The 104,304-nt window shown below is 39.3% G+C and overlaps 4 protein-coding genes across 9 annotated transcripts in view; 1 reads left to right on the top strand and 3 right to left on the bottom strand.

Annotated features, from left to right (window-relative positions):
• CRLS1 (cardiolipin synthase 1) overlaps positions 1-748 on the bottom strand; it is a 24,527-nt gene extending 23,779 nt beyond the window's left edge. For both annotated transcript variants that reach the window (XR_008529154.1, XM_054574024.1), the window contains exon 1: positions 268-748. Coding sequence is in view for 1 of the 2 variants with exons in the window: in XM_054574024.1 (XP_054429999.1) it covers positions 268-573 (306 nt within the window). In the remaining variant the exon portion in view is untranslated. The remainder of the gene's footprint in view (positions 1-267) is intronic.
• An 11,258-nt stretch (positions 749-12,006) lies between these two features.
• MCM8 (minichromosome maintenance 8 homologous recombination repair factor) lies at positions 12,007-51,521 on the bottom strand. Of its 3 annotated transcripts, XM_054574022.1 has the most exons (19): positions 51,515-51,521; positions 49,078-49,230; positions 48,714-48,797; positions 46,385-46,467; positions 45,830-45,979; positions 43,682-43,785; positions 42,682-42,880; positions 38,551-38,636; positions 36,504-36,655; positions 36,071-36,266; positions 33,437-33,467; positions 32,758-32,898; positions 29,824-29,965; positions 23,345-23,540; positions 21,018-21,237; positions 20,502-20,711; positions 19,344-19,420; positions 13,254-13,443; positions 12,007-12,150 (listed from the first exon to the last, which is right to left on the bottom strand). In XM_054574022.1, exons 2-19 carry the CDS (start codon positions 49,223-49,225, stop codon positions 12,058-12,060), a joined length of 2,502 nt encoding a protein of 833 aa, XP_054429997.1. In that variant the 5' UTR covers positions 49,226-49,230; positions 51,515-51,521; the 3' UTR covers positions 12,007-12,057. The 3 variants fall into 3 exon arrangements, with proteins under 3 accessions (XP_054429997.1, XP_054429995.1, XP_054429998.1); XM_054574020.1 differs by lacking the exon at positions 51,515-51,521 and having other exon boundaries at positions 49,078-49,274; XM_054574023.1 differs by lacking the exons at positions 32,758-32,898; positions 51,515-51,521 and having other exon boundaries at positions 49,078-49,274.
• A 454-nt stretch (positions 51,522-51,975) lies between these two features.
• TRMT6 (tRNA methyltransferase 6 non-catalytic subunit) lies at positions 51,976-64,640 on the top strand. Of its 2 annotated transcripts, XM_054574018.1 has the most exons (11): positions 51,976-52,226; positions 55,881-56,008; positions 57,735-57,844; positions 58,380-58,471; positions 58,595-58,678; positions 58,937-59,061; positions 59,812-60,170; positions 60,559-60,644; positions 61,331-61,433; positions 61,536-61,622; positions 62,958-64,640. In XM_054574018.1, the coding sequence occupies exons 1-11, from the start codon at positions 52,099-52,101 to the stop codon at positions 63,147-63,149; spliced, it is 1,494 nt and encodes a 497-aa protein (XP_054429993.1). In that variant the 5' UTR covers positions 51,976-52,098; the 3' UTR covers positions 63,150-64,640. The 2 variants fall into 2 exon arrangements, with proteins under 2 accessions (XP_054429993.1, XP_054429994.1); XM_054574019.1 differs by lacking the exon at positions 57,735-57,844 and having other exon boundaries at positions 52,216-52,226.
• Positions 64,641-71,711: 7,071 nt separating this feature from the next.
• Positions 71,712-84,628, bottom strand: CHGB (chromogranin B). Of its 2 annotated transcripts, XM_054573502.1 has the most exons (6): positions 84,425-84,628; positions 79,542-79,588; positions 78,944-79,037; positions 73,469-74,656; positions 72,894-73,150; positions 71,712-72,091 (listed from the first exon to the last, which is right to left on the bottom strand). In XM_054573502.1, exons 1-6 carry the CDS (start codon positions 84,471-84,473, stop codon positions 72,017-72,019), a joined length of 1,710 nt encoding a protein of 569 aa, XP_054429477.1. In that variant the 5' UTR covers positions 84,474-84,628; the 3' UTR covers positions 71,712-72,016. The 2 variants fall into 2 exon arrangements, with proteins under 2 accessions (XP_054429477.1, XP_054429476.1); XM_054573501.1 differs by having other exon boundaries at positions 72,894-74,656.
• Between the last annotated feature and the right edge of the window lie 19,676 nt (positions 84,629-104,304).

Genomic DNA, 104,304 nt, shown 5'->3' with positions numbered 1-104,304 from the left:
ACCAAAGCTGGTCCAGCGACCAAAGCGGATAGAAGCGGGGGGAGAGGATTCTAACTTGACTACTGAGACTGAAAGTGGACACGGTTAGTACCGCTTGAATTCACCCCACTCGGATAACCTGCCCGTAACTTCTCAGAAAACGGTTTCAAACTTCTGAAACTGAAGCACCGGACCAGGATCAATCAAAGCACGTTATCAGCGTCCAGGACTGACTCTCCACAGGGCCCGCCACCCAACCCAGGGTTGCCCCTTCTCTTCGGTACGTACCAGGCTAGCGGCGCTCCCTGGTCCCCACTGGCCGCCCCGGGCCTCCGCGGCGGCACCCTCTCGGGTCGCGGGCCCGGGGGCCGCCTTCCCCGAGCCTGAGCAGTGGCCCCGCGGAACTGCCCCGGGCAGCCACTGGCTGAGCGCGGCCGGACGCAGCCACCAGCGTTCCGCCAGGCAGCCCAGGCAAATAGGTGCGGGCGGCAGCAGGGCCCCCAGGGCGCGACCCTTGCCCGGCCGCAACCCCGGAGCCCAAGCGGCTCTGCGCAGGGCACCCCACGAGCCACGCGCCACGCGCGAAGCCAGCATGGCCCTGCGGCCGTGCTGCGGCAATGAAGGCAGCAAGAGCTTAGCAGCCTGGGGCACCGACGAGCCACTTCTCTGTCGACTGCCCAAAACGTCCGAGAACCACGAACACTTCCATAATTGTTTTCAAACCCCAGAACGCTGTCCTTATACAGGGGGCCTGTAGCCGCCAAGGGCGGGCGGTCGACTTCGCGACGCTTTTGCGACACAGTCGCTGCTGGGCTTCCCAGCGCCCCCGGCGGCAGCGGGAGGCGCGTGCCGTTAAGCCCCTTGGCCTTTCGGGTAGTACGTAGTGTGTGTTGCCTGCGCCTCTGCTCCCGGCCGCGATGGAGTCCGTGGGGAGGGGAATAGAGAGAGGATCGAGCAGGGAGGGGTGAGTGACCGCGTGGTGGACTTGGCCGCGAAAGGGCAGGAGCCTTTTCGCGTCTGAGCCTGAAGTTCTCCCAAACTCGCGGCCTGCAGAACGGCCCTCTTCCGAGGTGTGCGTGGTGGCCTCGGGGCTCTCGTAGGAGGTTTAAATATTGGTGAAGTGGTCCAGAAGTGATCATTGCCAACTCCCAGCTCTCTTTACTCTTTTGAGTGTTGCACATGTCAAAAATATCAGATTTTACAAAATGTCAGTAACTACTAATTGTTTGCCTGAAAAGGATGTTCGCTGTAGCCAAGCAAGCTCGCGCTGTCCTCCCTCCCCCCACCTCCTCGCGTTGTGTGTGTGTGATGCTTAGCCCATTTAATCCTTCCAACAGCTCTAAGATAGGGTCCTTTGTTACATTTACACTTTTACAGATAAGAAAACCTAGGCTTGGAGAGCTTAAGAAGCTTACTGGCTCTGGCTGGGTAGCTCAGTTGGTTAGAACAATGTCCCCAATACACAGTCCTGGTCAGGGCACATACTGATATAAGAATCAACCAATGAATGCATAAATAAGTGGAACAACAAAAACCGATATTTCTCTATCCTTTCCTCTCTCTCTAAAATCAATAAAGAAACTTAGTAAACAGGTATCCAAAATAATAATTGTTAATTAACTGGTCAATATTACACATTAATTATTAACATAGTATATATAGTATACATTATACTTATTGATATATTACTGATATTTATTAACATTGCAATATTGCAGAACTGTTTTCTTATCAGTTCTGTGTCAAATTGAAATTGAATGTGTCTTACTGATGAAGGGGAGTTTAGTTTGCCAACCCCAAATATGCCTCTTTGGTCTATTATTTTAGGATGGATCATTGTAAGAAAAGGTAGATATTGGGAGAAATTCTGAAGGCCAAGTAGAAGTTACTTGTCCTGAAAAGACATTGACCTTTATAAGGGAAATCCCCATTTGTAAGTATTTCACACAGTGTACCAAGGCTGTCTTCACTATCAATGGGGAAGGCATGGACTTAAATGTACGTAACAATCTTACCCTTGTTTACAGTGCTTTTCCTGGTAACCTCTTGTAACTAACTCTCCACCTCCAACATCTTTTCTGTTGAGCAGAAGTGGTACTTAAGGTGATGGTTTCTGCCATTTTGGCAAGTTACTCAGTGTTCTTGGGTTTGTCCCTGGTACACATGAGGTAAACATGTTATAAAATTTAAATTTACTTTTCTCCATGCCAGTGTAAGAAATGCCTAAACCTGCAGAGAACTTTTATGAGTTTATTTGAGACAAACTGACAATAATTGCTGGGACGTAAAATCTCAATGGATTGAGAAAAAGTAACTGCACATATACTCCACTTCTTTAGCAGGACCCTTTCTCCTTTCTGTCCATCCACTCCCGTCCTCAATCATCAAGCCCTTAGGACATCAGATTCTGGTCAGCATCAAACTCCCTGTAAGAACAAGGCTCAGGTCTATTGACCACAGAAACAGTTTTGGTCAAACTAAAGGTAACATTACCTCAGTTTTATTACCACACCTGCATGAAATTAGAGTGACACCATGGTTAACATCAGGACCTGATGCAATGATTAACTACTCCCTACCCTGGCCCCAACCAATCAGTAAAGGCAAAAAAATTTTTCCTTTGTATAATCTCTCCCTTGTGGGCATTGGGGAGCTAGGTTTTAGTGTTTGCTTACCTGTGACTCTAGTATTGGTACCTTTTCCTTAAAATAAACTTTTACTTCCTTTGCTACAAACTCCTGTTTGCATCTTACTGGTCTTTGATGCACACAGGCAAATGGACTCCTTCAGTATAGTAATAAAAATGTTCTGGAGAATGGCAGTTTTGTAGCTTATTTTATACATTAGTGTGAAAGGAGATGTAAGGAGGGCTACATGAAATCAGTGGTAGATTAAGTGGCTGGGAAAAAGCAAAGCAGGGACATCTCCGTGATTGGATAAAAAGCAACATGGAGAAACATAAACTTTTACATTGGTTGGTACAGGTTAGTTACCATTTATAGCACATAGAGATGATCTTTAGGAAACAAGATAAAAATGAAGGGTTCTGTGGTTTCATTCTTTGATGCTGGTGGTTGTGCCTTGAGGGGTCTGAAAAAGAAAATTACCCTGACATTTCAAAGTAATATTAGATGCAAAAAGAAAATAGGCTCACTTAAGGTAAAGATTGACCTTTGTCAAGGAAGATACAGACTTAGGACATGACTACCAGCCATGACCAGCTTTTAGTTAGGAATTTTTTTATTCAGACCATTGTATGTGGTTACTTTTGGTCTCTGAGTTTGTAGGGCCCACCATGCAGTCCTTCCTTCCCCGAGTCTACCAGATTTAGTATGTGGCCCCCTTTGGTCCACATTCTGCTAATCTGTCTCATGTCAATTTGATTATTAGACTAACTAGAAGAACCTCGAAGGGTGGAATAAAAATTATTTTCCCTCCCCCACAGTTTCAGAGAGCCAGCCAGAAGAACTCCGCCAGCTCCCAGGACTGCTGCAGCTGAGAGATTGGTGACAAAAAGTCAGCAAGAGTCCCCAGTTAGGGAGTTCAATTGGTTAGAGTGTTGTCCTGATACACACAGGTTGCGGGTTTGATCCCCAGTCAGGGCATATGCAAGAATTAACCACTGAATGCATAAAAGTGGAACAACAAATTGAATGTCTCTGTCTATCTCTCTCATCAATAAATAAAGATTTTTTTAAAAAAAGATCAAGATAAGGATTATGGGACTGAATGAACTGATGAAAATGATTATAGTTTTTTTGCCTTTTTGAAAATAGTGCCAATTTTTTTCATTCTTGTTTTCCAGATATTTGCAACTTTGTTTCTCTTAAATGACCTATGACTCATAGCAATTTCCTAAGTTATACCTTTGTAAGCAGAATTGAAACATTTATCCTTTTCTCTCTACCAGATCCCTCCAGAATTCAAAAGATTTCAGTGAGTCAGTGAATAGTCTTATTTTTGTGGCCATATTGTTCTTTGCCTAAGTTCAATAAGAATCTATATTCCTTGTTAACAGAACACTATTGGAAACTGGTTAAATTACAAAGACTTTGTCTAGAATGTCACATTTGAGTAAGACATGCATAGGCTCAGATATGACCAGACAGCTCTAAGGAACTGAGACTGACTTTGGGAGCCATTAAAACTCTTAGAAAAATTGGCCTGGTATCAAAATGCTTGGCAACCTTATCAAGTGAATAAGAAAGGTCACTTCCTGGGAGGTGCAGGAACCTCAGGATAATTCAGAGACCCCAAGAAGCAAGGAATTAACCCAAACTAAAGGTTCTACAGGCAAAATCTGATGTTAAGTCCTTGGCTTGGCTTTCCTGGCCTCAGGGGACCTTTCTCCTTCCTCCTCACTTCTGCCCCTCGAGGGACATTTTAAAGTTCATTCTGAAGATTCCTTATGAAAAATTCCAGCAAAGCAGCTTTAAAAGAGCCTATATTGGGGAAAAATATAATAAAAACATTTTTTTAAAAAGAGCCTATATGATTAATTGCTATCCTTATTGTATTTATAGAAATAATCAGGCCAAGTTTATTGAAATAACGTATTTTGCAAATCTACTAGTCTTAATTTGACTATCTTTGGTAAAAATGAGGGTGATTTTGGAGAGAACCTATAATACACACAGATATTAAATTATAGTATGTGGGAGAACCTCTGAAAACCAAGAAGTTACTTTTAGTAAAAGGATGTTTACATGGGAAGATGTCACTAAGAAAGTGACATTTGAGGGGATGAGCCATGTGGCTATCTGGTGGAAGGGCATCTCAGATAAAACAACATGTGCAAAAGCTCTCAGGTAGGAATGTGCCTGACATGTTCCAATCCTAGAGGTCTGTGTCATCAGTGTCCTATCAGGATCTTCTGGACCAGGCACCATACAACAATTTGACCCAGACTTGTAGAGCCACAGTGTCACAAAGATGTTTGTACTGCAGCCTTGACCAGCCTTCTCTTGTTCTGAGTTCCCCTCAAAATTAGAAGTATTATGGGTTACATAATAAATGGGTCAGAGTAGCATATCTACTCTGTTGTATTTTGCTTCCAAAATCCAAAGAAGCAGGCCAAGTATTGAGTCTCAGAGTGGAAGGGGGTACCAATGTTCAGCAACATGACTTTTACTTCTCAGGGTATGTTCTGATATGCTCTAGACCATTGGACCCCAGGAGCTTCACTGAAGAGATAGGCCCCTGAATTTTTGTGGGGTTATCTCAAGTGGATGGTATGGATGACTTGCTAAGGCATCTAAGATATCCTAGGTCTGCTCACCTTTTTCCTATTAGCAAGACGTCACCAACGGATAGACCAGAATGGCATCTATAGGATGATGAGATGGTCCAAGACTTTGTACTCTAAACTGTAACAGTGAATTGGGGTTGTCATAGATCAAAGATAAGGCATTGAAGGAATACTGTTTTCCTTGGTGGGGAAAAGTAAAGTGATTTCAGTGTTCTTTCATTATTGTGATAGAGAAAATAACATTGCCAGATTTATAGCTGCATACTAAGTTCTAGGCTCTACGTTGATTTGCTTTAGTAAAAAGACTACATTTGGGATGGCAGGTGTAATCAGAGGACTTTAATATTCCACTGCTATTTTTCTAAGACATATCTTCTGTAATAGAGTTAAATAGTGCACTCCTTTACCTTCCAGAAGAATTGGCGGTAGTAATCCCTGTGATTCCTCCAGGAATGCAGCATTGCCCTTGGTTACTGCTTTGGCCCTCCCATCATAATATTTGGTCTTCCTACCATAATAGCCCTGATCCATGAATGAGGGAGCAAAGGAAATACAAGTTGATAAGTATGTTTATTCCAACTATGCATTCAGGAACTCAAGATAACTATAGGGTAGGGTCAGGGACCCATTGGGTCATTGATGGACTTAGGCCCAAACTCCATTTATTACCTGATCATCATAGCTCCATCCAATTTAGATCTATAGCGATACTCTTGAGTTTCCCAGGATTAGTGTGAGCTCATAGGCAAGATATGAAATTTTTGGTTTTATTTATAGGCTCAATCTATTTACATACGAATTTTAAGTTTCTAATTGGTGATGAGAGAATATTGTCTAATATTTTTACTTTTTGGAATTTTTTAAGGTTTATTTTATGGTTAACATTTGCGACTTCCACAGGTATTTGAAAACAAGGTGCGTTCTGTTTTCAGGGTGCAGACTTTGGTATTTATCAATTGATCTACCTCATTAATTATATTATTCACATCTTCTATAGCCTTAATTTTGTCCACTTGACTACTGTGAACTGAGAGAAGTGAACCAGTCTTCAAAGAATCAATGTGTTTCTGCTTCCTAGTATCTCCTGTAGTTCCTGCTTCCTAGTACTATCTTGTTCACAGCCATAATTATTATATAATTATTACTAACTTCTTCACCTAGCATTATAAATATCCTTTTTTGTTGAATGGGCTTTGTCCTGATATCCCTCTCTTTTTATATTAAGATCACACCCCTTTTTTCTTTTAAACCCCATTAGTTAGTAGATTTAATGGGAATAATCCAAAATGAAATTAAAAGGTGTAATATAGAATGGCTGAGGTTTGTATTGCCCCTGCCACTTTTAGAAAACAAATGAGAGTTTTATTTTCATTGAAGACAGTAAATCACAAACTGCAATCTAATGTTGGATGCAAGAACGGTGTTGCTTTGTCTTCTGATACTTTAGGAAACATGTGAATTAAAACTTTAGAAGGCCTATTCCTCCCTGAAGGTGTTTTATTGCTTATCCAATGCAGAGTGTTGTGCTTCAGCCTTAATAATATAACACTTGAGCAAACATGCGGCCTAGTAGGCACTCACTGGATGCCAAATTAAGGAAGATTTCCATGGCCATTATGACCTTGTCCTTGGTATTGTACCAGGGAGTAGGTGTCCCAGGCAATGCAGAACCCTAACATGCTGAAGATCAAGAAATTGGCCCCACTGAAAGTGCCAGACTAGTTCTGAGTCAGGAAGTTCATGAAGGTCCCCAGGGCCAAGGAGCCAAGATATTCTTGGACACAGCAGAAGGCAGTGACTGAGTCCTTGTTATACATGATGATGATGTGGCCCATGTACAGAGTATGCATCTACATGAATGAAGAGAAGGGAGGTTCCCAGCCAGGATCCACAGTCAGTTGGGTAAGAGAGCAAACAAGAGTGATGGAGTTAGGTGTCCCTGACAGCAGCTACCGCCTCATCTTTTTCTCTGGTGCATTGACCTTGAAAGCCAGGACCACAGTTTAACAGTTTTGGCCAAAACCGTGGTTAACAGCTGTAGTAAAAACAACTCCAAATGTTACTTGTTGAAGAATTCAGGTGGCTGTTGGGACAGCTGATGAAGAGTAAGGAGCAGAGGGAACAGAAGGTGGGGGCGATAAGCAGGACCCAGCTGAGGGTTCAATAATCAGTCCTGACGATTGGAGTGTCTCAGTGCTTCACAAAGAACCCAAGGACCACTTCTGTGACGACAGAGAAGCAAACAGCTGTGCAAGGCAGTTATCCCTAAGGAACATCACAACTTTTGGCAGGCAGTGATTTCTCTCATTGTTCAGAAACTGCCTTCCTGGACGCTCTATCCCATTGATCTATATCCTGGGCTCCGGCTTGGGCTGCGTGGTGGCACCAGAGACATACAGGGATAAACTGAGTTGTGTGGCTTCAGGGCGAGGGCTGGAGAGACAGCTGCAGGTGCTATCTCACCCTTTTTATTTGCATCTTTCTGGTACACCTTTGTCCTTACTTTTAGCTTTCTAACTCACTTTGTTTTAGGTGTATCTTGTGTATAGGAGTTTGTGGTCCCATCTGCCAGTCTTTTCATTTCAATAGGTGATTTTAACCCATTTGCATATATTATTTGGATTAAGTTTACTTCTTTCATGAATATGTTAGGCTCTTATTTTAAACTTTCATGATGTAATGTTTTCTTGATTTTTTTTTTTTTTGGTATATTTCTGTTCTAAAATTTGTACTTGGGATTTGTTTTATTCAGGTATAAGTTGGCAAAAGCAGAAAGACAACTAACTGCCTTCGAAAGAATTCACTGGTTACATTTCCCAGGGGAAGGGGCACACCAGCCACAAAGGGCCAGCCGCACGGGCGAGCAGCAAGGTCCATCAGGAGGCAGGATGGAAGGGGAAGCCTAGGCCTTATTGGTCTAGTGGTGGGAAGTTGTTAGGTGGGACATCACCATATTTGGCAAAGAAATGAAACATACATGTTGGGATTTGTGGTTGCAGGGTTTGTATCAACAAAGCTAGATCACAGAGCAGACATAAAAAAAAGTTTGGTCATTAGTTTGGCCTGTGATTAAATGGAGCCAAATAGATAAAACAGAATCATAGAGAGCACAGAAGAGTTTCTTCTGATAACTTAGGTTTATATCTTTTCCAAAACTTTATAATAGCCTTAACCTACAACCTTATAAACAATTTATTTTGTCCTTTGAACGATGATAAATTAGTCTTTCCTTTTTTCTCTCATGTCTGTTACTTCATTTTTATTGATATTTGTGTTGACTTGTGAAATCCACTGATTCCATTAATAGATTTTTATCAGTTTTAAATACCTTTTAAATCTCCATCCCAGCCTTTAAAGACAAAGATATCTCTATATTTACGCTATTATATACCTTCTCCCCTTCTTTAAAAATAAGGATTTAACATTTACATTTCGTTCTATGGAAATAATCCCCACATTTGTTTAGGTTTTGATCTTAGAGTTAAACATTCAACTATTCTCCAAGAATGGTTAACATTTTCTGAGTTCTTGTATGTTAGGAAGTGTTGGTTGGTTTTTTTCAGCACCGGTACCATTTGAACTCTCCTAACATATGGGAAAGTCTGGCTTATTGGCCCTGCCTCCCTAAAGCAGAAACTGAAAAATTCCTGAGCATTCTGTGAAAGTAGCCTTCTTCAGTCAGGTGTCTTTGGATGAGATTCTGAGTTCAGAAACTTAAGGAGGCCCCATGAAGAATCCCTTGTTGTTCTTTTAGTGTGAGTAGGAGCACTCTTCCACCTTTATACAGGTTGTTTTCTCAGTGTTTCTGGCACACAAGTGGCATCAGTCAGCATAGAGGCAGCAGCACTTTCTTCTAGCAGGGAGGCCTGACCTGGAGTCTCTGGGCCACACTGGAAGAAGAGTTGTCTTGGGCCACACATTAAATACATTGCAACACCTATCAAAAAAAAATAAATAAAATCTCATAATGTTTTAAGTAAATTTACGATTTTGTGTTGGGCCTCATTCATAGCCATCCTGAGCCACATACGGCCCATGGGCCACAGGTTGGACACCCCTGCTTGTGCCGTGTGCTGGTAAGGCGGTAGTGGCTCTTCTTCAGACCTGTTCTAAAGCATGGTTATGGCAATGCTCCTCAAAGCCTATCCTTTTGGTTCACCAGCTTTCCAACAGTTGTGAGCTAACCAAAATTAAGAAAACTCCTTTTCTGGCTTCATCAAGTCAGTTTCTATTGTTTGCAACTGAGAGTCTGTAAACTACAGCTCATGGGCCAAATCTGACTCATTATTAAGTGATTTTTAAAAACTAAGACTATTTAGTATTTCTGATATGGGAAAATTTTATAAAATTCAAAATTCAGTGCCCATAAACCAAGTTTAATTGGAACACAGCCATGTTCATTCGTTTATGTATTACATGTGGCTACTTCAGTGCTACAATGCTGGAGCTGAGTATATGTGACAGAGTCCAAATGGCCCAGAAAGCCTATCTGGCCCTTTACAGAAAGTTTGTAGACTCCTTGTTAACAACTAAGAATCTGAGTGAAACATCTGGGTATGAAATTCTTCCTTAAAACATTTTGTAGGCATTTCTCCTTGTTTTAGTAAAGAATATTGGAGAAATGTCAGGACAGATATTTTTCTTCTTCAAAGTTGCTTATCTATGTGACTTCTCATTTAACACCTCTTTTATTTCTTGTGCTCCAGAAAGGTCCAGAGAAGCTTCCACTGCCAACCTATATGCCATATTCACACTATTGAAAACGTGAGATTTTACTTTGGGCTTCAAAAGGTGTGCAAAATATACCCTCAGAAATACTGTTGGTTCCTTCTAAAATCTTCAGCCACACGCATTAACTCTGCTTCCTCCTTGTGCAAAGCTGCCTGGTTCATCATCATTGCTTTTGGCAGCTCGTCCTAGTGTGTTGGGGCTTGGGTTTTGTTTCCTAGTTCACAGAAGTTGACTATATGTTTTTGTTCCTGAGTTTCCTTATTGCTTTTGAACTTCACAGGAGAGAAGGGGGAGAATACCTCCATATTGTTACTACAAACTCTGTAATGTTCTTATTCCATTTCTCTATTCTTAAATCAATTTACTTAACCATTTCAGTTAGGCTCTATACTGCTGTGTCCTTATTTGTAAGTGGTATAGTCACCCATTTTACATGTATCTACCTCATAGGGGTATGTGATCAAAACCTCTGCCACCTGCTACGCAAGAGCAGTAAATAAAGTCTTCGTTTTTACAAAGCTGGACAAGAGATGGTGGGTTGGGTCAGAATAGTGGAAATAGAAACAATAATAAGAGATCAGATTTCAGATAGTTTGAAGAATAGTGCTCAAAAGATTTGTTTTGATGGATATGGGGTAAGAGAAAGAAGACATAAAGATAGCCCCAAAATTTTTGGCATGAGAAACCAGCATGATAGTTACTAAACACTAAAATTTCAGAACACCATGGGCAAAAGGGAGACGCAAATGGAGAGGGAGGGGGAGTCATGTACCAAGAATAAACATGAGACTGGCTTTGGAATTCTAGACAGCCACACAGAAAACTAAAAAGTAATAGAGCAACATCTAAAATTCTGAGTGAAAATGATTTCCAAACTAAAACTCTTATGCCCAAACTATCAATCCAATGTTGAGGGTAGAATATGCCTTATGAACTCTTTCTCAGGAAGCTACTTAGAAGATGGGTTCCACCAGAAGAAGGGAGTAAAACAGGAAAGGAAGCGACAGACAGGAACCAGGAAATGGGAGAAAAGGAGAAGTCTCAAGATGACAGCTGCATAGTTCTGACTGGAAAAAGTCAAAGAACTCCAGGAGAGAGATTTCCAAGAAGTTAAAATAGACTACTTCGTTTGTTTGTATGTTCTGAGAAGAGACTTAATGCTTGTGGGGCCTTGGGGTCAAATTAGTGGTAGGTACATATAAAATTAAGTAGTTAAAAAACAAATTTTTAATTCCAGAGACAACAAAAAATACAAGAAAGGAAATGAATAATTCAAGTCATAATAATGTAAAGGCTAATTACAGATTTAACTAAAAATTGTGATATATTACTAAATTGGAAAGAAATGGGCAAGTGTGAATATATGTATGTAAAAGAGTTTAAGAGAACATTCTGACTCTATATAGTAAGAAGTTAATTTTTAAAACCGAAACTTAATTGGCAATACTGACATATACTTTAGAAAAATGGAGGTAAATAGGAATGTAGTTGAAACTGAGCAGAAAATTAGGGAATGTGGAAGTGAAGTACAGGTTTTAATATAAGCCACGCACAGCTATTTATATAAGTACATGTTTAGTAATAAAAAACCATCTTAAAAATGTTTCAGTAAGTAAGATGTTAAGCTAAATAAATAGAAAGTTAGTTTCAATTTATTTCTGAAAGATACAGATTCATTTTGTGTGTCAGAACTATTTAAACATTAAAAAGTGATTGTGTGGCGCATGCTCCCCCAGGCCGGAGGCTCAGGCACACGGGCTGCACTGTGGCGGGAGGCAGCAGTGGGGGGGTAAAAGGGTGACTTTGTGAATGCTTCCCCAAATGGACATTTGGTATGTGAAACTATGAAATATAAGAATAAAAAATCAAAAACAAAACTGTAAGTGATTTATAATATATATATTTTAACTTATTTTTAAACTATAAGAAGTAATAAAAATTAACAAATGAGTATCACTTTTTAAATTAGTTCACGCCTTTCCTATTATTACTTTTGGAATGTCATTTTTCAGAACAGCGTTTTTTTTCTGCATATTCTTCATTCTTGAGATGGCTTTAAATTGCTCATAAACCCAGGAGGTCCTAGTTTGGTAGTCCTTTTACACAGTTTGAAGCTGGTAAACCTTGGGGCCTTTTTTCAAGAGGTAACCTTGCTCATTTAGTGATCCAATAAAATTTTCAAAATCAGCAACCTGGAAGAAAACATAAAAAGAGTTAGCCCAAACTAACGAATTTTTAAAAAGAGCCAACTAAGTAATGTGCAAAAATACGGTTTTTAAAATTCCTCTGTCAAAACATAATATACAATTGTCAAGTTTCTTGGGCAAATAAAATTATATTTAACAGAGAAAACTGCCTATATATGAACTTTGGTTTCCATAATGCAAAGCTAATAAAAAATTAATACTCCAGTATGCAGATAATTTTATATATATATATCAGACAGACAGATTTGTTTGTTGTTCTACTTATTAATGCATTCATTTTGTTGACTGGTTTTTGTATGTGCCCTGACCAGGGATTAAAGCCACAACCTTGACATGCCGGGTTATCCTGTAACCAACTGAGCAATCCAACCAGTGCTGCAGAGAATCTTTTATATTTATTTTAGCTAAGAGTCTAAACAAAAATTAGACTAGCTTTTGAAATTAAGTGGGCAATTTTCCATTTCAACTGTCTTACATGGCAGCAAAGGGGAAGGATATTAAGAAGTACAAACTTCCAGTTATAAAGTAAGTCATGGGGATGTAATGTACATAGGGAATAGAGCCAATAATATAACTATGCAGGGTGACAGATGGTTACTAGGCTTATTGTGGTATGTAAATGTTGAATGAATATTGTATACCTGAAACTAATATAGTATGCAAATAATTAAAAATAAATTTAAAAATAAGTTAAAAAAATACAAACGTCCTATTACATCATTTCACTGAAACTTTTCAGTCGGTAGAGCAAGTGGAACCATGTCCATTTAACAAAGGAAGAAACTGTGGTTCAAAGACTTGCCCACAAGGGATTACCCACATGGAAACTGAGTTTTACTACAGTGCTTCCTCATGACTATCAAGATATGGAAAAGCCTTTTGAAAAGAGGTAGGTAAAGGTAAAAAAAATTTTAAAACTCTACACAGCTAATTTCATAGCTTAAATAAAGAAAACAAGCTTGTTTTTGTTTCACAAAATGCCTATTCCATTCTTTTACTCCAAATCTTTTGCTATTTAAAAATTTTATTATACACTAATAAACACCTGACATTATTGTAAGAAAAGATGTATTAAGTATTTATCATACCTGAATGTTTAGCTCTTTGGCAATCTGCCGAAGTTGATGAAATTGGAATAAGTTATTGTAAGTTCTTTCAGCAATGTTGTTGAGAGCAGAAATAAATCTTTTTGCTGCTGACCTGTTGCTCATTCCAGAACCGTGCTGGGATCGCTCAAAATCTAGGTTCCCAAATTCATCAGAGTAAGTCCCCAGCATGCTTAATGGGAGAAGAATAAAAACAGTTACGCAAGGTGGTGTGGCTGTAGAAATTTTTATCCCAGGCCTCCAGATTATAAGAAAAATGTGGAAGTAGCCATAAGGCCTCATGTAGCAGAGATTTAAACATGTAATATTTATTGAGTGTCCACTATGAAATTTACTATAGAATGGACTGGGGATAAAAATATTTTGGACAGTTAACACTTTTAAGAAACTTCTTAATTTGAAAAAAGGAATGCCTAAAAATATAAAGTTGAAAGACTGTAACAAATACCTGGGACATTTTTTTGATTCATGAAAAAAAATTTTAAACATACAAAATTTAGACTTCACTGGGTAAAGATGTGTTCCAGCTCCCTGTGCAGCATCTGGCAAATAAAAGGTGTTTAAAAGTACTCTAGGAATGAATTAGAAGGGTTCTGATGACTTGTAGTAAGGAACAGATACTAAAGAATATACCTATTACCTCCCGTTCTCTGCTGCTCCCTCATTTTCACAGCATCATCAAGGGAAGAAAATCGCACTTGACAATAAATTTTAACCAGAAGTCTGAAAACACCAGTTTGATATAATTAGCCATCCTCTCTAGTACAGCCCTATTGCCAATTCCTTCCCTGAATTCTGTGTCTGTATAGTGGGGCAGATATAATCTCACAGTCAAGCTCATAGGCAAAGATGGTATTTAATCAGGAATTAAATACAAACTGGTCACCCACTAAGCAGTGGGTTTAGAGTAGATGAACAAAACAGGTACAATCCATGTTTTTTTGTTGTTTTTTTTTTTACAATTTTATTTATTTTCTGAGAGGAAAAGGGATGGAGAAAGAGAGAGAGAAACACGATTGGTTGTCTCTTTTAAACACCCCAACCAGGGACCAAACTCACATGTGCCCTGACCAGAAATCAATCTGGTGACCTTTCGCTTTGCGGAACAATACTGAAACAACTAAGCCACACTGGCCAGGGCCAATCCCTGTTCTTAAAGAGCTCAAAGAAATGAGTTTAAAGGGTTACTAAAAACAGAGCTTCATCTGGTTTTCTAAAATAGGTAAGAGCCTACATGAAAGGGGATGAACTGCACACAAAGAGGAATATGTGTCATTCCAGTAAGACTGTATGTAATAAGTGGTAACAATAAGATAGATGAGTATATGTTTCCCCCTGCAATATAGTATCTTATTTAAGGCTTTTAAAAATAAATTTATTTTTAGAGAGGGAGGAAAAGAGGGAGAAAGAGGGAGAGAAACATCGATAGGCTGCCTAGCACTCATCCCCAACTGGGGACCTGGCCTGCAACCCAGCATGTTCCCTGACTAGGAATTGAACAGGCGACCTTTTGGTCTGCAGGCCAGTGCTCAATCCACTGAGCCACACCAGCCAGGGCAAGGCTTTAAAGATTAATTACTCTACCATATAATTTACCATATGCTTATTTCTCAGATAGTTGTCAAAAATGCTTTGGACTACATTAATTGTTAATATTTTCCTTAACTATATTTAGCATATGCTATCTCATTAAATTCTCCCAGCAATCCTATGACTTAGGGTCTATTCTTAGTCCCATTTTACAGGTGAAGAAACAAAGTCTAGAAAGGTTAACTGACTTGCCAAAAGTTACATAGCTATTGAATGGCACATCTGGGATCTGAATCTGAGCTACATGCTTCAGATATGAAGAAAGCTATGTAAAATATTTGAGCTACTAAAACAGAAAAAATTCAGTGATCTCTCATATTTAAAGGGTAGCTCTGAAAAAAAAAAAGTGGCTCTTCTCTTCTGTGTCCTAATATATTTCAATTTTAAGAGAAAGGTATGTGAACTGTTACCAAAAAAAATTGCATTTTTATAGCAATGTGTTCTGACAACTATGATGAACTGGATCACAGTTCAGATTTTTCTTATTTAGGATTATGTTTCCCAGTTAAAATGTAGTTTAACAGGTTCAAAATCACACTGAGGGCAAACATTCAAAAACTGAAGAGATGGGAACTCTGAAATGAAAGGGTTAACGAATGAAAGATGATTACGAAAGTCAACTTTACCATCAATGAAATGCATTAAATGAGGGCCTGCTGTGCACTAGGCATGACTCTGGGCCCTGGGAATACAGTGGTAAATGTGACACATAAGTTCCCTGCTTTCATAGAGTATAGACTAAGGACAGAAAACATTAACTATAAGAAAACAGATTATTCACAATCTAGTCTCAATGTGTTTAACTGGGTCTTAATCTCTAGCATGGAAATTGTGTCAGGTAATTCCAATCATTTAGGAATCAAATGATTTTCTTTTATCTGAAAATTTTTATAAAAGCTAATAAAAATTCTATTTAGGGAAACCAACTATCTCAAGACAAGTCAGGGAAACTGGTAATCTCATGTAGGTACTGTTTACACTTAATGACACCTCTTTTTGGGAGTCCAGAAGGAAACTGACAGCCTAAAACTAATTCAGATTTGCCAGCAAGACTACTTTGAGAAACAGTAGAAACAAATTCAACAAGGAAATGCCCAAAAGTTCCTCTTGATGAAAGAGTACATGCAAACAGTGTATGAACATGATTATTGAGACATGCAGAACTAATCATATGTAAGCAAAACAGTATTTTTCTTGAAAATTAAAGCATAATTTATCTTGCTAAAGTCTAAGCTCAGGTATAAGAACTAATTGGTGGTGTCCAGTGGATTTATTGTGGAGAAACACCAGATAGCTGCTTGAGGCAAAATCTGGGGCTGAGGCCTAGGGAAACTGAGGAAGGGTAAAGCCTCAAAAAGAGAATGTTAAGAGAGAGGGTGATCAGGGTAGTATGACCCTTGATTTGCTTGATAGCCCACATTCTATGAAGTGGAAATACCTGACATTTTCAGTAGAACCAGGCACCACAAGACCCAAAGGGCGAGAGATCGTTAAGAGGAAACCAGAAGTGGCAATCGTAGCCTAACACCAAAAGTGGGAAGGTTAAAGCACAAGATGCAGAAATAGAGATACACATTCTAGATTGTAAGTAAAGAGGCAACTTCTTGTCATTAAATAAGTCACGGTTGGTCCTTGTTTTAATTAAGAAGGTAGAATCCGTATTTTCTGGAATTTTGGTTAGGTTCAGTACTTACTTTTCTAATGAAAAAAAAAGGATCACTGTTAGGGTAATTTCAGGTTTCTTGCTGGTCTGGTCTCCTATCAGAAGTCAGGAAGGTGACTCGTATTTGTGGCCATTTCTTTATTTCATATGTGAGCCGCTGGCAGCATGTTTTATGAGAAAGGCTAGTAATTCCTTTACTATCTGGTTGCTTATAAATGGCAACCAGAGGGTCCTCAATACAATCAAGTCCACTGGAGAGGGAAGAAAGCCAGCTTGATAAAGTTTTCACCTGAAAGAGCCCTCAAACCCTAGTACTGAATCACATAAAAGAGAAAATTGATGGTTCAATACTGTATGATGCTAAACCAACAGGATATTTAGTCAGAGAAGATACTATGTTAGGAATTGTTTGAAAGGGATGTTTTTAGTGATTTTACTCATTGTGAGTCAGTTCTCTGTCACCAGGGATCATTAAGAGCTGTCAGTTCTCGAGTCTTTAGAGTTTTCAAAGACTTCAAGTTGTAACCTCACTGCTGCTAACAAATTCTGACACAATTAAAGACAAAGGTCCTCTTTGTCCATAGGCTCCCTATAGGGCAAGAAACAAATGGCAGGTTAAGGCCTAGACCTTCAAGGTGCCCTTCTACCCACACAGCATGCTTTTAAAGGCAGCATGAGGGAACAGAGTTGCCTCCAAGGACAGGCCAGTTTCAGCTGGGGAATGAAGAGACAACCAGGTAAGGTTTTTTTTCTCTATGAGGAAAGGAAGAAAAGGATCTGCAACTTAGAGCTACTGGAAAATTTAGATGTAAAGCATAAAAGACTAGACCCAAGAAATCCTTTGAAAAGGGTGATAATTTTGGAAGCTTCTGATCTGTGAAGTGAGATCTGCCAGTTTTTTAAGCCTTCAGGGTGTGACATGGGTCAGAGAAAGGGAGATCTGCTTAGTATCGTGTTAGTATCATCAAAGCTAGAGCTACTGGCCACAAATACAGCATTAGTTACCAAGTGTCCACTAATGTGCCAGAACCATACTTGTCACTTTATACAGCCTCGTTGCATGATGCCTCAGCACCATCCTTTGGTGTGTTCTACACAGAAGACTGAGAAGCAGAATCTAACTAGTTGTGAAAGCTCCAGGTCAGATTCTAAGGCCTGTGCTCTTCAGCTATGCTGTACCACTTTTACCCAGACCCAAAGGGGAATAACTAGGCAAAGTGACCTGGTTCTGACTCTAAGCAAGTCCCAGAATAGGGGCTCTTAGGGAGAAAACAAAAACACAACAGCACATTTACTTTTGAATTGCTTAACAAAATAATTTCATCCTTAAATAAATACGTATTTTGGCCTTGGAAAAGTAGATACCTAAAAAGAGCTAATTTCTAAATTATGATACATTCATACAATGGAATACCATGCAGTTGTAAAAAAAAAAAAATAGAAGGAAGCACTTTAGGTACTGATATGGAATGATCTCCAAAATGCATTGTAAATAAAAAACAATGCATGTGCTATGCTACCATTTCTCCATAAAAAGAAAAAAGAATACAAAGATACAGAGTTCTGATAGATATTTTGTATCTAAAAGTCACAGCACAAAAGATTTGTTGCTGCCACTAGGCCAAGAGAAGGAAAAACTAGGTAGCTAGTAAATAGGGTAGGAGGAAACTTTTTCCACTGTATACTTTTTGAACTTTGAAATTTTGAAGTTTATGAATGTGTGAGCCTATTACAAATTTTGAACTGAATGAAAAACCTACCTAAAATAATCAACTTTTACCTTTACTGATTAAAAAAAATCTGTATCTAAGGTAGACATATATGATCAGTTGAAATACCAATTTTTTTTCTTTTTTACCTTCTAAGAATCATGATCTACCAAATGATAAAATGCAAAGAATATAATTTAACACTATCTGTTAAAATTATAAAATACTTATTTATCCTTGGACCCAGAGATATCATTTCTGAGAATTTCTCATACAGGTATACACTTACCCACATATGTATTATCTTACAGAGATTACGCATTGTAACATTGTAAGAGGAAAAGAATGGAAAATATGTGTCTAGCAATGGGAGACTAGTTAAACTATGGCATACCTAAATAATAGAATACTATTTAGCTGTAAAAAAGAAGTTTCTGTGTCCTAAGAGGGGAAGATCTCTAGATATAATGTAAAATTTTTTTAAAAGGTACAAAATAGTGTAAGATATGCTATTTACAAACAAGAAATGGGTGTATTTTGGAGAGGAAGGGTGGATGGTAAACAAGATGGAAGGTGACCTTCCAAAATAAGTATTTTTGAAATGATTTTAGAACTGTGTGAATGTATTGCCTATTCAAAAAAAGGTTTTTTTGATATAGATTATTTACCCAGAGATATTTTATTTTTTTATCCTCACCAGAGGACATTTTTTTCCTTGTTTTTTTTTTTTTTCCCCCTTTTTTTAAGAGAGAAAGGGAGGGAAACATTGATGCAAGAGAGAAGGATTGGCTGGTTGCCTCCTGTACACCCTTAGACTGGGGATCACAAGCACCTGCACCTGGACCAGCTGAATCTGCAACCTAGGTATGTGCCCTGGCTGGGAATCGAACCTGTAACCTTCTGGTTAAGGGAGGACACTCCAACCATCTGAACCACCCTGGCCAGAGCTATCCAGAGATATTTTAAACCAAGAAAATACAGTTTGTTCAGAGTCAAATGTGATCCAATGGGCTAAGTTAAAAACAATTTTGCTTGACCTAATTAAAATCTATACTTGAGACGGAAAGATGACTGACATTTCATTTAAAATATTAAAAACTTTAATCTCACCTATATTTCATAATTTCAACTATATCCTCGGCATCTTCTTTGGTTGCTTGCTCTCTCAATTCCAATCTTGCTCGTGCCTTTGAAAGAAAACCACCATTTTCAGATATTATAGGTACATTTAACATTGTTTGAGGAGGTACAGTTATGTCTAAGCTTTCATTTATTCATTTGACACAAAAACTGGCTTTTAGAGAAGGGAGCTATCATACGAAAGTCAAAATTTTAGTGATTCAGAACAAAGTGATTTGAAAACTTGAGTATGAAAATAATCATTTAAAATATGGATTAGTACTTAAGCAGGACATATGCTAAAATATGGATTACAGCCCACTTTTATCTACTAACATTCTGAGGGTTCATTTCAGAAGATTTGATTATGAAATATACTTGGTTTTTTCTTGCCTTTTACTTTCCGGAGGTCATAACTAACCAATCAGTTAAAACAACAAAGAGTAGTTAACCAGATTTTAGAAGCAAAAAGCCCAGATTCCAGCCCAGCTAACTTTAACTGCCAGTGTTCTCTTAGCATGCAATACATAGCTGTGAATAGATATTATTGCTGCTAGAAAAAGGGGAAGTATCCTTATGGATCTGTCATCTATCAAAGCAGGTACTCAAGGTATTTGACACACTCCATGTTCTTTAAATACTCAACTTTAAATCCTAACATCCATGGTTAACCTAACCACTCTTCACACTACAAGAGTTTCCTAAGTATCATTTAAAAAACAACAAAAAACAGTTGCATGGTAAGCAACTGGTTCTATGCCTAGAAAGAAGTGGCTCTTCTTTGACTGGTATGTTAAAGATATGACCAAACCTTAAAAAAAAGAAAATCAATTTCTAATGTCTCCCGATAAAAAGAAAAACCAAATCAGTCATGCCGAGGATTGAGAGAAATCGTAGTATACTCCTCTGTCCCCATCATTATTTTATTGATTGATTTGAGAGAGAGAGAGAGAGAGAGAGAGAGAGAGAGAGAGAGACATCAACTTATTGTTCTACTCATTTATGCATTCATTGGTGGATTCTTGTATGTGCGCTAACTGGGGACTGAACCAGCAACCTTGGCGTACGGGGATGACACTCCACCAACTGAGCTACCTGGCCAGGGCCTATGTAGCCTTTCTTAAGCTAAGAAAACATAAACAAACAAACCTCTGTTAATCGAATCAAAGATTCCAGCTGCCTAGTAGTGATTGGTGAGCTATTTAACCGCTGGCTCTGTTTCCGGAGCACAAGGTAAAAGTCTTGAAGAATTTGAGCAGCTTCCACGGATAACCTTGGATAGACATACTGTCGAGCATAACCAATGTACTTTCTCAATAGCTGGTGGGGAATTGGATCTATTGTTTCTCCAGGAACCACCTGACGCGTGATAAAAAGGCCCAAGATTATAAGGATAAGTAACAACTAAAATCTTTCAGCTAAAATAACTTGTGTAGATAAATATAAAATTCAAAAAGACTCTCAAGCCAAACACACTGTTGTTCTAGTTCTTCATCTAATTAATGTAGATTATTTCAAACAAAGTTTATATAAATCCTAGTATTGTATTACAATGTAAAAGGTCTGGTATGAAAGTTTATATGCTACTGCTCTACAATATGCAACACACTGAGCTCTAACATTGAAACAGACGTGAACTGAATGATTAAGAAGAAACATTTGTACCTTTAGTCTTTCTGATAATGGTTTATCAGAAACCACTTCAAGTACAGAAGTATTTGAATCTTGACTATTCAGACGAGCTACAGTGGCGCTGCTAACAGTTCTCTGCTTTCCAGCTCTTATTGCAATTACATGTTCGGAGAGTAAGTGATCATGATCCTCATTTGGGGTGTCTAACAGGATAAAGACCAAATCAAATCTGGATAGCAGGGCACTCCCCATTCTAAAGAGGCATGAAAGAAAAAAGAAGCAATGATTGACATAAAAACAAACCAAAAACCTAGAAAACTTGTTTATTACTCAAGTTACACGTATAACTTAAAAAAGTTTCAGACTATAGAAACAATAGTTTTTGTATAATACACCCACCAACTCCGGAGACATAAGGCCATAGTACCCTTCAACATGTGCACAGCCTTTTATATGAGGGAGGACCCCCAAAAATGGAATTATATTTTGGAGGGCAGGCCCCCTGTACTACAGACTTCCCCCACTACATGAGTTTTCTAAGAACGCATCTGTATCAGGACACCAGCTGGCATTGTTGTGAGAGACTGTTCAGCTTCAGTGAATTTAGAGTCTCTTTCAATGGGTTTGCCCATTTCATGATGGATGATTTACAAGTGCACCTGCCCACACCATGCTGAGTGCTGAGCAGCTTTTGACCAAAAATGGCATGAACCCCGTGCCCCACCCTCCCTATTCACCCAGTCTTGTCCCAAGTGACTTTTTCCCCCCATGGATGAAAAAAGTCCTTAAAGGGGAACATTTTGCTCATGTGGAAGAGGTGAAACAAAAAACGGCAGAGCATTAAAAGGCATCAAAATCAACGAGTTCAAAAACTTTTCAGCGGTTGAAAAAAACGTCGTGATAGGTGTACTGAATCAAATGGAAAGTATTCTGAAGGTGACTGAAGCTTAAACATGTAAGACTAAATACATATTTTTTTATAAATGAATTCTGGGTGTTTTTTGGGGGGTACGGGGGGTAGTCTGCCTCATACATTCCTTCCTTTGGTAGGTTGAGGACATGGCCATTTCTGACCAGCCAAACCACTGAATTCTTTTCTATTTCAATTTTTATGCTAGAATGCTACATGACACATCAGAGGTATCTTGTTGAGTTCTTAATCTTTTATATCTGTTACCTCACTAACATATGGAGTCTCTCAAAGCATCTATGCCCATTTAGAAGCAAAAAGCCCATTTTTTTTCCTTAAAGAAGCATCTAATTAATCACTGTAATAAAAATGCGGTATTCTACTTAATCACCTCTGAACCCAGTGATCAGATAGCTCCTCTATCTGAGACAAGAAAACTGGAATCTAGAGTGATTAACAAATTTGACCAACATCCCAAAGCAAGTCTGTGGTACCACTAAAATGCAGAATTTTTGTCCCCTGGATCCTTGTTAAATAGGATCCTTCTGATCTTTCCAATATAGCCCTTTGTCATTTTAATAAACTGACTTCTTTGGTGGTGGTGTTGATACAAAAATACCCAGAATCTCAAAGTTCAATTATTTATCATGTAACGTTTCTATATGAGAGATGACATTAATAAACATTAGAAAATTAGCTTTATTTTCCCAAAAGAATTTAAGTTTCTAGTTTTTAATCCGAGGTATTCTTTTGTCTTTTTCTCCCTTTGCATCACTTACGTCTTATTTCCCCTCCCCATACATTTTGTGCAACCTATATAGAACAAATTAGAAGAGGAAGCATATACACATACAGATATAAACATTGTTTTTGGGAAAAAGTGAGATCATACCACATATATGAAGTATATCATGTCCTCTTTTCACTTAACAGTAAAGCAGAGATGTGTTCTATCAGTACTTACAAAGTTCCTTTCCTTCTCATAAGACACTGTACAATCTTATTATATAGTTTAACCAGTTCCCTATAAATGAGCATTGTAAGTTATTTTCAGTCTTTGGCAGTGATAAACAATGCTATAACACTCACCCTGTAAATATATCTTTGTGCACTTGTGTGACTTTTTTTTTTTTTGGGTGCAATTCCTAAAATAATTGGCAGGAACAAAAATGTGTACATTTATAATAGTGATAAACATGTCAAGTTGTCCTTCAAAATGCTAAATTCCCCATCTCTTTGCCAATAATGATTATTAATATTTAAAATGTTTGCCTATGGATGATATCAATAGTACTTCATTGTTTTAATTTGTAGTACTGAAACACATTTTTGTACATTTACTGGAAACTTGTAATGTCTATGAACTATCCATTATATCCTTGATTATCTTTTTTGTATTGATTTATAGGGATTCAATATATTAAAGGTATAAATATTTGAAGAGACTTACTTTAAATTTTCAGAAACTGTTTTGGCTTTATTGTAATGTCCTCCAACTGGATTTGCAGCAGCAATAATGGAAGTTCTTGCAGGGAGGCTACAAACCATGCCAGCCTTGGCAAGACTGATACTTTGCTGTTCCATGGCTTCTAGCAAAGCTTGATGTTGACTTCCCATCTTGTCAAATTCATCTATTCCACAAATACCTATAATCACAGTAAAATGATACAGAAAAAATTGTCCTTCAAAATCTTACAGAATGGAAATTATTCCAAAATGAGAGATATCCCCATTGTTTTCAGCAGTTAAAATTATAAAATGTCATACAACAGAGAACTTCTGATTATTTTACAGCAAATAAAACATTTAACTTTTTAAAAGTAAATTTTATTTTATTTTTTATTTTAGAGAGAAGTAAAGGGAGGGAGAGAAACATCGATGTGAATGAGAAACATCAACTGGTTGCTTTCTGTGCACACCCTGACTGGGGATGGAACCTGGAACCCAGACATGCACCCTGACCAGGAATCAAACAGGAGACCTTTCAGTCTGTGGAACAATGCCCAACCAACTAAGCCACACCGGCCAGGGCTTATTTAACTAACTTTTATGTAATATTTACTCATTCAGTATTTTCCACAGGGAAAGTACTATGCTGTGAGGGCTACAAAAATGAAAAACATATGAAAGCAACTCTTAAAAAAACTTAAAGGCTTAAATACAAACAGGGGAGATAAGATGCCATATTTTGCAGTGTGTAGTGTATACTTTTTTGCCCAAATTTTTGAGGGAAAAATAAGCATGCGCATTATATGTGGGTAGTACTAATTCCGTATCTATATAAATGTTTTTAATTCTTTTATTTATGCTTATATGTTAAAAGTGTAACTCTAGAAAGCAGTAACAATCTTTGTATACAAAAATAATACCCTGGAATACAATAATCAGTTTTGTTGAATTTACAACAAACTTGCAAGGAAAGCAGTTTTAGCCAATGATTCAAAAGAATGAAAGGAAGAGCAAGTGCTGTTATCCAGAGATGCCGACTGTTATCCACTTGATGAGATAGGTGACAACTTTTTTACCATTGGGTGAACAGCGTGACATTTCTTTTTGTACACTTCAGTGGGAGAAATTACTGGAAAATCCCTTGAAAATGTCAAAACGGTTTTCGTACACTGCAAGTTTTAAGCTAAAAGTTATTAAATATGCTAAAAAGCATGGCAACAGAGCTGCTGAGAGACACTTTGGGCCTCCTCCCACAGAGAGTGTCATCCGATTGTGGAGGCAACAGGAAGCAAAGCTTCTTCAGATGCCACGGCAGAAGAAGGCAATGCGAGGGAAGCCTCCAAAGTGGCCAGAGGTAGAGCAGGAGGTGAAGACCTGGATTCTGCAGCAGCATCAAACTGGGATCTCTGTTTCAACCAAGATGATACAAGAAGAAGGTAAAAGGATTGCACGAGAAAAAAACATTGATGATTTCTCGGGCACACCTAAATGGTGCTTTAACTTTATGAAAAGAGAAGGTTTGAGTATGAGGACACGAACAAAACTTGCCCAAAAACTTCCAGCAGTCTATGAAAATCAATTCTTGGAATTTCATTCTTATGTTATCAATCTTCGAAAGACTTACAACTTTGAGCTGTCCCAAATCGCCAATATGGATGAGGTCCCACTCACGTTTGATGTGCCATCCAACAGAACTGTGGACGTCAAAGGAGCAAAGACCATGGCTATTAAAACTAGTGGTCATGGGAAAACACATTTCACTGTTGTTCTAGCCTGTTGTGCAGATGGGACAAAGCTCCCACCTATGATCATCTTTAAAAGAAAAACGTTTCCAAAAGAAAAGATTCCAAGTGGGGTTATTGTCCATGTGCATGAAAAAGGATGGATGAATGAACAAGGCATGAAAATCTGGTTTAATAAAGTGTGGTCACAAAGGCCTGGAGGATTACTTAAAAAACCAGCTTTGCTTGTTTTTGATCACTTTAAAGCCCATATTACACAAAGCGCAAAAGCAATCGCAGCGGACTTGAAAACCCAACTTGCTGTGATACCTTGTGGGCTAACGAGCCAACTGCAACCTCTTCATGTGTCAGTAAATAAGCCCTTTAAGGCCCTGATAAAGAAAGAATGGACATCCTGGATGCAGTCAGCTGGTAATGACTTCACTCCTACAGGCAGGATCAAGGAGGCATCCATTGCCCAGGTTTGTGATTGGATCCTAAGAGCATGGAACAGTGTCAAGAAGGAAGTGGTTGTGAAATCGTTTAAAAAATGTGGCATCAGCAACGCTATGGATGGAACTGAGGACAATGAAATTTACTGGGATGAGGAAAGTAACTCTTCAGAAAACACTGGTAATGTAGAAATTGAAGATGACGATATTTCTGATATTGACAGCGACGAAGAGTTCTTAGCTTTCTATGATGCGTAAATATCGTAAATTTGTTATCAGTTCATAAAATTTCTTGTACCTTTTATCTGTTCTTGTATTTTGTAATTATTTGTTACATAAAATTTCTTGTACCATAATATGTTCAGAAATAAATGCTAAAATTCCTTTTTAATACAAAACAAGCATCTAAATATATGTAAATAATTGAATTAAAAAATTAAAACAAAAGATTTCTTTCCTGAAAGTTTGGGACAAAAAACGTGGGTGCTCATTATATACAGGAACACATTATACACAGCAAAATACAGTGTATACATATTTTTACAACTATAAAACATACGCATAATTATATAAAAAGAGTATTCTGGGGATGGTAGGAAGTTAAAAGAGGAAGGGAAATCTGGAAAGGTTTTAAGAAAAAGATGATTTTTAAGCTGGGTTTTTTGGGAAGCTTAATTTGGGTTTCTTAGGGCAGCAAAATTTGGAAAGAAAATCATGGGCTCTAAAGTCAAAAGATTAGAATGCAGTTCTCAGCAATACCAGGTCACTACCTGGTACAAGGTCAATACCAGTGACTGTACAATTGTAGGGATTCACTTAACCTCTTTAAACACAATGTGAAGACCTACCTCTGACTGAAGGCATTTTATGTGCTGGGTATATTATATCTAATCCACGTGTTACTGGGGACCCTCAAACATTATTACCTTATAATATTTTTTCTCCCTTTTTTCTATATATGAGAAACCTGTTAGGTGGTGCTATGGTTAAACTCCTCTTACCTACTCTATGAACAAGCAAGCATGCCAGCTCAGAGGTCAGTCCATGACTCTCTAAAACTGATGGTATTACTGGATATTCTCAAAATTACGAGTACAGTTCCTTAGGAGTGGGGACAGTGTAGAAACAAAGTCAGGTTGCTACCCTGATTGCCACTTTTCAAAGTTTTAAAGCAGGAGTGGGTAAACTTTTTCTCTACAGGGGCAGGTGTAAATACTTCACATTTTGCAAGCCTGTCACATATTCTTGGGTTTTTGGTTGTTCTTTACAACCCTTTAAAAATATAAAAACAATTTTTAGCTTATGGACTATACTAAAACAGGCTGAAGGCTGAATTGACCTGTGGACTAAAGTCGATGATCCTGGTTTTAAAGCACTGAATTTAAACTTCGAAAATTTTAAGCCTCTTTTCTTTGGTTACAATTGATTAATCTTGTTGTTTTAAAAAAAAACAAACTATATTACTGAAGAAGGGAAATATTATAAAACAGCCCTATTTCTCCTTTTTTCTCCTGTAAGTGTTCAGTAAAGCTGATAGCAGGATTCTGTATTCGTTTTTAGGATCTGAGCTCTGCTAACATTCCTTTGTATTTTAACTGTGCGACTTTTACCAACATAGTGTTTGGCCTAGCTATTTATATCTGGAAGAAAACACAGTAGTAGGCTGTTACCATTCCACATCTTAAATCCCATTGGCTATCTGTATAGTTAAATCCCACATCACGTACAACTTCTAATTAATGGAAAGTTTGATAGTTTTACAATGAGCATCCTCTTATTATTTTCTTCACCTGGTAACTTAGTGAAAATACTGTCACTTCTAATGAACAAATATTTATCAAATACCTTCTATATATCTGTACTATGTTCTACGTATGTGGGATATGGCACTAAAAACACAAAATTCTCTGCCCTTGTGAGGCTTACATTCTATTTGGTGTAGACAGGCAGACTATTAAAAAGTAAACCATATAGTATATTAGAAGGTAATAAGTGCTATAGAAAGAAAAGGGAGAGTTAGGGTAAGGAGAAAAAGATCTGCTGTTGGGAGTGGGGGTTATAATTTAAAATGTGGTATAAAAGTAAGGCCTTGTTGAGGTGGGAACATTTGAGCAAAAATTTGAGAGGGAAGGGAAAAGCCTTGCAGATATATCTGGTGTAAGAACATTCCATGCAAAGAGGAGCAAAACCAAAGGCCCTGATGCATAACTGTGATGTGCTTGGCATGCTGACGGTCATCAGGACAGCAAGGAGGCCGTTGTTGCTGGAGAAGGGGAAATAAGAGGAAAGTAGAAGGTAATGAGGCAGAAGAGGTGATGAAAGGCTAGAATATGAATGGTCCTGGGCCACTATCAATACTTGGGCTTTCACTGAGACAGGGGACCACTGCATGGTTTTGAACAGAAGAATAAAGTGATTTAAGCTTTAATGGGATCGCTCTGCCTTGTTAAGAATAGGAAGCGCAGGGGTAGTCACAGGCACACCAAGAGGAGATCATAGTAATAATCTATATCGGAGATGATGGTGTCTTGGATCAGGGCAGCAGCAGTGGAGAAGAGGCTGGATATTGGATAGTTGACCCTTGAACACAGGGATAAGGGTGCTGGACCCCCATGTCAGTCGGAAACCCACATAAAACTTTTAACTCCCCCAAAATTTAAATGCTAATAGCCTACTGTTCACCAGAAGCCTAACCAATAACATAAATAGTTGACTAACATCTTCTGTTATATACTGTAGTCTTACAGTGAAGTTAGATAAAAAATGTTACTCTTACAATAAAGTAAAGAGGGAAAACAGTACACTCCTGTAGGTATTTAGTGAAAAAATCTACATGTGGCTGCATAGAGGGGGCAAAGAAGGAAAATTGGGACAACTATAATATTAAACAATAAAATATTAAAAGAAATGAAAAAAATCCACATATAAATGGACTCATGCAGTTCATGTTTTTCAAGGGTCAACTGAATTTGGAAGGTAGAGCCAACAAGATTTGTTGACAGATTGGATGTGGGGTATGAGAAAAAGTCAAGGATGACTACCTTTTATGCTTTGAGCAAATGGAAGAATGGAATTGTCATTTACTGAATTTGGAAAGACTGTAAAAAAAAAAATCTGAAGGGAAAGATCAGGATTTTGGTTTTGGACATGTTAAGATTGAGAGAGTTGTAGAGATACTGCGTAGGCAATAAGAAATAAGTGCCTGGAGTTCAGGGGAGAAGAAATACTAATTTGGAAATTTTTCAGCACATATGTAAGTAAAACTATGAGAGTAGAGTAAGATCATCATGAAGGTAAACACAGACCAAGAAGAAAAGCAGAACAAAAATTAAGCACTCTGAGGTGCTAACCAGTTAAAGAGGTTGGAGAGATGAAGAACAAGTAAAGACTGAGAAAGAAAGGTGAAAAAAGAAGAAAACTAGAAAAGCGTAGTGTCCTGGAAACAAAGTTATGGAGAGGGCGGTGATCAGCTGTGTCAAACATGGCTCATGGGTACTGGGCTTAGAAACGAGGAGGTCACTGGCAAAATGCAAAGGGACGGATGACTTTCTGGAATCTGGGCACAGCCTGACAAATGCATAGGAACATGTTTTCCCAACAGGGTTAACACATCACAAAAATTTAGGTAACAAAGCTCTAGTGAAGATTTGTTCATGCTGAGCCCTCTAACTGGATTTCTTATAAATTATCAGTCAAATCCTGAAAAAAAAAAAAAAAAACACCATCCTAAAACCCTAATGAGATGGGTTAAAATACAGCAAAACTTCTAATTCTAAGGCAACTGGCTCTAAACTCTTATTCCAAGTCCTCTGAGAGCAAAAAATAACATTCACCTTCTTTTTAGTTCCAAGGCATCTAGAACTACTCTAAGTAATAGTAATGCATTCAACAAATATTTACTGTGCACCTATGCACTAGGCAATAGGAATGTGGTAGTCAATAAGATGCCCAATCCCGCCCCACCCTATAAAGCTTTAAAACAAATCATAAATGTGAAGAGTGGTATCAAATGGGAAGTGTTGGGGGCTATACCTCTTTAACATGATTTTTAATTTTTACATATAATTGTATCTGCTCCAAGATTCTGAATATGAATGACATTAAGTACCAGTTCCAATTCTGCAGTATTAATATAAATAAAAATGACAGTACTTTATTTCTAGTTAATTTTACTGGCACTCATTCTCAACTCACTGGTTGGGACAGTGCTGTCCAAATGCCTCTTGAACAGAATATAACAAAATTGACTGAAAAGGAAAAGACATTTTTTAAAAAGCCCAGAATTATTATCATCTTTGGTCTCTTACCTTGATCACCAAGTACCAGGGCACCAGCTTCCAAAGCAAAATCTCCTGAGGAACTATCTTTTGAGAGAGTTACAGTCAAACCCGAAGTGGTTGTGGTATTACCACAAACATATACACCGCGTGGAGCGACACTGCATACTGCCTGAGGAAACAAAAAATTTAAGAGAATCACCCAAAGGGAAATAATAGCTAAGAGTAATTGCTCGCAAATATTAGCTATATGCCAGGGAGTCTAAGAGCTTTCCCATACAATTTTCGCCATCCAGGTGGTAGGAAGGTACTACCACATCCCCATGCACTGATCAGGAACCATGCCTGCAGAGAGGGAGTAGCTCATACAGCTATGAAGGTGGGAAGTCAGGGTTCAATCACATCAAGGCAACCTGACTCTGATGTCTGTGGTCCTGTGAACACTACACAATTCCATTTTATTCTTCATTTTCAAGTTCAAACAGCAAAAATGTGAGCACCAGTTTTAATTTCAAGGGCTCTAATGTTTCTTTAAACATCAAGTAATAAAATGGTTCAATAATGCTTGCCTTCTGAGCAAATAATCTATGGCAGATCAAAAGAGTAGTCAGATAGCACAACAGTTAAAAGCATGGAACTCTCGTCAGGCAGGCCTGTTTCAATCCTGGCTCTACCAAGTCCTGGCTATGTGGCTCTCAGACCTCTCTGAGCTTCAGTTTCCTTGTGTTTTATCACATAATGTTCTGATGAATAAATGAGATTATGTATGTAAGGCACTTAACCTGGTATCTGGCACACAGTAAGGGTCCGATGCAAGGCCGCTATATATGGTTATGTACTGCTCAACTTCAGGAGACGGTGTTCACACTGTTATCCATGTCAGTGTGATCTGGACTTGTGGCGTGAACAACCCAAGGGACCCTACGGTGCCTAACTTATCAACAATAGCTATAATTATTTTTGTTACTTGTAATTCCTTATTTGTTATTCTTAAGAGTACAGCGGTTTACTAAGTGGTCAGAGGAAAAGAAGACTGAAAATACACAGTAACTGACTCATAACTGTTAGTGCTATCCTAATTTTTAAAAACCGTGGCTCAGTGGGACTAACAGACTTATATGCATTACCCTCCATTATTTACAACAGTTAATTTCCACTAATGTCACAACTTCTATTTTTAAACTGAGCTAGGGTTCTGTTTTGTTTTTCGGGTTTTTTGGTTTTTTTTTAACTCTTATCCAAGGACACTTTTTTCATTGCTTTCAGAGAGAGAGGAAAGGAGAAAGAGAGAGAAACATCAATGCAAGAGAGAAGCATTGATTGGCTGCCTCCCTTACACACCTGGACTGGACATCACACGTGCCAGGACCAGGGATCAAACCTGCAACTTAGGTATGTTCCCTGACCAGGAATCAAACCCATAACCTTTCAGTTACAAGACAACACTCCAACCAACTGAGCCACACAGGCCAGGGTGAGTCAGGGGTTTTAAAAGCATTACTCCCAGGTCTAAAAACACGAAAAACTGCCAGCATCATTTCTTGGTATTAAAACATTTTCAGTGCCATTTAATGTATTTTGGAACCATTATCTGCCAAAAACATAGTTTGTAAATTAAAAAGAGAGAAAAATGATACTTTATATACTGTAAACAAAATGTAGAAATTAAATGATTTATAGAGATGATCAGACACTGTGAGGGTTAAGTTAGGCTTCCATATATAATATGCTAATTCAAAATTCACACACATTCAATGCTACAAAGACAGAAAAGAAAGCTGTAACAACTTAGATGTGCCATGTGTTCCTTTTGTATTGATGTTCTGGCTAGGTACTCTGTGCCGGGCTGGTAGCAAGGGCTAAGTACAGAATTTTTTTTTTTTTTAATTTAGGCCCAGTTAGTCAAAAGTAACAAAATATGGCAACATGGATAAAATGTCAGATTAAAAATGAGAATGACTGGTTTAACACTTAACCATAAGAAATAAAGAATCATCTGATGTGAAGGACAGTGGGTTTACAGTGCAACAACCAGATCAAAGCCGTTCTCAATCCTCGCTGCACATCAGAATAATTTGTGGAGAGTTGTTCACATACAGATAATAGAACCCTAACCGAGAGACTCTTAATTCAGTCGGCCTGGGGCAGACCACAGTATTTTCAAAGAGCTACAAAGGTGATTCTAATATGTAGCTAGGGCTCCTAATCCCTGGACAAAGATTCAGTAGTCATAGGATTACAATTTACTAAAGTGCCAGGGAGCTCCTGGCCTAGTCACATTTTCCCACACAAGAGCACAGAGTGAGTATGAATAGAGGACATGGACATTCTTAAAGGATGTTATGGCTGGCTTACCAGGTGTCACTCCAAGAAAACCATAAGCGTTCTACCAAGCAATACCTTCCAGGGCCATGATAAGCCCCTGAAGAGAGGACTGCTAAACTCTGACAAAAAATTTCTTGGGGACCAACAACAGACTGGTCACAGAAGCTGCCTTGCTTTGGATTCAGAAGCAGTTGAAATGTATTCCAACAAAGCTCTTATCCTTTATCTGATTACTCTTAAAGCCCAGTATGCTATTTATGTAGCTGTGTGAAGAGAGAGTGGGTGACTCCACTTTACTTTCTTAAGCTATTCTGTCCATAGGTGAGGTCACAAAAAAAGACTAGCAAAGCAATGTTGGATACAAACAAAGGGGGTTAAGGAAATGGCTTATGTTTCACAATAGCTGGCGTCTCAACAGACCAGCATACCTATGCAACCTGTGCGACAGAAGACTGGCTCAATTTGAAAAGATGGTCAGATACAAGTTATATATTACTCACACAAAATCCAAGTCATTTATACCACCAGACAAGCTATATCCTCTGGAACACAAATACTACATCCTTTGAGCAAATTCATTTGTAAATTATTCCTGTGTTTGATAAGCAAAAGGTCAAATACTAAGTGATTATTTTCTACCTGTAGCATCTGACTCTTTCCCAAGCCTGGATCTCCAACAACAAGGACATGTGGGTCTCCCCGAATTGGAATTCTGTTTTTGTCATCTGCATATTTCTGGCTTCCTCCAAACAGTGCTAAAGCCAAACCTGCTTTCACAAGCTAAAGTGTGAAAAAAGGAAAAGTGAGAAAAACATAAAGATGACTAGCAAGTGAGGTGCTACTCTTTTATGTTTTACAACATTTGTTTGGGGGTTTTCTTGTAAAACATGATTGAACTATTTTCCTAAGAAAAGCAAGTCTAATCATATAAACTACTACAATGTAAAGGATTAAAAAGCAAAAACTAGAAAGCACATAAAATCAGAGCAATATCTTATAACTTGCTAAGTGAAGAAGACCTTGCAAGGCATTAATCCATTCTACACAAAACTAAGAAATATTTGTTAGTTTCTGCTTTAATGTTTAGTGTCCAGAATCAGTTTAAAAGCCCTTTCCTATTAACTCTAACTGGTAAGCAGCTTTCTCCTACAAGGGGCAGTAGTTTGCCTGTCATATCATTCATTTATGGAGAATAATGACTCGTATTAAAATATGAACAACTAAGTGGCCAACAGAAAATAGCTATTTTTTATAAAGTCTTTATATTTTATTTTTGTGAACTTTATATATTTTGAGCAAAGATGAAGAGAATACTTACTTCATGGCCAAAAATGACAGGGCAAAGCGAGCTGAAAAATAGAATTCAACTTATAAATTCTAACTTCCACTTCATTGACCTAGTAGAAGATCTACTTAAAAGTTTGCTTAACTTGATTTACATTGCATCCAAAAGAGACAAAAATACATAATTTACACCCGTGAAACAACTCAATAAATGTTATTCTACTACTCAATAAAGTTCTCAAAAATTCTTGGTTAATCTATAAAAGAGTGCTTAAAAATTGTGCCAGAGTAAGGGAGACAGGATACTTGTAAAGTATTTTAAAGTAACCAAATACACTATTGATCATTTAATGTTACTAGCCTTAAAAATGCACCATAATCATATCTCCCACTTTAGGATATGAATTATTTTGTATTTTATGTGAATAGACATCTTTAGACTTGTGTAGCCAAGTCACTGAAAGGAGACAAAAGGGTGAACTGTGAACTGCCTATATATATTTTAAGATAGGATAAATTTTTTTTCAGTTCAAGTCAAAGGATCAGAATAAGAGCATATATGAATATAAAGAAGTATATTTACATTTATCTATTGTGTAAAAAGGAACAAAAAAAATGGGGTAGAAGAGATACACTCAAAAGTAAACAAACTGTGACTCATTATCCCTTTTAATGTATGTAAACACGGATATTGGTGTCTTGCCATGTTCCCTTGGCACTCACTGTTCAGCATGATCCTGCATAACTGCTGGGTGGGGCTTCCTACCTCACACCTGCACCTGTCGAAGGGCTTTCTATGGCCTATGGCCGGCAGACACGCTGGGTGGGCTAGAAGCGCTGGGTTATCTAACATACCCAGGAGGAACCCCGAACCCAGGTCCTTGGTTGGAAAAACAATGAGTTCTACACAGTCTAGTGTCCCAGAGGCCTCAGAAGGATTAAGCCCTGGATGCTAGTAGTAGCCTGTTCATTAAGGCACCACACACTGACTGCCATCCTTTCTCACTTCCCCATCCCCCTACCAGTATATGCAGGGATCAAGTCCCAAATAAACTACATTTCTCAAATCATATCATTGCTTCTAAAGGAACTTAAACTAAAACATGACCGTCCAGTCTTTTCCATACTCTTTTCATGGTCTTCCAATTGTTCATCTGCCAAAGGTCAACAAACTTTTTTTAAAGGCCCAGAAAGTAAATATTTTCAATTCTACTATCTTGGTCAGAACTACTTAACTCGTTTGAAAGCAACTATCAACAAATATGGAAATGAATGGGTGAGGCTATGTTCTAATAACATTCTGTAGACAAAAACAAACACTCTGCATAGTTTGCCAACCCCTGCAAGATTAACAAAAGCATCTAGTTTTGATGTTGAAATCACAAACTTAGAACTAAAAGGCAAAAGCAAATTGTGGGAAGAATACCCTAGTTTTTCATTCTAACTCATCTTCTGTAAGTACTGTGTAAGGACCACTATATATGTGCATTTTTATTTATAACTGATGAGAGAAACCAAAGGGGTGACCCTCAGCCAGGCAGCTCCTCAGATCCTGCTGGAGACCACTCACCACACCATCACTTCCCACCCTCACCCTGGCTCAGCATTCTCTTCTCCCAGGGCGGCTGCAATGGCTGTCTATTCAGACAGGGTCTCTGAGAATTTAAGAACAAAGAACCCCTGAGGAACTCCATACATTTTTTAGTGAATTACTGTATTAATGGCAGAAAGAAAAAGTGTCAAATTCTCCTGGAGCCCAAAGCCTCATCAACTCTCTAATACACTGCATTTCAAACCTCAGTTCTTTCTCTCTCTTAGATTAATGGATTCTTCAGTCTCATTTTCCTCTATTTCTTCAAAATCATCCAAAAAATTGTCCAATAAGTATCAAAATAACAGCACTGTTAATTATGTTAAGTAACAAAATCTCATTTACTCTTCAGAACCTTCTGATACAAGTATTATTACTTCCATTTTAAGATAAAAATGAAGGAGGAATTAGGCAAAATGCTCCTGATCACACTGGAAATAAGTGGCTGAAGCAGGGTTCTGATTTAGGTTTATCTCCAAAAAAGAGCTCTTAACTACTAAAGTAAAAAATGCCTCTATTTCGCTTCTTCTCTACTTCATGACAATAAGAAGGAAATAAAAGATACCTAATATAAGTAATTTCTTTATGAATCTCTTAGTTTTTAAAAGTTAAAAAAAAAAAAGTACATACAACTAACTGAAATAACTCCAGAATTCACTGTCCCATCAGAATAAATAAGAAACTTGTGAGTACATTTTCCTTAGTGCTTAAACTGGAGAGCAGCAAACTCTTCTGTAGAAGACCAGACATTTATGAGCCATTTGTTCTCTGTCTCAACTCTGAACTCTTTTGAAAGAGTATGGCTGTGTCCCAATAAAAGTTTTGTTTATGGGCAGCAAAATCTGAATTTCATATAACTTTACATGTCATGACATACCCTCCTTTTGATTCTTTTTCAGCCATTAAAAAATGTAAAAATCATTCTTAGCTCATGCGTCAAACAAAAATGGGTGGTTAACTTGATTCAGCCCATGAACGTTAGTTTGCCAACAATTTTGACTAGTTTTGTGTTTCTTGTACCCAAGAATACCCCAACAAGCAAATACCTAATAAAATTTCAGAAAACATCATACATACTTGACAATGAGTTTAAACAGGTTTTCTTCAGCTTGAATCTCTTGGATAGCATAAAGTTCTTTAAGTGAGAACTCTAACAACGTTCCGTGCTTACACTCATCCTCAGAAGCCTTTGATTTCTGTCCTTTGCTGTTGCTAACAGAATTTGCTTCAATGTACAAAAGGAACATACATTTGTCATTCTTATTTCGAGAACCTGTAAATTTCAAAGTATGAAATGTAATACTTAGTATTTTCACTTTCCCTACAAATATTCAAGTAGAATGTACAAGAAGTGCACAAGGTTTTATTCATTTTACAAATAAAACCTTATTGCAGAAGGAAAGTTTCACCTATGTAAGAAACAAGGAACTCCTTAAATTAACAGAGATTCAGAAGTAGATTTAAAAAAGACAGATGCTGACAAATTACTGAGAAAAGAATTACACTGCACCTTCTTCAGCATTTGAGACTTTGACCACTCCAGTAACAGTCACCGTGTCTCCCGGAACACAGCTATCCACAAGATCATGAACAAGCTCACATTCTATTGTTCGTGGAATTCGACCTGCTTCTCGTTGATCATCAGACATCAACTCTTGGATTCTAAAAAAAGGTAAGCAATTTTCAGTGAGTACACACATTGACTCTGGGTTATTTCTTTTACATATTAACTATTTACATATTACATATCAGGGTCCATACAGTGCTAAGCTAGATAAAGGGCCAATGAGTTTTTTAAAAAGTTAGTTTAAAAAGTTCAGTGGTGTATCTAAAATTATTTCAGCAGTCTGCAGTTAAGGATGGGATGGCAGGATGAGCATGTACATTTGTCACCCTTCCTCCAAAATGTACACCAAAATTACAGTCACTAAAAGAGTAAAGAGAAGTTTTAGGGCATTGCAGAGGAGTCATCAACAAACAAGATACTGAAATCTTAGAAAACAGCACACTGGAAAGTATTGATGGACAAAACAAAATGATGTCCAGAATACACACAGGAAAAAGAAACAGTAAAGTGGGAGCCAATGTTTTATATCCTTAGGTGTGATTTCCTAGTATCAGAAGATCTCTGTTCAAATCCAATGAAAATATTGGTGTCAGATGACTACCAGACTTATTGGAGTGAGCACTTCGTAAAGTATATAGTGTCTAATCACTATGTTGTGCACCTGAAACAAATATAATATTGTATGCCAAATACAGTATTATAATACAATTACATTCTATGTAATTGACAAAGAAATTTTTTTAAAAAGTGGGAAAAATCCTCCCTGACTGGTGCGGCTCAGTGGATTGAGCACAAGACTGCGAATCAAAGGGTCACCAGTTCGATTCCCAGTCAGAGCACATGCCTGGGTTCTGGGTCAGGTCCTCAGTAGGGGCTTCTTGAGAGGCAACCACACATTGATGTTTCTCTCCCTCGCTTTCTCCCTCCCTTCCCCTCTCAAAATATAAAATAAATAAAATCTTAAAAAAATAAAAATTATAAAAAAGTGGGGAAAATCCAATTAAAATATTTAAGGCCATTTTCTTTCTGTTGTTTTTACCTGAAAACAAAGAGACTTTGTTCAAATAATTAAATTACCCTGAATCTTCTATGCATATATCGTTCTGTGGCCCTTTAAGCACCTCTGAAGCCCTCATTACACTCTTCAGTGGTCAAAGCCCTACAGACATGGGCTGGAAAGCAGGCTTCTCCACTCACCAGGGAAACGATCATGCTCAGGAGTCTTAAACATTTCCTCTTTTATAAAATGCAGTGTTTGTAAATATCTCAGCATCGTGAACAATTATTACATTTGTTGGTCTTGGTTTTTACAGGGCAGAGGGGTAAAGCTAGGACAGGGCCTGGTAGCAATCCACAATTTACTGCACTTTCCCCTAGATTTTAGTTTTGTAAGACCATCACCTCCTGTTTCAGCCAGGTTTCCTGGAGAGCGTTCTAACTTCAAACGACCCATTATTTTATATTTAGGATGAAGTTATGAAACTATAATCAGAAAAATGGAATAAATTTTTGGATTAAACACTCTACCAAAATCTGACTTGTGGAAAAAAGCTTTTTCCCCCCAAATCCATAGTAAAATGCCTCATGGATAGTGAGAACATGAAATGAAACATGCCCATTTCTAAGACATTATTTTAAACTTTCAAATAAATATTATTTTGATCATAACTCATTATGGAATAAATTATACAGCTTTGATTATGGTCTACATCCATCCAATTCAATGAGTCAGATAAAAGAGAAATAAAATGAACTATTTCTCAATAGCAAAAGGACATACTTACACATCAGATCCTTTCTGTAATCTGATAGAGAACAAATTTTGAATAAAGATGGTTATTTCAACACATTAACTCCTAATCAAACTGTTTATTAGACACTTTATCACTGTATACAAGTTAAGAATCACAGTATAATTTGGAAAATTATAGACTTTGTTGAAAGTATGAGATATCTAAAATCTGCTTTTTAGAAAAGTGTGATTGCTTACTTAATTGACTGCCAGTCCATCGTCACTGTGAGAGGAGAGCTAGGGAGAGCTGTAAATGACTTCCCTCGACATGTAGGCTCAGGGCACTGCAACAAGATTTATTTACATTCAGATTTTTGATAAAGTACAATCACATCTCAAGTTAAAATATTTTATTTAGTATTGCTTTAAAAATGTTCCTCAGAATGTAAAATGCAGTAAGAGCTGCAATGATTTTCTATTTCCTTCTGCATTGATTCTGTATCACAAACTTTTGAGGTGCTTTTTCAGCTGGTCCCTCTTGACCACTGCTCTTATTCTTCTGCTGTGGGTGTGCAAGGCTCCTCACTTGCCTCTCACCCTAAACTTTATTCCTTCTTTGTACTCATGCAGTCTCCTGACCCCCGAGTGCCCCTTGCATACAGTCCCACATACTCAGCATCAATCTTCCCCTTTTGAAAGCCTTTCCTGGGTCGTCTTTAATCACCAGCTCTCCCATGTAGCCTCCTTTTGTACTTTTTGTATACCGTAATATTTATCATAACACACAGGCAGTCCTCAACATATGAGTAAGCTGTGTTTAAGCTTTCATAGGTCACTTGTTTGCTGATTGGGCTTTGAGGTACATTTATAAATTCAGAGATTCTGGCAGACTATATTTTGAAACATACTTGCAATAATAACTCCCCATGAGCCTTTCTACAACCTTGTCACTCCCCCATCAACAAATGGAGTCTAATTTCCCCTTCTTGGAATCTGGACAGGCTTGTGATTCACTCTGTAACCAGCAAAGTATGGTGGAAGTTAGGTCACCTGATTTCAGAGGCTAGCTCAAAAGGCAAAGCTGTTTCTGCCTGTCATTTGGAGTTCTGTCTCCTAAAGCAGTCAGCAGTAGTGTGAGCAGACTGTGTGTCCTGAGCTGTTGTACTATGTATGAGAAGTCAAAATCAGCCCACAGATGGAAAACTGCAGGGAGGAGAGATGGCTGGCCAGCCCCTAGCCACTCCATCATCCTTTGCTGTTCCAGCTCCAGCCACCATTTAACTTCAACAATTTGAGAAATCTAGAGCCAGAACTACCCAGCCAAGCAGTTCTTCCAAACTCCTGACCACAGAAACCATGAAAAATAATAAAATGATTGTTGTTATTGTGAGCCACTAAGTTTTAGGGCGATCTGTTTTGCAGCAATAGAGACTGGAACAGAGATCACCTGGAACAACCGTCTTTCTGGTCCTCTCAGTTCACTCAAGTTCAGACACACAGAGGACCTCTTCACACTATCAACTTTTCTTATGAATCAGCGTTACTACTCTCTATATTAAAGAGCACAGAAATATCCTGATCAAACACAGTTTACAGAAAATACCTGATTTATATGAGGATTTAATTTCTGGCTTCTGAGCTAAAGGCACTGCCTGAACCTTAAGTCCAAACAAATAGTAGATGACAACAGCTTATTAACACCACTGATTATTCAGAACCAATAGCTGAATCTAACATACCTTGTTCTTCCTGTAAGAGGAAGAAGCCTTAGGAATTTCAATTTGAGTAAAAGTATAATAAATGCTAAATTTATTAAAATCCAAGGATAGTAAAGGCATCTCTGGAAAAGAAGAATAGGTATGGCAAATCTAACTATTTCATCAAAAGTTTTAACAAGATTAATATAAATAAGATCATATGGAGTTGACACAGGACCAGTGAAATAAAACAGAATCACATGTCTACAAGAGCACAGTGTACTACAGAAGAAGCATTATCCATCAGTAGGAATGAACAGAGGGCTTAATTAATAACTGGTGACAACTAACTTTTTATCTAAAAGAATAAAATTAGATCCTTAGCATTTTGCCAGTGGTAAAATTAATTTCCAGATGTGTGAGAGATCTAAATATAAAAAACAAGGCTTAAAAGTATCTGGAGAAGCCCTAACTGCTGTGGCACAGTTGGTTGGACATCATCCTGCAAAACAAAAGGTTGCCAGTTCAATTCCTGGTCAGGGCACATGCCAAGGTTGCAGGTTCGATCCCCAGACAGGGCATGTACGAGAGGAAACTGATTGATGTTTCTCTCTCCCTTTTTCCTTCCCTTCCTCTCTCTAAAAATAAATAAAATATATTTTTAAAAAGTATTTGGAGAAAATGTAAGGAATATGTTTACAATGCTTGTGTGAGGAAGGCCTTCTTAAGCAGGGCATAAAATATAAAAGTTATAAAGAAAACCAGTGATCAATTTGATCATGTCAAAATGTAAAACTATACAACAAAAAATATACCACAAAGTTAAAAACAAACTAAAGACTGTATAAAAAATACCTGTAATATATATAACATTACATATTACAAAGAAAATATCTGTAATGTATATAAATCAATCATTAGTATCAGAAATTCATAAAGAACTATCAATAGTACTTTGGTCCCCCCGTACTTATGGTTTCGCTTTCTGCAGTTTCAGTTTTCTGTAGATATCCATGGGTTAACTGCACTCCGAAGATATGAAATAAAAAATTCCAGAAATAAACAATTTATAAGTTCCAAATTATGTGGTGTTCTGAGTAGCCTGATTGAAATCTTGCCTCATCCCATTCTGCCCCATCCAGAACGCAACTCATCCCTTTGCCCAGCAAATCCACACTGCATGTGCGCCCCGCCTTTTAGTCACTTAGTAGCTGTTTGGGTTATCAGATCAACTGTAACAGTATTTCCAGTGGTTGTATTGAAGTAACCCTTAATTTTATTTAAGTGGCGCCCAAAAGTGCAAGAATTGCCAGTGATGCTGGCAATTCTGATATGCCAGACAAGATGTGAAGTGCTTCCTTTAAGTGAAAAGGTATGTACATGCACCAAAAAACATAGTACGTACAGGGTTCAGTACTACCTGCCATTTCAGACATCCACTGGGGTCATGGAATGTATCTCCTGAAGATAAGGGGGGAGCTAATGTATAAACAGAAAAATGAATAGAAGCTATAAAGAGAAAATTCAGTAAAGAATAAAAATGAATAGCCAATAAAGATGTGAAAAGATGCTCAACAATAACAAAAATCATAGAAATTAATATTAAAAATGATACACCATTTTACACCCAACAAACTAGCAAACTAAAAAGCCTAATAATACCAAGTGTTAATAAAAACGTGGGGAAATGCTAATTGCTTAACATTACAAGTAGGGGTATAAACTGGAACCTAATAAAGTTAAAAATAAGCATATCCTATAATTGAGAAATTCCTCTGCTAAGAAGATATGTACAGGAATGTTCTCTACAGCATCATCTGGAATTGTAAAACACTGGAGGCACAAGTGCTCACCAAGAGAACAAATAATTAGTAGCTATTCATTTAATGGAATACTACCCAACGGTAAAAATGAAGGAATTAGATGTATATCAAGATAGGTAGAACTCCAAAATAAGCACATGAAAAGGAGATAGAAAAATGTTACTTCAGTATTATCACTTATGTAAATACACACAAGAAAATAAACCCTACATACATAGTCAGGTATGAGAATGCAGACTTGAAGAATGCATGCCAGTCTCAGAAAGTGGCTGCCTGGGAAGATGGAACGAAGTGGATGAACTGGGGAGAGGATCAGGGAAACTTGAATTTTAACTGTGATACTATTGTTGTTAAAAAAATTAAACTAAAATCACAAAATATTAATATTTGCCAACTCATAGTGTATATAGATATTACATTATTCTCTGCACTTTCCTATAGTTTTAAAAATCTACAGTTTAAAAAAATGTTAATAAAGAAAAAAGGAACACTTTCAACCACCAGAATAAAGAAAACTTGATGTGTGTACCTATTAAGTCAAAGTATAAAAATATGAACGGAAAGAATACACATTGACTTCCGGGTAATGATTGTCACTGGGAGTGGCACACGCAAGGGGCAAAACAGAGACACTAATTTTATCAATGCTTCATATCTTTAAAAATATATCTGGAGCTGTCAAAATGTAAATTCCGAAAGGTGGATAGAAGAATGTTTTATTTCTTTTTTGTGTGTGTGTACCCTGAAGTATTTCATAATTTAAAAACTGAAAAGAAAAATAAGCTCTGTATTCACAAACATCAGAAGTGTTTTCTATAAAATGATTTGCCTTCTTTACCAAGATAAATAGTTAAAGAACATGGTATCACCTTTGTGGGAAGATTATACTTTCCATCTGGAAGAGGAAAACTCTGAACTTCTCCACATGCAGCACAGAGAAAAGCCATCTTGGTGCAAAGGGGCTTTATGTTACTGACGCGAACCACTGTCCCTCTCAGAGCCACATATTTTCCATAATAATTTGCTCGGACATTCTTGAGTTGTGTCAAGGGCTCATAGTTGTATACCCTAAAAACAAAAACAGGAATGTATTTATCCATGAATTTACCATGGACAGAAAACTGAGGTTGTTTTCTGACATGGAAACCTGAGAAATTCCTTTTAGGAGCCACTATGGAATTCTCAAACCATTTTCATCTTTATATATATCAGAAATTTCACACAAATAAAATCAATCTAAAAAAAAACAACAAACTACATTTTCCATTTTCTTTTTGTCCCATTGGCTGTTCCCTACTGTAAAAGGGAAAAAAATGTCAAAAAGAAAGTCTGCAGATTTCAATAACTTTTGAGTTTCTAATTTCTCTTTCAAGAACTGTTAGGACATGTCTTCTATAAATTCTGGAAGAGAAAAACAAAACCCTGATGATTACCTTATTCACCTTTTAACAAGAAATTAAAATCTTACAAAACAATAAAGATGAATTAAAAAAGAACAATTCCTGTGTTCTGTGTCTAGTAGCAACCTGGTAATTTTAACAAAATATAATCACACCACTTAAGTGTATCACATGGATTATTAAATTTAAACAGGATGATCTTCATAAGTACACAATCAAATTCAACATTTACAAAAATCTGCAGGTTGGGAAATCAACTTATTTGGGCAGAAATGGTTTATTTCTGCCATGATATATTTGAGGAATTCTCAGTGGGTTTACTTAAGTGTGATAAATTGTAAGACAGCAAGAAACTCATACCCTTTGTACTGATTGATTGATTGATTTTTGCTTTATAAAATGAGGATCTCATTCTTAAACAGTCTTCGATGCCCAATTCTAAATATTTTAATGCCAGCAAATTTCTCACCTTGCATGAATATGTGGCACATTGACCATTGTTTCTCCATCTCTAGACAATCCCTCCTCGGCTTGTAATTCAGCTGCATGCCTTTCAAGGTCCTTAGTTAACACCTAAACAGGACAGACATTTACTTGAAAGTTGGAAAACCAAACATCATCTTGAAGTAGAACTCTTTTATAGAAAACATAAAGTTTATGAATATAAACAGTTCAGAACAGAACACTAACAGAACTCTTAACAGCCCTTTAAAACTCTGATATTTAATTATGACTACTTATTTTATATTGAATTGTGTTTTACCTGGAATTTTGCTGTGCATGGACTGGAAAACTCCAGAATCCTATCTGCTGCCTTCTGTCCTAACCAGACCTAATCTTAAAAATCCTTACGGTTGCCCCCAAAGCTATTATTTCCTGGATGGTTTATGGTGAGAAAATATTTTCTTTTTCTCCATATTCACTGATTAAGATAGAGGAAATAAACATGACTTCTGAAATACCCAATACCCACTCGCTTGGTATTGGACATTAAAATACTTCACATCTTCTTGCGTACAAAGCATTGCTGACAATGTAAGAAAAAAATGAGATGCATATATGCAGCTATAATTGTTATAAGGACCATAAATATCATGTAGAAATCTCATGCAAGTTTTGAAAAGGGGTTGTTAGAAAGGTTTCACAGTAAGACAACTGAGTTAGGCCCCCAAAATTTGGATATATAAGGAAAGAGGTATTCTATGCTGAATGGACAGAACATACAAGAGGCAGAGTATTTAGAAAGTTCTGAAAAAAGCTCAGTTTAGCTGGATGGTAGTGAATGAAGGAGAGTTGTGGGGGGAGGAAGATGAACCAGATCATGGAAAGCCTTCAATGCCATGTACAGGATTTGGATTTCATTTTGTAGATAGTCACCAAAGTTTCCACATGTTTTACCATGTATGCCAATAGTTTGTGAAAAATAATTAAGGCTAAACATAGAGCCAGTAACGATGAAAAAATGGTGGATTTAAGAGACATTGTAGAAATAGAAATGAAAGGACATACTGACTTGGATACCGAGAATTAATGAGCAAGGGGAGTCTGAAGACAACAGCCAAGGTTCCTAGTTCGGGTTACTAGCAACGTACACACCTTTGTAATGAATAGTGCCTTTACCTGGATACCCTTACTTCCTCTGCTCTATGTCCAGACCTAAATACCCCTTTAGACTCATCATAAACCATACCACCTCTACAAAATCTTCCTCTCAGCTATCCCCATTCCTTCACAATAGCTGAGAATCTTATCTCCATATCTAAATGCACCCAGCACTTTTCTCTGTCTGTCCTGACACTTACTACACTTTGCCTTGAAGCATTTATGTGTTTACCAGCCTAAAGAGTGTTTTTACATATGTTGTGACATCAGAACCTGAGAAAAACTCATTAGGCACAGCATGTATTATTATTTTCAACTTATATATGGGAACACTCAGGGAGAGTCACTTGAATCTAAATCTGAGCTGGGTCTTTTTGTTCAAAGTTCACAACTGATAACACCATGATGCCCTCTCTTATAGTCCCTATGAGATTATACAGCTCCTTGAAACAAGGGTTAATGTCCACACAATCTTTAATAGGATTAAACTAATTCAGATAAATTAGAAGTAAATGTTACATTTAAAGTAAGCTATTGTAGTGTGGGAATTGACTGTGGGGGAGGAGGGATGGGCAAGGGAGGGTAAAGGGGTGAAATTGGGACAGCTGTAATAGAATGACAATTTTAAAAATGATTTAAAAAAGAAATTAAAATTGTAAAAATTTAAATGTATTAATTTATTTAAAACCCGTTACATTTTAACAATAGTGTTATTAAAATATCTCTATTTTAATGAAAATAGCAATATTTAAAAATAAAAAATTCAGTGAGAATAACATTGTTCTATATTTTAAATCTCCTTTACTATCAGGCTTAATACAAGACAACTGGATTCTCTTAAAAAAAATAAAGTAAGTTGTTGTATATAGAATGAATGGTATCTTTCAGGGATTAGGACAGCAACCTTTTCGTTCTAGCTAATGTTTCTTTGAAAAACTAAGTATCTTTTACAAAACGTACTGTTACTATGAAATTCCTTTAAAATTTTGACAAGTCTCACAAAATAAATATTTACCTGATGTATTGCCAGACCCATGCAAGCCAAGGTTTTCTCAGGTGCATCTCTTAATTCATTTCCTATATTTGGTATCAACTTAGTTATTTCGTCATCTGTTGTCAGTTCTTTAAAATCTACCAAAATACTTCCCTTTCTTTCTATTTCGTCCTATAAAATATTAAGGTATGAAAATAATTGCTTTTTCAATGCTGATTATAACTGAGCATTCAATTACACTTTGCGAAAGCATATGTTTATATGGTGATAGTGTATACTATTAATTTTATAGCCAAGCATGGTTCCAATATTTAAAATATATTCACTTATTTATGCCTTTTTACAACCCTAGCAGTATTAATAATACTATCATCCTCAATTGATAGATGATAACCCCGAGGCACAGAGAAGGAAGGAAATTCAACAAAGTCCACATTGCAGGTAAGTGGCAGGGCTAAGAGCTGGACCAAGGCAATCTGGCTCCAGTGTCTATGATCACCTAGTACTTTAAATACATTATTCAGTAAGGTGACACAAAACTTGAATTAGTAGCTTTCTGTCATATAGAAATCTTACCTTATCATATAAATCAATACGCCTTGTAAAAAAATTTTCAAATGCTTGAATCTTCTCAATAAAAGGAGAGCTATCACTGTAAACTAATCAAATATGGTATTAGCACTAATAATCACATGTATACAAGCATAATTTTCATGAGATAAAAGAAACACAAGACACACAATAGATGACTTTTTCCTATTGTTTTGCCTTCTGAGTACATTTAGATAAGAAGTGGTATGAAATATATACTTAAGATTCTGCATCAAATTTAGGTTTACATAATCTGAAATGCAGATAGCAAGTATCTCTCTAAAAGCACCAATATTGCCCTGGCTGGTGTGGCTCAGTGTATTGGGTGTTGGCCTGTGAACCCAAGGGTCACTGGTTCGATTCTGATCGTGGCACATGCCTGGGTTGTGTGCTGGGTCCCTGGTTGGGGGCATATGAGAGGCAACCAGTCAGTGTATCTCTCGCACGCCAATATTTCCCTCTCTCTTCCCCCCTCCTTCCCTTCTCTCTAAAAATAAATAAATAAAATCTTAAAAAATAAAAGAAAGCACTAATATTTATGACAGATGCCTACTAGACTTACAGGGTGAGCACTTTGCAAGTTATATAAGTGTCAAATCACTATGTTATAAACCTGAAACTAATATGTCAATTATAACTGAAAAAAATTATAAAAAAATAAAACAGTAAAAGTACAATATCAGGGAATCTGTATTAAAATTTTGACACCTAATAGGACCTATTAGTTCAAACAGCTCACATAATAAAGCTTAAAACAAAAATGGTAGTAAAGCCAAAGGTAGACATATGAATTAAACTTATTCTGAAACAGAGCTGAAGACAGTTTTCGAAGTAAATTCTATTAGTCCCAATTGCCACCTGTCAAATCCCTTCCTAAGATCAGAGGGACAGCCTATCACTTGACTCTGTCCCCAAAACTGTAAAGCTTTTACACTCTAAAGTTCTATAAAGTTGTGTGTCTCTCACACAGAAACAGTAAATGAAATAATTTGAAATATATCTGCCTATATAAGAAAAAAAGACTACCAATACAAAAAAAAAAATTGTAAAGCACTTTGTTAATTCAAAAAAATGAATACTGAGTGTCTCTTATGGAGCAAGATCCTTGTCCTTAAGCTCTGCACAGTCCATTGCAGCAATTTTCACCTTTTTCATCTCATGGCACACAAACTAATTACTAAAATTCTGCAGTACACCAAAAAATATATTATATACATTTTTTGCTGATTTGACCAAAAACAATAGCTATAATTTTGATTCATACACACTGGATAGCTATTGTTGCATTGGCTGTTGTCATTTTTTCATTTGACAATCTAAGGGAAAACAGGTCAGTGCCTCTGACTAAATAGTCAGGTATTCCATGTTTTAAAAATCAGTATGGCACACCAGGGTGCCACAGCAAACCTGTTGAAAATGTTGACCTAGCAGGAAAAACCACTGATCAATCTATCTCATATTTCATGAGACATAACAAGCTAGATGCTGTAAGAGCACAGAAAAGACCATTCTCCAAACCTATATAGACAGATGTATGACATTAGCTGGTGTTCTTGATTATAAAAGGGAGATTCCTTAACTGTGTTTCTAAACAAACCTGTGTTGGTTATCAGCTATTGGTTCCAGCTTACCCTTCTATTTTCTGTCCTGTGACCTTATGATCAACATCTGCACACTGAATTTTCCAGACCACTTTGGGTTCTGCCAGTTGGAATCACTTTAGAGGTTCAAAGGTGGCAGCAAAGAAGAAAATAATTTACTCTTATTTCCAATTCTTTCCAGCATCTCTCCAGCTACAAGGCATAGCTACACAGTCCCAGCTTCCAATTTCAAGCATCAATTGTTACCAGCAGCAACCAGTTTAATTCGCCTCAGATGTCTAACCATAACTTTTCAGGGTGCCCTTCGGAGGTCAAAACAATAGTTTTGCTGTGGCTGCTCCTCTGAATTCCTAGGTTCTGGCAACCTCAGAACTTTTGTTCCCTCCGTCATAAGGATGGTTGCCGCTTCTTGAAGTTACTACTGGGGGCTTACCTCCATGCTCCCTTTTTGCTCTTTTAGTCTTCCATCTTTATAACCAATTCCCTGCATTTATTCTCCCCTTTGAAATAATTAGTGTGACTTCTGTGCTCCTGACCAATATAAAACCTAAACATGATAGTCTTGAAATATAGACATGATTTGTTCAGGTGAACTAATATTAAAGAAGGGAGTATATATCAGTAAGCAAAAGAATTGTGGGAATATGAAGTGTAGCATCCAAAGACAAGTCAAAAAATTATAATTTATGGTACTTTTTGCATTATTATTCTACCTTCGGAGAGATAAAGCTTCCAGCCTTTATATGGTATGAACTGATCTAATGTTGACTGTAGTAGCAAAGTCTGTGAGGTTTGTTCTGAAAACAAAACAAAACAGAAAACTAGGTTAGTAGAAACAGCAAACATTTTTTCCAATTTGCTTCTCCTACTAATAATGAGAACTTGACATGATATTAACAGTATCTAAATTACAGGCTTCAGTAAGAATTTTGGATATTTACATTCAAATACTACCTTAAAGGGTTAACATCAATAAAAGACAGACTGAAATTTTAAGTTCAACTGCTCTGTATGCCAGGCATGAATAGATTCCTTCATGAAAAAACAAAAACAAAAACAATCATTGACCTCCCCTACCAGAAGCATGTTTTCCTATTGTTTTACTAAAGTCAGGTTTGTGTCCTCTTTCTCTCCATTTTCCTGAGAAGTTCCCGCCACCTCTTCCTCTTTTCCAGCTTTGAAATCTTCCTCGTCCAAAACCTCTGCCTCTATACCCTCCATTCATGTCTTCTAAAAGAGAGATTAGGAAAGCCTTCATCAAAATTATAGGGAAAACAGTACTCCTAAAAATGCATTCACTAACAAATAAGTGAAAAATAATATAATGTAATTTAACAATAGTCAACAGGCTTGCAGCATTGTACACCATGATGTAAACCTGTTACTCTTCTAAGCTGCAGTTACTCTTCTAATCCTTTTTAGGGTATACTGTAGATGTTTAACCAAGTATAGTGGATGTTCATGAGATAAAAGTAAGAAAAGGTACTGTGCCTATTTTCAAGAAGCTCCAACAACAGAAATGAGAGCAAGACAGACAGTTAACTCTAAGACTTGTTTGCAGTTTTTTGAGACTTTATAGGGCAGCACTGGCTGAACATAATCCTGACCTGTGAGATGCTATGAATACATCATCATAGCTCTTTTATACAGTCAGTCCTGCAGTGTTACACCCACTTTTTTCAGAGATACAAGGATATTCTTATATAGGCATCTAAGGTAGACTTTTCTGGGGTAGCACAGGAGTGGAACAGGGTACGCACAAGGTCTGTCTGGAAGGTGTCCAGCCATGTAATATGAAAAATAGAGACATTTATTTAAGATGAAACACTGTACATAGGACAATAATGATGCCTCAATTCCCTTCAAAGTAGGCACCTTGGGTTCACACACAGTTCTCAAAATCGCCCCAGTTGCCCTGTCTTATTTTCCTGAATCTCGACAGTCTGAAACCTCTTCCCTTTTAAAAATGATTTTAGTTTCAGGAAGAAGCAAAAGTCATAGGGCACCAAATCTGGGCTGTGGGGGACTGAGTCACCTGGGGGATTTAATGCTTCACCAAAAACCTCTGCACGAGACGTGATGCATGAGCAGGTGCATTGTCATGATTAAGCTGCCAATCACCAGGTGCCCATAGCTGTGTCCTTGTGAATCATCCTAATAGTTTCTGTGGAGGAATATTCAAGTTAAACTCACAATCTGAAGCAGATTTATTGCTCTACTCAATCATTTTCAATGTGATGGCCACACAGTACACATGCTCACTCAATGGTGTCTACCATCCCCACTGACTAGTACAGTGAAGTCCTCATTGTTCACACTTGCACATTCCAGTTCATTCTCCTTGGCTGCCAGGTTACATCCACATGGGGTAAACCACTCTCATTATATTAACAACGGCTGGACTTTTTCCAGACAAACCTCATATATATGGGCCCAAATGGGAAAGATGTTAATTTTCCAGGAGACATCCGTAACTGTCTTAAAAGATAGGGGAAGCAAGATTAATTCTAGGTCAATACTGATTAAATGGGTTATTTGCTGTTTTTAGATAAATTTGTTGAAATCCAAGTTTTTGGAAAGCATATCCATATTTATTGTCATAATTTTTTGCTAACTATCCCTTCAGTTTTCTATTCTGTACATAGCAAGATACTCATTTTTATTAAACCTAAACCTATAAAGACAGTTCCTGGATGAGTACGAATAAATTGAAATACGACCCTTTTAAAAGTGGGTTTTAAAATAATTCATATAGGTAGAGCGCAGGGCATTTTTAGGGCAGCAAAACCATTGTTGCAATATTGCAATGTTGGATATGATATTACACATTTGTCACAACTCATGGGCCTGTACAACACAGTGAATCCTAATGTACACTATGGACTTTAGTTAATAATAATGTATTAATTTAGTCCATTAACTTCCATAAATTTATCACACTAATGCAGGATGTTAATGGGGGATTACGTATCGGAACTCTTTACACTTTGAACAGTTTTTTTGTAAATCTAAAACTGTTCTGAAAAAGTATTTTAAAAAATAGTTCATATCCTAAATATAAAATATATCCATATACAGTAGTGCGATTCAATAAAGAGCACGTATCTGAATCTTTCTTTAAATGGATCTAAGTAATAAGTTAATAACTACACAAGTTCACCATGGTAGGGCAAGACAGGACTTTGATAATCGTCTAGACATTACATTAAGAAACTAAAGGCCAAAGAAACTGATCAAAATCCCAAGTTTGGTGGCAGTACTGAGCTCAAAGCTTCCTCTTCAGACTCCCTAGCTGACCGCTCCGTCGATAACGCTACGTGCCATTTTTTTCTCTAATAAGATAACGGTGAAAATAACCAGTACAATTTGCAACACAAATGCAATAAGTATGACTGGAAAATGAGTAAAGGAACCATCATGGGCCTGCTGTGCTTCGTGAAATATCCTACTTCACTTACGTCTCCTCACGCTAAGTTCTTACAGGCAAAGGATAACGATCCCAAAGCCGTCCTACTTTCCACCGGGGCCGACTCCGGGATAGGAGCGGATCCGCCCAGCTGGTTCTCCCGGCCCTTCGGGTAGAAGCAAGGCGGGGCTGAGAGGAGACTTCGAGATCCTCAGGTGACCCCTGCCTAAGTCCCGCAGTTCCCTTCAGCTGCAGCTCTCTCGCCGTCCCCGCGCAGGACCCAGTCTAAGCTGCCAGAGTAACTCAGGGTCTTGTTTCTCCACTATGTGCCCGAAAGCTCGCGGGGAAATATGCAGCAGTTCAACTTATTGTACAGCCTTCTTCCAAGTTCTTTTTTGGCGCTGCTATGACGCAAGTTCCGTCCAAAGAGCAGAAAGACGGAAGGGGCGGGATGGAATGCAGCCAATCAAGGAGTTCGGTCAGAGGGAAGACCTGAGGCTTCCGGAAGCTGTCCGGAGGGTCTGACCGGAAAGCGGAAGCGGCGCTCAGCACGTGGGGGCGGTGTCGACGGGACGGTTCTGCGTCCTCTCCGTTTGTGGGAACTGACGCTGGCTGCCGCGACCGCTGAGGACGGGGGGCTGGGCATAGGGGGCTGGAGAAAAGCTGCGGAGTCGGGCGGCCCGCTGAGCGTCATGGAGTGTTCTGGAGAACAGTCGGGCCCGGAGCCACAGCTTCCCGGGGACCACCGCATCCGCGACGGAGACTTCGTGGTGCTGAAACGGGAAGATGTATTCAAAGCAGTGCAAGTTCAGAGGAGAAAGTGAGTCAGGTCGCTGATCTTAGGGTCCAATACCCCGTATTCTAGATGCTCTCTCCCGTCAGGTTTCCCACATACCCCTCTCATCAGGGTGTCATTTTTGGCTCTCTGGATCCTCAGCGTCCTCTCTAGTTATCTCCTCTCGGATCTCCCCACGGAGGGCTTTTCCCCCAGCATCCCATCCTCGGCCCTCTACTCTACTTTTCGTGTCTTTCTACAGAGACCCCCTTCCATGGTCTTATATTTGGCCCTCTGCTTCAACATCCTCCTCAGTCTTTCTGCTGAGAGTGTCTTTCCCATTCTTGACCCTGTAGTGCTCCGGTACTCCCCCCGCTCCACACATGGTTACCCCCACCCCCTGTACTGGGGTTCTAACACTAGGTTCTCAAGATCTCTTTTTTTTTTTTTCCTCACAGAACCTACTCTTTACTCTCTGCTCTTATCCTTGCTTCTCACCCGACCCCCTTCTCCCATAGACCCTCCTTCCTTACTCCTCTGCCAGGATCAGTTCCACAAAAACGAAACCTCTCCGACTTTATGTGATCTTCTGAGCGCTTCTCTCTACCTCAAAGGACTACTTGTCTACACTGAATAACTTCCCATAGAATGTGTGGTCACTTGAGGCTTCCAAATTTTACACCAGGCGATGGGAGTTTTTGGAAAAGTTAAATTGCCCAGAAGCAGTTTGCTTAAGTTCTCAGAACTTGAAATTAGGTTTGGTTTGTGAACCTGCTGATTAAATATCACTGATTTAGTATTAGAAAAGTGAGAGTTTTGATAACTTTAAGCAGGGGTGATGAGGTTCTTAAGTCTCAGGTGCTTATTAATGGTGAAAATGTATTGGGGTGTTTTGATTAATTATTTGAAAAGTAAAACCAAGCTTTCTTTTGAGGTGGCTTATTATTGTACTTTGGATAAAGGAGTAAGTTCAAGGCAGTGTCAGGAGAAGAGCTAGCAGACCATAAGTCTGGGTATTGTGAGACTTGGAATTTGTGGTAAGTGCTCAGTTCAGATGAACTGTTACTTCTTTGTGAATCAAACTGTTGCCTGGTATTTAAAGTGAAACGGGTGTCATGGAAAAATAATAACAGTCCCCAAAGCACCAAATGGTGACAACGAAGTTTCTTTGCACAAGCACCACTCCACTAAAGAAAGGAAAAAAATGCAAGGGGAGAGAGATTTGTTTTAGTTCAGAAATGCAGAATCTACACCAGCTTTTAAGCCTTTGTAAATTCCACATTGATAAAATTCATTTTGGTGGTTGAAATTAGAGAAATTCCGTAATATATATCTCATCATTACTGTATTTTATATTCTTTTTATTTTCTTAGAGGGGAAGGGAGGGAGAGAAACTTCAGTGGGGTTGACCCTCGTTCGCACCCTGATTGGGGACCAAACCTGAAACCCAGGCGTGTACCCTGACCAGGAATCCAACCTGCAACCTTGTGGTTTATGGAGTGACACCCAGCCAACTGAACCACACCGGCCAGGGCTGTATTTTGTATTCTTAAAACCAGTACTTTTCTTATTTTCAGCCTTTTTGATTAGAAAGGTGTGCTTGCTCCCAAGTACCTAAATTTTGGAAAGTGCCAGTAATAATTATTTAAACTTTTTAATTGAAGTATAGCATCATTAGATTGTAAGTTCGAGGAACTCAAAGTTACACAACTGTATAATGACTGTGCGGGTGAAACTGTTTTTTCTTTTTTTTTCATACTGTCCTTTTAAGTTGCCTAATTTTGCAGTGTGGTTGTTTGAGTGTGCTTCTTTAAAATGTGCTTAGATGAGAACTTTTTCAGTCCTGAGGAAGCAGTCAGCAACATCTTTATTTCTAAAAAGTACTCTTTAGAATTTTTAAAAATTTGGAAACACTTTTTATCACTTTCCTAGGCAGAAGACACAACATTAGTTTACATTTAGAAAATGACCCTCTGAGGTCAGCTACATCCCAGGCCAAATGTTCCCTTCCTTTACAGCTAGATTCATCTGGTTGAGCAGAAGCAGCCGTGGCTATCTAGAAGGAGATTGCAAATCCCCCCACCTTTTCCCGGTGAAGACTTGGCTCCACATCCTTCTGGCTGAGCCCCACTTTGCATACTAGGGCATTGACCTCCTATCAGGCCAATCAGTTTGAGTGACATACCCTCCTTTGCACATGAGACCAGAAGCCAGAGGGATAAACTCAACCCCAGCAAAGAACCAGTATTTCATTAGCACTGGATACTCAGAGAACTGGGAGGAGGTGCACATCTAGGCCAAGCTGAGTTTGAGCTTCTCTGCCAGGGTTTATGTCAGCAAATATTTTGAATATCATTTGTTGGGAACTGAAGACCCAGCAGAGAAAAGAGTTGGTTTTATCTGGATCACTTAGTATCTTGCAGAAATTCACTCAGATGATTCAAGTGAGATTTAATGAAGATGTGACACATACAAATAACATACAGAGGGGTGGCAAGGTTTAGGAAACTAGTAGAGACTGGAGTCTGGCAGTGAATGGTAGGAAACCTTTGGCAAGGGAGCCTGGGTGATGTGTCTTATACATTCTGTCATGGTCCGCCTCCTGGGGGACAGAGAAAGGAAGAGAAGGTGTGGGGTGGGGCATGAAAATTAACCAGCATGTGTCTTGCAGGAGTCGGAGTTCTATCAGTGTGAGCCAATCCTGAATCTAGGCAGGACGTCTGAGAGCCATTGGTCTTTGCTGGGTAGACTGTGTGGTACAGTGGAAAGAACCAGGCTTTGGGAGGCAGGCAGACTTGGATTTGAATCCCGGCTCCCACGTTTAAACTGTGAACCTTGGGAAGACACTTTTCCCTGAGCCTCAGATTGCTCATTTGGAAAGACCTGCGCCCCAGGATTGCTATGAACTAAATCAAAAAGTATGAAACACCTGGCAAATACTGCTTAGCCCCTGGCTGACCCTCAGTGGATGTTTGTTTTCTTAAGAAAGGAAAGGTTCTTGTTTTTTGTGGGATTTCAGTTTAAAATTGTAATAAGATGAAAATCTGGGTAATGGAATTTTGTTTGTAATAAACCACTTTCAATAAATGTTATTCTCACTGTCAAAAAATAAAATCTAGGTAATGGGAAAAACTAAAGTCACCTGGGCCTCAGCAGAGCGTTGGCAGTGTCAGGCACCATTTCCAAATGTGTATATTGTCAGTAGTGTTTATTTGTAAGTCTAATTAGCTTTTACTAGGTAATTTCAAAGAAAATGACCATTTAAGCTAGGGAATTCGTTAAATCCCTGTTATGTTAAAGATTGTTCAGTTTTGAGATTTTCTTTTGTGAGTTTCAAGGGGTGTGAGTGTGTGTCCAGTGACCTGGCATCCTTGGCCACCCTTTATGCTACTTAGGAAGTGTGCAGAGCTTGTGAGCTGGGACATCCTGTTAGACAGTGCTAATTGGAGTCAGACCTATGCCCCAGAAGAGGAATGTCTTGTCCTTGTTTCTTATTCCAAATTCAGTGTTTTGTGGCTTCCTTATTACTGTCTCTGCCCCAACCAGATTCTGTCTAGTTCATTTATCATTTCATGTTCAGAGATAATGCTGTACGTCATCCTTTGTGTGGACCAGTTTTGAAATAAACTAGAATGAATATATCTTTTCTATACTAAATGCAAATGAGATTCAACTAATTGATTGCATTTTATTCCCCAGAAAAGTAACTTTTGAAAAACAGTGGTTCTATCTGGATAACGTCATTGGCCATAGTTATGGAACCACATTTGAAGTGACCAGTGGAGGAAGTCTTCAGCCTACGAAGAAGAAGGAAGAGCCTGCTTCAGGTGCATACTTTGGTTGTATGAAATAGGTGCTCTTGAGCTCTCTAGTCAGAAACCTGTCAACCCTAATTAATTCTAATGTATTAGTCCAGGCTATCTCTAAAGAAATCTAAACTCATAATCTAAGAACTAAAGCTTAGTGGAATGAAGCATGGTTTGCCTTTGGCTTTGAGATACTTGGATCTGGCTCCAGCCCATCATCACTGACTCTTTGACCTTGGGCCAGGCATTTAATCCCATGAATCCTTGCTGCTTCAGTGTAAAAGCAGATGCAGAGCCTTTTCAGTACTCAGAGTTAAGGAACAGCTTTGAGGTAGGTAACATACTGGTTGGAGGTTAAGGCGGCTGGCTTTGAATTCAGTTGACTAGGTTTAAGATTCAGCTCCATTACTTGCTTTGTAACCTTGGGCAAGTTATTCTCTAAATCTTATCTCCTCATCTGTAAAATGGGACAATAAACATTTAATGCCTAGGCTGTAGAGAGTCATAGGAGATATATAGAAAGTTCTTAATAGTGCCTTGCTTATAATAAAGCCCCCATAATTTTAGCTATTATTATTAATTAAAATTAAGTACTTAAATATTTGTTAAAATGAATGTACTTAATATATTTTATTAAGAAAATAAATATCCTTAAATAATTATTAAAATTAAACAATTAAAACTGTTAAAATTCTGGTTCAAACAAGTTAGTTAAATACTTCTAACATCTATATTTTTATTAAGTACCAAATATGTTTCAGGCATGTTTAGTCATTATGATTATAGCAGTTCATGAAATGGATCATTTAATAAAATTTATTAGTGGAGCACTGACTGTCATGGCTCAGTGGACGGAGTGTTGGCCTGTGAGCCAAAAGGTTACTGGATCGATTCCTGGTGAGGGCACATACCTGGGTTGCAGGCCAGGTACCCAGTTGGGGGAGTGCGAGAGGCAACCAGTCATTGTTTCTCTCGCACATCAGTGCTTCCTCTCCCTGTCTTTCTCTTTCTCCTTCCCTTCCGCTCCCTAAAAACAAATAAATAAATTTAAAAAAAATTATTAGTGGGGAACACCAAAAATAATCTAGTAAAAAAGCAAACAGCATAATTTTAGATGGTGATGCATGCTATGAAGATGACAAAGCAGAGAGGTGTCCTAGAAGCTGATTAGATGAGGTGATATTTGGCTGCGATAATGAGCTCAGCTCAGATTGATGGAAAAGATGCAGCTACTCACATTGTCTTAAGAGCGTTGCAGACAGAGAGAACAGCAAGTACTGAAGCCCTGGGGTGTGGGCTTGTGCTTAGGGGCTTAGGAACAGAAACAAGGACAGTGTGGTTGAGAATGAGGGTCAAGAAATGAGGCCGGAAGAAGGTAGCCAAGGGCCAGAGCATACACACTTGCAGATCATCTTTGCATTGTATTCTAATTGCTACTGGAAGCCTCTTTGTGGTTTGGTGAATCAGAATAATGAGACGATTTGCATTTTAAACAGAACTCTGGTCCCCAGGTGGATTGTAGGGGACAAATGCAGGAGCAGGAAGATGAGTTAGAGACTTGTAGTCAGTGCAAGAAAGGATGATAGGCTGGGGTGGAACAGAAAGGCCAAATTTGCATGTACATTCCAGTGGAACTGGAAGGCCAAATTTGAGTGGCTGATGGGCTGGATGTGGATATGAACTTAGAAGAAGGAAGATTTTTAATAATTTCAGATCATAAATGTCATAAAGCAATTTCCTTCCTTAGAGACCAAAGAAGCGGGCACTGATAATCGAAATATAGTTGATGATGGGAAATCTCAGAAACTTACTCAAGATGACATAAAAGCTTTAAAGGACAAGGGCATTAAAGGAGAGGTAATATTAAAAGGATATTGTTTTGTTTTTGTTTGGTATTTAGGGAATTGCTTGGTTTTTAAAGCAGATTTTACCTGAGGTAAAATGTAAAAATACTGTATATTTGTTAGAAATAACTTGGAATGTACATGCAATTCAGTACGTCAAAAGTTTCATTTCTTATATGCAGAAATGTAAGTGAATGAAATTACTAATATTGTTAGCAAACGAAAATTTAATAACTTAGTGCATATTAGATCTTAACTTTATTTTCAGTAATGTTTTCAGCCAGTGTCTTCAGGAATGACAGTTTCCTTTACCTCTCTTCTTTCTTTGTTGTATATCCCTGTTAGTTTAGTTTAAACGGTGTTATAAAGTACTTGTATTTTAATACAAATTCTAGATAGAGTAAGAAACGACAGAATTCATCCATTTAAACTTCTGTGGAAAAGGAACTGGAGAATCAGACCTTTGGATACATTCTGGGGTAAGAAACCTTTGAAGTGATCTGTTCTGTGAAAATAAAATTTCAGGAAATCTGCTCCTTTTCTTATAGGAAATAGTTCAGCAATTAATTGAAAATAGTACAACATTCCGAGACAAGACAGAATTTGCTCAAGATAAATATATAAAAAAGAAGAAAAAGAAGTAAGTCTGTTTGAAAAAGATGGAAACATTAAATCTTTTTGTAGATTTAAAAAACATTATTAAAAATAAAATGTTTTTAAACCAGTATTTAAAAATTGGTGTTCTGTTTTTTTCTTCCCCCAGATATGAAGCCATCATTACTATTGTGAAGCCATCCACCCGCATTCTTTCAATTATGTATTATGCCAGAGAACCTGGAAAAATTAAGTACGCTTTGTTTCCTTTCAAAAGTATAATTGGGGGAGAATTTATTTTTAAGAAAGTCATGATTTTAAATAAAATGAAAAACTTGCTCACCTGCATAAAGTATTCTCCTACCCCATAAATTGTAAGTTCTTTTTCCTGTCGCTCCAAAGCAATCGATAATCTTATCAACATAATGTTTAATGTGACAAAACTTGAAAAATGATTAAAATTACAGACCTTGCTTTGCTAAGAATGAATGAATTGTTCTTTTTTTCTTAGCCACATGAGATATGATACACTAGCTCAGATGTTGACATTGGGAAATATTCATGCTGGCAATAAAATGATTGTAATGGAAACGTGTGCAGGCTTAGTACTGGGTGCAATGATGGAACGAATGGGAGGTAAGTTTTAACATTTTCAAATTCATGTTTTGAGTAAAGATCTAAAAAAATAAAAATTTCAATCTCATGGAAAGTGAGGTTGAATTACTGTGAGGTTATTGAAGTAACTTGGGCCTATGCAGCTCCAGTCCCTGGGACCTTTCTGCACAGTCTGCAACTCCCAGCCTGCCCTGTGTTGGCACCTCCAGATGACAGCTGTCCTTCCCTGCTTCAGTAGCAATGGGGGTGATTCTCAAGACTGTGGCTGGCTAAGACCTCCAGGGCAATGATTTCAGGAACCTCTTGTATAGCTAATGTTATTGGTGTGAATTGAGTGGGAAAAATACTAGGAATGTATTTACTGCTGGAAGATACAGTACAACCTGACTTGCCTGCCCTTTCTCTGACCCCATAGAAGCTAAGAACTTTTAACTGTCATGTCTGAAAATAATGTCATTGGACTGGGGGAAAGCTGAGAAACAGTCACCAATCATGTGACATCCAAATTTGCAAAATCAGAGTTTTACTATAGTGTCAGGTGGGAGTAAGCTTGTTTAAAACTTCCTGTGTCTCTGCTTTGGAATTACATCACATCCACTGGCAATATTCATAGACTCCAAACTCCTAGATGAGCTGCATCATCTCATCTGTCAGCCTCTGAACAGAGTCAAGTAGAGAGACATTCAGTCTTCTTACTGTGGAGGACCCTAAGGATTTGCAAAATCTAGAGTCATCTTCATCACGAGATACTTGTTTTTTTAATCTGTTCAGGTTTTGGTTCCATTATTCAGCTGTATCCTGGAGGTGGACCAGTTCGGGCAGCAACGACGTGTTTTGGATTTCCCAAATCTTTCTTCAGTAGTCTGTATGAATTCCCCCTCAACAAAGTGGACAGCCTCCTAAATGGAACATTCTCTGCCGAGATGTTATCTTCAGAGCCAAAAGACAGTGCTTCGGTTGAAGAAAGTAATGAAGCACTGGAGGAAAAACAGACTCCCGAACAGGAGAACGAAGACAGCATGGCAGAGGCCCCAGAGAACAACCACCCCAAAGAAGAGGAAACAGTGGAAATTATCTCTCCAGATCCAGAGTATAAGGAGCCTAAACAGAAAGGAAGCAAAAGGGATTATGTAAGAATGTTAAAGAGTCGCCCCTGCCCTCATAATACACCTCCCAGGACCTAAGTTAATTTCATTTAAGCACTAAGATTTGATTTGGCTTTGCAGCAACAGCTCCCAAAATAATAAATATCAAAACAGATGGAGAAAGTGTGTGTGGGTGCACACACATGTGATACAATCTCTGGGACGGAGCTTTATGATACAGAAACATTGTATATAGGTAGTGTAATCATTTTATAGCATACGGGCTTTCTCGTGTGTTTTCAGCTTCCTTATAAATGACCTCCTTCTGTTGCTTTAGTTTGAGTTGATAAACATTGTTGAAATGTTTTGAAAGACCAATGTTTCCATAAGCATGACTGAATGACCTCAGTACTTTGGTTTCTTATTTTTGAAGAATCAGGAAAAGCAGAGGAGACAAGAGGAGCAGAGGAAAAGACATTTAGAGGCTGCTGCTCTGCTGAGTGAAAGGAACGCAGATGGGTGCGTTGATGAAAGAATACGGGTGACATCTTGCTGTTCACGAGCTCTGCCTGAAACATATTAGTATTCTCTGCCTGTCTGCTTTGCTTCTGTGGGAGCAGACATGATGATTCTTGAGTTTTTAAAGAAAGGAGGCTGTATCTGGTAGAGGTAGGAAATTGTGCTGGTTTCAGAATTTTTAAAGAAATTTGAAATCTCTCCAATGATGGTGCATCAGCTGGCTCTGTGTAGTCCTTGCCTGCATGCAGGTGGTGGGGTGTTCAGCTTGGTGTGAAACTGGCTAATGTGAGGGTTAAGGAGACCTGACAGGGGAAGAGATTCAGGTGCCTGCAGAGCCAGCATCACTGTTGGATTCGTTTCCAGGTGATTTTTTTAATTGAACTTACTGGGGTGACATTGGTTAATAAAATTATACAGGTTTCACGTGTACTCCAGATGATTTTTTTTAATCAAGAATGTTAAATGCTACTTAGAGTTGCCAGGCACCTTGAGAGCTTATAATTCAGTCTGTGTTTCCTAGAAATGAATAGTTCATGATTTTATCTGGAATTTTTAGAATGTTGTATTTAAAGTTCTTCCTTGTATAAGTCATGCAAATAAACACATGATCATTTTAAATGTATTTTTAAAACCTATGCTCCATTTTGGGAGCAAAGAGAATAATATATCCAACATCTTTCTTGCAGTTTAATTGTAGCTAGTCGTTTCCACCCCACTCCACTGCTGCTGTCTTTGCTGGATTTCGTGGCCCCTTCAAGGCCGTTCGTGGTCTACTGTCAGTATAAAGAGGTAATACTAAAATGGAATAGAGGGGAATTCTTGTAGCCAAATGTTGATTCTCAAATTATGTCCCTAGAAGTAATTCTTAACAGAACTTTTTTATGCCTTCAGCCTCTGTTGGAATGCTACACAAAACTACGAGAAAGAGGAGGGGTCATCAACCTCAGGCTGTCTGAAACCTGGCTCAGAAATTACCAGGTACATGTTCCTACAGCCAGGCCCAGGAGCTGCTCTCCTGTGTCTCTGGCTCCCTGCAGTACTGCTGGAAGTTGCTAAATACAGATATCCCTATTTCTGTTTATAGAGATGAAACAGTCTCGTGCCTATAACTCAGAGAAAGTGTCCTGATCTTTCCTTACCCTTTTTTTCTCCTTTTGTGCCAGGGCTTATTACTGTGTGACTCCAATGCAGAAACATTTAAAATGCAAACCGTTGTGGTAGTGTTTACCCACTGCCTCAAGGTCACTGTGGAGGGAATAACTAATAATAGCAAAACCCCCAAGCCGAGAAAGTGATCCTCTCCTCTCTGCTGAGATGTCTGTGTAGCAAATTTTCAGTATTTACTGGTGGGCTCTGTGTCAGGTCAGGTCCTCTGGAAGGCATAGGTCAAGTGGAATTAGAAGTGTAATAGATTTATCGGGGGAAATGCCTTTGAAAGATAAGCAGGGAGGGAACAGGATTAGGCAGGCAGGGAAAGCAGGCAGACCCAGATGCAGGTCTGGTGCCTATGAAAGAGGAGGGTAACAGTATAGGGGAGGGAGAAACTGCTAGGGTCATGGGGAGCCCCAGAGCAAAGACTTCCTATTAAAGGAGCCTTGTTTTGGCCAGAAATGGTGCAGTCCTGGCAGCCATACCCAGTTATCAACTTGGAGCAGCCCATGGCCTCTCTGGGAGTAAAGGCTGGGACAGCTGCTGAAGGCCTTCTGCTGCTTGAAATCCTCATAGCAGTTCCCTCTTGGAGATCTGAGGGAGCGCCTCCATGCGGCCACCTCCATGCGGCCACAGGCCCTGCCCTGCTGCGTGGATGCCATGCATCGTACAGGACACTGCAGCCCTGGGTGATCCTGCCCTTGATGGCAGCCGTCTTATTTAGCTACAGTAGCAGGAAAGAGGTCTTGACAGAGTCAGCGGGCATTAGGAAAGGGAGCCTGTGAGTGTATGTCCAGTAGCTGCATTTCCAAGGACCCAAACTCCGCTGTTGGCCATGCAGTGCCCTGGAGCCAAGGGTAAGAAAGCTACTCACAGGCCCAGAGCACTACACAAACCGTTGGCTCATTTGCCACCCGAAAGTTGCTTCAGGTTTAAGAGAATCAGCTTCTCTTTTTATTTTTATTTTTCAAAAGAAAGTCACTTAAACCAATTTGTCTAGTTTAATCAGCACTATCATTTCTAGGAAGGAGCTCCTTAATACTGGCCTGTTTAAATCTTCAAGAGAATCTGTCATTTAAATGCTGAATTCTGGCACGTGTATTGTTAAGCATGTTTTTTACCTGCTTAGGAAAACATGAGTGTCTATCTTTCTGTCCTGTGTAGGTTTTGCCAGATCGAAGTCATCCCAAACTACTGATGAGTGGAGGTGGGGGTTACCTTCTCTCAGGCTTCACTGTTGCCATGGAAAACCTTAAAGCAGACCCCAGTCTCAAATCCAACTCAAGCACTTTAGAATCACACAAGAATGAAGAGCCAGCAGCTAAAAAACGGAAATGCCCAGAGTCTGACTCTTAACCTTTGATGAGTTGCTTTGATTTTTGTTCTCAGGCATTATACAGTTAGTAATTAAATTTAAAAGTCATTACTAATTGGTTTTTCATATTCCAACATAAGATCATGTCTATACAACTGTTCCTGGGAAAAATAAGTATGTCTTTTGTTCACCACCAACACTGATGGGGTTTGGTTTGTCAAAACCTTGAGCCAAAATACCCACGCCTGGAGTATACTGTGGACTGAGATATGGCCAATTCTGTTTATTTTACAACAGTGCTCCAGGAACTTTCAGTACTCTGTGCAGATGTCTAGAATTTAGACATCTTAAAAATCTATTTATATAAGACTGTTTATGTGTTAAGCTAAGTGGGATAACACAACATAGCTAAAACTTGATGGGTACTTAAGGAATTTGTGGAAGAAATTTCCTTGTTCATTCTACTCTCTGTAACCTAAGCAATACGGATGTGTGAGTGTTAGATTTACAGTACCAAAAAATGTCCACCCCCTTCCCTACAGTGGAATAAACTATTTGAAATTCCAGATTTTCTTATTTTAATAGTTGATGACCTAGTAAAATCAAATATTTATTTTATTGCTTTCTGTTGTTGATAGGTGTAGTACAGTACTTTTTTTTGCATTAATTTACCAATCTTCTAAGAATGAATGAGGAGATTGGTCAATTAAATAAAGTGACTAGAATTTCGGTGTATGTTCAATTAAAGGAAACAAATGGTTTTTTCTCTCTCCACAGACTTACGGAGATAGATGTATACACATATATATGCACAGTAAGTCCTCATTTAACATTGTCTATAGATTCTGTAGCAGATCTTTAAGCAAAAAGATATATATCGAAACCAATTTTACCATAGGCTAGTACGTACAAACAAGAGTTAAGTTCTTATGGCATTTCATAAGTGTTATAATGAATGATAGTGAATGAATTGATGTTATTTGAGGATTTGCTGTATATGGATATTGGTACATAAACATACATATATATATTTGTATACACACACACACACACACACACACACACACACACGGAGACAGAATGCACTATCTCTATGAACTGTGACAAAGTTTAGTGCAGGGCTTAGACCAGTTATTGCATTAGTGTCACTCCTTGTCAAATGTATTTTAAAGTGCCTTTTTTGGTAATTATTAATGCTGGTTTTTTGACCTCTGGCATGATTAGGTGGTTAATCTTTCTAAGCTCCGAAAAAATATAATCAAATTATTTGGTCACCTGCTGCAGCCAGGAAAAGTGTTCAAAGTAAGTCAAGACTCTTGTCCATGAGTCTTGCTGTCTAAACACGCTCATCTGGTGTATTGTTCACATCATTATGATACAGAAGCAGATCTTCCAGTGAGGAGCATCTCAGAAAAAAAAAATTGCTTCTTCCTACTAGCATGTACTATTCTGATAATGGCCAATGTGATTACCAAGTACAGTTTTGATTCTTTTTTCTTAAAACAATTGCTTTTAAAGAATAAAAGTGTTTCCAACCGTGATCCTTTGGACTGACATTAATGATGCCGTCTGTGACACAGCGTTCACTGGCTTTCAGCCGACTGTGACATACGGTCTACGTAAGAAGACATGCCCTGATTGGCACCTCACTGAACTTGCCTCTGGAAACAGCCCTTGCAGTTTTCACCCACATACAACCAGTCAAGTTTGATCAAAGGGAACAGAACAGGTGCACAGATGGGGTTCAGTAGAGGCTGGTCTCCACTCATCACTGTTGTTGGAACCATCTCCTCCAGGGGACTCAGCCAGCTTCCGTGTCCCATCCCATCCCATTGAGGCGAGGGTCTGCCCTGCCAAGGCCCTGTGCGCCCACGAAGCTGCCCCTGGAGTTGACTCGTGGACAGATCTCACACCAGCATCTAGGTAACCCTAACCCTGATGAAGGTTTTCTCAATATAGTTTTCTTATTCATTAAGTACTGATGATTTAATTCAGTGGGTCGAAAACTGTGCACCAGGATCCCCTGGAGGGCTCATTAAACACAGATGGTTGGAGCCCCGTCCCCAAGTGTTTGATTCAGTAGGCTTGGGGTGGGCAAAAAGGACATTTCTAAGTTGCCAGGTGATGCTGGTGCTGCAGGCCAAAAAAACGACTTGTTGAGAAACTCCTACACCCACGTCGTGAGTGCAGCTAAATGCACAGTGTTTTTTGTCTTGTTGGTAAAGTGGGCATCCACCTTTGGAGCACGTAAATGGATAATTCTGTGACTTCTGGACGTCCAGCCACCACAAGAAGTACATGAAATATAATGGGGGCAGTCAGAAAGTAAAGAATCATTTTGTAATGTCCATCTTATTTCTTTAGTGGATTAAGGTATTGAGAATATATAGTGATGCCAATTAGGGTTTTTTAGCTTAGAGGTACACTAAAATTGTATGAAAAACATCTTTTTTTCCAGCTGTATTGTAATTGACATAACATGGCACAAGTTTAAGATGAACATGTATTGATTTGATATACATATATTACAAATTTATCACCATTGTAACATTAGCTAAAATGTCCATTCCGTGACATAATTACCACTTCTTGTGGTGAGAACATAAAAGATTTAGCAACTTTATATAATACAGTATTGTTAACCATAGTTACCATGATGTGTATTAGATCCCCTGAACTTACTAATTTTATGACAAAGTTTGTACCCTTGAACCAGTATCTCCCCATTTTCCCCACCACCACCCCCAAACCCTGGCAACCACCATTCTACTCTTTGTTTCTATGAGTTTAGTTTTTTTTAGACTACACATATGAATGACATACAGTATTTGTCTTTCACTTATTTCACTTAGCATAATGATAACCGTAAGGTCTATCCATGTTGTAAATGGTAGGATTTCTTTTTTTTTCTCATTGCTGTAAAATAAACCCATTGTGTGTGTTGCGTGTGTGTGTGTGTGTATTATATATACCTCACATCTTTATCCATTTATTTGGTGACATACTTAAGTTTCTACATTTTGCTATTGTGAAGAACGCTGCAGTGCACATGGGAGTACAGAGACCTTTTCAAAATAGGGGTTTCATTTCCTTCAGGTATATCCACAAAGCTCTACCTGTGTTTGCACCTCCCGCTACATTTTATGTTTTGATGTCACAATTTACATCTTATATCAAGTATCCATTAACAAAACTTTTTAGTTGCAGTTATTTTAACTCATCTTTTAACCTTTATACTAGAATTAGAGGATAAGTGAGACTATGGGGAATTTACATTTATCAATGAATTTTATACTGTCATATGTTTTCATGTTACTAAATGGTTAGCAGCTTTCATTTCAGCTTGAAGAACTCCCTTTAACATTTGTAAGGCTGGTCTAGCGGTGATGAATTCCTTCAGCTATCATTTGTTTGGTACCTACATATGTTTTATATGTCTGTTAAAATCGTCACTTGGTGAGCACCTTTATGACCGTTATTTTGAACTCTGTCAGGTAAATCACTATCTTTGTTTCAGTAAGATATGTTTCTGGAGATTTATCTTGTTCTTTTGTTTGGCACCTATTCCTCCATTTCTTCATTTTCCTTGACTCTGTGTCGGTGCCTGTGCTTTAGATGTAACAGCCACCTCTCCGGTCTGGACAGGTTGGTATCATGCATGAAATGAACTTCATCAGTCAGCCCAGTCTGAGCTCCTGGTTTGTCTCAAACTTTTGGGATTGCCCACGCTTCCATCTTTGGTCTTAGGGGTTCCTAAGTATTGAGGGTGTGCCAACACCAAGCCCTGCGTGTCCCAAAGGGGAGAACTGCTGTCAGCACCTGGATGCAGGCTGATTATAACCTCAATCCTCAAGTGGCAGCGGGGAAAATATTTAGTTAAGCCTCCTCCAGGGAAAAACTAGGAGATGGGCGTTTTGGAGAGCTCCCTTAACACTGAGCTGTGGAGAGAGTTGTACTGGTGTGTGCTTGTCCACTGTTGAGAACTGGTGCTTTGTTTGCTATATTCCTGTGTGTCTCATGAACACAAGCCCCGTTGACTTTCTGAGCTAGGAGTTCTGGGAAGCCATCCCTCACGTGAGAGTCTTAAAAGTTGTAGTGTAAGAAGAAGCTGAGAGTTAAGGGTCCCCTATCAATTGTCTGGCACTGGGCCAGGGGTGGAGTTTATGCCAAGAATGTGTCTCAGCCTTTTCTACCCACTTCAATATGGACATAGTCATCTGATGTGTAGAAATAACTTGGCTAGTTTCTAGATTTCTCTCAGAATGAATTGTTCCATGTACAGCTGTATACTCAGTGCATCCATGGGAGGAGGGAAGTTTAAGACACCCCCACAAATATACAAAATTTTGAAAAAGGCTAGGGTATTTGCATTTGTCTCAAAGCATTGGTTGTAAATATTGCAAGAGCAACACTAAATACTAAAAGGCATTTCCTAAAAATCTGATCATTTAAGATTTATGTTGTCCTAAGTCAGCAATTTTCAACCAATGTGCCGCAAGAATTTTTCAAACATGCAATACCTAACTATTTAGTCAGGGGCACTGACCTCTTCCCTTAGATTGTCAAATAAAAAAAAAGACAACAGCCAAAACAACAATAGCTGTCCTGTGTGAATGAATCAAAATTATACCTTTTTATTTGTCAGATAGGTAAAAATATATTTTTTTGGTGTGCCACAAAATTTTAGTAATTAGTTTATGTGTGCCATGAGATGAAAAACATTGAAAATTGCTGTTCTAAATGTTCCTGATTTGGGAATGTTTTTAAGTGCAGTTCTAGGAAGGATCTTTGAGTATCTAATTACTTTAAATATAATGTTGCCTCTATTTTTGTAAAATAGGTTACAGATTTTTTTTTCTTGGATTTAACTATGTAGCACAGGTCAGATGGCAAGAAACCTAACTCTCTGAATAGCTAGCTACTTAAAAAGCAACTGATAAACTGTTAATTCTTCCCATTAACATTTGTTGGGCACTTACTACTTTTTAACCCTTTATGAAAGTGGGCAAAATCTTTGAAGCATAGAAAATAATATCATACACCCTGCCCCTTCTTTGCCTCTTTCACAGTTCCATTGAAATACGGACTTTTGGCATTTGGCTGAGATTAAAACGAGACTAGAAAGATCCCTGACATTTAAGTTTCACACTTACATGTAACAAGGCGTTAAATAACATTTTTCAAAATGTGAATGGGCTCAATCTGTTTTAGTGTTGTCATTCTAAACCAAAAAATTTAAAAAGCAGAGAAATTAATCCAGAGGGTGGTGGGAAGGAGAGCAGAAATTTCTTAGCCTTTGGGGAGTTCTTTCCACAAGTGGGTAAAGTGGTCTCTCCCAGTTCTTTTCCATCACCTGTGAGTGGCACAAGGTAGCTAAAGCCATGTGGTGAAAGACTCAAGGAAGAGAAGAGGCAAAATAAGAAGAAATATGATTGATTTAAATCAGGGGTCAGCAGCCCTTGGCTGGTGTGGCTTAGTTGGTTGGAGCTTCGTCCCATAGACCGAAAGTTTGCAGATATGATTTTCCCAGTCAAGGCACGTACCCAAGTTGTAGGTTTGGGCCCTGGTTGAGGCAACTACAAGAAGGCAACCAGTCAATGTCTCTCTTTCACACTGATGTTTCTCTCCCTTCCTCTCTCCCTCCCTTCCTCTCTCTCTCTGAAAGCAATTAAGAATATGTCCTCAGATGAGGATAAAAAAAAAAAAATCAGAAATCAGCAAACTATAGCCCACAGGCCTAGTATGGCTCATTGCCAGGTCTTTGTATGGCCTGCAAGCTAAAAATGGTTTTTCCATTTTTTAAATAGTTGGTGGGGGAGCAAAAGAATATTTTTGTGACACATAGAAATTAAATGACATTCATATTGAAGTGCCCATAAATGAAGTTTTATTGGAACACAGCCATGTTTATTTTGTTTATGTATTGTCCCTGGCTGCTTTCGTTCTGTGACAGAGTCAAATAGTTGTGACGAAGACCATACGGCCCTCAAAGCCTAAAATATGTGCTGTCTATCTTTTTAAGAAAATATGTGCTGACCATGGATTCAAGTGACCCTTCTGGGTCCTCCAGACCTGCTGGCAGTGTCCAACATGGTTGACCCCTCTCCTTGCTGCAGTTTATCACTTGGCTTCTAGGACATCACTCTGCTGGTTTCCCTCCTGCCTTTCTGGCCTTTGTACCTCCATCTCTCATACTAGTTCCTCATCGCCTCTGAGATGAACGTTTAGAAAAACATTGGTGTACCCTAAGGGTCACCGGCTGCACCTTTTTCATTTTTTTGTCTTCTTTTTTCTACACTTGCTCCATCGGTAAAGGGATTTGGGAAATGATCAAAGAAAGAGATGTGACCATGAGGTGGCAGTAGCGCACACATGCTTTATTGTCTACTGGGTGACACCTGACAGGTCTTGAAGGTCGGGGGAGGAGAAGTCCATCACGGCAGGAACCTATCCAGAAGATACACCTTGGGTTTGCTACTGAGAAGGCGACGAGGGCAACGGAGCTCCCAGGGGGAGGGAGTCGGAGAGGTGCCTTTTGTGTTGGGCAATGTCACTCAGCAGTGTGGTGGGCAGTCGCTGGGTCTGAGAACTCTGAGGAGCAAACGTCACATTACTTATAAGGCTTGGGGTTTTATAGCTGCAAGACTATTTTACCAATGGCCAGCAGATGCCGGGTGTTGTTTAGGAGAGGTATGCAAAGCAGGTAGGCCCTAAATGGCTAAACATTTGCTCATTTGGACAATGTCTAAAATAAATGATGTGTAAAATGTGTGTGTGGCACTGGCAGGCTTTTGAGCTCACAGTTCTCAGCCTACAGTGAAGGAGATGACCCACCCAGGGGCCAATGCACAGAAGCTGTCTTCGGCTCATTTATATAACATGGGGTGATCTCCCCAGTGGGAAGGCTTTAAATACCATCTCTAGGATGATGACTCCCACACTGTCTTTAGCACAGACCTTTTCTTGAGCTCCAGGCCCATACACCCAACTCAACACTTCCAATTGTTGTCTAGTCACACATTAAACTTAACATACCCAACCTGAGCTGCCCAAGACAGTCCCTCCTGTAGTTTAACCACCTCTGTTCTCTGAGCCTGAAACCTTGGCATCATCCATGACTCCTGTCTTTCCCTCATGCCACACCAAATCCATCAGCTAGACGCAGAGTGTGACTGCTCCTCCCCACCGCCACTCACTGGCTTCTGCATTTCTGCCCTCATGTTCCCTATAGCCAGAGTGTTTTCATCATTAACTTGATAGATCTACCATTAACACATATTAATTAAAAGAGGAAATCGGTGGCCCTAGGTAGTCCTTGACTTCTTGAAGGAATGGTGGCATCTCCAGAGGTCCGAATTGCATTCTGCCAGGCACTACAGGTCCGGTGGGATTCTCTTGTTGTCACCCACATCCCTGATAGGTCATCTGTGCCTGCACACCCCCCTGCCCTGAAGTGTTTGCAAACTAAAATAAAAGCATATGCTAATGCGCGGGGCATTGGCAAGGTGGTGTGGGCCAGGAGGAAGCTGTGTGAACCAACGCCAAGCTTGGGTGCCATGCAGTGCTTTGCTCCATCTGCCAGCAGCTTCTCCATAGGAGCGATGCCCACTCTGTGTGTGTGCATATGTGTGTGAGATGGGAAAAAGAGAGAGAGACTAAGACTACCAGGCTGAAACTCTCTTGCAATTGTGACTGAAAGTTAATCTAAAAAGAATCCGGTTAAATTAACACAGACAATTATTGCTTTTATCAGGAGGAGGAGAGTCAGCCTTTCCTGGATGGTTATGAGCCATATATGATCCCCAGACTGATTTTTGCCACCTCCTGAAAACAGCTCTTAACCAGAACTGTCAAAACAGTAGAAATCAATCACATGGAAGCACACATTGGCGAGGAATGAAAAGACAGGTGACAGGAGGGAGAAGAGACTTGTCCAACTGCCATACTGTAAGAAGCTGCAGGCATAACAGTGGCAGCAGCCAACGTTTCCTGCACCATTGTGGTATAGAAGGCACTGCTCTGAGTCTTTTGCAAAAATTCCTATCATTCTCCTAACAACCAAATTAGACAATGGCCTTATTTTAATGATGAACCTGAGGTCCAGAGAGGGAAAGTAACTTGTCCAAAGTCATATAGCAACTTGGTAACAGAGTCAGTCCTGCCTCCTTACAGTAGAAAGCAGATAGGCCCTGAGGGCCCAGGGATCTTCCTGCACCAGCCCAGATGTTGTGATTCCCAATTTGGAGTTCTTCTCAATTATCCAGGCTTTCTCTTCTGCCCTAAAACTGACCATTGGCCAGATATTCCCAGGTCTCTTCAAATAACAGAATTTTTAATGCCTTTTTTTTTAGTGTGTGTGTCAAACAGGTTCTTCAAGCCTACTTAATCTTCCTCCAGCCTAGGGGAACAGATGTGTTTTCCTGATATCTTTCTCTTTACATTCTTCAAAGTTTTGCTTTTTTTTTCTTTTAACTATTGTGCATCCAAAGACCAATACATCCTAGTGCTGTTTTTTAAAATTCACTTTAAAGAATGGATTTGAAAATCCCATTCCTCTCTGTTAGCCCAAAGGAAGCAGAGAACATGAAGCTTTTTGGCTTCAGGTGAATCTTTTATTATTTTAAACAGATGCAAACATATTTTTTTAAGGATGGTAGCACAGTCATTGTCACAAGCATGTTAATTATATCGATTTTGCAGAGAAAGAATATGCTACAAGTCATGCTATTCTTATTTTCAATAGCATTCTGGCAAAAATTAAAGATATTTCTAATTGTCTCAAGCACTTAATGAATAGTAAATTCTACTTTCTGTCTTTGGGTAAATAAATGGCGTCTTTCAGTGAAGTGGGAAATAGGCGAAGCCTGTTTCTTAAAACTGCCCTTCACTCTAACAACCATCAGCCCCTTCAATTACCACTGAACTTCTCAGCTATTTTCTGTAGTTCCAAATCCATTGCAGCCAAGTTTTCAAGTTCTTTTTCCTGGAAAACACACACAGAAAAACAGAAGCATGAGGTCCCAGATTAGTTTATTTTGCTGTCGTTTAAGGCAGTATAAACGGAAAGGGGAATTTTCGATTTGCTAGAGGCTGACACCCTACACCACTGGGGAACTTGTCAGAAATGTAGATTCCTGGACTCCACCTGGATCACAAACTCTGAGGGCTAGGAATCCCTCATGATGCTGATGCACATTCAGATTTGAGAAGCACCTACAGAGTCAATATGAGGAAAAGGGAACATCTCTGTTCATCTTACCCCTCCCAGGTGTAAATTTCTGATTGTTACTGGCCACAAGCTAGCAAGTATAGACCAAAACAACTAATTTCTTTATCAGCTGTTCTTTCCTACCCGAGGAAATAGTGACGCAAAGTCAAATAACCAAGAGATGCCAGAGCACTGGTTGGTTGTCAACCTCGGCTGAACATTGAAACCTCCTGGGATCTTTAAAAAATTCCAATGCCCTGTCAGCACCCACTACCAAATGGAATCCCTGGGGGAGGCCTGGGTTCCAGACGGCAGTAGTTTTTCACGCTCTCCAGGTGACTGCAGTGTGCGGCCAAGGTTGAGAAGCGCTGCAGTAGGAGGTGGTGGGCAGGGACGTAGACAGCAGCTAGATATTAGGTGGAAGTCAAACCCAGGAGCTGCCTCCACTCTGTTAAGTAAGGGCACATTATCATGGTGATTAATTCCCACCAATGTCTCCCCATCAATTTCAGACAGCCTTGAACATGTTAACATTAACCATCCTAAGTTAATTTCAAACAAAATCCCCACACTGTACCTCTTCCTCTGTCAGCACTCCTGGGCGAGACCTGTCCTTTTCATTTTCCACAGCGTGGCGTGGGCTCAGCTGCTCCTCCGAGTCATAGAAGTCAGGATATTCAGCCGACTTCTTCCTGTAGTGAAGGAGCTGGTCCAGCTCGGCCACTCGGTCATACTGCCTTTTCAGATCTAGTTTGGGGACGAGGTTTCTCTTCTCATATCCCCAATTCACATCCTCCTCAAAGGGTTTTTTCTCCCACCAGTCATAGTTGTATTCTGGGAAGAAATTTTTCTCATTCAAGGTCAGGCCATTTCCCTCTCCACCCTCCAGAAAATTGTCATCTGGGTTATTTCTCTGAAAATGGCTGCTCTTCCACTGGGAAGGGGCATAGTATGGGTTAAGCAGCTCCCCTAGTCTCTTCCTCTTTTCAGTGGTGTGATAGGGAGCATACTGCTTGCCTTGAAGCCTAGCTGGTTCCCTATTCTCTTTAGTGTCTTGCAGGTCCTCCTGCTGTTGCCACACCCCGCGGGCTCCTTCCTCGCTGTTTTCTTCACCGTAGTTGAGGTAATTTCTGTCCTGCTCTTGCCACTCACCTTGCAGGTGCCTTTTTGCCTGGTCCATCTGGTTTCCTTGAACATGGTAGTGTCCTTCACCCAAGAATCGTTTCTCTTCATTGTCTGCAGGAGAGTAGGCACCGTGCTCCCCACTCCTAGCTCTGTGGCGGTATCCCCACTCTGGGTCCCGCTCTTCCTCACTCTCTTCACCATATCCACGTGCCATGTTGTCAAGCTCTGAGTCGGGGTGATTTCTCTTGTCCTCTTCCTCCTGGCTTTCATCACTGGGAGGCCTGGGAGCCCTGTACTTCTCACTTCCTCGGCCCCAATATCGTCCCCCCTCCAGGCTCTCGGGAGCCTGGACCCCTGTGTAACTCCTCACTTCTTCCCCATATTCGGGTTCTTCCTCTGAAGCCCTGTAGTGGGTGGGATAACGGTCCTTCTTGTCCCCTTCGCTGGCTAGGCCCACGTTTGACTCCTCAGATTGTTCACGGGGTTGTATCTGTGCCTCAGAGGGAGGGTTCCTTTCCTGAGAGGACCTGTCAGGCCTGCTCCACCCATGGTGATGTCGTGGCCTTGAGCGTCGTTTGTCCACCTCATGGCTGGCATCTTCCTCACTTTCCTCAGATTCTTCCTGGCTTCCAGGTTGGCGTTTAGACTCTTGGAGGTGTTTCTCCTGGTTCCTTGTCTCGTCTCTACTCTCTTGGCTACTCCTCTCCTGGCTGTGTGTCTTTTCCTCAGGGAGCTTGGCCAAGTGTGTATCGTATCTGGATACTACCTCCTCTTCTTTCTTAGCTGTAGCCTGGTTTCTTTTGTCATGAAAGGCATTTTGTGTCTCTCCTGGCTCTTCTAGGTGTTTCTCTTCACTGCCACCTTCCACATGCTCTCTTTTCTGATATTTCTCTCCATCCTCTTCCTCCCTGACTTCTTCCTCCCTGTCCTCTCCCTCACTCTTGTCAGAATGGAGTGTCTTTGCTTCTTTGGAGACTTGACTGTCAGAGGAATAGAGGCTCCTCTGGGGCTCGCCTGCTCCCTCTCGGCTGTGCCCACCGCCTTCTGTGTTGGCCACTGATGGGCTCTGTGTGTCCATCTCCCCTGGGACTCCCGCGTCCTCCCTACTGGAGGGCCTGTGGGCTTCTGAGGCATCAGCTGAGTCTCTTAACAATCTTACTTCAAACCTAGTGTTTTCATTTTTACTTTTCTCTTCATCTTTAACCTCTTTACCACCTGTAATAAAAATGTAAAAAGAGTAAGAATTACTTCAGGATTGCTTATGGTTCAACAAGCACCAGCCTCGGTGATTATTATAGATCCTAAGGACCCTGAAAATCACTTGAAAAATTTTTTAAGTTAATAAAGAATATACTCAGATTCCTTTCAAAAGCAAATGGTTTAAAAGCTCCTTGGCTATGTTTCAATCTAATAATAAACTCTCTGTATTTTTATTTTTTCAGAGTACCCAAACAGCATCTCTAATTGGTACTACTAATAATCAAATTGAAATACAAGTATAGGTTTATAAAATATTATAATTTGGGTGCTGGGTGGAGTGGGGCAAAGGGGAAAAATTGGGACAACTGTAATAGCATAATCAATTAAATGTAATTTTAAACAATAAAATATTATAATTTAGAATGAGAAGAAACCTTAGGATTTGTCTAGTTCAACCTCATTTTTTTGCAGACTAAGACCTTGAGACTCAGAGAGCTGTGATTTAGGACCATTCTTTCCATATTTGCTCTAAGTAGGGATGGAAAAGTGAACACTGTGGTCATAGCTCTAACTAGAATCCAGCTAAATAAAGTTAAATAGCCAAAATAAGAGATATCAGGATTCAAAGGGAAATTGAAAATTTTAAAATTATTAGTTTATCAGACTTTTGTTACCCAATCAACTGTGTAGACTCAACCTAGCAGTAAGCGATAATATAACTTAGTATTTTGTGATATAAAGGGGTGTATATTTCTCCCCTGAGAAAACTACACAGCAGGGGAAAGGCCATTTCTTCCTTCACTCAGGCCCCGGCTGTCCAACATGGTCTCAAAGTTGAGGATGGAGATCAGTATACTGAGTTATCTTTGTATTTCCATGAGTCAACTGTAGATGGTAATAATTGATATTTTAATTGAATGCTGTTTTCTCCCATCTTTTCCACATGTCAACAGCTCCTTTACTAAATCCTTGTCAGTTCAAGGACATGCCATGAAAGGAGATACGCAGTTAACACTGCCTGAGTTGTTAGCCGGGAGGTTTGGATTTCAACTCTTGTCACTGAATTCAGAGAGAATGCTTGAAGCCAAGGCTGCTCTGGGCCTACAGCTCTGGGTCTACAGCTCTGGGTCTACATCTGAGCTGTCCATTGTAGGGGCCATCAGCCCCTCATGACTATTTAGCACTTGAAATGTAGCTGGTCCAAACTGAGATGTGCTGTAAGTATAAGATATCCATCAGAGTTTTAAAACTTTGTATAAAGCAATACAAAATATCTCAATATTTAATATTGATTGGATATGGGAATGACTATTTTTAATGTATTGGATATATTTATCATAAATATACTGGATACATACAAATTATATATTAAATAATATATATTAGATACAATTAAATATATTATTAAAATTAATTTCACCTGTCTTTTTATCATTTTAATGTGGCTACTAGAAAATTTGAAATTAAATTTGTGATTCACATATTTTTATTAAATGGCTTTGATGAGTCATGTTGTACTGACATTTGCAAAATAGAAAAAAAAATGGTCTGTTTTGCAAAAGATGTCCAAGGGAATAGTGGAAGGTCTGTATCTCCCTGCTTAAAGCCCCACCTGCCATGATAACACTCTCCTGTTTTATGAGACAATTGAGATGTCCCTGAACTTTCATACCCAGGCACCTGAGGGCTGGCCTCTAACCAGCGCCTTTGCCTTTTCAGAGCCAGTGGTGGTATGTGCAGCGTTGAGGCTGGTGGGGCTGGCCTAGGAGGCCAGGTAAGCAGGGAGGCTTTGGCCAGATACTGACGTCATTCTGCGAGTCAGCTGAAATAGTGCCACCGATCAGGCAGGATCTCAGCTTCCCAGGGTAGAGGCTGTGTGGTCCCTTCCTACTGCCTGCTGGTCAGGAACAGAAGTATTTTTACCTTTGTGTGCTGCCTGTAGCAGCTTGTGCCTGAGGCTTAGCACTTCCTCCTAAATTTAGCTTTAAGCCCCCGCAGGTGAGATTAGAGGGGGACTGTGATTAGCAGCACAGTCATTGTCAATCTGTAAAACTAAGGCATAAGGCTCGTTCTTACTTTCAGCTACAAAGGGGAAAATGCTTGTTCCATCCCTATAATGCTGCAAGGATGATCAGATCAATCCAGTGAAGGAGATTCTTATACCTGTTAAGACACTGGACTACACATTCCCTAAGATCTCGTCAAGTCATAAACCAATGATTCTTTCCTACTCCCCAAACACTCATTTGCCCAATAAGTGTATGTTGGCTCCAGAGATGTGCTGGAGAGACTGACAATGGAGATGCAGAGGAACTAGGTGTGGGAGGGAGGCTGCAGGAAGGAGTCCATCCATCCAGTTGGCTGAAGGCTCCACCGCGCTTTGGATCAATTTAAGACATGTCAGCAAAGGAAACTAGAATAGGACATAAGTCACAAACTGGTAGCCCACAGGTGAATTGTTTGGCCTTAATAACATTTTTAATAAATTCTAATTCAGAAACAATACTCAAATGCCAGGAGATATGCTTAAAAATCCCAATTTCAACTTCTTTTAAAAAACAGTCCTAAGATCTGGTTACAGAGTCTGTATTTCTGTATTTCTCCACAGTAAGGCTGGAGCTGAGAGAGAGAGAGATCTGCTACTCCTTAAACAGAAACATGTGTCCTCCAGTTTGGGAGTCTCTTCCTGTCCTTCCTTATTCCTTTATGTTATCTGTTGGTCTGGCCCTGCCTGGCTTTTGAGTCTGCAGCCTCAGAGGGGCTCTTAAATCTTCCCAATCTGCATTTTATGACTCTCTGGATATGATGTCACCAGGGTCCTGATAGACTTGGGTCATTGTTTTTTACCAGTTTCCCTGGAGCTCTCACAAGAGACAGCAAAAGACCCCTTAGGGCTAAGAATCTGATCTTGGCAGGCAAGCAGAGCCCTATATTCAACAGCCCTTTCTAAGTAATCATGGTTCTTTGATGACCTAGTATGACAGACCTCAAACTTTTGCATCCATCTGGTAAACAAAGAAAAGAGAAGAAAGGCAGCAAAATGGGTATGCCCAAAAGAGTAGCCTTCAGTCCCTACCAGAAGACCTATTCTGCCCTCACCCATTCCCTGTAATGGCTGGAAAAGAAAGTTGGGGAGAAATTCAGTGAAAGTATGTATGTAGGCAGTGATGGAGAAGCTTTCAGCTCCCATGGGCCCATGGGGCCCCTACAAGCTTGAGCTCCCACATCTACTATGGTTACCCTGACACCGCCAATGGTGGATTGAGTCCCCCCGCCACCCCCTCCAGGCAACTCTTTTAGTCAGTTGCTAATACCTGCTTTTATTATTTATGCTTGAGGGTTCATGTGCAGCAAGAGCAAGAGCATTACCTTGCAATGAGAGGTTTTGAAGGTGAAAAGAAGAAAACTCCACTGTTTCTAGCCTGACTAAAAATTTAAAAACAGAGAAAAGTGTTGTGGGGAACACTTTTGTTTTGTTTTTATTTGTTTAAATCAGTTTGACTTCATGCATAAAAGAGACTGCATAGTTTTATAAAATTGATTTCTTAATATCCATTCCCAATGGTTATTGCTTATATCACTGTTCGAATTTTGTTTTCAACAGAAGCTGATTTGCATAGAGAAAACATCCCCATCTAGACTTAGAAGGTTATTGCTCTGACTCATTGAATGATCTGCTTTTACCCTCACCCTTTCCAGTTCTCAGGTCCAGAATTCTGGTACAATGTGGTAGCACCTCCCTTCAAATAAGCTCTGCATGAAAATGGCTTAATCAATATGTCATGTAAACAGGCCAGAAATATCCATGTCACCTTTCCCAGCTTCTAACTTGGAAGATCATCACTGTCAAGAGTAGAAGGCAAAAATAATAATAATAATTTTAAAATCTCCTTCTGTCCTTTCATCTTCCAACATTCCCAGAACACTCAACCCTCCTTCCTCCAATCACACACAAGCACTCCCCAGATCTCCCTGCACCCGAATGAAAGGTTGTCCTGAAAACCCAAATTCTGGAACCAAGGAATTTAAGAAATGATAGACATCTCAAAGACTATTCCCTCATTTTACTTTGAGGAAATAAACCCACGGAGGCAAGAGATATTCCCCATGGACACAAAGCTATAAAGTGGCAGAGTAGGGACTAGAAGCCATATCTTTCCATCTTCCCAGATACTAGTTGAGTCTGTATTTCCCTCACTAAGTTATATCTCTGGCTCATTTGAAGGTAAAGTGGAAGGTAAACTAGAGGGAGCAGGAGCAAGGGCCACTGGAGGAACAAAGATCTGCGGTGAGGAAACTTACTGTTTTTCAGGACTTGTCGGCACTCAGGGGTGATGGGTGGAGCGTTAGACTTCGACAGGGCATTAGAGAGGACCTCGATGATGCAGCGAGTCACCTGGAGGGAAACCCAAAAGCGGGTTGGCAAAGGCTGGTATCAGTGGGATGGCAGACTACTCAGCCCAGAGCGGCCGTCCAGAGAGGCTCGGCTACGTGACTGGTACTGATGCAGGATCCTTGGGGGGCAGGAATGTAGATTTACAGGACTGTAATGAAACTTCTAAGGCTTCTCCACAGAGCAATGCAAGAAAGAATTGGGCCAAGATCACACTGAGAAGAGAAATAAACACCCATTTCTGACAAGTTGGAAGGAAAGCGATGCGATGACACAGTTATCCTCACAGGCACTAAAACATCCAGGAAGGAGTTGAAAGCGCAGGGAAGGAGGAACATCCTTTGCCCCTATTCTCTCAGGGATGGAAATTTGGTTTTGTAAGACTATGACATCTTTTTTTTTATTTGTTTTCATTTTTTATTTTGTTTGGTTTGGTACAATAAGTGGGAAAATCTAGAGTTTAGATATACTAGTAAGTATAGATTCTAGACTTATATTTCAACTTACCATTTCATCATTGTGGCTCCTGTTATCCACTGGCATAGAACTGGCAGCTTTGAAAGAGAAAAAGAATGGGAAATGACCTCAGCTGATTTGGAAAGTGGTGTGAACCCAAACACAAAATCTTCCCCCACCCCACACATGCAACACCTGGAGAGAGGGGCAGAGTGAGAGCCGAACAGGGTCGAGGTAGCTGGGGATGATGGCCCAGGAGCTCTGTGCAGTGCATACAAACACACGCATAGCTATTTTCCCTAGAAATGTCTTAAACATGATTTGGAAATGAATGCTAAATTATATGCAGTATAAATCAAGTTTGGACCACAGAAAGGGGACATCTGGCGATACTGCTACTGTTTAGTTTCTTGATCTGGGAGCTTTCACACAGGTGTGCTCAATACATGAAAAATTCATTAAGCTGTTAACTGATGATCTGTACAGTTTTCTATATGTACATTATACTCAATGAAAAGTTTAAAATAAACCTAGTTTAAATGAAGCCAGGATGCCCTCGTCCATGCTTCTGCCCACCCAAAATGAGAAGAGATCTGTAACTCTGCCTATTCCTGTCCCCTCCCCCCAAAATCCTCCCCCAAACTCACTTCCTTTACAAAAACATGGTTGTGGCTATCTCACATAACAAATACCCCGTTTTTACCCCAGCTCTTTGCCTGAACAAGCTTGCTTATGCATCTGTATCAGTCAGTGCTGTCTACCATCCCCCATGATGTCTGCAGCCATGCAGAGAACATGGGAGGTATCTAAGTCTACCAGTAGAGCTGGTATCCGTAATACGTGCAAATAGGTGTTCAACAACTGTTTATGAGGATATTTAAGTTTAACAACTATTTATGAGGGCATTTAAAAAGAATTCATTTAAATTAAATTTCATGAGATTCTGCTTATTTTAAATCAGATGGAAGTACAAGGCCTTTCCAGAAAAAATCCAGCCATTGTTAATATAACAAGAATGGTGTGTGTGACATTGCTGTAACCTGGCAGCCAAGGAGAGTGGACTGGAATGTCCATGTGTGAACAATGATAACTTCAGTGTACTAGTCAGTGGCGGCAGTAAACACCATTGAGTGAGCGTGTGTACTGTGTAGCCACTGCATTCAAAATGATTGAGTAAGCAGAGCAACGAACAGGCATCAGATTTTGTGTTAAGCTTGAACATTCCTAGGAGGAAACTTCAGATGATTCAGAAGGCTGCAGCTATGGTAACTGGTGATTGGCACCTTCATCAGGACAACGCGCCCGCTCACACATCACGTGTCATGCAGAGTTTTTTTGTGAAACATCAAATCACATAGATGACTCAGCACCGCCCCCACCCCCAGCCCAGATTTTGTGCCCTGTGACTTCTGGCTTTTTCCAAAACTAAAATCACCTTTGAAGAGGAAGAGATTTCAGGCTGTTGATGAGATTCAGAAAAATACAACGGGGCAGCTGATGGCAACTGGGAGAACTGTATGAGGTCCCAGGTTGCCTACTTTGAAGGGGACTGAGGTATCATTGTCCTATGTATAATGTTTCTTGTATATTGTATCTTCTTCAATAAATGTCCTTATTTTTCATATTACATGGCTGGATGCTTTCTGGACAGACCTTGTATGTTTGTCTTTTTAAGAAATGCTCCAGGTGATTTTAATTTTCCAGTGCCTTCTTTTTTTTTCTTTCAAAGCTGTTTTACTGCTTTTATATATTCCCTTGACTTTGTGTTGTCTAAGCCTTTTCCACTGGACAAGCATAAAGCATTTATGTACATATAGGCTCATCACCTCAGTTCTCCTGGCACTGCCTGAAGGAGAAGCTCAGTGCAAAATATTCTAGGACCCTGAAACAAGAGAAGAGCTAGCTGAAGCAAGAGCAAAACGCTCAGACAAAGGAGATGTGAGCTACTCGAATGCAGCTTATTTATAACCAGCAACCTGACCTTTCCTCCCAAAATGTTTGTGCCCTAAGCCCCTTTAACCAACCCTCTCCAATTAATTACATATCATAAGGCTCAGCCTAGAAATACAAAACCTATTCCATTTATCCTCATTACTGAATTTTTCTTTTCTAAGCCTAGCCTTGGATCTACATCAATTGGTTCAGGAGGCCCAAAGTTATTCGGCATGTTAAAATGATTTGTAAAATGTTTATGAAGTGGCTCAACACAGTATAAAGTGGCTTAACAAGGTATGAAGACCCCATGTTCTTCCTGATATGTAGTTCAGACAAGATCCAGGTGGCCCAGGGTCCATTTGGCACCCGGGTCCACTACACTGGGCCATTATATTATACTCCAAATGGCTGTTATTTGGGAACAATCCCACTTTAGCACTTACTCTTTCCACCTGGAATCAGTGAAATCCTCTGGAAAGAAATAGCTGAGAGAATTCCTCCTGTGATAAACTGGAAGATGCCTTTTAAAAAAAATCTAGCTTTACTAAACTTCGGTATTGCTGCTACTTCCCTCTTTTTCACCCCCACAAATGTAAAATAGGCATTTTTAAAATTAATTACTGATATTACCAAAGTATTAACAGTCACTAGATTTGGAGGGAGAGAAATATTTTTCTTTTATTGCTCTAAATAGTTTGTAGCTCATATTTATTATTATAAAATAGTATTGTTTCTCTAATTGAAGCCCTTCAGAAATCTTTTGGTGGAAAGGAACTAGAGTCTCCTTGTAAAACTACATTGTACATTTTGATGAAATGTAAAAGTGCCATTGTATTTCTTCCAGCAGAATCTGTGACAACAAAACATGGTGATTCCCCTAAAGTAATTACCTTGTTTTTGTGTAAAGATTCAGGAGGTACAAAAGAAAAGCCAATGACTATGTTAAAATAAAGTAGTCAAATGGTAGAAAAAAATTGAAATAATATTGTACAATACATCTGAGAATAACATCCAAAGTATTAATATCTCATAAGGCTACCAAGGTGTCATACCAGAGTAAAAATACAGCTATAAAATAACAAGGTAAGCAGGTCTTTCTCAATGCAGAAACCATTTAACCTGGTATAATATGGCTATCATACAGCTACTGCACTCATATTAATTTTTAAAGTGCACAGTAGCTACTGTAGAAATGTGTAGGTTTCCTTCCAGAAGCTCTTAAGGATAGGAAATGAACCATATGGTTCCCTGAGTTTCTTCTCAGCCTCATGATTTTGCTAAATAACAAACTCTGCTTGAAGGTTACCATATCTTGTTTCCAGGTATTGGAAGAGGTGTGAATGGAAAATAACTGCAAATAGATACGGGGTTTCTTTCGGGGGTAATGAAAATGTGCTGAAATTTGACAGTAGTTATACAGTCTGTGAACATACTAAAATTACTAAATAATGCAGTTTAAAAGGCTGGGTTTTATAGTGTGTGAATCATAGCTCAATTTTAAAAAATTAATGAATATAATGTCTCCATTTTAGCTCATATTAAAATATGGACCTTTCTTAAAGTGTTCTTTTACATAAGAGAGCTATATGTATTTTACTACTACAGTTAAATAAGCTTCACAAATGTCCTGTTATTGTGGTCCATACTACAATGCATAGCACAGCTTTAGTCTCTTAAGCAATGCCTTTCTGAAGATATTTTTGACCAGAAAGACTCTAAATTATTCGTTTGGGTTTCTTTAATTAAATTGAGAACATTTATAGGCAATTTGTAAAAATGCAAACATTTTAGAAAATTTTGAATGTATGTAGCTTGCAATGAAATAAATTAACCACTGGCTTTCCTTTTGTCTTTTTACATTTTGGATCCAGTAATTGCTGTCAATAAAAACTTCCTATTCATGGATGACAATACCTCAAATCTAGTTAGAACCTCAATCTCAGATAAAAAATATTTTTCTATGAGTTCATTAAAACAGCCAAAAGAAACCTCCAGTTTAATCTGGTGGTGTTCTGTTCACTTCCCAATGGTCTCAACACTCCTAGTGACTTTACTTCGGCGCGCGCGTGCACACACACACACACACACACACACACACCTTTTTTTAAATCTCCAGAGCTAGTTTAAAGCTTAGTCCCACATTCTTCCACACATCAAGAAACACTGTCAAATATTTCACCCTGTTATATGTCAATTATAAAAAGACAAAAATTTCATTCTCCTAAATTGACTAAAACAATTTTTTACTACTCCAAGGATCTTTTTGTAGTTATTTTTAGAATCTATTTTTTCCTGGAATACAAAACTCAAAATATCTACTGCAGTTTCCATTCATAACTTTAAAATACATTAACATCCGTGTGAAATTACCTCTCTCCAAAATACAGAAAAATATTACATTAACCTTGTACATACATACACATGAACACACACACATACATATATTATATATGAACATGATAATAAAAAGGATGATATATACATGAAACATACTTTTATCTCATCATGTTTATATAATAACAACAAAGGGAAATATAGGGGTGCCAACTATATCATATTACATGCACTTCTCTCACTCCTTGGTTATCTGGTTTTAAAAAGTCAAACAAACACTTACATACAAATACAGAATACGACTGTAACAGTATCTCTCTAGATGGTACAGAGAGCCTGACTATTTACAAGTGAGCAAAACGTGCCTAGGAGGCACGGGCTCATGTTCTCCGTATCCACCGGAAAACTCAGAGGTGGAAAGACTGAGACTCCCCGGGTTGGGCGAGGAAGCCCTCTGGCTTTTTCCCACGTCAGACGGTGGAGCGGGAAGTTGAAGGAAAACACCCAGGGAAGAGAAGAAATTAAGAACCTCCAGCAAAAGAGAGAAACCTTCCACTCAACCCTCCTTCTCCCCCAGTATCCTCCAGCCAAGATTCCCGGGGGCCTCAGAGAGGACCGAGGCCGGCGCTGTCCGCGGTGCTGAACAACCCGCCGCGCCCACTCACCGGCCACCATCGCGGCTCCCAGGAAGCCGAGAAGCACAGCCGGCTGCATGGCCCGGGTCCCCGAATCTGCGCGGAGAAGAGGGTGGCAGCTGGACCAGTGAGGCGAGATGCGGATGTTAGGCGAGATGAAGATGCTCCAGGAAAGCAGTCGTGAGTCTTGGTGCCCGCGGTGTGGCGCAGGCACCCGTTCTTTTAAAGGGCAGGTCCCGGTCGCAGGGACGGGAGGGGGCGGGTACCCAGGAGGCGGCTCCCCCTCGCTCAGCCCTGACGTCACGAGGCGGCCCCGGGGGTGGCGGCTCAAGTAGGCGGCGATGTGCGCCAGTCCAGGCGACTGCCTGCGGCGGGTCTGGAATGCGGGTGGGGAGCAAGGTGGAGTGGAACGGTGAAGGGAGGTAACGCCAACCTGAGACCGGAGAGAGACGAGGTCCCACTTAGATTGCCCCAAATTTCTCCTCATCTTCGCCTGCCCTCGCCACTTCCAAGTCTAAAAAAGTGTGTTGGAGGCTGTGTACAGTGTGCGGGTCTGTTCAGACTATGTCCATGATTAAGTCTGTTTTGTGTCTCCATTACTCAAGGGAGGATAAGACTGCTAACAAGAGGGGAATAAACTGTAGTAAAAAAGGAAAAGGGAATGATGGCCTTTAAAACAAAAGGTGCATGGTCCGACTGGTGTGGCTCAGTGGGCTGGGCGCCTCCCTTCTTCCCACAAACTGGCAGGTCGCCGCTGGATTCCCGATCGGACCCAGGCCCGCGTTGGAGCCCGGCACCACCCCCACCCCCGCGCCCCCGGCTGGGGGCGTGGGAGAGGCAACCGACAGATATTTCTCTGGCACATGAATGTTTCTCTCCCTTTCTCCCTCCCTCCCTTCCCCTTTCTCTAAAAATAAATAAATAACAGCTTTAAAAATAAATAAAAACAAAAGATGCAGCTGGAAAATATGGAACCTGCTGATTTTTCAAACTTTTTGTCTTAAATATACCTACTCATGATCCATTCTTTCTTTCTATCTATCCGTCTATCCGTCTATCTATCTATCTATCTATCTATCTATCTATCTATCTATCTACCTGCCTACCATTCATGACCCACCTCCCCAACACACAACATACACACATGGTAAAAGTGAGAAAATCAGATGCTACAAAAGGTTTACTATAAATGTCTCTCCTTCACCTCTATCTCCCCAAATTCCCCAATTTCTCTCTGCAAAGTCAAAGATGACTTACCACATTCTGTTGTTAGGCTTAATGTATTTTGGGACAAATACAGCTGCAGCTTCTTTTGAATGGTTGCACAATATTATGTTAATTGTATACACTGGGATTTATTTAGTCCTCTTTCTGATGGGCATTTATCTAGGTTGTTATCTTTTGTTTTTTTATTACTCCTTTACAATGGAGCCATAGTCTCAGGAGCTGGGAATGGACTAAACTGCTTGTAGGATCTAGTACACCCCAAAAGCCCTGAGCATCCTCTTTGCTTAACATTTGAAATAGGAAATTACTTTATTATTATGTGTGAGAGGAAAGTGAAAACAACTTCCAGGATATTTTTGATGTGGGTTCTCTCAATCTAATGAGGAATCAGGAAAACAGCAGGCAAATGCTCTGCACAAAGAAGAAAATAATTCAGAAAGTTCTCTGGTAACACAGGCTTTGGAGAATCGAGGGAGCCTTCATTTGGGGTCTCTTTCCAGGAAGTCAGATGTCTGCATACACAGCTGAAAGGAGGTTTCAGTGTCTTTTTCCTGGAAATCAATGAAGCTCAAATTTTACTGTGCTGAGTGCATGACTACATCTTCCTGAAAAGGCTGGGAATTATTTCACTAAGACCACAGCCACAGAATATTTAAAAGAAGAGTCTTGAAAAGGATATTAGTGGGATAATTAGTGGGAAATTTGAATAAGATCTGTAGATTACATAATAAATATTGTATCAGTTTACTGTGATTATATGAGGATGTCCTTGTTTTAAGAACACACACATTGAAGTATCTAGATGTAAAAGGATGCTATGTATACAATTTATTTTTGAGTGTTTTAGAAAAATTTATAAAGATAAAGTTGGGGGAGGAGAAGAAAATACTAAGGCAAGCAGGGCAACATGGTAATATTTGGGAAACTAGGAGTGAAAGGTGTATGGAAATTTTTAATACTATTTTTGCATTGTTCCAAAATCTGATGTTATTTTTTAAATTTCTCTTAAAGGTTTTTAAGAAAGATTTTATTTATTTATGTTAGAGGGGAAAGGAAGGAGAGAGGAGAGAAACATCAATATGTGGCTGCCTCTTGCACGCCCTCTACTGGGGACCTGGCTCACAACCCAGGCATGTGCCCTGGCTGGGAATCAAACTGGCAACCCTTTGGTTCACAGGCTGGTGCTTGATCCACTGAGCCACACCAGCCAGGGCCAAATCTGATATTATTTTAGAAACATAACATTTAAGAAACATTTAAACTCCCTGAAAAGGGTCCGTTTAAAACCCTTGAAAGCAGTGTGTATAGAAAATGAAGGTGTTGCATGAGGGCCCTTCCTTAGGGAGTGGTCTGGGAGTTCTTCTTCTACTGCTGAAATTATATAAGGGTTCCAACTGCTCTTTTAAGTGCACTGATTGCCAACAGTAGTTTGAAATTGCCATCTAGAAACATCTGCATTCCAGTTTTCTAGCGATTTCCCTCTCTTCTTGTTCCCTTGAGAAACACAGGGTTAAAATGTTAACGTCATCTGTGGCTTCTCAGACTAGGCTTGGTCTGAGCTCATTACTCATCAAGAAAAGCCTTTTCATTATTGTGAGTTGGCCTGTAGCCATTTCCTATATTCAGACTCACCTTTCTTTTTTCTCATTATTTAATAAACATTTATTATCTTCTCTTCACACATTTAGCCCTCCATGGACCTGGAGGAAAAAAGCCTTTGGGAGGAACATTTCTCAGGAACTTTCTCAAAACAGGATGATGGAGGAAAATCAATATTTTTAGGAACTGCAGCTTAGAATAAACATGGTATGAGATAGAGGTATAGTCATTTTTTTAAACATATCACTACCTAATTATTCTGGGATTTTTTTTTAACTGAAAGAGTTCAGTTTCCCCACCTGCTCTGTTGTGTCTCTGAAAAAAAAACTTGGAGTCCACATGTGTGTGGATATGTTTCTGGACTCTTCCAGAATATTGATTCATTCCATTTTGTCTATTTGATTATCCTTGGAGTAATACCACTCGCTTTTTAATGTCTTAATATCTGATGGAAAATGTCTTCCCATGTTGTTTTTCTTCTTGAGGATATTGGTCATTCTCGGTCCTTTGCATTTCCATATAAATTTCAGAATCAGTTGTCAATTTCCCTGAAGAAACCTGTTAGGATTTTGAAAGGAATTGCATCAAATCTAGAAATTAATTTGGGAACAGGTGACATCTTTAATGCATGGACCAATTTGGGAACAGATGATATCTTTACAAGATTGAGCAAACTTGGCTTTTTGGTAGCTGATAATATTCTGGATATAATCTTATCTCATAGGAAGAACATGTCTCAGCAATGCTCTCAAAGAAGAGTTAAGGGGAAAATATATCTCCTTTAGGAATCAGAGTTCAGATTAACCATTATTTTGTGCAGTCTCCAGAAATAAGTTATCCATCAGAGTCCAGCCAGGAAAATGAAACCGCCGGAAGGAATTTAATACAGGAAATAATGGACAGGGATTAGAAAAGCTAAAATAGGGGAAGAGGAGGAAACCCAGAGATTAGTAACTGCAGGCAGCAGCTGCACCCCTGGGGAATGGAGAGATAATGGAAGGATGTGTCCTTACTGAAGCCCAGCAACATGGGCCATTTGCTAGGAGTGGAAACTTCTGCAGCCTAGAAAGGTGGGATTTAGGGCCAGCCATGGAGGAAGGCCAATCTGGTGGGAGCTGGAACCATGAAAGAGAAGCAGCCATTGCTAGAGATGCATCCCATCCTCCCAAGAAGAGAAAGAGAGATAAACACCTTGGCTGCTCCTTTCTTTCAGTGCCAGTGCCCGTCTCTTGGTGGCTGACCATACCTGGAATTGCCTGACAGGGAAGCCTGGGAAATAGTGTTTGCAAGGGCCAGTCCTGCCAGTCATGCCAAAGAGAGGAAGGAATCATCAGAAAGCAAACAAACAAATGACAGAAAATAAAAACTGCCTAGCAGTACAGGTACTGATATTAGATTTTCTTTCAAAATTCATTTCATTTGCATATGTAAATGGCTACAACAAATTACATGGTCAATCCTAAATTAATGACAAAAGAAAATACACTCCATCTACTCTAACAGAGGTCACCAGCCAGTGAGGGAATAAAAGTGGAAGAGGCGTAGGGTAGACTCCAGGTCTGTGGAGGACGGTGACAGAGTGTGGCACACCAGAAAAATGGCACAGCCTTGGCAACTGCTGCCTGCAGATGTCCGTCCACAGAATTCTCTGTGTTCTTCGCCAACAGGACAAACATCTTTCATTTGGGACTTCAAGGTTTTTGCCTAATAAAGAGGACCATGTCAACAAGTAATTTCCTTAGTAGTTTGGTCTTGGAATATATTTAGTACCTGATTTCTTTTTTTTTTTTTTTTTTTTTTTTTTTTTTTTTTTATCGTACCTGTTTCTTATGTCAGGTCAGATTCCGAATACACTTTGATGGGATTTAGAAATCACAAATCAAAACCTCATCTTAAAAGAAGATAGAAAGGAATTGTTTAATCCACTAAATTGCAAGTAATATAACTCCATGTAGCTTGCATGTAGATACATATTAACAAAAATTAACATTTCTCAAAAGAAGTCAAGAGCCAGAGCCAGAGCTTTAACCATTCAGGTATGACAAAGCAGGGCTGCTCCTCTTCATTTTGGAATTTGCAGAAAATCGGATGTGTTAGACTAACATATTCATTTATTTGTTTACATACTGGAGATACAGCAAGGAATGGATTTTGAAAACTATGTGGGATAACTATGGTTGGGTCTGATGATTTGATAAGACCAATCCTGACAAATCTATTCTAGTTAGCAACGTATCACATGGTAAGAATCTAGAATGGATAGAGAGTGCTCCTTGGTCTCTCATATATTCCTCCTCCTCCTCCTCCTCCTCCTGCGCCTCCGCCTCCTCCGCGCGCGCGCACACACAGATGCACACACACACACACCCCCATAGCAGTAGATGTTGCTGGTTTCCAGCCCACTTTCCTCATTCTTACCACTTTGGAGCACACTGGCTTGATTTTCAACCACCAAAACGTGCATTTCTTTGCCTGATGGCTTTCTCTGGTCACCAGAGCCAACAGAGTTATGCCAAAAGTACTGAGGAAGTAAGGTCCCCAGGAGCAGCCCTCACCCAAAGACTGTCAGGAGTTGGTATATAAATGCCTCAGATTCCCAAGTCCCTCTGAGATGTGTTCTTTTTTTAAAAATTGATTTTAGTGAGAGACAGATAGACAGACAGCAATTTGGTGTTACTTTTATTTATGAATCCATCAGTTGATTCTTGTATGTGTCCTGACTGTGATTGAACCTACAACTTTAGTGTATTGGGGTGGTGCTCCAACCAACTCAGCTACCTGGCCAGGGCTGGTGATGTGTGTTCTATATAGGCTCTGAGAGTTTCCCAATGGCACTGAGCTTTAGTTACCCACAGCAGAAACTTTAAAACAATTTTTTATTGTTATTCTATTACAGTTGTTCCAATTTTACCCCCTTTGCCCTCTTCCACCTAGCCCACCCCCCTGCTCCCACAATCCCCACACCGTTGTCCATATCCATGGGTCATTCATACATGATCTTTGACTTGTCCCTTCCTCTTCTTTCCACTGTTGTCCCCTTCCACTCTCCCCTCTGGCTGCTGTCAGCCTGTTTCATGTTCCCATGGCTCTGGTTCTATTTTGCTTGTTAGTTTATTTTGTTCATTAGATTTCTCTTATAAGTGAAATCATATGATATCTGTATTTCACCAACTGGCTTATTTCACTTAGCATACTAGTCACCAGTTCCATCCATTATGTCACAAAAGGTAGGAATTCCTTCTTTCTTCATTTCTGCCATGTAGTATTCCATTGTGTATATGTACCACAAGAAACTTTCTTTATGCAAATTCCTTATGGCTGCTTTTCCTTCTCCATCTCATTTCTTTATTTCTTGTTCTATTTTTACAATTATGTCTAAAATAAATTACTTTCAGTCAAATCTTTGTCTAAGTGTCTGATTCTGGGGAAAATTGAAATATGACATGCACATTTACAAACCTGTAACAGGCAGTTAAGTAGAATTTTTCTGTTTATGTCTGGTTTTGGCTGAGCCCCTACAGCTAGGGAATATGATTTTAGGAGCCCACCTGTTCCAAACACAAAAGTCAGTCTCTACAAGACTTACTAACATAGGGCTGAACTGGCAAGTGGCTCTCACTTGCAACATCTGTGTAAGATCAAATGCAAAGGGTCCGATTAGAGAAAGAATTTATTTAAAGAGAGTTTGTAGAGAACCCTGTACTGTTTCATGATGCTTCTTTCTAACTCTGCCAAATGAGAAGCCCCAAGAGAACAGCTCATAAAAAGTGAGGTAGTCTGCAGGAAAGAAGACTGACATCCCATTTCCTGGCGGGGGATTTGCTGAGCGGCAGAAACCCAAAGCCTCCCTGTAATGCTACTAGAGGAGAGTAGGAAGGAGACCATAGGACAATTTAATTTGTACTCCCAAGAGATCAAGAGTTAAGTGAAGAAAATGGTCAGCTGGAGCGGCCTGAAATGGGCAGAGAGTACAGTGGCTGGAGTGTCTGCATGTTCTTAGTTTTTCCCTGGGCCAAGTGGACTCCATGGAATGTTACTGGTCTCTAGTCACCCCAAAAGGTCTCTTCTTGATGGGGCAAGTGGACTCCTGGGATGTCCTAACAATGGCAGCTGAGAGACATTGTAAGAGGTAAGACAGCATTACCCTTGTCAGGACTGATGGGGTGAGGAGGTTGTCATGGAGAACTCTGAAGAATTGACAACTGTCTCCTGTGAAGAGGCAAGCCAGCCTCTAGAGGGTGCCATGGCAGAGGGCATGTAATATTCAAGAGGGAACTACAGAGGACCCTGGCAATAGTGACCTCTGATCCCTCCTCTGTCTTCTCTGATCCTTGACCTTGTTCCAGTCTAGAAGGAGCTGGAATGGGATGGGGATAGGTAGGAAAGAAACAAAGGAGCAAAAGAATGGGTCACACCTTCCATCTTCCCAATTACTTGTTTGGGGTCACACAGTAGCTGGGAGCTGGAAGAGCTTTGAATTGAGTGAAAAATAAAAGTTTGAACTGTTGTAATGGTCCAGAGTTCATGAAAGCCTAGTGTTTCTGCCTGAGATACTGTTCACGGATCAGGGAGGTTTGTCAGAACATGCTTGAAGGCACTGTGAGAGAAGACTGAAGCCATTTTCCGAGTGTGCCTTCCAGGTGCAACACACTCAAATGGTGCATGTGTAACACAGGATTGGAAAATGCTTACACATAAGAGTGCTGCAGATGAGAGGGAATGCTCTGATTGGAACAGAAATGTTGAGGAATCCTCAAAAGGTAAAAGCAGGTGGTTCAGACTGAAGGAGAAAAATCACAGCCCCTACAACAGGACTAAGGCAAAAGCTTGGAGGAGCTTTGGGATTCCTCCAAGCCCAGAAGCAGGAGGTAACCTGGGGGTAACTGTTGAGGAGTTTGCATGGAGTGCCTGGCGGAGGCACACGGGTGGCATGGCCTTCCCTTTCTCCAGAGCTTGTGTCAGGCAGTGGGTAGCAGAGATGGCAGGACCTTCATCCCGTTCGGTGGGGCTCTTAGTAGTGCTTCTTTCCACCCGTGATGCTCTGATGCCCCCAGCCTCTTTTCCCTCTTCCCCTGAAAAAGCCTTCTCTTGATGGCACTCTTCATAGAAATTTTTGCAAGTTGGTCTTGTCCCAAAATTTGTATTTCAAATTGTGGAATTTCCAGCACCAAGCCAGAAATGGCGGTCATGACCGTGAAATCACAACACAGGCAGGCCAACATGGCTGATACTGGAAATCAGAAGCTGATTCCCACTGGCCTTTCTCTTTGTGTTCCTCCTCAGGAGTCATTAAAAGTAACTTGGTCCTAGCTCTGTGATTCTGAGAGATCTGGTGGACTTTAAACTGTTTTTATCCCTGAGAGGAGGCATTTTTCTGTTGCTGCTGAATTTTTAATTATTTATGGTGAACATTAGAGCATAACAACTTCCAGGCAGGCCTCTCCTCAACAAAAATGTATTCTGTAGATGTAAACTCCAGGAAAACTCGATGTAGGCTAATTTCAGTTTTATACCTATGAATATTTTATTCCCCAATAATTCGTAATGGTCCGGGAGGAGCCATTATTGTTAAGTAACTATGCACAGTCTGAAACCTCCCAAGATGTAAGTGCCCATATTTTTGATGTGGGCAACAAAGACATGTAAATATGTAAGTGGGCCACTTCTCCTCTGTTTTATTAAGGAATCACTCTCTATTTCTCTTCCTCCACTAGCTGTCTTTTTTTTCTTTTACATTTACTCACAAAGCTGAGAAAAGAGCACCAAATAATATAATACTGCCAGATAAACATGGTGCTGCCTAAAATTGTAAGTTACCAATGGATGAGCCAGTCTCAACTCAAATACTTTTGTCTTTTAGAACACAAACCTGAGGTTCTAATAAGTATGAAAAGAAATGTTGAAAGACTTACTGAATTTGGTACTTTCTCCCCAGAAGTACAGTGAAGCCAGAATTCATAGCTAATTTAGGAAAGGAGAAAGTGGCATTGCAGGAATATGACCCAAGGGCAAAGTGGTGCCCCATGTCCTGTAGGCTAAAGCAGAAGCCTTGGGGTTTATCAGAGCCGAGTCTGCTGGGATAAGAGACAGCTTCTAGCTTATAGTAGAAGGAGTAAAGGGTCATCCAAAAAACCACTGAATCTATAGCCTAGGGAGAGATTGAAGAAAGCTTAGAGTATCAAGGGGGGAAGGGGAGAATAGGAGTTGCTGCAAGGAAATGGTTTAGTCACAAAAAAGTGAACCTGAATTAGCCCCATTCCTGAATTCACCCAAGGACTCCATGAAATGAATAAACAACATTCTCCAAAAGCTAAAGCAATGGTTTGTTTGCATAATTATTCAGTGCTTTATTGTAATACTCTGAACACTGTTTTGACAGTGGCGATGCAGAGGGAGAAAGAAGACAGGAAGAGTGTGTAAGAAATAGAGTTTCATACATACGTGTTCTTATCCTCTGCTGTAGGTGAATCTACACACAGATATTCTTGGATGCTACTACTTCTTGAATTGAGATAAAGGGGCACATAGAAGGTCATGCAAGCCTTAGATCAGACATTGCAATGCCAAGTCAGGCAATGGTCCTCAATCCTCTCTTTTCTATAACCTCTATTCCATTTCTCTTGGTCCCTAAATCCAATCTCTGGTGTCTTCATAACACAAAGGAGAGAGAGGTTGGGCTACAGAGATAGAGGAGACCCAGGGAAGAGGGCTATGTGAAAATGAACACAAAAATTGTAGTGGTGCAACTGTAAGACAAGGAACTTCAAGGATTGCTGTCAACCATCAGACAGCAGGAAGGAGTGAGGAAGGGTTCCTCTATACAGGACCAGAGTGAGCATGGCCCTACTGACACCTGGATTTTGGACTTCTAGCTCCAGAACTGTGAGGGAATAGATGTCTCTTGTTTTAAGCCACTAAGGTTATGGCAATTTGTACTACAGCCCTAGAAAATTAATACAGAATTGCATGAATAAGGACAGTAAGAGGGGCATGTGTAAGGGATGTCTGAGGGACAGGAAAATAGCAACTGTTGTCATTTATTGAGGGTCTTTATATACCTCCTCCATTCCTATGCTTGCTGAATCATATACATCATTTCTGTTAATCCTTAAAACAATCTAATGAGGTAGGGTTCATTATTGGTCTATTATTCTCATTTTGAAGATAAGAACACCGGAGAAGTTAAGTGAATTGCTAAAGGTCATACAGCAATTAATAACAGAACTGAGACTTTAAATAAGCTGGTTTAAGTCTGGCTTTTAATGCTGACCTTCCGTTCCCTGGGGCACTCTGCCTCTCTGATGTTCTCTCCAAGGTGAGCAAGAACGATCTCAACAGCCTGAAATAATGGAGAGAGTGATAAGATGTTAAAATCCTCAATATCTACATACAGGAAGCAGGGCAAGGAGATTTTAGGACCTGAGTAGAGTCCAACGCCTTTTGCATTGCAAAGATCAACTTGAACTGGTAGAAAGATTCAGACATCATTAAGGAATGGAATTTCAAATAATCACAGACATGCTTAGAAAAATGCAAAAAGGGAACTGAAACATTTTATATGGAGGGAAACAACCATCACATTCAGAAGAGATCTAAGCAGCTGACGTATATGTTGGTTAGAACCGTTTCTTTTCTCCCCTCCAGCCTCCAAATGGTGCCTTTTATTTGGCGTCAAGTTCTGAAATTTAAGGAATAAAGACCTAGTTACTAGAATAGCATAGCAGTAATAGTCACATTGTATTCTACCCATTTGTACACATGAGATAAGCTTTGACTTAAAATAATTCCACGAGAGTTATAAGGGAAGGATCACATCAAACAATTGTGGTTATATTGCAATTCTATTTTGAATATGTTTAATTGATTAAAAGCTAATCACATTGTCCAAGATGATTAATGTAAAAATGTTCTAGGTTATATAATATTAGGTTTGCATTTGAATTTGTATATTGATAAGGATAGTCAACCAGTGATCTAATAAAAGAGAATATTGCTAACATAGGTGCAATATTTGAATGGGAGGGTAATTATAATGAATTCCTTATATCACCTTGTTTACAAAAACACAGTCTACATGTGAGATATAATTTTCTCATCTGCTTACTAAATTTATTAAATCAATTATTAAAAATTGCTGATATTTTGCCTATTTGTTTTTTTTACAAATTATTATTTTTAATTGTGATTGGTTAGACTCTTTTAATCTGTGATTTTAACTTTTGGGGTCTGACATGGGCCTAGCGACTGAAACTGGTTTCCATTGGGCCCATACCTACTACAAAGCCATGCTTATATTTCTCTGACTCTATATTCTCACCTTTGGGAAAATAGTAGCCTCAATCTTCCTTTGAGGTGTGACTGCACATGCAGGTGCACCTATGACAAGCAGACTAGCCCCACTGAAGCATCAACGCAGAGATTCTAAACCGGCCAAGTCTGGCTCTCAGGCGGGCTTTGTGAGGCTTGCACTGCTTGGTTGTTTTAAACATTTGAATTTGAATGTCCTTAGTTGAGGTTTGCATGCTCCTGATGGGCCACACTCAGTCACCACCAGTTTTATAGTCTTAACACTTAGCCCCCTTTCCACAGTTTATCCCCTATGTGGCCCCTGGGAGCATTTGCTTCTGTGATCCTTGGAAGGAACACCTTGGACTATTTTTACTACCTTTGCAGAAATGCTTCCATTGTCCTGATTATACTTCTAATCTCCACGGGAGACATATTAGCTCTTCACACCTCAGAATGAAATATTTGAGTTCCATCAGATTGTTGTTTTTCCTCAAGCCTAAAGTCAACTCAGAGAGTTTTGCTGGTGGGGACCGTGTTTCTTTGAAACTTAAACTAAGTAGGGGAAAGGGCAGGTTTAGTGGGATCAGGTAGAAAGAGGCTTTGGGTAGTCAGAGGGCAAGGCCAAGGGCTAGGCAGCACCAGCTGAGTTGCTGCTGAGTACTGTTTGCATGAGGGAATCCCTTCCCAGCATTTCTTGGAAGATTTTTATGCTCCTCAAATTCCAAGACCAATTAGTTGAGAAATTGTGCCAAGAAGAAAAAATATTACAATTCTTCTGTGAGAAATAAAGCTGAAAAACCAACTCAGAGACATTGCTGATTTAAAGTGACCCATGAAGAGATCCACTGATAAGCAAGATCAGGAAATGTTAACACTGGAGTTGAAGGTTTGCAGAAACATTCCTGGGAGCAGCACAGGAGACATTACCGAGATGGCAAAGTGCAACTGATTTCTGCTATTTGCAGCTGTTGCCACATTCTAAGTATGTGTTCATGGTCCTGTTTATTATGAGATACTCTCACAAACAAAATAAATATTAATAACTTTATACTTTTAAGACATACTTTATGCAGATACTAAGTGTGGTGTTCCAAGAACTAACTTTTGGCAGCAAAATAAGTCCATTAATTGGTGTTTTTGAATTGTTATTTTTGTATAATGCTGTTAACCTTGCTGGGTCAGATTTAAATGTTAGATTATTCAAAAACTACTTGGTCATGTTCACTGGACTTTTACAATGTTTGGATATTTGCTATAGGCTGCAGTTCTTTGTAACGATTACTAAACTGTATATTTCTTACTTATTAAAATATTTTAATCCATAATAATGAGTAAAGCATTTCTGACGTTTCACTTCCAAGTCCCAAAGATTCATATTTTTGGAGAATTTAGAAACATTGCAATGAGTGAAAATATAAAACAGTGAGTAAGAGTCTGTTTTGAAACCTTGCCTACAGCCAATCTTTTTCCTGGAGGAAAAATAGTGGTCCCTAAGAGGCACAGTTCTTACAGGGAGGCAAAGTTATTTAGTAAATGTCACCAAGTAACATTTGCTCTTGTTTTATCCTAATCTCCCATGTTCTCAATTTCATCAAAATGATCATTGTGCCTTTGTCATGACTGGACAAATCAGCTCATATGCCTAAGGAGACTTCAAAAAATGCAGCAACCGGAGCTGCTGTTTGGTCATGGAACCTGAGTTCTTTTGAACTACTCTGACGCTCAAAGAGCCCAGGGCAAAACAGCAGAATCTGTGGCTTCCCATGCGTCAACTGTATGTTTTCCAGCCCAGACCAGTTTAGATGGAACAAGATGTGATCAACGCATATCAAGTTCTCAAAGTGCAGTGATTGCTTTCCTGAGAAGAAATTACTCTTTATCACCATACCAGAGATAATTGGGTCTGCACCAGACGCCCTCTGGTTCTGGGAGGCTGGAGACGAAAGATAGGGCACGAATGACATTCATCAGGCACATGCTTCTCACTTCAATCCATGTCTTTTAAAGCCAGGACAAAGCCCACAAAAAGCTGATCCTCTTACTGTTTAGGGAGTGTGATCAACAATGATCATCTCTGTTTCCACTCACATTTTTGTGTGTGGCCAGAGGAGGGGAGAATTAAAATTAATATTAATTTTAGATTAAACAGGCCATTCATCCTAATATAAGAAACATTTTTGTATGTGGCTTCTAACATTGTGATTTATAATAAATATATATTTGCTCTTTGTCCCTGTTTCTGGCACAGGGCTCTTGGAATTTCTTAAGAGTGATAAAGGTGTTTGATATTCACAGCAGACCCCCTTTCAACCACACCTGAGTTCAGGATAAGAAGGTGACACTTGAAAAGCACCAAAAAAATGGGGGCTGGTTGTCAAGAGAACCAATTGTGTGACTGGAGGGCTGGAACTTTCAGTCCTAGCCCCCTGACCTCCAGGGAGGAGAGAGGGGCTAGAGGTCGAATAACTCACTAATGGCCAATGATTTAATCAATCATGTTTATATAATGAAGTCCCATAAAACCTCGAAAGGAGGGGATTTGGAGAGTTTCCAGGTTGGTGAACCTGAGTGCTTCCATATGCTGCTGTGCTGGGTGGCAATCTCCACAAAGACAGAAACTCCTTTGCTTACAACTTCGTACTAGGTATCTTCATCTGCTGTTGATTCTTATCCTTTGTAATAAATTGGTAATCTAGTGAATGAACTGATTTCCTGATTTCTCTGAGTCACTCTAGCAACTTAATCAAACCCATGAAGGGGTTGTGGGAACTTTTGATTTATAGTCTGTAGAAGCACAGGTAACAACCCGAATTTGGGATTGACTTCTGAAGTGGAGGACAGTCATATGCGACTGAACCTTCAACCTGCAGAATCTGATTCTCTCTCTAGGTAGATAGTGTCAGAATTGAGTTGAATTGTAGGACACCCAGCCGGTGTCCAAGAATTGCTTGGTGATGTGGGGGCCCTATACACACACCGTAATTGGGTGAACAGAATTGTCATGGCCAGAGGACAAGAGATTTAAAATTGAATTTTAATTTTAGATTAAATGGATGGCCTGTTCTGATTTAACAAACATGTTCTGAGCTGCTAATTAGGTATTTAGGTAGATGTAGATGTAAAGGTAGATGAGAGACATGTTGAAGTGAATGATGTGGTTGATGTAGATACTGTATATGATATAGATGTGGCTGTCAATGACATAGATGGAAATGCAAATGTAGATACTGTAGATCTAATCAGAGACATAGGTAGAGTAGATGTCAATATAGATGCAGATGTCCATGGCATAGCTGTAAACATGGAGGTAGGTGATGTGGATGATGTTGGTTAGGGTTTCTCAACCTCAGCACTATTGATAATTTGGCCTGGATAATTCTTTGTTGTCAGAGGCTGCCCTGTGCATTGTCCTAAATGCCTGTAGCACTCTCTCCACCCCAAGTTGTGACAATCAAAAATGTTTCTGGATGTTGCCAATGTCTCTTGGGTGCAAAGTTGGTTCATCTGGGAACCACTGATGTAGCCAACATAGATATTAATGTCGATAAAAGCATAGGTGTAGATGATGCAGATGGTGAACATGAAAATGTAGCTGTGGATGACATGGATATAAATAAACATAGATGTAAGTAAAGTATATGTAAATATATAGATGATGTAAGAGTAGATACAAATGACAGGGCTCTAAACATAGATATCAATGACATACTTGATATAGATAATGTAGATGTATAAATGTCAGTTTTGTAATCTGGGAAGGAAACTGAAGTTGTTAATAATGCAGATAACATAGGTTAGGTATAGTTGATTAAGTAGATATCTAATCTAGATAGATCAATATGGAAATAATTTCCCTAACTTGCATTTAAGTTCTTTGAAGGTGGGACCATGACTATATGAGGTCTGTTCAGAAAGTATCCAGCTATGTGTGATGAAAAAGGGATATTTATCAACGATACAAGATACAAGAAACATTGTACATAGAACAATGATGCCTCACTCCCCTTCAAAGTAGGCACCTTGGGACCACACACAGTTCTCCCAGTTGCCATCAGCTGCCCTGTAGTATTTTCCTGAATCTTATCGATGGTCTGAAATCTCTTCCCTTTCAAAGGTGATTTTAGTTTTGGAAAAAGCCAGAAGCCATAGGGTTCCAAATATGAGCTGTAGAGAGGCAGAGTCACATTGGTGATATGATGTTTTGCCAAAAAATTCTGCATGAGATGTGATGCATGAACAGGTGTGTTGTCCTGGTGAAGCTCTCCAATCACCAGTTGCCCACAGCTTCAGCCTTCTGAATCATCTGAATTGTTTCTGTGGAAGAATGTTCAAGCTTAACACAAAATTTGATGCAGATTCATTGCTCTACCTTCTCATTTTGAGTGTGACGGCCACATAGTGCACATGCTTACTCAACAGTGTCTACTGCCCCCACTGACTAGTACAGTGAAGTCATCATTGTTCATGCATGCGCATTCCAATCCACTCTCCTAGCTGCCAGGTTACATTGATGTCGTGCAAACCATTCTTGCTATATTAACAATTGTTGGACTTTTTCCAGACAGACCTTGTAAAAATGAATTTAATTATTGAAAAAGTTATATTAGGCCTTGGCCAGGTTCCTTGGTTGGTTAGAGCACTGTCCTGAAAAACTAAGGTTGTAGGTTTGATCCTGAACAAGGCACATACAAGAATCAACCAATGAATGCATCAATAAGGAGAACAATAAATATCTCTCCCTCTCTTTCTTTATCTCTCTCTGAAGTAGATATATTTTTTAAAAAGAAAGAAAATGTTAAATTAATAATAGGTGATATATAGATATGTCAAAAATTCTAAAACTGGTATACTGGAAAATGACTGGAATTCAGGATACAATGGGATAGATAAGCTATTCCACTGTGTACTGTCCCACCATTTCTCTCCAATACTGCAAGAAACTTCCATCAGGTGAACCTACATCTATTTTTGCCTCTCTTTACCTTGCACCCAACTTGCAAATCTTTTTAAGAAGTGAAAGATACATGAATGGCCAGGAAATTAAAGAATAGGGTCTAGCCTTATCAAATACAAAAATATTTTAACTCTATAGTAATTAAAGCAGTAATAAAATAGAAATAGACAAATCATAGAAAAAAGGTTCAGTCCATAAATAGATATGAATTCACATGGAAATTGAGTATATGATGAAGGTAGCATTTCAAATGCATAACAAAAATGTGAAATTTTTAGCAAAGGGTCTTAAAGCTTACTGGCTCCCCACACTGGGAGAGGAGAATAAAAAAGCCAGATTCCTCATCTCACTCCTGATATCAAAATAAATTCTAGGTGCTCTGAAGTAACAAAGGATGACATGGTAGTGACTGGGGTGGGCGTTTTAGACTGGGTGGTCCAAGAAAGACTGAAGAAGTGGCATTTGAGCTGGGAGCTGCAGGAGTCACAAGTACCAGCTGTGCCAAGTCTGCAGTGTCCAAAAGAGGCATAAGCATGAGTAAAATTAGTGCGAAACTCAGCCCAAAATGAGCTTGAATTGTCTGGACAGAAGGAAGTCCTATGGTTGGACACAGTATGCAGAGGGCAGAGTAGTAGATGATTTCAGAAGTAGACAAGCACCTTTCAAGCCAGGATGAGGAATTGAATTTTATTCTAAAGACAATGGGAAATGTTTTCTGGATTTCAAGCAAGATAATAACATATTCATGGAAATTGAGTATGTGTTAAGGGTAACATTTCAAAAATAATCATAAAAGTTGAACTCCTAAATACTAAATAAATGGTGAGATTCCCCACCTCACACTATACACAAAAATAGATTCCAGATTAATTAAAGATCTAAATGTAAAAAATAAGACTATAAAAGTTACAGATGACACTATTGGTGTTTTTATAATCTTTTCCTCTCTATTTTCATTCTCTCAGGTCACTTTGCAATGGCTGTCCCTCCACTTTCTTCTCCAAGGGAAACATCACTTTCCCTGTGTCAGAGAACTCATTGTTCAAGAGCAAGTTTACATTCAAAGGAAGAACATGTATGGTCTTTACATAATAAAAGCTCACCAAACTCATGATCCAGCAAATCTGAATGACAGTCTCTTTGGGAAAAATGATTATTTTTGTTCCAGAAGCTCATGGACCAGAGTCAGGCATGTTAGCCTGTTTGCAACCCACTGACCTTATTCTCTCATTGCTTTTTGAGGAGCATTGGTCTGAGCAAACCATTCTTCCATCTGCGTTTTTCTTTCTCTTGCCACTGCTGGCACCTGCTCCAAGGTTTCATCCCCTGAAAGTACCCCTCAGGGTTTTCCCAGTTGCCAGCCCCTCTGACACACTTACTACCATATTGGCCTTCTTAAATCCAGTCAGTACTGGATCTCATCCCATCCTCCACAGGAACCTCCCAGCTCCTTAACACCTACAGGGTGAAGCACAAACCCAGTTCGTGCTATTCTAACCTGGCTGTTCCTCTCCTCAGTCCTCGAACCTCATATCCAACTTCTATGGCCTCCAAAACATCCCATCTTTTCTCCAGCCCCCATGGTTCTACCCACCTACTCATTTATGCTTTAATCCCACACAGCAGGAACATCCTCTTACTATTAACATGTGTCCATCTGTCTTCCCAAAATAGATGGAAAGTTCTTGAAGGCCGGAGAGCTTACCTTACCCAGGCTAGGCACAGAATAGTGCTGGGTAAATACTGATCAGGAACCTGTTCTGTAGTCATATCACCTGTTCAGCCTCCTGGTGGAGCCAGCTTGACAAGTTCTTTCTCTTTCCTATAACTGAAGCCATGAATTTTAAACCAGGAACAAGGGATGGGGGCAGAGGTGGGTTTGTACGTTCTGAGAAACATTATGGCAAAAGGAAGAGTCCAGCTGTAGGTGTCAGAGGCAACAGTGCCACCATTAACAAGTGGGATGTTCAGTGAGGTTCATATAATTCCTCTGGGCTTCATTTCCTCCTGTAAAATGAGGACATTAGCAAAGCTCCAAGTCCCCTCAGGCTCAACCATTCTGTGCAAACCTCCATGAGGGCAGATTCAGGAAACTGATTTTCCAATTGACTGAGCTGTGTGGTGTTATTGCATGGAGAATTAAACTACTGTTCATCACAGTTCATTTCCTGAGTTTAGCCTATCAGCCAGTGTTTATTAAGCACCATTTACTCTGCAGTACCCTGGATTAAGTGTTGTAGAGACACAGAAGTGGTATCTCACAGGATCCTTGGCCTCAAGGAATTTATTATATAATCAGAATTTATTACATAATAAAAGCTCACCAAGCTCATGATCCAGCAAATTACTTTGCTTGTTTATCTAAGAGTTTTTTCTGTGAAATAGTTTTACTTGAACCATTACATAAAATCCCTGAGTGAACTATGTTTCTATGTGTCATTTCTATATTATTTGAAAAACACACACGTATACACTGTATGTTCAGATATAAATATATGCATTGAAAATGTATATCCTTAAAATATCTCCATCGACAGGCTGAGTTTTTTTTTAAACTTTTTAATAAACCAAAGGATGTACGTTTTCTTGATTAATAAATATTTTATCAACTATGCTACTACAGTTGTCCCAATTTTTCTCCCTTTGTCCCTTTCCACCCCGCCCCCCAGTCCCTCGACAATCCCCACACCATTGTTCATGTCCATGGGTCATGCACATAAGTTCTTTGGCTACTCCATTTTCTACCCTGTACTTTACAGCCCCATGGCTATTCTGTAACTATCAATTTGTACTTCTTAATCCCCTCACCTCTTTACCCGTTCCTCCACAGCCCCCTCCATCAAAACACTCTCCATATCCGTGATTCTGTCTCTGTTCTTCTTGTTTGCTTAGTTTGTTTTTTAGATTCAATTGTTGATAGATATGTATTCATTGCCACTTCAATTTTCATAGTTTTGATCTTTTTCTTAAATAAGTCTCTTTCACATTTCATATAATAATGGTTTGGTGATAATGAACTCCTTTAGTTTTTTCTTGCCTGGGAAGCTCTTTATCTGCCCTTAAATTCTAAATGATAGCTTTTTTGGGTAGAGCAATCTTGACGATAGGTCCCTGCTTTTCATGACTTTGAGTATTTCTTGCCAATCCCTTCTAGCCTGCAAAGTTTCATTTGAGAAATCAGCTAACAGTTTTATGGGGACTCCCCTGTAGGTAACTCTGCTTTTCTCTTGCTATTTTTAACATTCTCTTTGTCTTTAACCTTTGGCATTTTGAATATGATGGGTCTTAAAGTGGGCCTCTTTGCATCCATATTGTTTGGGACTCTTTATGCTCCTGGACTTGCATGTCTATTTCCTGCACCAAATTAGCAAAGTTTTTTTTCATTATTTTTTCAAATATATTTCCAATTCCTTTCTCTTTCTCAGGGTGTATATTTTAAAACTTTCATAACAGTAGTGAGAATTGTGCTACCTGCCCATCATCCAGCTTCAACAGCCATCAACTTTCTACCATTCTTTTTCATCATTCCCCCACCCTTCTTTCTGTGTGTGTGCTAAAGCATTGCTTGTTATCAGTAGTGAAGGGCCCTTATTTAATTTCCAATCAGTTATGGACCAATGCCAGCACACAACTCACACTATGCCACTCATAACTCACCATACAAGTTCAACGATGCCCAGGAAATCAATTAAAAATATACATGGCACTTGCTTTGAAATACATTAACAGATAAGATTGATTGATTGGTGGATAGATGGATAGACAAGAGAAAAACAAGTAGTGTTAATGGTAAAATCTAAGTGGTGGGTATAGAGGTCTTGTCTGTATTCATATACATATC

The sequence above is a fragment of the Pteronotus mesoamericanus genome, unplaced genomic scaffold (assembly GCF_021234165.1).
Source record: "Pteronotus mesoamericanus isolate MK-2021 breed Mesoamerican mustached bat unplaced genomic scaffold, CSHL_Meso_final contig_25, whole genome shotgun sequence".
NCBI classification, from domain to species: Eukaryota; Metazoa; Chordata; class Mammalia; order Chiroptera; family Mormoopidae; genus Pteronotus; species Pteronotus mesoamericanus.
The sequence above is the reverse complement of the archived record's forward strand: the minus strand, read 5'-3'. Positions and strand labels throughout refer to the sequence as shown.

Bases quoted from the DNA above. Each gene is read 5' to 3' on its own strand.
- MCM8 (XM_054574020.1), bottom strand. From the start codon at position 49,258: ATGAAGGCTTTCCTAATCTCTCTTTTAGAAGACATGAATGGAGGGTAT. The intron at 36,267-36,503 runs GTGCAGTGTAAT...TGAAATTTACAG, and splicing joins AGTCTCAAATGCTGAAGAAG to GTTCTCGAAATAAGAATGAC. The intron at 19,421-20,501 runs GTTTGTTTGTTT...TTTCTTTCAAAG, and splicing joins CTTTGATTCGATTAACAGAG to GCACGAGCAAGATTGGAATT.
- TRMT6 (XM_054574018.1), top strand. From the start codon at position 52,099: ATGGAGTGTTCTGGAGAACAGTCGGGCCCGGAGCCACAGCTTCCCGGG. The intron at 57,845-58,379 runs GTAATATTAAAA...CTTTTCTTATAG, and splicing joins ACAAGGGCATTAAAGGAGAG to GAAATAGTTCAGCAATTAAT. The intron at 61,623-62,957 runs GTACATGTTCCT...TGTCCTGTGTAG, and splicing joins CCTGGCTCAGAAATTACCAG to GTTTTGCCAGATCGAAGTCA.
- CHGB (XM_054573501.1), bottom strand. From the start codon at position 84,473: ATGCAGCCGGCTGTGCTTCTCGGCTTCCTGGGAGCCGCGATGGTGGCC. The intron at 74,657-78,943 runs GTAAGTTTCCTC...TTTTTATTACAG, and splicing joins CCGACAAGTCCTGAAAAACA to GTGGTAAAGAGGTTAAAGAT. The intron at 72,092-72,893 runs GTACAGTGTGGG...TGTGTTTTCCAG, and splicing joins GAGTGCTGACAGAGGAAGAG to GAAAAAGAACTTGAAAACTT.